General features: G+C 49.8%; 1 protein-coding gene across 3 annotated transcripts; it reads left to right on the forward strand.

The window, feature by feature from the left end:
* Positions 1–13,372: 13,372 nt before the first annotated feature.
* On the forward strand, positions 13,373–108,981 carry IGSF3 (immunoglobulin superfamily member 3). 3 transcript variants are annotated; one of them, XM_084755606.1, is made up of 12 exons: positions 13,373–13,508; positions 14,111–14,800; positions 66,377–66,754; positions 68,232–68,642; positions 73,669–74,058; positions 75,474–75,533; positions 77,756–78,157; positions 82,072–82,476; positions 96,193–96,603; positions 100,499–100,906; positions 103,555–104,037; positions 105,760–108,981. In XM_084755606.1, the coding sequence occupies exons 2-12, from the start codon at positions 14,758–14,760 to the stop codon at positions 106,008–106,010; spliced, it is 3,642 nt and encodes a 1,213-aa protein (XP_084611732.1). In that variant the 5' UTR covers positions 13,373–13,508; positions 14,111–14,757; the 3' UTR covers positions 106,011–108,981. The 3 variants fall into 3 exon arrangements, with proteins under 3 accessions (XP_084611732.1, XP_084611733.1, XP_084611734.1); XM_084755607.1 differs by having other exon boundaries at positions 75,477–75,533; XM_084755608.1 differs by lacking the exon at positions 75,474–75,533.
* The last annotated feature ends 33,393 nt before the right edge of the window (positions 108,982–142,374 follow it).

The raw sequence follows: 142,374 nt of genomic DNA on the forward strand, positions 1-142,374 counted from the left end.
GCTCAACTCACTTCTGTTCTCTTCAGTACAGTCCCCCAGCCCAGGGATGGGTGCCACTCACAGTCAGGGTGGGGCTTCCTACCCCACTCCTCAGGAGACCCCCTCAGAGTCCCTGATCTGGATGTCCCTTGGGAGACTCCAAGTCAATTTGATGGTGAAGACAAACTACGCCTCTAAGCCTCTGAGGAAAGCGCCTGACAAATCCGGTGCCCTGGCTTCCACCCTGTAGATGAGGCAACAGGCGAACTGACTAAGATCATTCTCCCGGGGGGCTGGAGAGATGGCTCTGTGGCTAAGAGTGTTTGCGGATCCTCCAGAGGACAATCCACACTGGACGACTCTCTACCTCTTCCAGCTTCTTCAGCCGTGCACACAGACATGTTCAAATACATAAATCTAAAATAAATCTTTTTTTTAAGTGGGGGAGGGCTGGGGAAATGGCTCATCAGTTAAGAACATTTATTGTTGTTTTGTTTGTTTTTGTTTTTACAGAATTTGGGTTAAAGCTCTAAATGGGCAGTGGTGATCCCACAGAACCAGCATTTAAGAACCCAGACGTTGAGCCTTGGACTAGCTAAAAGGGTTAGAATTTGCCTCAGGATCAAGATCTCTCTGGCTTGTCTGTCCCCAGTTTCACACTGTGCAGGGAGGGACTTTCTCAGGAATTCCTTTGTATGGCTAGGGAAAGCTTTTCCCAGGGAAAAAAAAAAGGTAATTAATTGTCTTCAGTCTGCTTCCAAGAATCTCGCTGAATAACTAGGAAAGCTTAAGCGGCTTTAGGAAGAGCAGGGAGTGTCCAGGCTCTGGAACTCTCAACTAGACCAGCGGCTGACAGTTCTTTCCCAAGACGGGAGGGGTCGCCCCAGAGGCTTTATCTGCATAATAAGATGACCTTTCTTGAATTCCCAGTGGTCAAGCTCAGAAGTTCCTTAAGCCTTTACCATCTGGCCCTCGGGAGACTCAGAGTTTATATGCACTGCGATTTCTTTCCACCTCCTCCTGTTCACTTTAATTTATATTCCTTCTCTTTCTGTCAATCTGCCTATTGTTGATTCATTTCAATGAACCTTTGAGGGGCAGGGGGCAGAAGAAACTTTTTTTTTTTAAACTCCTCCACCAGTGGAGAATGTCTCATTTGACTTTTTCTTCCAGGTTCTGTGATAAAATACCCTGACAAATGCAGCTTAGAGGAGAAAAGTCTCTTCTAGGTCCCAGTTCATGGTACTCCTGTGGGGGAAGTCAGGACCCCAGGAGCTTAGAGCAGCTGGTCACACTGAAGTGACAGTCAAGTGACAGATGACATGCTTGTCAGCCCCTTTTTCCATTTTCCACACTTACAATGAGCTTTGCACAATCAGGATAACCCCAGCCAGGGAAGGTTGAACGGGGTGAATTCTTTTATTCCAGCACTTAGGAGGGAGGCAAAGGCTGTGAGTTCGAGGCCAGCTTGGTCTACATTTCAACTTCCAGGCTGGCCAGGACTTTGTTAGTGAGCCCATGTCTAAAAAAGAAGGGGCTGGGGAGGCAGTGTGTGGAGCAGGAAGGTCCCCCAAAGGCACGGCTAGAGGCTTGCCTTTCAGTTTGAGAACCTGTCAAGCTGACAATTTACAGAGGAAGTGTGTAGTTTGAGTTAACCGTTGAGCATGATGTCACCTGTCTTCATCTGTCCCTTCACATGCCTGCAGAAGGACTGCCCAATCTGTGGTCCTCTGATATAAGTGCGTTTGTGTGGTGGGACATCTGACTACTTTATTCTGCTTCTGTTATTGTCAATCAGTAGCTATGAAAGAAAAGGAAGAAGAAAGGGGCAAAGGGGGAGGGGCGAAACATGCGTTGAAAGAGGATACATCAGAAGAGAAAAAGATGGAGGGGCTGGGAGAAGGGCTGATGTCTAGGGCCACACAGGTCCCAGTGTACAGTTGAGAATGAACACACACACACACACACACACACACACACACACAGAGCAAACACCCCAGGGAAGGAGCCCTGATACCTGCTCACCCACCCCAACACCGCACCCTCCACCCCTCCCCTCCCCGGGCCCCCACCCCAATTGATTCCTCTGCTTACAGGCCTCCACATATGTCCTGGTATTGTGTCCATCACATTTTCTCCTGGTGGCAAAGGCCAGACTCCCAGACGGCAAGCCTTCCTCAAGCAGCAGCTGCCGAACCTTTGGCACGAATTTCCCCGCACCCAGCTCTTCTCCAGGGCTGACTTTGCCCTCTCTCCACCCCCATAGCAGGCCTCAGGCAAGATCAGGCCTCATTCATATCTCGGGTGGAAGCCACAGATGTCTGTGCACCCCCTCACCATGAAGCTAAAATGACTCTGTCGCGGGTGAAGATGAAAGGAAGGCTGACTTGACTGCCTGACATCTGGTGGCCAGGAGTGCTCGGGGAGTTACTGCAGAGTCAGCCATTGTTGTAGTAAAGGGTACTTTGGCCTTGCTGTTGATAGCTGAAACACACACACACACACACACACACACACACACACACACACACACACACACAGAGAGAGAGAGAGAGAGAGAGAGAGAGAGAGAGAGAGAGAGAGAGAAAGACAGAGAGACAGAGAGACAGAGAGACAGAGAGACAGAGGGGGGGAGAGAGAGACTCACTCACATGTAAAGGGAAAAAAATGGTTTTGAACAGCTCAGGACCAAGACAGATGGCTGTGGTTGATAGAGTCTGGAGAAAAATAGCATTTCCTGCATTTGGGTTATCATATGAGAGATCGCTAAGAAAATGCCTTTGTTCTGTGCTGATTCTCTGGGCAATTAATTGTGGAAGATCTGCCGAGAGGTCCCCGCTGGGTTTGAAATACTTCAGACATATTTCACAGATATTCCTGTTTACTTCAAGCTTCTCTCCCTCCCTCCTTCCCTCCTTTGCTCCTTCCCTCCCTCCCTCCCTCCCCCCTCTCTTTCTCCCTCTTTCCTTTTCCTTCTCTTCTTCTGTATTTCCCGATTCAAATCTCCTTTGGTCTGCCCTTTCTTTCTCCAGCTCTTTTTTCTTTTCTTTTCTTTTTTCTTTCTTTCTTTCTCTCTCTCTTTTTTTTTTTTTGTGGCTCCCTAGCCCTCATCCATAAATAGCAAATTATAAGTAAAGAGAAGGGGAAGATGAGGGGTCATTGAGTGCTGTAAAAATTACAAGTGATGTTGGGGAAAGCTTGTTGGCATCCATATGGGGTAATTTGCACAGTGAGCCTGGTCCACGTGTGGGCTCCTAAGCACCAGTCAGCAAGCTCTGAAGCCTGGAGGAGGGTGCTGCCACCGCCAATTGTGTCCTAGGGCCCCTGGGACTAGCCTGGGATGGGATTTGGAGATCTCTGGCAGATGGTCCTTCCCAGCTCTTGAGGATGAACCAAAGAGACTGATCAGTAATTAAAGTTCTTTGTACAAGTCAAAGCAAAATATTTGATCGCTGGCGTCGATGTGAATCCCCTCCTATGTGAATCAGATGCTGTGGCCAAGTCACCGAACTTGAAAACTTACAAGATGTTCTCACCCCAGCTACCACAGTGTCATAGGGCCCCAGGGGCTAGAAGCCCACTCTATGCTGAAAGTAAGTTTAAGGGCGTTTGTTCATGAAACCAATGAATTCTCCAGAATCCCTTCTGTAATGCTTCCATTGTGTGCCTGCACACTTACACAGTTACAGTGGGCAGTCTCTGGCCTCAAGAAACTTACTAGGAAAAAACATGCATTAAACAAAGAGCCCAGCGGAAAGCATTGCCCTGGGCATCTCTAGCGAGCACATAGCTGGTGAAGTCATGAACTCATTCCGGAAGAAGGGAAGAAGAGATGGCTTTCACTCACACAAAAGATGGGAGTTTGCCAAGCCAGGGGCAGCAGCAAAAGAAGAAAGGGCTCATCTCACGGAGCACCTGGCACACACACAGGCTTGGCTGGGAAGCCATATCTTACTGGTAAGTCCAGTTCGTAACAGGCAGAACCAAAAGCATAGGGAAGATGGAAAGAAATCAAGGAGACTGCGCAGATGCTTAGAGCCCATTCAAGGAAGTGTCAGGCTAACACAAGCATGTGGTGGCCTCAGAAGGGTAGTATCTGCACTTTAGAAACATGTAGCCCAGGCTAGCCTAAACTGGAATTTAGGATGCTACTGCCTCAGCTGCCTGGAGTACTAGGATAATATGCATACTTTAGACTGGCAGATGAGAGAGAGAGAGTGAGGTGACTAAAACTTAAACTAAGCTGGGGGATGGTGGGGCATGCCTTTAATTCCAGCACTAGGGAGGCAGAAGCAGGTGGATCTCTATGAGTTCCAGGACAGCCACAGCTATACAGAGAAACCAAAAGCAACAAACAAACAAAAACAAAACAAAACAACATAAACTAAGCCTTGTCACTTTATGTCTGAGGTATCTGGTGGTACCCCCATTCCATCCCCACACAGAATAAAAGCCAGGTTCCCCCAAGGCCCACATGAGCTGCCTTTGCTTCCCACTCTTTTGTTTGTCTGTTTGTTTTTGTTTTTTCTAGACAGGATTTCTCTGTGTAGCCTTGGCTGTCCTGGACTCATTTAGTAGACCAGGCTGGCCTCGAACTCACAGAGATCCACCTGCCTCTACCTCCGGAGTGCTGGGACTACAGGCGTGCACCACCACACCCGGCACCTGCCTTCTCCTCTTATCTCCCTTTCTGTCTTGCTCATTCCCACCGCTCTAATAGGCTAAGCGTGCCCTTCCCAGCTGTCCTTGTAGCCTTGAAAGCGCTCCTTTCTATCCTAGTATAGTTTTGTGTTTCTTTGAATATTATTTGATCTTTCCTTTTTTTTTCTTGGTTTTTCAAGACAGAGTTTTCTCTGTGTAGCCTTAGCTGTCCTGAAACTCACTCTGTAGACCAAGTGGTCCTGAAACTCACAGTGATCCACCCACCTCTGCTTCCTTAGTGCCAGGCCTAAAGGCATGTCCCACCACGGCCTAGCTTTGGTCTTTTCTTTTTTAGAAGACACGGTCTCACTATGTAGCTCTGGATGGCCTGGAACTTGCTGTAGACCAGGCTGGCCTTGAACTCAGAGATGCACTTGCCCCTGCCTCCTGAGGGCCATCACATCCTGCTTTGGTAGCATTTCCCCTTGCTGACTTGTTCATCGTCTCTCTCTCTCTCTCTCCCCGGCTAGGTTTTACTTATTCATCCAACTAGTATTTACTGAGCATGCGCTGTATCTTAGCCTTGCTTTTAAGTGCTGAGCACACCCTGGAGAACCGGGCAGAGCAGAACCAGCTACTCTGAGTTTCCAACCTCCTGGGGAGACATACAATAAACAGAGAAGCACACAGAACAGAGTCCTCTTCCCGTAGGGACAGAAGAAAGCAGGACTGCCTTCTTCCGGTTTTCATGAAGATTTATTTCTATTTATCTGTGCGTGTGTCCCTGTGTGTCTGTATGCCGCATGTATGTGGGTTACTGGAGGAAGCCAAAAGAAGGCATTGGATCCTTTAGAGCTGGAATCACAGGCAGCTGTAAACTGCCCAAAGTAGGTGCTGAGAATCAAACCTGGGTCCTCTGCAAGAGCAGCAAGTGCTGTTAACTGCCGATCGGGTCTCTTCTATCTCTCCAGCCCTGAGGACTTCCTCCTTCAACAACACCCCAGGCCGTAGAACACCACTTTCAGTGAACTGAGTATTTATTCTTTCTCTTTTTTCAAAGGACAAGTCTTGCATCCATGTTACTTTTCAGTATCCCCGAATACCTGATGTTCCAACCCCATTGTCGGCTCACTGTGTTTCTCTTCTTTAACGGGTCACATTTAGGCTTGTGAAGGGTTAAGCACACGCGCACGTCATTCTGGAAATATAATCGGCATCTATCATATTACTGTTATGGGAAAATATGCTCTGAGTTCCAAATAATTAACTTGCAAGTGAACTTTGAAGCTGACAGCCAAGCTCATGTATATTTGGGGGAGGTTTTTGCCAATGTCTTTGCACTCTTTTACGGGGAGAGGCAGCGTGCCAGCCACACGGGCCCAGACAGCCCTGGCGATCGTGGGGTAACAGATGTCTCAGAAAAATCACCCCACCCAGAAGGTTCTGCTAGCCTTTGCACTCAGTGTCACGATTCTTAGAATCTCAGACCTGCGCTGACACACCTCCCCTCCCCACCCCGTGTACAACATTATAATCCAACCTTTTTTTTTCCTCACCAGAGGGACCAAGACAAATTTTTTTGAGTTCTTCACCTGGACCGCGCCATGGCTGAAAGTGGCAGCCAGCCTGGGCACTGGGCCCAGCAGCCCTGCAACGTGGAGCAGGAGAAAAATTGGGGGTCAGCCAATCTAACTCAGAGAAGTCACTCCAACATGACAAGCAGCATGGCATCCAGCCCACCCAGAGCCTCTGGGGCTTCTCAGAATTTTAGCAAAGGGAGGACGCTCACAGAGGAAAGAGCTGGGTCTGAGAAGACCGTGATCTCAGGCTGTTAGGTTACCAAGAAAACAAAACAGGATTTGCTGAGACTGTGAGTCAGGAAGGGGGAGCATTTGGCTCAGTGTTTCAGGCTGGGAGCAAGGGTGTTCTCTAGATGGTTCTTGGGATGAACACTGGCTTCTGGCTCTTTGACCCCAGGTGATGCTATGTAGCCAAGAGAGTCCTTAGTCAAGTCAGAGAGGATGCGATTGTTAATCTGGGCAGATCGTTTTTTAGTCTTTCCATTGCTATAACCTAACCCGTAAGACTGTATGATAAACCAGGCTAACTGGCAAACACCGTTGATCCCATCACTCAGGAGGCAGAGCCAGGGGGACCTGTGCGGGAGTTTGAGGCCAGCCTGGTCTATATAGCTAGGCATACCCCTCCCCCGGCGGCGGCGGGGTGGGGGGTGGGGCAAAGCTGAGTGATTCATAAATGAAAGAGGTTAGTTTAGGTTGCAGTTTTGGGGACCTAAGATTGTGGCATTGGCATGGACTTCTGGCGACGGCCCTGTGACATACTAGTACATGTTGGCGAAGTGGAGGGGACGCAGGTATATGCTGAAGAACCTGAGTAAGAGACTGAGCAAGAGAGCAAGTAGCGAGCTCTGTAGAGCCTGCTTACTTTCCTGTGGTGTGATCCCCTCATGGAGGTAGAGCACCATACTCTCCTCTCTTCTTCATGGTCCCACCGCCTCTGGACACTGTGACGTTGGCAGCCAAGTTCCAAGGAACCACGTTGAAACCATAGCCAACACATCCTAACATTTTGGCCATCTTCTGCAGCCAAGTTTCAAGCAGGTCTTGAGAAATAGACTCTTCTAGATGGGTCTGGGACTTATTTTCGTTTCAAGACAGGGTTTCTCTGGGTAGTCCTGACTGTTCGTGGACTCACTCTGTAGACCAGGCTGGCCTTGAACTTAGAGATCCTCCTGCTTCTGCCTCCTGATTGATCTCGGGGATTAAAGGGGTGTGCCCACCCACTCAGCAGTCGAACCTGTACCTTTTTTTTTTTTTTGAACCTGTACTTTTAAATGTGTCTGCACCAACTCACGCATAGCTGGCTTAGGACCTTCTAACTAGTTTAACGGACCTCATTTTGCAGAAGTTGAAGTCCAGAAGGGTTCTTAGAGCATCATTTAAGCATCAAAGTCTGGCTGGGAAGCTGGGATTTCTGACCTCAGGCCTGTCAGTCATTGGACATTGGGAAATACACATTAGTATAGAGACTAGCTCAGGAGAACTGAGAACCAGGCATTTGGCTGGGGTCTCCCATTCATCAGGCCACTAACACGTACAACCTCACTTGAGAGTGGGTGCTACTGTAACCCACATTTATAAGTAGAGACCTCGGGCAAGAAAGGATAATTGGCTGAGCATGGAGGCTCACACCTCCAATCCTTTCACTTGGGACATAAGAACTGCTGAAAGTTCGAGGCTAACGTGGACCACATAGTGAGTTCCAGGCCAGTCTGGGATACAGAGCGAGAACCTATCTCAAAAACCAAAACAAAGAAAGTGTGACGTAGAGTTAAGTGTCGGTAAACACAGCCTGGACACCAAACTCATGCATTAGCTTTTAGAGCCATTGTTCTTTATCAGGAATGAGGCGGGGGGGGGGGGGGCGAGAGGGAAGGAGGGAGGGAGAGTGAAGCCCAGTTTTATGGAGAATGGAGATAGTTCTCTAAATAGATTTAGACTTTCCCCTCTGGGACAATCCAGGCATCGCAGATCCACGAGGCAAGCCTACTCACTTCTCTAACGCTAGATGGCGCGTCTCGGGTTCTGAGCACCCACCTGTGGGAGAAGCCTTTGGGGACTACCCACTCTCCACCCTGGTCTCAAGATATACTAGTCTCTGTGTGTTTGAAGACAGATGGCAGCCCGTGTAAGCTATTCCTAGTCTCAGCTCCGGGGATCCTTGTCTGTGTAGGAGGGTAATCACCGAGGAAAGCTGGCTTTCAGGAGAACTGTGCTCGCGCGCTTCGAGCCGTGCTTAGGCTGAGCTGTGAACTGTGAGGTAGGAGGCCCTGCTCTTTTCACAGGACGAGTCCTGGAGCTTTGAAGAGCAGTCAGCACTAACTGTGTGTGTGTGTGTGTGTGTGTGTGTGTGTGTGTGTGTACGCGCGCGCGTGCGCGCGCACGTGCATGCGTGTGTGCGTGCTTCTGAAGGCTTCTTCTGTCCTGCTATCCTTCAACAACATGCTTTGCCCCCAGCTTTCCTTCAGGCGATAGAGGAGCACTTTGGTGCACATCCTTTCGTATGTTTTTCCTAAAAACTTGAACTTGCTGCTTAGGGTTTATAATTTATCCTTTTGATTATAACCATCTGTGGGTCTGAAATCTCAAACTCCTCAAATCTCTTGGCCATGCCTTATCTAAAAGTGACTTTTGTTCCCCCACGGCATTTAATTTAAACACTGGACTGGTGGTGCAGGTCAGCCTGTAACCCCAGCGACCCAGGAGACTTAGGCCATACTGGATCAGATTGGGCACCTTAGTAACCCTGCCTCACAATAAGAAGAGGGCTTTGGATGTACTGGTAGAGTACTCGGCTAGCAGGTAGGCAGCCCAAAATTCACTCCTCAGGATTGCCAAAGCAACAATAAAGAGCACACTGATTTCCAGTTGATAAAATTAGGAAAAAAAATTCTGGCCATAGCTGCGGTTTAGTGGGTAAATAAATGGTCTCATTTCCAACCCTGATGACCTGAGTTTGGTACCCAGAACCCTAGTGATGGGAAAGAGAAATGGCTCCTGCAAGGTGTCTTTTGATCTACACACACACACACACACACACACACATACACACACACACACACAAAACAATCAACGCCTTTAAACATTAGAAATTAGGCAGAATTCTAGGAAAAGTCTAGGTCTCCTGGTTCTCTGGAAGTTGGAAACTCAGGTTACCAGGATCCTTCATGCCCAAGGGTAGTGCTTGGCCAGGATTCTTAGGGGCTGTGTCTCCAGTGTACCCAGCCTCAGCTCTCCTCATTGCTGTTTCTCCATCTGGTTCCATCTGAGTTGAGCTCCCTGCTGGAGAAGAGTAAAGGGGGAAGGAAGGGGGGCGTCTTCTAAGACTCACAAAACAACTACCAGGCCAAATCCAGGGGAGGATTGGAAGTTGAATTGTGAAGTGTTGTGAAGCAAGCTGCTAATGGGTAAGCACCTGCAGAACACACACACACACACACACACACACACACACACACACACACACCTACCACCACCACAACAGATGAGGATGATGATGATGATGACAATGATGATGACGATGGCGACTGTGACAGCAGAGACGGTGATGATGGCTGCACAGGGCGGGATGTGCTGACAGTCTTCTCTGCCTCCCTCTTGGTTGACACCTTTGCTGCCCTAAGGACCCACCTCAGCTCAGTTCTGTGGCTGCCTCTGATCTCCTGAGGGGGGCCACCATCAAGGCTGCTTCCGGTTCATGTTTACTTCATCTCATCGGTTCTGAATCTGAGAGGCAGAAACATTCTTGTATCGTACCTCCAGCAGCTGGCACAATCCTCTGCACGCTGTAGATATTTCCTAAGTGTGGAATTTAGGAAGAACCCATGGCTGGGAACCTGCCATGGTGATGCAGGCCAAAGGTTGGAAGAGAAACTTGCCTGGCATCCGAGTGGTGGAGGAGGGGCAGGTTGAGAAGGAAAAAGCTGGGGGCAGAGGAAGGATTACTGGGTGTAGAGGCTTAAGGTTAGAGGACCCAGGAAACTGAGTTCTGAGAAGGAGTTGGGCAACTTGACGGGTCAGAGAGTTCTCAAACAGGCTGAGGTAGACCTTCAAGAAGGCTCCTTGGTTTCTCTTTCTCTGTATTCAGTTCTTTAGAGAGGGCCATGGAAAGGCTCCCAGACTCCAGGCTTTTGTCACAGCCTTCATGTTTATTCCCCTTAGCTGAGCTACGATCCCCTCACCTGCATGATGCCGGAGGCCCCTGCCTACCGTCTTCTCTCCACTTCTGTTCCCGCTGCTCTTCTTTCTCAGCAGTCCATGATCCAAAGTGCTTCCCAGACTACAAGGTCCTCTGGTCTTTGATTTCTGTGGCTTCTCGGATCATTTCTCCTTTATGCAATGCTAAAAAAAAAAAATCACTTTAAAGCTCGGCGAGGTGGCACATGCCTGTAGTCCCGGCGTTTGGGAGGCAGATCTTTGTGAGTTCGAGGTCAGCCTGGTCTACAAAGTGAGCCGAGGACAGCCAAGGCTACACAGAGAAACCCTGTCTCAAAAAACAAAAACAAAGTCACAAAAAGAAGAAGAAGAAGAAGAAGAAGAAGAAGAAGAAGAAGAAGAAGAAGAAGAAGAAGAAGAAGAAAGAAAGAAAAGAAAAAGAAAGAAATACCTTTAACTTCAGAGCATGTCAGCTGGCCTAGCACAAGCTGTCTCCTACAGCAGGGACACTTCCTTCAGGTGTCCTTTTCTCCTTCTCCCTGCCTCTAAATCAGGTTTCTGTGCTAACACTTCTTTAAGAGATTTTCCTGGACCATCCCACCTAGAGCAGAATTTCTCTCCCCGTCTCACCCACTAAACACACACACACACACACACACACACACACACACACACACACAAAATTTCGCCCCCTCACTTTCTTTAGAACACATGCCATTGCGTTATATATTGATTTATTTCCTTGTCGGTGTTTCTCATGAGAACGTACTAAGAGAACAGAGACATTTCCTCACACATGGGTGTTTAGGAAATAAACAAAGGAGTCTAGTAGGCAAGTGCTGAGAGAGACACCAAGGCCCCCTCTGTCTTGGGGGAAGGAGGGAATATGTAATATATGAGTGATATTCAATGCAATACTGTAAACATGTGATAGATATTCAATTTGATATGATAAAAAAGTATTTATAGTTCAATTACGTATGCAGATCAAATGCCAAGAGTGGTTGGGGGGAGAAATGATAAGTAGAGGGCAGACTGCCTTGAAGAAATGTACAGCCAAGGGGGTGGGGGGGCAGATAAGGACTTTCCAGTTATCCGGGCATCGCCTAGGACAAGAGCGTCATTGTCTTGTACAATAGAAGTATTGAATTTGGGGGGGGGGGAGGGTGAGTGGATTACCAGTAAATTCGTTTTGTTTGTAGATATGTATCCATATATACGTCCTTGTGTGTAGAACGCCGAGGACAACAGCTTCAGGCATGATGTCACAGATGTCATCTGCTTTTTGTTTGTTTGTTTGCTTGTTTGTTTGTCCAAAACAGGGTTTCTCCGTGTAGGCCTAGCTGTCCTGAACTCACTTTGTAGACCAGGCTGGTCTCGAACTCATGGCGATCTGCCTGCCTCTGCCTCCGGAGTGCTGAGATTAAAGGCATGCGCCGCCCTGGCTGGCTCACTTCTTCTTCTTCTTCTTCTTCTTCTTCTTCTTCTTCTTCTTCTTCTTCTTCTTCTTCTTCTTCTTCTTCTTCTTCTTCTTCTTTTAATGTGAGTTCTAGGGATCAAACTCAGGGCCTCACATTTACACGGTAAGTTGCTTTGTCAAATGAGTCATCTGCCCAGCCCATCAATGTATTCTTTCAGCATTTTACTGTCACACAGTCCTTTTGGGATGAAAACACTTTGTAAGCCCCTCTCTGGGTTCTGAAATTCACTGGTTGTCTCTTTGGACGTGGCTATCAACCAGATCATGAATTCTTAAACACAAACCTCCATCCTTCTCCTCTGAGTCCTCATCTCAGGTGCTGAGCCTCTCTCACACCCGCTTTCCAGTGGAGCCCACCTCCTGCTGCCTCATCGACCCTCTGGGCGCCCATAGCTGCCCGTGTGGTTACTCCCATTTCCTGGATTTTTCAGCCTTCCAGCACCAAGACATCTTCAAACTCCCAGAAAATGCTCCGACCCATCCTCCTCCACTCCTCCGGCAAGGAGTTCTTCTAAAACGCACACCTGACCGCCACAAATCTCGAATCAGGCCTTTTCTCCTGGACAAGCCTCAGGGCTCGGCCCTTCGCCCCCTGATTCTTTGTTACAGACTTTCTTGCCAGTCTTCCTTTGAGTCTAGTTAGGGCCCTACAGAGCTTTTGGTCGTAGGCACACAGTCTTTCCTCTCTGGGCCTATAAAGGCATGTTTCCAGGGTCTGTGATTGTCCTCCGTACCCCGTTTCCCCCTGTAGTCTGCTCCCTGGTTTTCTATTCAGTTTTCTCTAGGAGAAAATTTCCTGGGCCTTACCCTGCTCTGCATCCCATCCCAGAAACACAGGCTTGGGAGCCTTCCGCCTTGCCATTTATGCATGGCCACCATTAGTGTCCCTAAGTAGACCACAGGCTCCGAAAGGGCAGTAAGATCCAACCTGCTCCTCTAATGAGTCGTCTTAGCACTTTGTGAATAGACACGGAGGCACTTGCACGGATAGCACTGTTAGAAAACAATGACAGTTCATTTTTACTGAGTGCTTTCTACATATGAGGCATTCCACTAAGTGCTTTACAAGTATGACGTAAACATCTCACACAGCCTTATTAAGCAGAGGTTATTTGCTCTTTGTAACAGATGAGCAAACTAAGGCACAGAGAGGTTAAGCCAACAGGGGCTAAGGCCCACAGCTGCGAAGTGGAGGCATCCCGGGCCAGAACCCCAGATTCTAGGCTAGAGTGTAGCACAGTGTGGGGGTTCATTATAAAAACAAATTCAAGTTTCCAGCGAAGCGCTTTGTTATTGTTTGCCGGGCAATAGACACGCTCCCGGGGCCTGGGCGTTGGAAAGGGCCCAGGGTACACGAACCTAGGGTTAACTTTCCATCAGCTCATCCCAGGTGGTCTGCAGCTGCGCTCAGTGCCCGGGCAGCCCGAGAGCTCCGGGGCGGTGGGCGGGGCGCACCGGGGGCGTGTCCCCGTGAGGCCACCGCCCTCGCCCCTGCTCGCCACGCCGGGAGCAGCGGGCCCGGCCCGAGCTGGAGGGCGGGGCCTGGAGCGGGGCGGGAGCAGGGCGGCCAGAGCTGCTGCTGGAAGCGAGGAGGAAGCCGTGCGTCTTGGGAGGCGTGCGGGACACGGACGGGCGGACAATCGGCTGCTGGGAGCTGCGGGGCCCCGGGCGAGGTGAGCGCGGGTGGGCGCGCATCGGGGACGGGGGCGCGGGGACCGTAGCGTGGGGATCTGTGTCCCGCCCCGGGCCCAAGCCCCTTCCTCCGTTGGACCCGGAGCGCGCGGAGCGGGCTCAGCCGGCCGTAAACAGAGCTCCGGGCCCCCTTCTCGGTGCCTTTTCTTTGCCTGCGTCTCCAAACCAACCGCCGGGGAGGTAAAACAATAGCGGGCCACCTGGGACGCGGCGCGCCCCGGCTCCTACGGCCGGCGCCCCGAGTCGCGGCCCCGCGCCAGCCCCGTGGCGACCCGCGTAGCCGAGGGTGGGGCTGTCCGCCGCGCCCGTCTCCCTAGACAGCGACGGGAAAAGCCCGCGAGTGAGAGGCATTTATTTGGTGAAAGTGTTTTGAGAACAATCATAATTGCCCTGCTCTGGGCGGGGAAACTGAGGCGTAGGGCACGGAAGGTAGGACTTGTACAAGGTCAGGAGGCACACACCGGCTGCTCTAGCCTGGCGAGGGGACCCTGGTGGCTCGGTCGGCCAGCCGGGTGCTTTGGCCTCTCTCGGTTTTGCTGCGGTTATGTTAGCCTTGGATAAACGTCTGTTGTGTTTGTTTTAGGAATCTGCCGGCTTTTGTGGGACCGCTCCCGGGCTACCTAATGCCAGTTTACTTCGTGTGCCCTGGTAGGTTCTGGGGCAGGTGACGGAACTGTGACCTATCACCATGGATGGAGATGGACTTTTTGATGAAGAAAACCCGAAGTGTCGTTACCAGTCAGGGTGATTTGGTGGTCCAAGGTTTTGACAAAACCTGTCTGGTTCTCTCTGGAGTATCCGAATGAGAGAGCCCTCAGACACCTTCACTGCGAAGCCAAGGACGTTTCTGTATAATCAGTGGATGAAAGGATTTTTCTCAGACTCTCTTTTCTCCCATTTTTCCTTGAGGATTAATCCACCAGAATCCACAGTTCCGGTGGAGACTGCAAGGCATACAATGTGGCAGAAGCCTAGTGCGCCTTCGGAATTGCTCTGGACCCTGCCTTCAGCATAGCACATGCCTCTCCTCTCCCCTGCCCCCACCTCCCTCCATCCGATTGCTCGGCTTTGACTGGTTCTCCCCCCCCCCCCCCCCCCCCGTGAAGTTCGGTTTCCAAACTGTTCCCTGGAGCTATAAGTGGATTGGCAGTAGTGAGAGATTAGGCGGTGAGAGAAGCACAGTGCCCTGTGCTGTGCCCTTTTCCTGCTGCCACCGCCGCTGCCGCCGACATGAAGTGCTTTTTCCCTGTGTTGAGCTGTCTGGCTGTGCTGGGTAAGTGCTGGTTATCGGTTCTCTGGCTGTGAAACTTTAACCTGCTCTCATTGCTAATTCCTCGTGACTCTCTCCCACCAACACTGGGCCTTGGGGTGGGGGTGGGGGGTGGCAGTAGAGTGTAGCCAGAGTGTGACAGGGTGGATTAAAGTACCAAGAGGGTACCCAGAAAGAATGGTGGAATATTGGTTGTCGTTAAGCAGTAGCGTTTACTGTCCTGGGCTTTTGGGTGAAGGCCCTCACCTGGGCTTCCAGTGTTTTTTTGTTTGTTTGTTTGTTTTTTGTTTTTTGTTTTTTTAACTTTTGTGTTGGTCTGCATTAGTTCCTGGGAAGTTCCAAGGCAGTTCTCACTCTGTTGGGAAAGGCCGCTGGATGACTGTTGGTGCTTTTTCTTATTGTTGTTTTTGGAGGGGGAAGTGGGAGTGGGTGGGATGGGGCTGAAGGGCTGCTTTGTTTGGCCCAAGAAGTGTGTGGGCTAAGAGTGCGTGAAGACACTAGCCCAGTGTCTCCAGACTGAGGGAGCCCAGTTCACAGTCCTTGCAGGAGGAGAAGCCGGAGACATGGGAGCTGCCTGGCAAGCAGTTGTTTTAGGATTGGTTTTCATGCCCTCAGAGAAAAGAAGCCGGAAGGCTCAGAGTGGGAGGAAGAAACTGTGGTCTCAGCAGTGAGCCCTCCCTTCAGGCTTCCAAACCCACCTCCCCCCACACCTTCTCCCCCCACCCCCCACCCCCGTTAGATCCCCAACCCCTCGTACATTCTTGTTATGACATCGAGGGCGGTGTGTCCTCCAGTGTGCTTCAGTTTATAATAATAAACTTGATAGCGGGCACCTGGTGCAGTCTCCCCTCAGACCTCCTCACGGGTGGCCACACCCCCTACCTTCCCTGTGTGGCTCCGTGTGCCTTCAGAGCAGTCATCTGCCAGTCCCTTGCTTCTCCATCCTACGTGTCTTGCACTTTTGGAATTTATCCATGGAGATTGTCCCTGGCGTGTGGACTGACCGCGGACCTTAGAGTTAGAGCCCTGAGTTCCTATCTCGGCCTTGTCTTGACATCTGAGTCTCAACAAAACACCCAGAGTCTGCAATTAAGGGATGGATGTAAGATGTCCTGAAAAAAAAATTCTTGATTGCCTCACAACATGCTTGAAACTCAAATCAACGTGTTCATTCTGGGGTGCTCAAACTCGGGTACAGGTCGCTGTCTTTAAGGCATCTTTAAAAAAAAAAAGTCTTGATATTCCGGGCAACCACCTCAAACCCGTGAATCCAAATTCTCTGCACTGGGAGTGGAGAGTGGAGTGTGAGTTCATTAGTTCCAGCCCTGCCCTGCCCAGTGCATATGCACAGGTGCGCACACCTCTGTCTGGCAGTGAGTTTAGTCAAATTGTCCTGTTGTTAAAGGGTACAGAAAGCCCGCTCCTCCTGTGTGCTCAGGTAAAGGGAATCTGGAGGCAGCTTTCCCTCGGCCAGTCTGTTAAGACTACGTTTGTATGTGTTGTACAGCATTTGTCATTGCGTCTCAGCTTGAGTCAGCAGTTAGTGATTCATAGAGATTGAAAAGGACACAGCCTCGTGGAAAGCCCCACCTCCCCCCCCCCCCCACTTCTCAGGCTTGGGTGTGTGGCTGAGGGGGTAGATGGGGCTCAGGGCAGAAGCAGCCACTGAAAGCAGGGAACTATGACATTTGCGCCTTTTGTTTCTTTTCTTTCTTTCTTTTTTTTTGGCTGTTGAAGAAATGTGAGGCTGCCTGCTGCTCTCCCTGCTGTTCGCTCTCCAGGCCCCTCTGAGGAGGGGAGGGGAGGTGGGACCCTGGCACCCAGTGACTGCTGTCATCTTCCCTCCTGCCCCCCCACGCACCCCACCTCCTGTGCAAACTGGAGGAAGCTGAGAGTCTCCAGGTGGCTCCATGTGGTTCCTGGGATAGAAGGGCCAGATGTGTGTGAAAGTGGAGATGTTTGGAACTGTGGAGAGGCACAGGCTAATGCCTGTCCCATTCTGAGCCCCTCTCGGGGGCCCTCAAGCTCTTTGCCTACCGTCTGATAGCTGCCTCCAGCCTGTCTTAACCTGGGTGTCTGGAGAGGGAACACAAGCACACTCCAGTCTTACGTCCTGCTGGCCGCCTGGCCTGCTCTGACTCATGTGTCAGCATTCTTGCAGTGTAATGGGAATTAACGTGGGAATTTAAACAGTAAGGGATGCCAAGGGTTTGAACCCGCGTGGGCCACACACCTGGAATAAAGTAGTGTAAAGGTTGAGTCAGGTTAAGTGCTGCGAAAGTGAGACCCGATAGAGGACAAACAGCAGCAAATGTGAGCTTAAAAATCCTGTGACCATCTGTGATGGAGACCACAGCGTGACTCCGTGAGATGTGTGTGACGTGAGGCCTGCGCAGTGCTGCTCCCTTCCTTTGCCAGTGTCTGGAGTTCGGTTCAAGTTCCTCCTCGGTTATTGCCTATTTAGGGCACTGATAATTCAAGTCTTTGTCCCTGTTCTGCTGACTGCCGAGTCTCCTGTCCTTACGAAGTCCCAGGTGGCACCTCCAAGCACTCAGCCCCTGGCTTCTGCCACCCGCTCCTTTACAGCCCAAAGGCATTGTAGGCCTGGGCTGGTGAACAGCAAAATCTCCACTGCCAGGAATGGATGGAGCCAGAGGGGCAGAAGATGAGAGCGGGTGGGGTGGGGGGAGGGGTGGGGGAGGGGTGAGGTGGGGGGGTAGGGGTGAGGTGGGGTGGGGTGAGGTGGGGGGGGGTAGGGGTGAGGTGGGGGGGGGTAGGGGTGAGGTGGGGGGGGAGGGAGAGCACTAATCTGAGTGTTAAGAAGCGGGAATGGGGCAGGAGAGTGGAGGTGGCTGGAACCATGTCTGTGCCTGTGAGTACATGTGACATGGAAAGATGGCAACAGTGTGTGACAAGAAAGTAGCGTTTGTGTCTTCTTGAACAGGAAGAGACCACTCCGGAAAGATGCGTGTAGGCTGTAGACACAAAGCATGGTTTGATCGGGTACCATGAAGAGTTGTTACCCGGCTCCCCCCTCAGACCAGTGCAGACGTTGCAAACAAGATGAAATAGCTTTGAAAGTGTCAGCGGTGAGTGAGAAACACAGGAGGCGAGCCACCCCTGCATCAACACAGGAGACTGTCGGGATGGTTAATGGGCATTGGTGTTCGCCTCCAGTGAGCCCACACGCCGCCGTTCATGGGGTTTGGGAAGCCTTGTGTTTGATCAGGGTGGGATCAAGTTATCACTTCCCGTTACTAGGCAGAGGCCAGAGGGCGCTTCCAAGAGAGAGGGGAGGAAACTTTGATGTACTGATAGGCATGAACTCAGAGAGAGGCAAGATCAACGTGATCAAAGGCAGAAGAGAAGGAGGAAGCAGGTGACAGAGGAGGGGGGCATTTACGTCATGGGGGGAGGGGGGGCAGGCTCCAAAGCAGGGGTAGGCATGAAGATTGATGGATGATGTAGCTCTGCTGGTCCTAACTGCTGAAAAGGTGGTACGCTTTGCTTCCTAAGACCATCCGAGGAAGGTGCTGGAGAAAGGAGTTCTTGTCAGGACTGGACCGGCTAGGAGGCCTCTTGGGGTAGTCTGCTTTCATTCCATCACCCTAACAAAAATATCTGACACAAGTAACTTAGACAAGGCTCCTTTGGGCTCACAGTTTTTGGAGGCTGGCTCTGTTGCTTCTGGTCAGGGCATCATGATGCCAGAGCAGTTTGGTGGGGGGCGGGCAGGCAAAAACACTCACCTCATTGCCAAGGCGTGGCTAAGGAGGAGAAGGAGCTGGGCTGTACTGTACTTTTAAAGGGCCTGTTCTCAGTGACCCCAGTACTTTCCACTGGGCCCCGACTCTGAAGGGTGCCATCTTCTCCCAATGCCACCATCCCGCGGGCCAAACCTTTGGGTGTATAAAGGTCGCTTGAGAGCCAAGCCTTAGCATCTTTAGACTGTAAAAATGGTTGAGTCACCTCTCTGTATCCAGGGCTGGGTTCTGTCCCCTTTGCTATACTGCCCATTGCAGCAGGGCTACAGTTATGACCACAGCAGCGGTAATACCAGCTGCCAAGCCTACCATTCAGTCCTCAAAGCAACCCTAGGCAATAGGTACCTTACGCTGCCGTCCTTTTGTAGATGGAGATGCTGACGTCCAAGGAGGTTAAGTAACTTTCCTGAGATGGATTGCTGGCCAGGCTAATGTATTGCACAGTATTTGGGCCCCAGGCTCCTTCTGGCTTGTTTCCCGTGCATGGCATTTCCTCCCAGTATACCTCAGGGTCCAAATACGGCCATTCTGGCTCCAGCCATCAGGAGGGAAGAAAGGATTGATGAAGGATTCATAATGAATCTTGTATATTAAGGATCCTTACCGGAAGGCATGTACATTTCTTCTGCCTATATCCTCATTGGCCTGAACTTGAACGTAATGGCTATGCTTAACGGCAAGAGAGGCTGTGAAGTATGCTCGCTCTAAGTGCCGGGGCCATGCTTAAAGCCTGGAGTTACATTGCTTTAAGGAGAGTGCAGGTTTCCAAAAGCTTGTGAGTGGCAGAGTACAGTATTGAAGCCAGGACTGTCCGTTCCAGGTCCCCGTGTTCTTTTATCAAACGGGCAAGACTTTCCGTGAGTGAGGCCCAGGCTCTGGCCAATAAGGAGCCTTATTTGGGAAGATATGAGCTAGACGAACCAACAGTTGTCGTCGAGGAAGCAGCATAAGCCAGCATATAATTACAAAGAACATGTGTGGCACTCGCAGTGAATGCTGTGTTTATAGCGTGTTCGGCGCCAACACTCCCCATACTGTGGCCTTCTGTATAAAGCGCTTAAGGACGGTCTCCGTACACGAGCCACAGAACTGTCTTGTGTCAGCCACCAAGTAAGTAGGAGTTTAGCTCATTTTTGGTCAGTGGGTTCACAAGGTGAAGATACATGGATTGGCTTGGTTTGCTCTAGCAGTGCTGGGCTGAATACCGGGGCCTGGGACACTGTAGTTGCTTTGATTGCCATTGAGCTGCGTTCCCAGCGCTCACAAAGTAAACACCGTTTTCCCCGCGGGCTGCCATGTTCATGTTGAGGGAATTCCAAGTTGAGGGAGAAGAAGTAAGTCTGATCTCAGAAGAGCTGGGAGTTGGCAGGGTCTGGATTTGAACCCAAGTCCTTCGGATTGTGGCACGCAAGCCTTCATTCTGCCAAACAAGGCTTCTGGATCTTTCCTGGGCTGTGTGAATCCTTTGGGCAGTCTGGTGAACCTGAGCACAGCATTTAAAAAAATATATGTTACCCCCTAAGGGAAATCAATTATATTGAAATAGAGCTATCAAAATATTTAAAAAGAGCTATGTGATATAAGTAGCATGCCTCTTTAATAAAGCATTAAACCAGCAGCCCTAACAGCGAGTCTAATAAGCATTAGTGTTGGTATAGTGACAAGTGTTTGGTATTTGGGGATGTATCTGCTTCATTGCGTATGAAAATATGTGTTTTCTACTTGGAGACGTCACTGATTCTAGAAACATTCCTGGGGCAGTGAAGGGTATTAGTAAGGTCCACTTAGAGGCTAGTGAGAGTACAGATCTTTTTCCCACTTCAGGCCTACACAACCCCCTGAATTCTGCCCACAGACTGACAGGGCACCAGAGCAAGCCAGCTATGTAGAGATGGTTGGGAGAGAAACTCAAATATCCTGATTTCTAAATGTTGGCTTTTCAATGTCTGGAAATTTAGATCACCTGGGCATGAATGCTGCCTTGATTTTCAATGACTGTCTACTGCCGGGTCTTTCCAGTGTTTAGAGTAGGGAGGGTGGGGAGGGGTGCGCGGGAGTCAGCAGTTACAATGGGGGTGGGGGGAGCCGGTGGGGGAGGCTTTTTAGGGGCTGAAGAAATGACCCAGTGACCTGAGCTTGAAGTGGAAGCTTCTGCTTTAGGTTGGATGATGCTAGAAAGAGGATTCTTGTAGATTGTGATGAATTTGGGGTTTGGACTTAGAATCCAGAGCCCAGACTGCTCTCATTGGGGTGGGTGGTGGGTGGGTGGTAGGGGGTGGGTGGTGGGTGGTGTGAAACCCATGGAAGGGGGTCCAGGTGAGAACCCTGGTGCTCACTGCCTATGGGTACCCCAGGATGCTAAGCATCACTTCTAGCCTCACATTTCTAGCTTTCTTTGGGAGTTCCTCATTTGCCACAGCCAGACACCTGTTTCTCTGCGGCTTCATAGCGAAGCACTGCAATTCCTTATAAAACGTTGATTTTTCAATTTAAGGAAATTTAGGACACCTGTGTGTGAATGCCCCCCTGATTTTCAAAGAAATGAGCAGTTACATGAAAACCAAGCTTGCAGTTGTTGAAAATCACATGCTGCCAAATTCCCTCACCAAGAAGCCCGTATTAAGTGACTAATTGTGAGCCACAGAGGCAGGTACTCAACAAAGACCTCAGCAGCGGACACCTCCTTTAACCAGAAGTGGAGTTTGTTTTCCTTTTCAGCTCCGCCTGCAGAAGGGCAAAACTCACAAGCTAGAGGTATATTACAGAATTTCGTTTCCAAGCAGTTGTCCGCCAAGTCTCTACATTTTTTTTTTCCATCTATGATTATAGTAGCAGGAAAGAACGGCGAGCCTGGGACCCGGCAAGATCCTCACCCGAAGACGGGATTATATTAACTCGGCCCGGCTGGAAGGTGGTCAGATGTACTTTAAAAAGCTTTATAATAGGCTTTATAACAATGAGAGTTCAGGCGGAGTTTCTGCCCAGCCCTTTAATTAAGTTCACTGGATAGTGTCTTCTCCACCATCTGGGCGAGGCTTTGCTGAGCCTGCCCAGCCCTCTAGGACGTGATAATCTAAGGCAGTGGATCTCAACCTTCCTGATGCTTCGACCCTTTTAATACAGTTTCTCATGTTGTGGTGACCCCCAGCCATTAAGATTATTTTCAATGCTACTTCATAACTTCGATTTCGCTACTGTTATGCATCATAGTGTAAATATCTGATATGTGACCCAAAGGGGTCGAGACCCATAGGTTGAGAATCACTGATCCGAGGCCACCAGAGAAACAAGTGGTCACTTGATTGGCTAATAGACTGGCCGACACTGACATCACACACTCATAGAGGATGCTGGTCTTGCTATTGGGGGTGGAGGAAGCAAGGCTGGTGTGTGCTTGCTTTCAGCCTGGCAAGAGCAAGAGATTTTTATTTTTCTCTCAGTAGAGGAAGACACAGGCGGAGCTGGCCTTTGGCCCACCTAGAAACGCTTTCTGGAACAACTTACATTTTAGACATTTTCCTAAGTAGTCGGGGAGTGACATTTCTGGCAGGATTGTGGGAGCGTGTGGGAGGGTGCAGAAGATCGTCAGCGAGCCAGGTCCTCGTGGTGCTCGGTGGTAAGAACTGGAGCAGACAGTTGGTACGAAAACTGGGTTTCGGGGTCAGAGACAGGTGGAAGAGACCAGAAGGTTGTCAGTGGGAATCCTGGCAGGTCCCTGGGAGAAGTGGTCAGGGAGTCCCCGGGTGGTTGTGTGAGGCGGAGGGTGAGGGGCAGAAGGGAAGGCGCCTGCCTGCTCCGGAACCAGCCAGACGTTCTCAGTTTTCTGTTCATCAACTGATAAACGGAGCAAAGGCAGCCCACAGAACCGGGAATTCAAAGAAGGCAGTGTCTTGCCCTGCCCCCGCCCCCCTCATCTGCAGGTGCTGGTGTTAAGTGTACACTGTTGAAACAGGGAAAAAAGAAACTGATGCTGGCCGCTGCTCGTTCTGCGGTGATTCTCTGCTGCTGGTTGCCCAGGCTTGCCTCAAGTTGCTGTTGTTTTGGCGTGCAAATCAGTGTTTGCCTGTAGCACCAGTGTCTGCTGCCACCCCTTGTGTGGTGGTGACCTCTGCTGCCTGCACCGCCTGGGGTCTAGAAGCAGGCTTCCAACCCACAGTTCTCAAGGATCTGTCTGTCACTCCGCTAGAGCCTCTTCTCAGAGGCAAAGTCTACTAAGTAACAATTTGTGCACCTTTCCCAGATGTAGCTCATGTTTGTATGGTCCTGCTGCCCGGCCTTCACTGTGGGCTGCAGAGACGGCTGAAGTCCACACACACACACCTGCATACGGGAGTGTTGGCACCTTGACCCTGATCTGGGAGTGGTAGCACTCTTCAGTGTTTTGAAATCTCCAAGGTGGCCAGGTTCCTGACCACAAGTGCAGCTTGAGGCCTCGAGGACCTTGGGTAACTCAATGGTGCTCTTCTCGTATTTGCGCTCCTCACCTTGATTGCCTTAGGCAGGAGGTACTCTGAGCAGTGAGAGGGAGCCAGCGGATGGAGCTGAGTTACCACCTAGTACTGCAGGTCAAGCCGCTCCTGCCCTGTCCTGCCCTGCCCTGAGGACTCTCTCACTGTTTGCTAAGACTTCCAGAGAATGTACACATTGTGTAATCAAAGCACGGAGTCAGCCTCCATAAATATGTGTGACTATTCTATCAGTCCAAAGGGGAGGCAAAGAGAGAAAGGGAAAACAGACTTCCAGAGAGTGAAATGTCATAGTCTCTTAGGAGGTAGGACCTACCCACAGGAAATGTAAAGGTTTTTTGTTGTTGTTGTTATTGTTGTTGTTTTAAACAGAGCGTTTGGTTTGAATTAAGACATAATTTTAAACGCAGTTAATAAAATGCTGTAGGCTAGAGTGTTGTATAAAAGTAAGATGATGAGATACTGGTTTTAATTTAGATGATAGCGTACATCTACTTTATTATTTTTTAATTTTGAGGCTTTTGGTTTTTTTGCAAGAGGTAACAAGACCATAACTCTGTTGCTGTGAGATGTATAGGAAGTAGGGGCTAGGGCTGCCTCAGTGGTATCGCACTCGCTTTACATTCTGGGGTGGCTGAGTGTCGTTCCTAACACTGAAACAAAGAGAAAAAAGGAGAAATAGAAATTAAAATGTGCACATTCCCATCTTTGTCCCATACCCCTTGTTGGTTTTGATGTATCTTCCTTATGATTAGTACATAGTCTCTCAGACACTTCCGTGTGTATACTCAACTGTACCTTTTTCTGACATAAATGCAACCGTACAGAACATTCTGTTCCACAACATGATTTTAAAGGGGTGATTTACCTCACTTTTTTTTTCCGTTCAGGCTTAATTTTATAGTCATATCAGAACTGATTTGCTTATTTTATAGCTAGCTGAAGCTGTAATTTGCAAAGTCACCGGGGAATCGTGAACTCATTCAGTAGCTATACAGAAGAATAATTTCGTCTCCTCATCATCAGGCAACTAGGAGTCATAATAAAAACACTGGCCTTAGATGTTAGTGCAGTTAATGAGAATAATCGACTTGTTTATCCCGAGCATTTACTCTGAAAAAAAAAAAACCCACGTAAATTTGACAAATTAAGTACATTCATGTCTTACTGACCGGTTTGTCATAATGTTGAAATTATGTGAGATGAACGGGAGACCCACTGAGAATTTGTTAAGGAGACAGCCGTAAACACTGACTCAATCAAACGCTCTTGTTTGGTTGCGAACTGGAAGAGAACCGAGTTTTCCCATTTCCGCATGATTTCCTCTACTCACGTGAAGGACACTAGCCTCCAAGCTCAGATAGGGCAGAAGGCCCCTCACTTAAGACTTTCCCCCAAGAAAAAGACCCTCCCCAGGCTGCCTGCAGTGTGGCGGCGGCTGCTCCTCTGTCGCAGTGGTTATCTTCTGTCTCAGAGGGTGGCTTACTCTAGGCTCGCTGGTATGACTGCAGAGCCTAGCTCGCCTTTCCACTGCCTTTAAAAAAAAATAGCTGCTATTTTGGAGGGATGGTTGTTGGATTCATAGGGTGAGAGCGCAGAAGCACCCGAGTCTGACCTCCTGCCACCCTTCCCGAGACCACTGGAGGAGTGCTCCTCTGTTAGAATCTTCTTCAAGGCTCCCCGAAACCTTTTAGCCACTCACCCAGCAAATATTTGAGTGCCTGCTCCAAGTGCTCATTGTTCTGTTATCGCAAATGCCACAGGAGTAAAAGTTAACACCGTGATGAACATTTGAAGTAGTCACCTGATAATGTATTTTTGAGTCTTTATTAAATAGGAGGGTTAGTTAAAAACACCGATGCAAAGGGTCTCTCTCTCTCTCTCTCTCTCTCTCTCTCTCTCTCTCTCTCTCTCTCTCCCTCTGTCCTTCCCTCCTCCCTTCCCATCCCCCTTCTCTTCTCTATCCCTAAGGTAAGTCTGTTTTCTAGTTGTCACTTTGACATCTTTTCTTCCTGTTTTTTCCCCCTCAGCTTTTTTTTTCTTTTTAAATGCCCATGAATTACTAATAACCAGGGCAGCTCATGACAAAGGACCTTTAGGGAAAGGATTTAGAGTATTGCTGATCTGGGGAGATGGAAATAATAGATGGTATAGGGAAATTTCTGTTGAAATATGCAAGTATCTTGAGCCCTGGATGTGTGGACTCTTCCCATTGACTGCTGGGATGCTGTCTGGATGTGTAGACTCTCCCCATTGACTGCTCGGGTGCTGTCTGGATGTGTGGACTCTTCCCATTGACTGCTGGGGTGCTGTCTGGATGTGTGGACTCTTCCCATTGAGTGCTGGGATACTGTCTAGATGTGTAGACTCTTCCATTGACTGCTGGGATGCTGTCTGGATGTGTGGACTCTTCCCATTGACTGCTGGGATACTGTCTAGATGTGTGGATTCTTCCATTGACTGCTGGGATGCTGTCTGGATGTGTGGACTCTTCCCATTGACTGCTGGGATGCTGTCTGGATGTGTGGACTCTTCCCATTGACTGCTGGGATACTGTCTAGATGTGTGGATTCTTCCATTGACTGCTGGGATGCTGTCTGGATGTGTGGATTCTTCCATTGACTGCTGGGATGCTGTCTGGATACAGGGATTGACTGTTATTGACTATTGGGGATGCTGTCTGGATGTGGGAACTGTTCTCCCTGCCTGCTGGGGATGCTGCCTGGATATGGGGACTGACTTTTTATTGACTGTTGTGAATGTCATCTTTCTTGGGGAATTGGTGGTTTCACCCTTGCTTCTGAGTTTCTAAGAAATCATAATAAAAGAGAAATAGAAAAGGACATGCTTCCCATTGGGTAAGAGACGGTGTCCACACCAGGCTTTCTGCATGTATTGGGGTTTTGGTGGTAAGGTTGAGTCCTTTCTTCACCTTCTATCCGTCCCATCTCCCAGCCCTGTGACTTCTGGCAGGGAGGCACACCACTGCTAGGCCCCAGTCTTGCTAGGCATCCTTACAACTTGGTGGCAACTCTAAAAAGGCATGCCTATGCACTCTTTTCTGTGTTGCTGTTGGACTCCAGGATAGTCCAGGAATCTCTAAGTCTGAAGGTTCGAGCTGTTTAAACTGTCCCTGGTGGACATGGCTGTGGACCAACCCAGGCAGCTGCTGCAGGGAGAACCCCTCGGCTAGGTCAGCTTGCTCACTGTGAGTAGTGCTTGCCTGAGGCCGTTCTGGTTTTCCTCACTGGTTTTGTTTGGCAGTCGGTATTCTGCTGCACAGATAGATACACGCACACTTGTTATTTTGTTGCAGGGGGAGGGGACGGGAGGCCCACTATGCATCTGTCCCGGGCTTACCCCCACACTACACAGTCCTTTCTGACTGCTTAGAGATGATTTGCTAGACAGTTTTATATTGTCTTCTCGTGTTTAAGAATGAAAAATTGCACACCAAGCAGTCTTGTGGTATTGCATTATGAAGAAAAAGCAAGATCCCATTTTGAGAATTCTTCCTGGCTCTTTCTATGTTCCTCTCTGGGAATGGGTGGCAGTCTCTGGGACGGAGTAGATAAACCCAGAACTAATGTGTCCCTAGACTTGAATTTATTTGACAAGAATAAATTGTCTCCTGTGCACTTCTCTTAATTATAGGGGTCAACTATTCTAGAGGTGAAGAGAAGGCTGATGGTGGTCTTGGGAGGAGAGCTGGAACATTCCCCTAACATCATCCCTGCACATGGATTTGTCATGCTTAAAACATCACATGAGATAAACTGCCTTTCCATTCTTGCTCCCACCACAGAGGATCTGCAGTTTTCCATATTTGGTTTTTGGGGAGAATAGGGCCTCACTTGGGGATAAATCTAGATTCCATCTCTGCTGTCTCTGTTTTCGGGGGAAAGGAAGTGAACACAGGAGCCTGGCATCATCGGGGAACATATGATTCTTGCACATGCCTCCCCAACCCTGCTATTCAGCTCCTGTTCTGGAGCTGGTGCTGTGCCCGTCAGGAATCCGACCCTTGTTTTCTTCTGCATCTTTCCCCTTCTGCCAGCGTGTAGGCATTTGGCTTTAATCAAGGAGGCTTTTGCTCCGTGATCTGTGGCAGGGACGGCTGAAGTCATGGAGAGGATTTTAAGTAACTAATCTCTTAAGACATTCACAACGTAATCTCCCCTGCCCATGAGCATCCTGCCTGCATCTGGGAGATTTGTAAGGGCTCTGCAGAGGAGGATGGATGGGGCCTGCCTGGCATTCTTTGGAAAGGCCGGGTGTCTTTCTGGTTGGCGGCAGGTTTTTGTGTGTCGCTGGCACAGGGACAAGGCCTGATGTTCATTTGCTGTGTCAAGAGAGTTCGGGATGCCCCATGAATGTGACCAGTGTGCTACTAAGTCTCCTTGCCAGTACCCACAACAGTAAGAAGCCAAACTGGTGTGAAGGTGTCATCCCGGCTCACTCATGGTTCTGCAGTGTATGTCTGCAGCTGGCTTCTAGGGACGATGCAGCAAAGCACATCAGAGGCCCTGCTGCCCACACATGAGAGTGGGCTCATCAAAACTCAGAGGTGTGGGATCTGACATTTCGATGCGCTTTGCTTACCGTGTCGATGTCACGTCACATGGATGCTGCGCGGTGGACTAAATTGGATGACAGTGGCTCTTCAAGTTGTTGTGTTATTGATTTTGTGTTTTCACCCACTTTGAATGTGAGCGCACGTTTCCACTACCAAAGGCACTCTTTGAAAGGACTTGGCGGCCAAGACCCTGAGTGCAGCCTCAGCCATTTCTCTTGGTGGAATGATCAAATGCCTCACAACGTAGACAAATGAAGAAGATTAGTTCAAATTAGTGAAATGTCTGAATTACCAAATATTTTTTCCCAGAAATTCACTGTTATTACTTGTAAGTAAATATTGCAACTCCGATAGGCTAATGGAGTACCTAATAAAGATCCTTGGGGGAGCCGCTATAGGAGAGAAACAGGAATGATTTGCAATTAGCAGACCCATTGTTGATGCAAATAGAGTTTCTGAAATACTAGATTGTGCCCGAGAACCATTTGTTCTCCTAAGTATTTTAAATAGTCCCCGTGAAACTCCCAGATGCGAGTAGTTTATATGCTGTGTTAATGTCTGTATTGTGAGGACCTAACTCACCATCCTGGCAGTATCAGAGATTTCATCTTAGTAATGCCCTGGTCCTAAAGATTAGGCTAGTTTTTCCTTCCAAACCCATCTACGCACCTATATTTGTCTTTCACTATATAAACCAACACACTGAATGCCTGTGTGATGTGTTGTGTTCTTGGCAGTGTGTCTATGGAGGGGACTCAGCCCATTGCTAGCCTGTACAGCCCTAGCAGGTGGTTTGTTCACAGGGCCGCCATTTATAGACCCAAGCATAAGCGGGTTGGTGCACGTGTCCTTGAGGATGTCACTGATACTAAACTGTGGCTGCTTTATAATTAATGCCTTACTACTGGACTGCACACCCTCATTCTTAACAGAGGTTGATTCTGTTCCTTGTAGTGTCTCAAGAGTCTTGCCCTTGCCCGGCACGAGGTTGATATCAAGATAAACTGTATGATGTCAACCAGTTTCAAAGGTCAGAAAAAGAGCCAAGTATCCCCAGGGCCATAGGGTTCAACTTAGTAGTTACTCAGTTAATATGTATTGAAGGTTGAATGCATGACCCAGGCGTGTCCAACCTTTAGATACTGCAATGTGACCTTGTCCTTTACAAAGGCAATGCCAGCAAATGGTGCAGTTAGGCTAAAAAAAAAAAAAAAAAAACCCAACCATATAATGCTGTAAGTGAGTTTATGGTGTTACGCTGGGCCATATTCATGCAGGCTGTGGGCTGTGGGTTGGGCAGGCCTACTGGTTTACATCATAGTATTTCATAGGGTTCTCTTTAGCCAAGGAAATGCGAGCTATAGTATTTAGAAAGAATCTCTAAACCTCAAGTAGCTAGAATGTGTATTCTTCTAATACAGCTTGGGGACATGGGGGTGGGGGACATGGCTCTGGGGAACCTTGTTTCCTATGTGTTTCCCAGGAAGTTTGTTTGTTTTTGTTTTTGTTTTTGCCTTTTTTCCTTTGAGACAGAATCTCTCTGTATAGTCTTGGCTCTCCTGGACTCGCTTTGTAGACCACGGAGATCAACCTGCTTTTGCCTCCCGGAGTGCTGGGATTACAGGCTTGTGTCACCACATAGCTCATGAAGTTTTTAGGTCCTTTTACAGTCCCAGGTGGGGACATGTGTATTTGGGGTCTGGGGTGCTGTCATTAGCCAGAGGAGCTGAGAGAGTGTGTAGGACGTCTGAGCTGGAAGGCAGGGGTCAGGGTCGGCTGGCCTGGGTAGGAAAGAGAGATAAGAGAAGCCGTAGGACAGCTGAAGGAGCTCTCCAGGCCAGCCCTCCTGCACCTGGGTGCCTTCACTGACAGGTTCGTGTGGCCACAGAGCTGTAGTTTGCCTCTTGACTGTCCCTCAAAGGCCTATGTGGTAAAGATTGGGTCACCAGCCTATTATGCTATTGGGAAGCCATGGAACCCTGTAGGGAGGAAATTAGGTCTTTGGGACCATGCTGGTCAAAAGACCACTTCCTGTTTATCTTTATTTCCTAGCCCCCATGAGGTTAGCCCCTTGGTTCCACCTTCGCCCCTCACTGTGGTGTTCTGCCTCGCCACAAGCCCAGAAACAGAAGGACCAGGCAACCATGCGCTGAAACCTCTGAAGTCTGGAGCCAAATGCGTCTTCCTTTCTTCAAGCTGGTTGTCTTAGCTGTCTTGTCACAGTACGAGAAAACTGACAGGTCTACACAGTATGCTCAGGTACTTGATGGACACGGACATTCCTCCTCCTGAGCCTCCTCTGAGCCTGGAACTTAGGTGTGGTGAGTTGTGGGCTGGACTGGAGCCCACTGGTCCATCAGAGGCAAGAGTTGAACTGAGGAGAAGGCCCAGCTGGGCTGTTGGAAGCCCAGCTTCTGGCCAGGGTCCCACTCCCTATCTGTGGAACTGGGAGTTGGGCCCAGGCTAGAGTTGGATCAGAGCTACCCCAACCTTCTCTTATGAGAACATCTCTGCATCTGTTAGGATTTCATGGCTGTCCTTCTAGTTTCTGTGCACAAATGTCCCATTGTGCCACCAGGCTATCTATGATGCTCAGCACTTTCCCACACGCACAGGGTAATTTCCAGTTCTGCTCAAGCCCACAGTTCTTTGCTGAGCATCCTCCTGTGCCAGCACAGGATGGGGCTGGAGTGTGAGGGGAAACGCAGATGTCTGACCTCTGCTGGTGCAGGGACAGCTGATTGCTCATGTAACGGCTATCCTTTTGTCTTCCTGCTGGTGGGGCCCGATTTGGTCTGGGTGCCACGTCTCCCTGCATACCACTCCAGGAAAGATGGCGCCCCTTCCAGCTCTGGAGTAACTTCTGATCCATCTAAGGTAGTCACAGCAGTCCATCACTGAGATGCAGGCCAGTGAGACTTGAGATGTCTGCTGGGAGGAATTCTGGGAAAAACATTTTCTTATAGGAGTCATAGGAAAGAGGAAAGCTCCTCCCGTTAGATCCTTGGAGATGAGGCAGCTGTTTTGTCACCACGAGGAAGGCAAGTTTGTCACTATCAGCAGAGAAGAAGGTGGGAGGGATGAGGGTGCTTGGCTGAGGTCCCTGAGACGGAGCAGTTCGGCCTCCATACTTTCTGTTCTCCATGTTTTATCGGGCCAGTTGATGTTTTTGACTGCTCATAGTTGGAGGCAACCTATATCAGGCACTCCCTGAGTGAGCATGAAATGGGATTTCTTTTCATAAAACAGCGCCATTCAGATTGTCATCAAAAAGCATATTGTTTGGAACCAGTGCTCAGCCCCGCAGTAAGCCGGAAAGAAGAGCGGAAAATGCAGTGACAGGGAGCACATGAGTGAGGAGATTGCATCTGGAGTGCATTCTAAAGGATTAGGATTCGTGTGGAAGATCGGGGTGGGGTGGGGGCATCTGAGGAGTGGGCTAGCATGAGCAAGCCTGTGGAGACAGGCATGGTCATGGAGGTGACACGGAATGGAGACATTGTGTCCCAATTTCACTGGGATTCTACAGTCCCTCAGACTGTGGGTGTAGACTTTGACCCTTGAGTTATACATGAAAGTATTGTGAGCCCTTGGCCAAGGGGGAGGCTGATGAACATGGACCTTGGGGTGGGAGTAGGATTAAGGAGCTGTGAACCAGGCTGACTGGAAGGGGAGGGAGTCAAAGCTAAGTGGCCAGTGTAAGCTAAGGGGAAGCCTTCATTTGTAGGGGTGAGTTCTGAGGTGTAGGGAAGGAGGGTGGTGGTAGATAAAATGCCCCAGGAAGATTGTAAAGGAAAGGAACAACCAGTGAAAGGCGGCTTGGCTGCCGCGGGGGGCGGGGGGGGGCATTGAAACCTGCAAGATGACTCTGGGGGCGTGTGTGTAATGACTTGGAAAATGGCATGCAATGGAACTTTGGAAGAGGCGGATTTTAGGGAGCTGTTAATTTGGTTTTCACCACTGGGGCTTTGAGGTAGTGATGGGAAATCAAAGTGCGAAGACCTTGAGTTCAGCGAAGCAATGGGCTAGACCCTGTGAATGAGAGGCCAGGGGCCGCTGTGGTGTGAAGACACACGCTGAGCTGCGCTGGGGGCCACTGGTTGGTGCAGGGTCTGAGTGGCCTGTGGTCTTCAGGCTGTGGTGGCTTTTCTCTCTTGTCTTGATTTGCTCAGGGCACTTTGGCAAATGGGCCACTGCTTACAAGTCAGCTTCGTCTTATCTTTGGGATCCCTCATTGCTTTAGGCAGCAGGTTTCCATTCCTGGCTTCAGGGCCCTTCAGCTAGCCAGGGGAGCGAATCCTTGCTCACGAGTGACTAGAAAGTCAGGTGTCTTGGAGAGGGCACTGTTTGGTGACTGGTATCTACTGGTGACTGTGATGGGCATGCCAGTCAATGGAATGTGTTGCCTTAAGAAAAAGCTCTAGTCTCGACTAGGCTGGATTTTCAGTCACATCTTCTGTTTCCCTGCTCTGAAGTCATCCAGAAGGCACCTTTTGTTAATGGTTCTGGAGTCCAGAGCTGCCAGTCTGCACTGCACACTTAGTTAAGGTGTAATCTGTCTGCTGTCTGGCTCCCATTACTTTCCTAAAAGCCCAGGGCCCCACGAGTGCCGGGGGCCCTGGGCATCTGGTTTTCATCAGGCAGCAAGTGAGTACGTGTGGGGGAGTCTGGGCTCTTCGTTAAACAGAACTGAGGCAGAGGCGAGCCCCTCTCCTGCTCACTGCTCCCACTGTTGACTACAGAAGCACCCAGAAGAAAACCCGCAGGTTTGGGAGACAGATGGCATTGCACACTTGGGGCTTTTGTCTCTGAGTTGAAAAATTTAAAGATGGGCACAGCACCGTCTGTCTTCCTAACGGAGCGTTTGAATTCTTTTCCCTCGGCCTCCCCATAACCCAGGGCGGTGTGAGTGTTTGTCAAGGCCACTTTGCTCACTGGCAGCCACTCATATTTCACACCCCAAGCTTTCTTCTTTCTTCTGACAGCCCTATGTCTAGGTTTAATCCCTGGAAGAGGGTGATACTATCAGCTCAGACTTTCATTTGTTTGTCTGTCTGTCTGTCTAGCCGTGTATTCCTCTATCCATCCAACTAGTATTCAGCAAACATTTGTTTTGGAGACAGCAGCATGAATTATTGAACTCTTTCTTTTTATTTTTTTTAAATAATTTTTTAAAGATTTATTTATTTGTGTATATGAGCACTCTGTTTGCATGTATGGCCGCATGACAGAAGAGAGCATCAGATCGAAGAGGGCACCAGATCTTATTACAGGTGGTTGTGAGTCACCATGTGGTTGTGGGAATTGAACTCAGGACCTCTGGAAGAGCAGTCAGTGCTCTTTAACTGCTGAGCCGGCTCTCCAGCCCTGAGGTCTTTTTCTTTTTCCCAGTTCACAACGAGCGGGGGACATGAGCACGGTGGTGAGAGCCCTCAGGGAGAGCACGAGGCATGGGGCCAGGTCCACAGCTCCTGTCCTAGTCAGTGGTAGGCCCCATGAGTGCTGGCCAGGCCAGGTTTGCCACCCTCCCCAGCCGACCAGCCACAGGTTGCCTTGAGCATCGTATGGCTGTTTGGAGACTGCAGTTATGCCACGGTACATAGTTTCAAACCATAAAAATGTGACCTTTGATCGCATTGTCACCTCCCTTGGGATTTCTTTCTTGTTTCAGTCTTGATAAGGCCATTATGAATGTACTTCAGAAGACTGAGCCACATTTGGTGGCCACTGAGTGCTAGCCAGTCCTGACTGACGAGTGAGTGCCGGTGTCTTTAAGGTGCCCCTCAGCTTCGTTATTTGGGTGTCACTGCCTGGGTCTCCTTAGTTATTCTTCAGTGCCGCCTTTTTGACCACGTTACACTGTGACTTTTAGGTGTACCCTCACTCAGCATTTGAACATTTTTACTTCTACCTTTATTTGTCTTTCCAGGTTCCCATTAATCCTGTTCTTCTCTGGCATTGGGGGTGAGGATTTCTTTGGTTTGCTATGCTCCCCGTACACTGAGAACAGGGTTGACCCCCCTCAGGCTGTGTGTGAGGCTGGAACCAGCACTGGCCCTCTTGAGTGTCAGAGCACTTAATAGAAGTGACCTGGGAAAGTGCGTGATGGGTTGCTGGGAGGTGGGCAGAGAGGGTCAGGCTCTGTCACCGGAGTTAGAGGTGCTTGCAACACAGGCAGGTAACGGGCAGGAAACACTGTTCAGCCAGCAGGCTGCCCTGGCTGGCGGCAGTGGCCCCAGGCATGGTCTCTTGGTCTCTCAGCCAGTCTTTCACATCTCCGCTGAGCTCTATCTTGTCACAGATGACGACTCACTCATTTCTGCCCCTGGCCATCTGGGTCACCTGGAATGTGCGGCAGCACCACTTTTGCCTGGCTCTGGCTCTCTTTCAGTTAACTGAGGAATTTGTCTCACCGCCACTGGTGAGCCAAGCGCACCGTTGTCTTGATGGATAAGTCGTGTTGTGCTAAGAGGAGCGAGCTCTGCTTCTTCCTGTGTGTGAACTCGTGTGCCCTCACGCTTTCAAGGTTCTAGAAGTGTCTGGAGCTGTTCCGTTTTTGGCTCATCTCCTCAAGTCTCTGTCTCCTGGATAAAACACATTTCACTCGAGGCTAGACCAAGGAGTTTGTACCAACCCCTGTGGGAAATGCAGAGAACTGCTGGAGCCTGTGTCCACGTTACAGCCTCAGGGGTCAGGCAGAGACAGTGAGAACAAGCCACAAGTTATAAAAGGGAACTTTGTGCTGCCACTAGGGGAGGGCATGCGCAGGACCCCTCGTTAAGGTCGAAGAAATGAGATGCTGAGGCCAGTAGTTGACCCTGAGCAGGGTGGTCACGTTCTTGCCATCAAACCCCTGCTTTGTGCTGTTCCTGTACCCCACACTGCAGCAAGCTCACTTCCAGGTGTCTTATGATGTCCGTGTATCTTGCTTTCCCCGAATCCCAGGCTTCCAGGAGTCCAGGGATGGTTCACTTGCCCTGCTTGGTTTCCAGCTCTGACTTAGCTGCTTAGAGAGTACGTGGCTCTCTGGGGTGTCCTGCACTGAGGAAGGTGAGCAGGACCAGGGGCTCTGTGTGCTTGCTAAGGTTTGCCTTACAAAGGCTTGCCCAGCGGGTGGCCGTGCAGAGGCCCAATAAGGCCATGCCATTTCTCAGATCACAGTCAGCACGGCTGTGTCTCTGCTGAGGTTAAAGAGCTTGGTGTTTTAGTGCAGTTTGCGGTAGTGTGGCTTGCCCTGAACACCACCCACCGATTAAGTGTGTAGTTGTGTGAGCATTGTCGTGTGTGAACAGTTACACATGTCAGCATGAAGGGCATTGAGGTTGGGCAGCCATTGGGTCAGATTCCATATACGGAAGTTGCTGAGCTTCCTGGCAGTTGGCCTCCTCCCCCACCTCCGGAGCTTGGGAGCAGGGAACTGGACCCTGCCATTACGGACTGGCCTCTTCCGATGTGCCATATGCGTGGAATCATGCAGCGCTGCCCTTTGCATCTGTCTCCTCCTCCCGGCGTAACACTTCATGTTGCTGTGTGTCTGGTTTATTCCTTTTTATTTGCAGAGTAGTATTCCATTGCATGGATATGCCACACGTTTTCCATTCTGATGCAGCTGGGCATTTGTGTTGCTTCCAGTTTGTGGCCGTTAAGAATAAAGCTGTTGTGACTCAAAGGTGTTTGAGTGGACATAGGTTTTTGTTTCTATTGGGTAAATACCTAGTGGTGCGTTTGCTGCCATCGGTACGTTTAACCCTATAGGGGATATCCAGTCAGTTTTCCAGAGTGGCCGCACCATCCCACACTTTGACCAGTCCTGTAGGAAAAGAACCTGGAACTTGTGACTAATAGCCCAGAAGCTCTCCTGTTACATGACAGTGTCTCTGGCTGATAAGCAGCCCTGTGCCAGGATCCTGCCTATTAACATAGGGTGTCAGGGAGAGTGCAACCTCTGGGGAGCCAGTTGATGGTGGAAAGGTTTCCTTGGGGGAAACCCTTAGCCCAGTGCAGGGTTGTTTTCCCCAAAGGCTGCCCCTCCCCCTGTTGGCTCGCATCTCTCTTATGGCCTTGGCTGTCCTTAAGACTCACTCTGCTCTGATGGGGACCCACTGTGGACACTGGAACAATCCATGCTGTGTGGCTTGCTTCCCATATTTTTGTAGACACCTAAGTTGCTGGCTCCTGGCCAGAGTTTGAGTTAGAGACACCTGAGCACAGAAGCCGGGAAACGCTGGGGACGCTGCTGTAGTACCTTTGTAGCTCTCTCTCTCTCTCTCTCTCTCTCCTCTCTCTCTCTCTCTCTCTCTCTCTCTCTCTCTCTTTCTCTGTGTGTGTGTGTGTGTGTGTGCAGACTGTGAGGGGCTGTCCTTGCTTTATGGGCCATTTCAGGCCTGGCTGTCCCTGCTCAGGGCTGCTCTTGACTGGCAGCCAGACTGCGAGTGCAGTTTCCTGCATTGCTTTCCTGTTAGGTCCCCTGTGTTTTGAAAGAGCCAAAACCAGACAGAGGCGCTATCAGGTTACAGCCCTGCTCCGTGTGGAGTCTAAACTGGAGAGGGAACACAGGAACATGTGGTTGGATTTGCTTTTTTTTTTTTTTTAATTTGAGGCAGTATTTCCTGAGTTGGGGACCACTGATAGTTAGGCACCCTCTAATTCAGAGAGGCCTTGGTGAAGGAAAGCATAAGTCATGTTTTTTAATGGACTGTTGTTGCGCCTTCTGTGGAAGCTTGTCCTGCAGTGTGTGTGTCTAGGAGCCTCACCAAACTGGTGCGTGTTTGAGAAAGGCAGGGCCAGGCAGGTGAGTTCGAATGCCTGCCAGGATCAAGACCTGAGGTCGAGCCTTCTTCCTGGCCCCTCCCTGCTCCCGCCAGTATCAATGACTATGGATTGATCAGTCATCTGGCCTTTCTGGACTCTTCCTTAGCATGGAGCAGAAATCCCATTCAGTCTCACAAGGGGGAAAGAGGATGTGTCACATCAGAAGCCTTTTAACCTATATGACAGTGTGAAATCTAGAAGTGGCCATGTCTCTAAGCGTATGCTTGACTGTGGAGGCAAAGCCAGCACTCAGAAAGCCACCAACTGTCTCCTCCTTTATCCTGCTGCCTGTCCACCCAAGAGGACCCCATGCCCAGCATTGATTCTGGTAGGCGGGCTCCCTTCTTGCCTCTGAGCATAGGCAAGGGTGGAAATGTTGACGGGTCCTCTGACAGACGTTTATGTCCCAGGAGGACAGAGCAGCTGAGGGGTGACGAGAAACAGGGCACTGTTGGAATAGTCAGGGCTCCTGAAGGTCTGGCTCCTGCCTGGGCTTTTGTCAGTGACCTGGAGGTGTTAGTGAAAAATAGGTATGTTCCTCTACCCAGATCTAGCCAATGGTCAGAACATTCTCCACAGTTGAGTGGAGAGTGGAATATGATTTTCTCACGTACTCTGGTGCCTCACATTTGACCATGTCCCCTGGATGGGGAGACCTGGTGGCACTCAGAGGAAGGACAGCAGGTTACCAAGAAGAGACTTGATACCCTATGAGCATATGCAGGGGGAGGTAATCCCCCTCAGGAACAGTCATAGGGGAGGGGAATAAGGGGAAAATGGGAGGGAGGGAAGAATGGGAGGATACAAGGGATGGGATAACCATTGAGATGTAACAAGAATAAATTAATAATAAAAAACAACAAAAAAAGAAAAATAGATGTGTTGCAACATGGAGGAGGGGCTTTTGGGTGGGTCTTGGGAGCAGAAACAAGAGTGCGGATTCGGGAAACAGGAAACCTAGGTGCCCTGGGTCCTCTCAGGAATTAGTAGGGGCGGGCGAGGCGCCGGGCAGGGGTGGTGCAGAGGGACCTTGCAGAGGTTGGGCCCTCAGTTCCTTTTCTGTAAGCTGAGAGGATAAGATCTGATGATCTCATTGCACTAGGGAGTAAAGCTGCACAGAGGCGCTGCTTCCCCCAGCAGCCTCTTAGATGGGAAGTCCCGGTGGCCAGTAGATAATTGCTTCAGGGGCAGAGGTGTGGGTGGGAGGATGCCCACTTTGGGATAGGCAGGGTCCAGGTAGGGAGATGTTCTCAGGCCACATTTGGCAGAGGCACCCCAGAATGGTGTTGCTAAGCAGTTTTGCTCGTAGCTTGTTGGCAAGTGGCCTTGATGCCCCCCCTCCCCCCATGACGTCTGCTGCTGGAGCTCCCAGGGTCTAGCACAGAGAGGTGATGGGTGGTGCTGCAGCCCTGTGCTTGCTGCATGCCAGGGCTTCAGGACACCAGCTAATGGTCCCCGTGTTCCCTGTTCCAAACCGTGAGCTCAGATTCCTGTCAGGGCTGTTCCCTTGCATAGCTCTGAGCCCCGCTGAGGCAGTGTGCTCCTTACTGGTGTATGAGTGCTGGGATTACAGATGCTCCCCAGTGTATCTGTAGGCTCCCGGAGTTACTCTCCAGGACCAGGCTTGTGTGGCAAGCACTTTTACATGTGGAGACATTTCTCTGGCCTCTGTTTTAAATAATAATCCAGGCAGATTTAAAAAAAAAATACAGAATATAAAAATAAATGTTCCGTATTTCAAATAAAAATTTTAGTAAGAAAAGTAAGTTCTTTCTCTTTCCTCCTTCCTTCCCTCCCTCCCTCCTTTCCTTCCCCTCCCCACCTCTTTCTTTCTTTCTTTGACAGGGTTTCACTATGTAGAACTTAGGCTAGCCTAAACTTGGATCTGCCTGTGTCTGCTTTCCAAGGTGTTGGTCAGGCTTTAGTGATTTAAAAAAAAAATTATTTTATTTAGTTTCCAAAATTCATTTTATTTTTAAGTGTGTGTGTGTGTGTGTGTGTGTGTGTGTGTGTGTGTTCATGCATAAGAGTATAGGTGTGCCTAGAGGTCAGAAGTGTCAGAGTCTCTGGAGCTGGGGTTACATGCAGTTATGAGCTGCCTAATATGGGTGCTGGGAACTGAACTCAAGAACAGTATATGCTTTTAACCACTGACCCATCTCTCCAGCTTGATCTATTTATTTATTTATTTATTTATTTATTTATTTATTTATTACATCTTAAAACATTTTGCTGGGTGTCGCCAGGTGGTACAGGGTCACTAGAAATGTGACTTTGCTAGTGTTGGTGACTCCTTCTGGCCTCCCTTTCCTGGCCTTTAGCCTCACCAGCAGGCACCACCTGCCTCTTCTCTGGACAGTCTTGGCAGGCACATCACAGCTTTCCTTTTCTTAACTGTACTACTGTGGAAAATGTCAAATGGGAACCAGGGGTGGGGGTGGAGTCTGGGGAGATAAGACAATGAAATTCCGTGTTCCTCCTTCTGGCAGCTGCTGCCTGATGGCTTATCTTGTTTTTCGTGCGCCACCCTCCCCAATATGATTTCCAGGAAAACACAAGGTCTGATAATGTGTTCCCATGCACTGCTCAAAACCCTTGTCTATTAAGCTGAATTTATTAGGCATTTATTTTTCCATTTGAAAATTCATTTTCAGAGCGACAGGAAGGTAACCTTTCAGTCCCCCCAAGATCGGTGGAAATGTCAAACAGTACTAGAAGTTGAGGAGGACACAAGTTGAGAGCACCGGGATACTGTCTGGGGACTGTAAATCAGGGCAGCGTTGTTGCAGAGATTTGAACAATGCCCAGTGTGAGTGAAAGGCCCCTCTGGGACAGTTAGAAGACTCTAGATTGCAACGGAAAGTTACAGGCCAGATGAAAGTTCGTCAGCTGGAAAATGAGTTCATTGAGCAGCACCCACTGTCAGTAGAGTGGGTTCTGACACTGAGCAGCGGAAGCAAGCGCTTCAGCCTGGGCCGACAAGGATTGCTCTAGAAAATGCTTCATCGGGCCAAGAAAGAGGGATGCAGAATGGCAGCTGCAGAGCGATGCGGGTTTCGGCAGTTTTGAGACATGCAGAGCTCTATGTTTACAACCGCGCAGTAAAAGTGTAAGTGTGAACAGTGATTAAATATGGCTGCTTTGGGGCAGGTGGGAGCCGCATGATTGAGAAAATGGCAAGACAGGGACCTCCGCTGGATCTGTAATGCTGTCTTCCTTGGGAAGAAGCTTAGAGCAGTGGTTCTCAACCTGTGGGTCGTGACCCTTTCTCAGGGGCCGCCTAAGACCACCTGCACATCAGATACCTTTTTGTTTTGTTTTGTTTTTTGAGTCAGGGTTTCTGTGTGTAACCTTGGCTATCCTGGACTCCCTTTGTAGACCAGTCTGGCCTCGAACTCACAGAGATCCTTGTGAGTGCTGGGAGTACGGGCGTACGCTTGGCACATATCAGATCTTTACACTACAATTGATAACAGTAGCAAAGTTATAGTTATGACGTAGCAACAAAATGATTTTATGGTTAGGGATCACTACAACATTAGAAGCTGTACTAAGGGGCCACAGCATTGGGAAGGTTGAGAACCACTGGCCTAGAGCAAAGTGGTCAAAATGTTAGGGCTTGGTACACTGTGGATGTGCATAGGTGTCTGTTATTTACACTTTCTGGATGTTTAAAACCTTCCCTATGGAAAAAGTAAGCTAAGCATAGTGGTGTTTGTTTGTAGTCCCAGCTATTCAGAGGGAGGAGGAGGAGGAAGAGGAGGAGGAGGAAGAGGAAGAGGAGGTGGTTTCAGGCCAGCCTGAGCGATGTAGCAAAGCCCTGACTGAAATAAATACATTGGGGCTGGGGAGATGGCTCAGTGGATAAAGGTACATGATGCCAGAGCTGACAGCTGAGTCTGGTCCCCAGGATCCAATTAGTTGAATGACAGAACTGACCCCTGTAAGTTGTCCTCCGACTTCCATACCTGGGCTGTGACATGTGCAACCTACCCCCCCCCCACCCCCACAATGTAATAAAGAACTTAAAATAAATGGCTTGAGATAGCTTCTGGGTGGGTAGGGTGCATGTGGCTATAGTAGTCTCAGCTACTGAGGGAGGCTGAGGCAGGAGAATTGTGAATTTAAGACCAGCTTGATCAAAATAAGCAACATAGGGAAGCCCTGTCTCAAAAAGGGGTTGAGGTGGGGTACATGGGGCCAGCTGTGTCTTCTGTGGTGTGTGGGGCCTGCTGTGTCTTCTGTGGTGGATGGGGCCCACTGTGTCTTCTGTGGTGGATGGGGCCCACTGTGTCTTCTGTGGTGGATGGGGCCCACTGTGTCTTCTGTGGTGGATGGGGCCCACTGTGTCTTCTGTGGTGGATGGGGCCCACTGTGTCTTCTGTGGTGGATGGGGCCCACTGTGTCTTCTGTGGTGGATGGGGCCTGCTGTGTCTTCTGTGGTGCATGGGGTCTGCTGTGTCTTCTGTGGCGTTACTCTCTTGACTGAGCTCAGATAACTCAGCATTTTTTTTTTTTCTGATCATGAGGAAATGGGTTTCTCCATTAGCTAATGAGAGCTGGCTCCTGGCTTTGCCTACATTTAACGAGTTCCTAGAAGCCCATGACTCCAGGTACTTTCTAGAAGTCTGTGTTGAGAGGTAGAGAAAGCAGAGAGAGCCACACAGCTATGGTGATGTGGGGAAGCTGTGTTGCTGGGTCTTCGCTGTTCGCCTTGGAGAAAATAGGAACAGTGGCCAGAAGGCTGAGCCGGGAGTATTCCTGGCCTCTGCAGGTTGGATCTGGATGCAGACTTCCCTTCCAGTCACCTGCAGTTGGCTGACACCTGTCTCCACATCTGTGGTTTGTACACAAGTAGGGAGGGTGGGTGTGGAAGAAATGGGACCGGAGCTGAGTCTTGCCAAGGAACAGTGGCCTCTAGATGGGTAAGAAGGAAGGGCTGAATAGCTGTTACAGGATGAGGCATCTGTCACAAACCCTTGGCCTTTCCTTGCCCATCTACTGAGTCCCATGTTGTTCATTCCCTTCCAGTAGACCCCGTTTGTCCCTAGCTATGCGTGTCATGCGCATCATGTAGAATATGGAGTAACGCTCCATGGTACCCGCCCCTGGGCTGTGTGCTAGACTTGCCCGCCCACTCCAGACTCTGGCCACCGTGTCTCCTGGGTAAGCCGCACTCCACGGTATACAAGCACCAAATCTGCTTTTGTCCTTCATCTTATGCTTGTCACCTTTTCCTAGACTTCCCTGGGAGCCATGGAGGTGGGGGTGAAATGGCTCAGGCTGCAGATGCTGTGTGTAACCCTAGGCTGGTATGCTGGCCCATCTGGACTCCCCTGGGCCTCAGAGTGGTACCTACATCCCATGGCTGTGATGGAGCTGACTGCAGTCACACATGGAAAGCCCCTGGTGGAGGGCCTGGCCTGTCACAGCCAGTTGCTGTCTTCCCCATTGTTTCTTCCTCCGTCCTCTCTTCCTTTCTGTACTTCCCTTCCTTTCTTTTCCTTCTTGCTTTTTGTTTGCCCACAAATGATGGGCATCAGCTCACAGGTCACAGAGGAGTATTTGGAGGTGACAGTGGGAGTCAGGCAGCAGAGGTAGAGTGAGGCCAGAAAATCAGAGCCTTGAGCCAGGTGTATAGTGCACACTTGTGATCCATGCCAGCTACCCAGAGACCTTGAGCCAGGTGTATAGTGCACACTTGTGATCCATGCCAGCTACCCAGAGGCCTTGAGCCAGGTGTATTAGTGTACACTTGTGATCCATGCCAGTTACCCAGAGGCTCAGGTGGCAGGATCATCCAGAGCTATCTAGTGAGTTTCTGGCCAGCCTGGGATACATAAGATCCTGTGTATGTGGTTTTTTTGTTTGTTTGTTTGTTTTGTTTTGTTTTGTTTTGTTTTTAATGTCAAAGCCTTGAGTGTCTAGTGGGGAAGTTTACACTTGATGTGACTAGCCATGACAGTGGTTGGTGGACCTGCCTGGCAATGGTTGGTGGGTGACTGATGGAGCCAGTAAGGTCAACCCCAGAATACAGTAAGACCTTACACTGCAGAGAAAGAATGTGTTTTCAGAACAACCTGTCTTGGTATGTTGAGGAAGTCTGTCCCTTACTGGATGTTGCATGTTCCTGGTGAGTTTGATGAAAGTAGGTATTACACTCATTTGACAGGGAGGGAGGGAGGGAGGGAGGGAGAGAGAGAGAGAGAGAAAGAGAGAGAGAGAGAGAGAGAGAGAGAGAGAGAGAGAGAGAGAGAGAGAGTGTGTTAGTTTTAAATCCAGAGTCTCACCATGCTAGCTGAGTGCTCTGCCACCAGGCCACGTACCCAGTCTTTGTCTGTATGATTCTAAAGCGAGAAGAGCAGCAGGTGTGCAGAGGGAAAGGCCGACGGGTGGGTCTGTTGGACTCCGAGTCCGGACGCACACAGTGTGGGGTGGAGACTGAGGGAATCGATGGAGCGTTCTCCTTGGCAGGCATCAGTGTGCAGTGAAGTCCCCAGACAAAGCTGTCTTGTTTCCCTGGGTCTGCTTTGCTCCATCCTGCTCGGACCTGGAGAGGAACAGCATGCAGCTCTTACAACACAGAGGGCCGTCCACAGGCTGCAGCCTGTTTGTAGGAGGCTGGGAATGCAACTGGCCTGTGAGCAGCGGACTGTGCCCATGGATGTCCTAGAGCGTCAGTGCCAGTGCCAGCGCCAACTGTTGGTGTGCGCTCAGCTGCTGCCCTTTGAATAGATACACGAGGCTAAGCTTGTCCCATATCCGAGACCTCAGAGCCCTGTTGGTGCCAGCTCAAAAGAGGACTTTTCTTTCTTTCCTCTCTCCTCTCTCCTAGTTCCTCTTCTTTCTTTCTTCTTTCCCCCTCACTCCTTCCAGTGCCTTCCTCTCCTCTCTTCCCCCTTCCCACCCTTTCTCCTCTGCCCTCCCTCCCTCCTTCTCTCCCTGCTTTTGCGTGCTAACCAGGCTCCCCACCATGGAGCGATATCCCTAGCCCCAAAGCCAGAGCGTCCCACCCGGGCTGCTGTAGAGACAGTAGAGACGTTGTCTGTACGGCCAGGGCAGTTAGGCTTAAGTGACAGAAACCCATCCTTCTTGGTGCTTGGGCCTTTCGGTCAGGGAACATGAAGGGGAGCGAGGGAACTCTCTGGTCCTCGAGGGCAGCTGGCAGACTTACAAGTGTAACCCTACCCACAAACAATGCTTTTTTATAATACCATTTTTTTTTTTTTAGATAAAATGCCCTAATTTGAGACAGCATTAGATAGAATTTAAGCTAGTGGTGTGAATTGTAGTCCCATCTGCTCTGTTCCATGGCCCAGTAGATCTGCAGAGCCATTTGTCACAATTTGTTTTAAAGCCTGGAAGATAAATAGTCCTGGATGCTGTCCAGACTCTCCCATGGAACTCTGCATTTGGAACATGGAAGGGGTGGGCGGTGAGAAACCCAGGGCTGGGCAGAGGAGGATGCTGTGTTTCAGGAAGATGTACCTGGTGTCCCCTTTGTAAGATTGGTGGTGTTTGCCATGGTGCCTGGTGCAGAGGGGGCAGGGGCGACCTCAGAATGGCCATTCATTCATTCATTCATTCATTCATTCAACTGACTTTTTTTCTTATTTAAAAAAATTTTTTTTAGCTTTTATTATACAGGACACTATATCCTAGGGACTGAGGACCTAGTACCTGTGTTTCTTTCTAGCCTTAAGACCTAAGATGCCACATATACTACTGTTATTTTATTAATATTAGTTACTTTAGCACAGCATATCTTCAGACATGGGACTGGGGCCCAGAAGTCTCTAGCCTTTGCACCTGATGTGTTTGAAGCCTAAATGGAAAAGAAGAGTTCTTGACGTGTGGACGGCAGAGTACGTATGTGCATGTGACACAGGGAGAAGGGTAAAGCTCGCTGGTGGAAGGTGGAAGGCACCATCCCAGGGAACACGGCTGTGGGCTGGGCTCTGCAGACCGGGCCTGTTGTTTGATGGGAGTGCATATTATGTGCGTTGCTGGTGTGCTGGGCTGGGGGCTGCAGGAGAAAGGCTGGAGATTCATGGCAAAAGCATTTATATTGGGCACGGACCTCCTGTAGCATGGAGGGGCCAACAGCATGAGGTAAGATAAAGCTCTGGGTGGTGGCCCTCAGCCCAGTGAGGCAGGTGGGCCCGGAGGGAAGTGTCAGTGTGGTGTGGGCTCACCAACGCACTGGAGGTGGTCCTGTTGAAGGGGGTGAGGGCAGTTTCCTAGCAGAGTAGACAGAAGGGCTCTAAATGGTAACTAGCCGGGAGCTGGGTGCAGCACGCAGGACAGGCTTCCTCCCAGGTGAAGGGCAAAGCTTGTCCAGTGCTTTGAATTCGCTGTCCTGTGGTGGATGCAGGCCAGGGGTTCCACGGGCAGGCGGTCATTTAATTCTTGTAATGATGAGTCTGTATTTCAGTGCCCCCAAAAGATAGGCATTATTTGAAGAGGAGAATTCTTGGTGTGTGAGCTGTTGCCTTAAGTCTTTTCTGGAACATTGTGGGTGGGAAATAAAAAAAATAGTCTTTTTATCCCTGTGTGTGGGGAGTTGGAAAGGGTGCCGTTCTGGGAGGCAGCTGACGCAGCTCCAGGTGCAGGGGCCTGGGGAAGTGGCCAGGCTGGGGCAGGAGGAGGGAGAAGGCGGGCTAGGGCTAACAGGTGTTAGAAAGGAGCAGAATTAGGGACAAGTCCTGAGTGAGGGTCAAATTAGGAAAGGAGGGAAGAACTGAGTCCCAGAGGCAGAAAGCGAGCCAGGGGAAGACACAGTAACGGGAGTGTCTGGAGGAGCAGGCAGAGCAGACTGAATTGGTGAATTTATTTAAGGAAGTGTCTGGAATTGGTGGCTGAAGGCCTGGAATCCAGTAAGAAACAGTGAGTGGAGGGAGTGGGAAAAGGGGCTGGGTCTTTGGGTCCACAGCACTAAAGCTACAGGTACCTGGTGCCACCTTAAGCCTCAGTGGCTTTCATGAATTCTGAATAAGACTTGAGGAATGTGCTGTTCTGGCTCAGGTCACAGGTGGGGACCCTGGAAACTGGCTGGGCCATGGCTCCCGCTTCTTAAGAGTATGGTGTGCGTAGAGTAGCCAGAGAACTCCCTGATCCAGAAGAGCATCCCAGAGCAGCCTGTAGAACTCTACGGCCTTTATTATCTAGACTTGACACCCCACAGTGTGGCTTTTGCTAGAATGACACCTTATCAGATTGCACAGAGCCCACCCCTCCAGTGGGGCTCAGTGTCCCTAATCAGCTGGGTGAGGAAGGTGGAGGGTAATGTTGTGCGAGGCTTAAGAAGCTCACTGTGGCTCAGGTGGGGACGTGGAGAGAACAGGTGAGCTGCCTCAGGCTCCTCGGGTGGGGACATGGCAGGAACAGGTGAGCTGCCTCATTGCGTGGTCCGGGGTGGAGGAGAGCGCCAGGCGTAGTCGTCTGAGGTTTGGTTGGCAGCCAAGAGACAGGGAAGCAGCAGATGACCGAAGGCTGTGAGGGGGATGGAGGGAAACCAGGAGGTGTTTGGGCACAGGCCAGGATGGATGCGGGTGCTCACAGGCAGATGTGAGCAGGTGAGGATGGGGAGGAAGAGGTGGGCTTGTGCTGGACCACGTGCTGGACCACGTGCTGGACCACGTGCTGGACTACGTGCTGGACCACGTGCTGGACCACGTGCTGGACCACGTGCTTTTGTTTTCTAGTGTTTTCTCTGCTTGCTGCAGCCAGCTCCTCATCTCATTTTGTTAAGCAGTATCTTATTAGGAAAAAGTTTAAAATTATCTTTTGTCTGCTTTTTACCACCTCCTTATTTTACCTTAGCTTGAATTTTTATTCATTTATTTTTCGAGTAGGCAATGCATGCATATATGCCTACCTAAAAAGAGTATAGGATAGCGAGGTGGGGTGGCGAATGCCTTTAATTCCAGCATGTGGGAGGCAGAAGCAGGTGGACCTCTCTGAGTTTAAGGCCAGCTTGGTCTACAGAGTGAGTTTCAGGGGCTACATAGTAAGACCCTTTCCCCCCAAAAAAGAAAAGAAAAAGAAATAAAAAGAAAGGAAAGTAGGCAGTCAGTGCAGATTAAGTCTGCTTCTCACTCTCCCCGCCCCCACCCCTCCTCACCTTCTGTCTTCCTCTAGTTTTAACTCTTTGATGTGAACTGCCCACGGCTGCTGAGCCGAGCCATCTTGAGCCTTTGGGTTCAGCCCCCTTAGCATGGAGGCCTGGCCACCTTTGTGGGCATCCCCTCCAGACTGGGCTACCCGTCCTCAGAGGGCAGAGCCTACAGGCTCAGGGGTAACTAGCTCTGGGTTCCGGCCAGCCTTTCCTAGACCTGCGATTTAAAGTACCGCTTCTAATTCCAGTCAGGTCCTTCCACGCTGTTCTTCATTCTGTGGTTTCTCGGCGGTGTTCTGATCCCGAGATCATGATTCTGCAGTTTTTTTCCACTCCCCGTCACTGAAGGGAGTGTCTTTTCCTGGCACAGAGGCGTGTGCAAGCTAGAGAAACACAGGTGCTTTGGATTGCACAGTTCAGTTCCTGGAATTACCACAGCCTTGGAGCTGAGAAGAGGTTTTTAAGGATTATCTGTGTTTCTTTTTCATTTTTTCAATTGGCATATAGAGAATTCATCCCTAGAAAGGAGATTATAATATCAAATCCCACCTCTGCAACACAACACACAGTGGCCTCAAACCCAAAGGAACCCCGAGTGGCTGGACATCATGGGGTAAATGGTGACATTCGTGAAACCCCACCTCTCCCAAGCACAAGCCTGGAGCAGGAAGAGGGGAACACTTGATTCAGCTATGACAGGAATGCTCGAGCCCAGGGCAGCCTCAGGGGGGTTGGACTGTGGGACAGTGTGCCCTGCCTAGGCCCAGGGGTGACTTCTTAGCTGGCCTTCAAAGGGACAGATTGCCACTGATCTCTGGATAATACCCAAACGTGGCTCGAGGAAGCCAAGAGCTGTGTCTCTGCAGTGCGCATCATCGATCCGTAGCATTTGAAGCTATTTTTCTCTGCAAGCGTCCACAAAATTCATTACTTTACAATGAGCCTGGCAGAGATCACGGCAGCAGGAAACTCTACACGGGTCCCAGGCTTGTTTTCTTCTGGAATTTCGCCTTGGCAAGTAAATCAGATACCCAGTAAACACACTTGTGTCACCGTTCCTCGAAGGGGAGATTTAGAACTTCTCCAAAGCCCCTTTCTGTCTGTGGCCTTGTCTGTGGGTCCTCATGGTGGCCTGTCATCTTCCTGGGCCCAGCCTGCTTCCCCCATGCACTGGGGCCCTGTGACTGTACAGGTATGGCCAGCTGATCCTGTCAGACAAGGTCAGCAGCAATTAACAGGCATAATCTTTTTCTTTTTCTTTCTTTTTTTTTTTTTTTACCCACTAGAGCCAAACTTCCTTTGATGACTTTCCAAAATCTGGAACACGGAACGAGGGGAGAGTTGAGAGCTTACCCTGCAGACTCCTGTGCCCACTCACTGCTCTGAGTCTGTTCTCTCTTCCCCGCCTCCCAGGGCTGCTCCATCCAAACACTGAAGCCATAGGTAGCAGTTATCCTAAAGCTGGGCCGAGATGCTGTTTAAATCCTATCGCTCAAGTCACCTCCGATAGCAGTTGGCCTTGCTAGGGGTCGGGGGAGAGTACTGATCAGTTTTGATTCTTAAGAAGGCGTTTCAAATGTGCAGTCCCACCAGAGTGTCAACTTTTAAGGTGTCAGTCATTCATGGGATGGTTTCTTTCTCCGTGTGTGTGTGTGTGTGTGTGTGTGTGTGTGTGTGTGTGTGTGTGTGTGTGTGTTGCTGGAGATGGAACCCAGTCCCCTCCCCTAGGCTAAGCACAGGGTCTACCCCTGAGGCCCGCCCCTCTTCCCTCCTGGTATGAATGTCTCCTTTGTCCTTCCTGGCTCTTCTTGGTCAGTTTTTGGAGCCCTTCCTTGATTGAGTGTGTAAATTTGGAGTCCACTGCTTCCCAGAGATGTACTCTGCCTTGGTGACTTTTGCTCTGTCTTGACCTTTGTGGCGAGCAAAGAAAGCACTTTGGGAGCATCAGGGGCATGCAGCTGATAAGGGCTGTGAGGGGGTCTAATGGCAGGTATTTTAAAGCGGACCTGATTTAACCTTCTCCTGGCATCCTTCTGCAATCCACGGGCAGGTTCCTGTGGCCTGTGGAGGCACCTGCTGTCAGCATGTGTGCTGTTCTGTCAGCTCTGAGATTGTTGTCTCTGCCCCTTCCGTCTGGCTGAGCACTGGTGATGGTCTTAGTGCTGCAGGTCGGGTGGATCTGGGAGGAGTTCTGGATGGTTCTATGGACATCCCTAGGTGGTCCTGTCCCTCATCCACATTTCCATAGCATCTCTTCTGCTGGACTGCCAACCCCTGCTTCCCTCACTCCAGCCTTGACTGCTTTAGCTGAGGCCTCAGGAGCTCTAGACTTGATTATTTCTTCTAAAAACAAAGATTTATTTGTCTCAGAGGGACAGAGGTAGAGAATAAGAGACAAAAGACAGGAGACGGAGGATGATGGAGAAGAGGGGAAAAGGAACAAGGGAGCAGCATTTGTCCCAGGGCTGAGGGGTTAGGGGGAGAGGTGGGGATGGTGAGGACAGTGAAGGAGCAGAGAGGAGACAAACATGGCCACAGGCAAATGGTGGTTTATAAAGTAAAGGGGGAAACTGTGTTAGGATGGGGCATGCTAATTAGGGCGGCCAAAAGGGGCAATTGATGGCTGGGCTTTAATCCTTGAATAGCTGGACCTTGGTAGTCAGCCTCAGGAGGAGGAAGTGGCCAGCTAAGGGAATAGAGTTTGGTGGCTAATGGGTTTTTTTTTTTTTTTTTTTTTTTTTTTTTTTTTTTTTTTTTTTTTTTTTTTAGCAAGGCAGAGGGAGAAGGGCAAGACCTGCCAGAGCCGTTTGCCACGCTCGGGCTGGCCAGCGCCCCTTCAGTCTGTGAAGTGGGAACAGCGCACTTTCCCACAGGATGCTTATGCAGTTAAGCGAGGAGTAGGCACCTGTGGGAGTGCTAGTGCAGGGCAGGTTTGGATGGTGCCTGGAGTGACAGGCGTTCAGCGGGACACCATGGAGAAAAGCCGCGCGTGCGGGGGCATGCCTCTAGGAAGTGCGTGGAGTCCTGCGTGATGTATTTGGACATGAGCACAGCCATGTCAACAACTCCAACACCTTAGACTCTCTGCTAGGGCAAAGCCTTCCCCTGGTCCCTGTACAGCTATTGACAGCGGGTCCAGGAAACCCTGTGTACAGCCTCCAGGATGTTTACTCTCTTACAGAGACCCTGATAAAGTAACCTTTGTTGGGATTCTGCTTCAGTCGGCCTACCTGTGATGTCATTGCCTACTTGCCATGGGGGCGTGGCCCTGCCTTGGGCTATATAAAAGGACAGTCCCTCCTGGAGGTGCAAGCTCTGTCTGTCTGTCTGTCTCTCCCCCCACCCCTTACTCTTCCTCTCTTTCCCTTCCTCCACCCACCTCTCTCTCTCTCTCTCTCTCTCTCTCTCTCTCTCTCTCTCTCTCTCTTCTCTCTCTCTCTCTTGGATACCCCTTCCCCCTTTCCTTCTCTCCCATGCTCATTTAATAAACTTTATATAATCTAATGTCTGGCACTTGGTATCTTCTTATCATCTTCTTATATTAAACATAAAATTGGTGCCAAAACCCGAAGTAAGTGTCACCTCAGAGCTTACTGCCTCTAGCTGCTAACCTAGCCCTAGTCCTGGAAACTTCTAGCCTCCATACAATCTAATCTAGAGCTGATATTTACTTCTTACTCTTAATCTGAGACTTACTTCTGAATAAGATCACTCTTTCTAGTTCTTTCCGAGGTCTGGCTGGCTGATTCAACTCAGCTGTTCTGGCTCAAACCCTTCTCCAAGCTGACTGAGTTAAATTGACATCGCTTAGCTTCTGACTGAATTGTTCTGCTTGGCCTCACACTAACTCTAGCAATCTGTTCTAATCCTCTGGCTCCTTTTCACTCTCTGGCTTCAGATGCCTCTGCTGACCTGCCCTGAACTCACAGCAGAACTCCAACCTCTCTGCCTCCTTCTACAAACTAACTTTACCTTCATTGTTTGGGATTAAAGATGTATATAAGGGCCTGTCTCTCTTCCAGCCAGAGTAGCTGTGTTGCTGGATTAGAATTCCTCTACAAAACCACCTATGGAGACAAGCTAACCCTGCCTCCTCAGTCCTGTATGAAATAGAAGCATCTCCTCAATTCACAGTAAAACCTGTGAGTGGGCGAGCTGTTGCCGGTGTGTGTCCATCAGAGCTCAAGGCCCATCCCGTCCTACTTTTCTGTGTCTGTTTGTCCTTCAGGTTTCCAGAATCCAGGTGCGTCCAGTCACTCTTTTAAGCCCAACACTCAGGAGGCTGAGGCAGGCTGATTCCTGTGAGTTGGAGGCCAGCCTGAGATAGTTTATACCCTATCTCAAAAAACAACCCCCCCAACTCCCCCATTCCCCAACCCTCCACTCCTCACCCCCAACCCCTGCCTCTCTCCAGAAAAAAATAAACAAACACCAGGAACAAAATCACAGCAAGGATGGCTTGTTTCAGACAATGCCTCTCCTGTCTTTTGCTGTCTTCTAGACAGATGCCGAGCTGAATCTGCATCATGGTGGGCGGAGGATTTGAACCCTCACTGCTGGGTCAGCCCCTACAGTGTCCCCTGCTGCAGGGCCCTCACTCCACAGGGGTTTAGAACTAGCTCTGCAGTGTGGGTCACGTCCTTATCCTGTCAGAGTCAGCCAGAGGAGGCCTGCATGTTAATGCCTCAGCTTCTCTTTCTCTAGACTCCTCTTGCCACCTGCCAGTCCAGTGCCCTCTTTACCTCCTGGAGGGGAGAGCTGCACCCGGGCTCATGGTGTGTCTGTGCTGCTTGAAGGCATCCGACTGGGAGACGCCAGCAGCAGAGATGTGTTAGAAGGCTCAGGAGGGATCAACGTGGAATTGAAAGGTTAATAACTCAGGAAATAAGGAGTTTTCAGGAGAGTGACTAAGCTTAAGAAATGTAAGTAAATGAGGTCAAATCTGTTCCTCCAGTTGGGTCTTAGCATCAGAAGCAGAGGGTAGCAGACACCTACACGTCTGCCCAGCTTGCCTGGCCATGCTGGCTCCAGACAGCTTTTTCTTCGCGTCTCTGTTGCCACCCCCTGCCCTCCTGCCCTTCCGCCCCCACCCCCATGCCTTTGGTCACAATTCCTGCCACGTTTACACAACCTTAGGATGGTGTGCATCAAAATACTGCCCTCCGACTCCTTTTGTGGGTTCTACAAAGCAAGTGACTTGAGAGGTTGCCTGCAATCATTACTGGTGTCATGAAGGCAATCCACTTGGTGTAGACTTAGAAGAAACACATCCCCCGCTACTCAACCCCAGTGGTGGTTTCCTCCAGACGCTAGAAAGCCCAGTATCCTCCCTCCGCATCTGGAGGGTGAGGGAGTGGTTTTCTTTAGAAACTTACTTTCAACTCCTTTTATAACTTCATTTCCCATTTACTTGGTAACATGCTTAGGTGTTTATATTTTTAGGTGTTTATATTTTTCTCTATTTTTGGTGGGGGAGGCAGTGGGAGTGGTGGGAATTGAACCCAGGGCATGCTGGGGGAAGCATTGTATTACAGAACTAACATCCCCCACCCCCCGCCAGTTTCTTTTCTATTTTCCTCTAGACAAGGTTTCCCTGTGTAGCCCTGGCTGTCCTGGAGTAGGCTTGTAGACCAGGCTGGTCTTGAACTCACAGTGAAGAGATGCTTTGATTTACTTAATACAGTCTTTGGTTTGCTTTAATTTAATTTAATTTAATTTTTTGTTTGTTTCAAGGAGTTGAGGCAAGGTCTCGCTATGTAGCCCAGGCTAGACCCAGACTCTTGATCCTTCTGTCTCTGTCTCCCAAGTGCTGGCCTTCTAGGTGTGTACCACTATGCCTGTCTGATCTGTTGTTTCTTAGTGGACTTCTTCCTTCTCCTTCCCCCGCTCCTCCTCCTCCTCCTCCTCCTCCTCCTCTTCCTCCTCCTCTTCCTTCCTCTTCCTCCTCCTCCCCCTCCTCCCCGGCTCCTCCTCCTCCTTCCTCTTCCTCCTCCTGCTCCTTCCCCTGCTCCTCTTCCTTCTCTTCCTTCTCCTCCTCCTCCTCCCTCACTACAACTCCTCCTCCTCTTCCTCTTCCTCTTCCTCCTCCTCCTCCTTCTCCTCCTTTTTTTGTGAGCTCCTCCCATGGTACAGTCAGCCACATCCGCATGCCCTGGCCTCATGGTCTCCTGTCTGGATCGCTGTAGAGTAGAATTCATGTCTGCTCTGGGATTACTCTGTGTGCCTGTGATGCTGACTACTTTGTGTTCGTCAGAAGAACAAGCAGATGGGCCCCAAAGCTCACTGCCCATGTGTAGTCCCTCTCAATGTATCCTCCTTGAGTTGTGCAACCCCAGGGCTTCCCACAGATGAGGGTAGTGTGCAGCAGCCTGGACCACCAACGGCGAGCACCAGGGACGAGGGGAAGGGAAGAGTGATGAATGTCACCATAAAGCAACAGGTGCCTGGGAAGTCGCCAGGAGCCCTATCAGAGCTCGAGACTATTTATTTTTAGTTGAGTGCAGAGACGGTCCTCTGGAAAATGCTAGATTTGTCTCACAGGCCTGACCACCCACGCTTAAGTCACCACTCTAAGCAGTAAAGTCTGCTTGACAGACTCCAGGTGCCCTTCTGACCACACACAGCTCAACCTGGGTAGAATGAATGCATGTCTAATCCAAACCCATGATATCGAGGACTATTTTAAAAGGGAAAAAAAACATTGGGGGCGGGTAGTACCCAAAACTGAGCCATTGAGAGGGCTCAGTGGGTTAAGGTGCTTGCTGCACAGGCTTGGTGACCTGGAACCCAATGTGGAGGAGAGAGCAGACTGCACAAAGTTGCCCTGTGACTTCCACACATGGGCCACAACACACCTGCCTGCACACACTCATACACAGTGATAACAACAACAATAACTCATGATGATGACGTAAGCCGAGCCCTTGGAGCCCAGACACTGGCTGGGTGAAGGACACGCCATAGAGGGCAGAGTTCACGGCCAGCAGAGAAGTGGCCGGCAAGAACAAAACTCGGGTCAGCTTCCAGAGTCTGACCTCACGGTATATTTTTCTTACACATGTGAGCACAGTACAACTTTGGAAGGAGGTTTCCACGTGACAACGATCACAACTACTCTTTAGGCATAGCTACAAGGACACGCCCCAGCAAAGCATCAACGCATCTGTGACCTTTACAATAAGAGCGTGTTCTATTGGCTGATGAGCTGTTCTATTTGCTCAGGGCAAAGGCCTAAGAGGAGGATTGGTAACGAGCATGGGGATGGATTCTGTTGATGGAGGACGCAGAGTACATGGATGGGGTCCTGTCATAAGGACACATTCTACTCACTGAGAGCCAAAGCTCAGGGCCTAAGCAGTGCTCAGGATCCTGGGGGATTCAGGAAGGCTGGCTTCATAGAACGGAAAAGGATCACCAGGTTGTCAGACTGCATCCACGCCAGCCTTCTGGGTGACCAGGTGTCAGTCATTTTCTTCCTGTGAAGCAAACAGGCCTGAGCATTGAACAGGGCTGGTTCCTCCAGTGCTTTCTGTAAGCTGTGCCTCCTACAGCAGAGGGAACAAGAGACAGACGCTCGCACACACAGGGGTCCAAGCTACAAAGCTTTCTTCTGGTGATCCTTTGGGCTGCTCTGAAGTGCTGCCCCACATCTTTCTATATGCGCCGGCTGCCGTTGGTCCTCCATGCCTCTCCCCTCACCCCAAATGCTCGGGTGGTTATCAGTATAGGCTCATCCCAGCTCATTCCTCCTGACTACAGAGAGACCCACTTCAGCCCTGACAGGGGACCAGAGGGACCTCGTCAGTAAGGCCCTGACGAGCAGAGCCTGCCATCAGAAGTGAGAAGAGCCCTGGAGATTTGCACATGGGCGTTTTTTGAGAGCTAGAGGGGCTTTTCCTGGAGCAGGATGTGTTTTGCTCCTCCGACCATCCCCACTGAAAGCCTTTGTATTTCATATTCCCCACTGGAAGCCTATACACTGCTTGGGGGCTGTATACCTCGTTTCTAACTCCCCTGCCCGGCAGACAGAATGAAGACAGTGTATTGATGGATGTGGCAGGCTGAGTTTCCTGGGACAGCGGCTACTCCTTCACAGCCAGGCCTTGTCTCTGAAGCCATTAGAGAAGCCCTTCTGGACGTGCTGCCTCCCTCTGCTGCCTGGCGCTGCCTAGGGACGCACCTCCAGTCTGTTTTCAGCCTAGGGGCCACACTGGGTATCATGTATCGAGTGTGTGCAGATGACACCCAGCATCTTTTGGGAGGACAGACAGGAGGGACTAAGTGCCAGAAGCTGAGGTGGAGTTAGTTTTTCTGTGCTGGGGTGGGGGTGGGGGTGGTAGGGACAGTGAAGATGCAGAAACACAGCAGCCACTTTGCTGCAGATGGAGAATCTGGGGAGAGTGGAGTCCGGAGCCTGAAATAGTGGCCGCAGGAGTTATGGATGGACTGTGCTGGGGAGCCTGGCCTGTGCTGGTCCATTACAGGAACCCACACTGAGCCTGTGGTCCATGGCGCCCAAGAGTGGTGCCATGAGGCTGCCCTTTGCAGCAAGTAGCCCAAACGCAGCCCGTTTCCATCATTTCTGAGACCAGAGAAAGAGTAAGGCTGGGTCATTATAAGGCGAGCATTTACAGGCAAGGAATTTGATCCCATCCTTTAATTTACCCATCTAGAAAATAGAAAGTATTCAGATACAGTCCGACAGAAACGCTGTGATTGACAGCTGCTTTGACTCCCAGTAGGGTGGAGAGAAGTATCTAGCCTGTGGCTGTGGGCATTGGGTTGTAGGACGGGCTGCAGATTATTATCCACGGCTGCCCATCCTCTGGAAGCTTTGGTCATGCCATCTTTAGCACGGGTATGGGGAGAGGAGGAAGTGGGACTCTGGGCTATTTCCATACCTCTTCAGGAGGGGAGTGGAGGGTGATACAGGTGAGAGAGGGGGCAGAACTGAGAGTGTGGGAGGTGTGGCCTTTGGGCTGAGCCTGTCAGCAAGAGGAAAGAGCGAGGGCCCCTGGAAGCAAGCTTGATTTTTTTTTAAACTGGACCACACTAAAGTGGACACTGAGACAAAAGTGAGAGAATCATATCAATTCAAATGAAGAAAAGACAATGCATGTTTAAAGAAAAAAAAAGGTTTGTCAGTAATAAGAAAAAAAAATATGACCCAAATACCCATCAGTATGAGATGACCTATGATAGAATAGTATATAGCTGTATAAAGGAATATACATCAATATAAAGTATTTTTAACATTTTTAAGATTTTGTTATTTTTCTCTACATGCATGTATGTACATGCACCGCATGCATGCCTGGTGCCTTCGGAGACCAGAAGAGGGTGCTGGATCCCCTGGAACTGGAGTTACAGGCAGTCGTGAGCCACCAAGTGGGTGCTGGGAATTGAACTGGGGTCCTCTGTAAGAGCAGTAAGTGCTCTTAACTGCAGAGCCGTCTCTTCAGCCCCTAAAGTATGTAATAGTTACATAAAAATTCTGAGCAATACTGTATGTGTTCAGTGGTTATATACACACAGCCCTGTGTCAAAAGTCTGAGAGAGTTGTCCCTGAGGGACATGGGTCATTTGTGACAATCCGAGAAGATGAGGAGGAGCAGGATTAGTATCATGATCAGAAGTTTATGGTATTCTGATTTTAAAAACAAACAAACAAACAAACAAACAAAAACAACAACCTGAAGTCAGGCTGGTCTTCTGGCCTCAATAGAAAGCACAGTTTCTCCAGCGTTTCCAAGCCTGGCTTAACAGCTTCAGCCTCTGACCATGAAGGATGTAAAAGTAACGCCCGTTCTCCTGAGGTAATAATTGTCATCTTGGAAGCTGTAACTGCCTCTGTCTGCTAACCCAGCTCTAGTCCTGGAAGGTTCTAGCCTCCGTACAATCTAACCTAGGCCTAGAATGCTTTCAGCCTCTGAGATGACTGCTGAATAAGCTCACCCTTTCTAGCTCTTTCTGAGCTCTGGGCTGACTGTTCAACGCAGCTGTTCTGGGTCAAACTCATCTCCTAGCTGACTGATTCAATCTGGCTTCTCTCAGTCACTCACTGAATTGCTCTGCTTGACCTCAAACTAACTCTAGCAATCCATTCTAATCTTCTGGTTCTTTCTCGTTCTCTGGCTTCTTCTGTGTTTGCCTGTGTCTAGTTTGCTCTCTCTTCAGCCTGTCTCGGTAAAACTCTCCTGGTAAAAACTGCCCCTGAATTCCTGGAACTAAATTGCCGTGACCTCAGCTCTACTGCACTGCCTCTCACCTCACTCAGCAGAACTGCCTGAACAGCACTGACTAGAGTGAGCTCTGCATGCCTGTGTCTCCTGAGAGCTGGGATTAAAGACATGAACCACCACGCCTGGACCTAAGCTTTTCTTTATCTGAAACTTGCTCCATACCAGGCTGGTCTTAGACTCAGAGATCTGCTTGCCTCTGTCTCCTGAGATTAAAGATGTGTCTGTATTCCAGACGGATCACACAGACCTAGGTCTTTGGATGTGGTCTGTTGCCAGAGCAGCCATGTTCTGAATTAAAATTCCTCTACAAAGGACTGCTTGGAAGCAGAGACCTAGCCCCGAGGGACTAGCCGAGAGTCTGTGTGTGGAGACTAGCCATGTGCTGGGTCACTCAGCAGTGCAGGTGTCAAGGACATAAAGTCATCTGGGGCAAAGTGAATCATTGATAGTTACACCTTCTTAGAAGTGGCATTAATAATTTAACATTTATTAATCATCTTTAGGCCATTTCTATTTTAGGCACCCACTGGAGGAGATTCACATTTTTTTTTAAGACTGAAAAGATGAATGGATGATGCTCTTGCCCTTGAGTCTCTCCGCAGGCCTGGTCTCCTGCTGGTTCCCCTGACTGTTAATTTGGTACCCCTGCTGCTAAAGCCTTGCCCTTTGCTCGTAGTCCAACTGCCTCTAGAGTGATGATTCAGAAATGAGTCTGGTCCGTCTCCCTGTGCACCTCAGTGCCGTCCTCAGTTCTGCAGTCCTGGGGGAAGACTGCCGTCCTAACTGAAATGGAAGTTCCCTCAGGTTATGGGACAGACCCAGGCCAACTTCCCGCTCAGCTTGGAACTGCAGCGATGCCTTGTGTGTGGCACATCTGTGGAGGCCTAGCTCAGATGCCACCTGCTTCTCTGAAGCCTTTTGGACCAGGCGGAGGGGGTTTCACCTGGCACCTCGCTTCCAGTCATGCCCTGTTGGAAGAGAGCAGTCACTGTCGCTTCTGCTGGGAACGTCAGCCTAGGTTAAGTACCACTTAGATTTTGGTTATCCTTACCTCACATTCCTGCCTTGGTACCCATCATGTGGTAGGTTCTGAAAACATCGTGAGGGAAGGAGCCCATGCACTGGCTATCTTTGTCACAAAAGGGACTGCTCCTAAACTTGGCAGCTTAAAGCAGCCACCGAGTTCTGCTGACAGACTTTGTATGTTGGGAAATTTGGGGCTGGGCACAGTGGGCTTGGCTGAGAGGCCTTAGCTGGGAACTGTATTGTATACTTTGATCATATTTGTCACACACACCCCAATCCCATTGCTCCATTTTATCTCACCTCCCCTGTCCCTTCTGAAGGGGACGTTTTTGTGAAAGTGAGGGCTCAGATACAGGTCCATGTATGTGCCTGTAACGTTACACGGTAATCCTTAGCCATCTCCTCACCAGACATTAGACCGTAGTTAGCCCGGCACGGCACTGACTTAGTCATGACCTTCACTTTTTACATATTTTACTCAGTGCAGGTGCATTTAGCCCCACTGTGCCTCTGGCTCTGCCTCTGCACTGTAACACCACAGAGTGTGTGTAACCCATAACTTGCTGTGGGGGTTAAATCAAAGAACAGGGCCACATACTGGTCAGGGCTCAGTGAGGCCAGCTGACAGGCTTGTGTCTGCCGGTGTCCTCACCTGGAAGGGACTCTGACAAAGGACCAGTTTAGTTTATCCCACTTCCCGCTCCTCCCTTGGCCGAAGGCTCATAGTGGAGGCTCCCCCGATATGGTCACGGAGGTGCTGGCCGAAGGGCCCTTTGGGCTGTGTGTCTCGTCGCGCTCAGCTGGCCTGCTTTAGGTTCCCTGTGACATCAGGGTACGGCTGGGTTCCCCACCGTTTCCTTCAGAGCCAGCTAGGCTAGAAGGCCGGTAGGCGCTTTATCACTCATCTCGGATGCTCACCGAGCCAGGGCGCCAGGGAAAGCCATTAGTCATGTTCTGTGTCACGGAGAAAGTTACTTAACCTTGAAGACCGTTTCCTCCTCTGGTAAGTGTGGCTATAGTGAAATCGACCTCATTCAGTCGAGGACGAGTCCAGGTGAGGTGGTGTGTGCAAAGCTGCGAGGGCAGGGCCCTTCACCAGCCTCATTCATCTTCATCTTCAAGTGCCATATACTTGCTAATTTAAAAACTGGAGAAAAATGAGAAAATGGAGGACAGGAAGATGTTGCTGTTCTCGTAACAGGCAAGAGGCAAGAGGCACCCCTGCCCTCACCCCTGCCCTCACCCCTCCAAGGCTCAATCCAATAGCGCCAGTGCTTTGATATTTCCCAGGGACAGGGTTTCTAACATGTTCCCCCCCCGGCCCCCCCTGTACATGTGCTGTTTTGCATCTTTAACCCAAAGTTAAACATTAATGTTCCTTTTAATACTCCCATGCTCAGAGCTTCCGTGAGACCCATTTTTAGATCGATATCTCATATTGGTAGAAGAAGTGAGATAAAATTTTAAAATACTCATTTGTTGGCTTTCAAGTATTATTTGCTACCGAGTTCCCCAGGAGACTGATCCGTGGTACATTCCCGTATTTTATTTCTGTGCATGTGTGTATGTATGTATGTATGTATGTGTATATATACATACATACATACATGTATATATATACGTGAGTGTATATATGTATGTCTGCGGGTGTGTATCTGAGTGTGCACACTCACACTTAGAAGTCAGAAGCCAGCCTCAGACATTGTTCCACAAGCACCTAACCTTTTAATTTTTTTACTTTTGGTTTTATTTTAAGTGTATGGGTGTTGTATTTGCATGTAAGTCTGTAATATCACATGTGTGCCTGGCATCTGCCGAGGTCAGAAGAGGGTGTTGGATCCCCTGGAACTAGAGTTAACAGATGGTTATAAGCTATTATGTGGGTGCTGGGAATTGAACTCAAGTCCCCTGGAGAACGGCCAGTGCTCTTAAGTACTGAGCCAGCTCTCCAGCCTCATCAGCCTTGCTTTTTGAGATGGAGTCTCTCAGTGGCTCACCGAGTAGGCTAGACTGGCTGGCCAGCAAGACCCACCAATCTGCCCATCTCTACTTCCCCAGAACTGGGACTAAAAGTGGACATTGCCACACCCAGTCTTTGTTTGCTTGTTTGCTTTTGTTTTTTGAGACAGGGTTTCCCTGGCTGTCCTGGAACTCACTCTGTAGATCAGGCTGGCCTTGAACTAACACTCTCTCTCTCTCTCTCTCTCTCTCTCTCTCTCTCTCTCTCTCTCTCTCTCTCTCCTTCCCTCCCTCCGCCCCCCACCGCACCCCCATCTGTGTTCTGAGCTGTAACCCAAGCCCTAGTCCCATATTATAGGTGTTTGGTAGGTCAGTGTGCCCACATCACATGCAGAGTGAGCATTAGGGGTGGGACTTGAGCTTAGGCCCTCACGTTGGGCCATAAGCACTTTCCTCACAGAGCTGTCACAGGAGAGCCCTCTTCCCATAGCCTAGAGCACATGCCCAGTCACACATCTTGGACGTAAGAGGTTGGATCCCTGAATCCCAAGGCATGTTTCAAAAAAATGAATGTGAAGTGTGTTGGCCATCGCTCCCTGGTCACGAGCTGCTGAATTGTGTTACCTGGAGCCAGGTTCCCTGGGACTGGGACATAGTGTCTATGGATGCATCCTTGGGCAAGCAACATCTTGACGTTTGGTTGTGGCCCTAGCCTTTAACAGCTGAACCATGTCTCTAGCCCTGGGCATGGAGTCTTGAAAGCTAATTAGTTGACTGACATGGCTGGAGACAGACAAGTCCATCTGCCCACAGAACATGGCTCCTTCGGCCATTGAATAATTCTTTTGAGGGTTTTTTGAACTACATGGGCTTTCCTCCCTAGGATATATAAATATGCATGTGAGGCAGTTATATATTTAATCTTAGGCTCAGAAGGAGTCGTTGTTACACACACACACACACACACACACACACACACACACACAAACACTCAGGATGAATTATGCCTACCTAATAACAACAGCAAATGTTAACATTTTCGGGTGGGGTATCTCTGTGCCTCAGGAGTTCAGTAGTATTTCAGGCTTGGAGTTTCTTCTCTGGGCCAGCTGGCGTGTGAAGGATTTACTAGGGCTGGAAGAGCCACTCTTGGTAGTTCTTTCAGCCGCTAACAGGTTAGTGTTGGCTGGTGGCACTAAGCCTCAGGTGGGCCCCGTCTGTCTGTTCTGATGTCCTCACACAGAGTATGCCATCTAGGAGAGTAGGCAGGGCCCCCCTCAGAAGCCAAGTGCATTGTTTCTGTGCTTCCTGTGTTCCCACAGGTCTGCCGTAACTCAGCCCATAGGGCAAAATATGGAGCCCTTAGTGCAGGGCCTTTGTGCCTGGCTTGGGCACCACCATCCTGGCACAGTGTGTTCATGAACCTGGAAGGCATTCCTAACTCGTAGCTTTGACTGGCCTGGAACTAGCTGCATAGGCCAGGCTGGCCTCAAACTCACGGACATTTGCCTGTTTCTGCCTCTGCCTCCCATGAACTCTAGGTTTAACCGTGTGAGCTACAGTCCCCGGCCATCACTGAAGGTTTCTGTACAGGGGTTCCTCACACGGACTTGGTTCATTAAATCAGTGGCCATCGGTGATAGAACCCAGTCTCCAGTCCCTCTCCTGTTCCTCTAGGTTTGGGATGGGGCTGAAATTTCCAACCTGCTACTCAAGGCCAACTTTGGAAAACCCTAAGGGCCCACCTTGAGCCATCTCATTAGCACAGATTCTGATGTGGTTGGAGAAGGCTCACCTGACACAGAAGCCTCCAGTCATTAATACTGCAAAGAAGTTAGTTAGGTGCTCAGGACCAGACCAAGTGTGTGTGTGTGTGTGTATAATGTATATATATATTGCATCCAAATGTTTATTATACTATACAGTAGCTATAGAAGAAATTTTATACAGCAGTCAGGCATCATTTTTATATTGGGATAAAGCTTGCAGAGGAGTGTGGTGTAAAAAAGTGAAATAGAATCATTTGTCATCCTATGACCCAGTGTTTATTTATTTTTTTAGTCCTTTTTACAGGTGACACTTGATCCTTTTCTTTTCATAGCGCAAGTGGCGTTTGCCTATTATAAAGCAATCCAAAGAGTCCAGAGTGTCTGAAATTATAATTATTATTTTTTAAAGAAATAGTTCTCATGGGGACAGAACTGCTGTTGTAGACTAAGAAGGGAGGTGGTCAGGGGGTGCCTTAGGCAAAGCTGGGGACCTGGCCTCTTTGAAGGCAGCAGAGAATAGCATCACAGAGACTTTCCAGGACACTGAGGGGTTCGGGTGTGGGAGGGGGTTAGTCTATTGAGAGAAAAGTTGCCTTTTATTTCTGTGTTAAAGTGAACTCCCCACTGGGTATGGTGGTGCACCCCTGTAATCCCAGCATTTGGGAGGTTGAGGCAGGAGGATTGCCAAGGGTTCAAAATCAGCCCTGCTACAGAGCAAGACCCTGTCCTGAAAAGCAAAACAAAGAAATAAAACCCTTACTTTCTAAGAACAGCCCTGTTTTCAGGGATGAAGAGCTGTTTGCAGCGCGGGAGGGAAGTGACAGGGAGAGTTAATACTCTAGTGTGTGGCTGCTGTGGCTAAAGTGCAGGACGGTGTTTGTTTATTTGTCAGGACTGATTGTAATCTGCTTCCGGTGTGGGCCAGTTGCTTTGACCCTGCCTCCTGGCCCATTCAGGCCACTTAACACTGTTTACTCTTGGGGGGGGGCAGGGTATGAGGTCTGTGAACTGAATGCAGCCCGGGGGAAGCTTAGCGCCAGGTTGTGCGACAGAGGGCCCACAGCTGTTTTCTTTGGGACAAGGAGAATGGCACTTTGTGGAGTCTTCAAAACCAGGAGCTTGAAACTCTTGAGAGCTTTGAGTTAGAGTGTGTCTGTTCATTTGGACACCTGACTGGTCCAATACAGAAAGAGACATCTTAGGGTTGATGGGTGTGTGTGTGTGTGTGTGTGTGTGTGTGTGTGTGTGTGTGTGTGTGTATGTGTGTATGTGTACTGAGCCTGGAGCTCGACAGTTCTGCCCCTCCCCTTCCCAGCACGGGCATCACAGGCCTGCACCACTGTGTCATCCCTGTGTGTGGTCACGGGGATCTAAACTCAGGTCCTTACGCTTGTTTGGCCAACCATCCGCCCCCCCCCCCAACCCCAGTGCAGACAGTTCTTGAGTCTGATATACATATTTAGGATTACCTGGGAGCATTTAGAAATCTTGATGCCTATGCTGCACTCCACGGGGCTGAGGAGACAAACACTTGCCACCAAGCCTTGTGACCATATCCTTGGAAACCGCATGGTAGAAGGAGACCGGATCCCCCCAGGCTGCAGCCCAGAGTGATGACATCATAGGAGGCACAGTTGTTTTCTGAAGCTTCCCCCGCCTCAGTTGCCTCTGTGGGTCCAAAGATGAGAAGCAGTTCATAAGGGAAGGCGCTAGAGTTCTCTGACGGGGGTGGGAGGGTGGTAGTTTGGAGACTGGGTGTGGGGGGGGGCGGGGATGGGGGCAGCCTTCTCTGCAGTGGGTGTGGCATATTTGTGGCTGTTCCGTGGCAGGTCACTGGAGTAGAAAGCAGACGAATGTCGAGGAGGCCTTGTTAAGTTGTTTTTATAGTGTTGTGCCTGCCTAGAGTTATTCTAGTGTTTGATCCGACTCTCACAATTACGTGTATGTGTGTGTATGTATGTATGTGTGTGTATGTATGTATGTATGTATGTATATATGTATGTATTTAAATTGTCGTGTAAGTACCCAAAACTCATGTAAGGCCCCAAAGTTTAACATATTAAAAATTACTGATAGTTAGTGACCTTCTCGATCACTTTAAATATAGGAATGGCCGCCGCCAAGCAGAATCTAACAGGTTCACATGTCACTTTGTCCTGTGTAGGTATCCCCTCCCCTACCCATGTATGTGTGTGTGTGTGCGGGGGGAGTTGGAGGGCTAGGTGGGGTTTGGGTTTGGGGGAGTGGTGTGTGCACAAAACACAGATGTACAATGATGGCTGTCTTCCTTAGTCACATTTTGACCTTATTTTTTGAGACATCCTGGAGTACCCCTTGCTCTGCCCCCTGCCCAGAAGTTGCTAAACCTGCTGGCCAGTAAGCCCCAGGGCAGTCTCCTGCTTCTGCATTTCCAGGGCTGGGATTACTGGTGTGGGTCACCTTGCCTAGCCAGTAAGTGTGGGGGTGGGGGGTTGGGGGGGGTTGGTGGGGGTGGGTGGGGTGGGGAGGGTTTATGTCTCAAGCACATTACCCAACTGAACTCTCTCCTCAACGCCTCCCTGCCTTTTATAAAAGCAAAAACAAAAAAATATTGATTTTTATTGTTCTAATTTTTCTGCCTCTGCTGAAACCAGAACGGGGTTCTCTGTAAGACTTCGAAACAGTTCTGTGCAGATGGAAGTGCCCCAGGACCTGGCTCTGCACAGCTGGCCTTTGGAAGACTGTTGTCTTACAGTTTAGGTCTGTTTGCTGTGAGGCCCACGGTTGGCACCATCCTGCCTCCTTAGCTGGAGAGAAGTTTCCTACTGGGTAAAGGAAAGGTTTCAAGGGAGCAGGGTGTGAGCAGCCAGGATGTGGCCGTTCTCAGGAGGCTACTGAAAGGCCCTTGAGCAGTTATTGACCAAGCTCTGCCTCCACATCCAGATGCGCCGGCTGCTGCTTCAGCCAGGGAGACTTAGCATGTCTCTGTTGAGTACTAGTGTGTTAGGCCCCCAGTCAGGGGCTTTTTAGACATCATATATTCATTGTTTTCCATCGTGCACATAGGGGATCTGAGGCTCACAGTGCCTAAGTAACTTATCCAAGGTCTCAGCTGGTAAAGGACAAAGCCAGCATTGCAAAGTTGTCCTCTCTAAAGTCCTTTTTGTAAGATGGGGCCAAGGTCTGGAGACAAAAGTGTGCGCCCAAGATGGCACGGCTGGGTCTGGGCTGAGCTGTGCTAGCTTCGGAGGCCAGGCCTCAGATGCTCTTTCTGCCATGCATAGCTGTCCCTGCACCTGCCACACCCAGCTGCTGCCCAGGGAGCATGCAGAGAGGGGTGTCTCTCCCGTGTTTGGGTGGGCTAGGGGTTGTCGGTGTTGTGTTGATGTGCCAGTCTATTTTCTAGAGCTGGAACAGCGGCTGTAAGTGGAGTGCTTTAGTTTAATCTTTGTGTTTGTTTTTGTTTTTCGAGACACGGTTTCACTGTGTAGCCTTGGTTCCTGGACTCGCTTTGTAGACCAGGCTGGATTTGAACTCACAGAGATCCACCTGCCTCTGCCTCCCGAGTGCTGGGATTGCCACCACTGAGCGGCTAAGTGTTTTATTTTAAAGAGTTTGTTTTTTGTTTGTTTGTTTGGTTTTTTTAAGCCCATGGTTTTAGAGACTAAAGGCGGAAGACAAATGCTTGGCCCTATGGGTTCTGCTTCTGGTGAGGGCCCCCTTGACTGGGTCACAGCATGGTGTGGTGGGTGGTACCCTGGCAGGAAAAGGTGAAAGAGGGAGCTGTCTTATGATGAGGCAGGAAGCCAGAGATGGAGGAGTTGGTGTGTGTAACATATATATATGTAAATAATAGCACACCCTTGTGGAAGCTAACTCATCCCAGCTACTAGCATTGGTCCCTTCTAGTGTTACCAATGACCTTTTGACCTTGCCCTAGGCTCCACCTCTTAAAGGTTCCGCCCTCTCACCTCACCTCACCAAGGGCTCAGCTTCCAGCATATGAGCCCTTGTGGGCCACACTCAGTGTTCAGAGAAGCATTGCAGATGGCATGGCATGGGAAACTTGACTCTCCATATTTAGTTTTTGCCCCTGCAGGAGGATGCAATGTGAGGGACGTGGAGAAGGTAGGCAGAGGCAGAAGTGACCTTGGAGAGCGGTGTCTGTACCAGAAGGCAGGGCCTTGGTGGGCCAGTCAGAGCCAAGAGCCCAAGGGCAGCCGACCTTGTTTTGGATCTTCCTGTACACTGTCCCTCTCTCCTTTGTCAGCTGGTCGGAGTCTGCTCGGCTTCACATTCCTGTCCACACCTTGTAAATGGGCAGCCATTGCAGGATCCGCTTGCCTCCCTTTGTATAGGGAGAGCGAGGTGCTCCTTGTGATAAGACCATATGACCGTAGTAAAGAGTGCAGCAATGACTTTCTTGGGCCCACCCTGCTAATCATGGGAGAAACATTTCATTTCAGCCAGATTACATGGCCAGTTGCTTTTATTTGTTTTTGCCTGGATTTGTGCCAAGGACTCAACTTTTCCTGTTTATTTCATTAAAAACTTTACAAACAGCATTAATAAATAGATATAAAACTGCCGTATAAATGACAGAGCGACCAAATGAAATTCACAAGGGTCAGCGTTGAATAAGTAACAGAGCCACGTCCTCGTGCGATCAAATTCCCATATATGCAAATTACATACCGAGCTTTACTACACTGTTTTAATTAATATTTATAAATCACAGGGCACCTCAGAAAGGGCCAGGAACCTATTTATATTGCCGCCATGTCATACAAATAACAAACCCTCTGGGGACTGCTGGCTGTTTTGCATTTGGTCAGAGATGTAAGTGCGTCGTTGTGTCTGTCTCCCCTTAGGTGTGGTGTCAGCGCAGAGGCAGGTCACCGTCCAGGAAGGACCCCTGTACCGCACAGAGGGCTCCCACATTAACATCTGGTGCAACGTGAGCGGCTACCAGGGCCCCTCCGAGCAGAACTTCCAGTGGTCCATTTACCTGCCCTCCGCCCCCGAGCGGGAGGTTCAGATTGTGAGCACGGTGGACTCCTCCTTCCCTTACGCCATCTACACTCAACGGGTTCGGGGTGGGAAGATCTACGTGGAGAGGATCCAGGGGAACTCGGCCTTACTCCACATCACAGACCTACAAGCCCGGGATGCTGGGGAGTACGAATGCCACACCCCCAACACCGATGAACGCTACTTTGGGAGTTACAGCGCCAAGATGGACCTAGTGGGTAAGGAGACCCTGCTTCTGCATGGCCGGCGTCAGGCCTGAGTCCCTTCGGCTGCCGTGTGCTTTTGTTGCACATCATGTGACTGAAAAAAAGGTGTTCCGGATACCTTAGGAGGCTGCATTAGGGATCATAAGCGAACACGATCTCTATGTACACTTGTGAACACTAGACGGTTAAGGCTGACACAGTGTTCTTGGGCAAACATTAAGAACCTCAGCCATTAATCACACCTTTTGCTGGTGAAGGGCAATATGAATATATAAAGGCAAGGTCCAGGTATGGTGGCTTATGCCTATAGTCCCAGCATCCAGGAGGATGAGGCAGGGGGCTGACTGCCTTGTGACAAGGACACTTGTGGGTGACAACTTGGAGGTGTGGCTTGGTAAAGTGGGTGAGGTCGGCAGGAAGGAAGGCAAAGCCCCCCCAAAAGAGGAAGGGCAAAACTCCTACCCCTCCAGAGGCCAGAGTGAGGCGACCGTAGATGCACGCTGGCAGGAAGGTGCTTACGGGAGTGCAGTAATGCGTGAGGGAGGTCTCAGGAGACTTTCTGCTCAGCCAACCCGGTGAGTTCCAGATGCTCCCAGGGGAGAGAGAGCGAGGAGGGGCATGAGACCGTTTTCTGAGGTGCCCTAAGTGATCTTAGTGAACGACCTGGGTGGATTGTCAGTCGATAGTAATGGTTCTTTGGGGGAACTGAGTGGATCTCAGAGACAGCCAGAGACAGCCAGTGACGGGAGCTGCCTGTGTGCGGTTGTGTTCTCTGATCCCCACCTCTGTAGATAGGAGTTTCATCAGTAAAAGTCCAGAGGAGAGATAGGAGGGAAGAGCTTCTTCTGCAGGCCTGCTCTGTAGGCAGACAGGCACGGGAGCGCCGCGGCCTGAACGTACCTACATGGGGAAAATAAGGACTGCTGATGGGGTTCTCTCTCCTTGCTCTCCAGTGCTTTTTCAAATAGCCTTCTAAGGACAGCGCACTGATGGAGGGACACTGGGAGGTGGGACGGAGGAGAGGAGCAGGGAAAAGGGAAGGAAGGCCTGTATAGGAAGCTACAGGCAGAAGGTCCAGGAAGGCGTTCTCAGTCAGAAGTGAGGTTAAGGTATCTCAAAGCAATAACCAAAACCAAAACCAAAACCCAAACCAGATCTTAGTGGGCCTCTACATTTATTCCTTAAACAGTACTCGCAGGGAGTTCTAATGTTCTGTACATTTTCAAAATAAGATCTATCTTTGCTCCGAGTGTCATGAAAATACCAAGCAGGTGTCGCGGCCAGAGTGTTATCTTAGCTATTAAAACAGAAGCGTGTGTTTGGGTTTATATCCATTTGGGGGGGGGGGGTTGTCTGTGGCCTTGCATCGGTTGTCAGAGGCTGCCCCTGTTGAGGCAGTAGCAGTGGTTTCTGTGTGGAGTAGGGCCCTCGGCCCCCAGAAGGCGAGGCTCATATTCTGTAGCATTGTAACCGGTCCTCTGTGTTCCAGTGATCCCAGATTCCCTGCAGGCCACGGCTGTGCCCCAGACTCTGCACAAAGTGGAACAGGACCCACTGGAGCTCAGTTGCGAAGTGGCCACTGAGACGGTCCAGCATAGCCACCTCTCCGTGTCCTGGCTGCGGCAGAAGGGCGGCGAGAAGCCCGTGGAAGTCATCTCCCTGAGCCGAGACTTCATCCTGCACTCCAGCAGCGAATACGCCCAGAGGCAGAGCCTGGGGGAGGTGCAGCTGGACAAGCTGGGGAGGACCACCTTCCGCCTCACCATCTTCCACCTGCAGCCTTCCGACCAGGGCGAGTTCTACTGTGAGGCTGCCGAGTGGATCCAGGATCCAGATGGCTCTTGGTACGCCATGACCAGGAAGCGCTCCGAGGGTGCTGTGGTCAACGTCCAGCCCACCGGTCAGTCTCTCTCAGCTTCTTGTCCTTTACCTGGTGGGGAGTCAGATAAATAGGCTGTGTGGGGACGCCTTGTTTGGTGAGCATAGCAATACAGTAGGGTTTTGGGTGAGGGTAGAGATGCCTGTAACCTGGGCTGGAGAAAACAGGGGCACACAGACCCAGCTTCCCGGGAGTCACAGACAGCCACCCTTACTGACACCCACTTGTTGTCATGTATGGCGTAATATATGGTGTCACATACTGCTTTTTAAAAATGAGAAATTTTGCAGAAAAATTGGGCTGGAGAGATGGCTCTGTGGTTAAGTCTTTTGTTGCTCTTACAGAGGGCCCAGGTTTAAGTCCCAGCCTCTCCACAGTGGGTCACGGCTGTTCCTAACCTCAGTTCCAGGGGCTCTTTTGCCCTCTTTTGATCTCCAAGCACACATATGATACATACGTATACACGCAGGCAGAAACACTCACACCTAAAATAAAATGACTAAATCTTCTTTTAAAATGTAAAAGATAAAGAGATTTCACAGAAAGTCTTTGCGTCTATGATTCTGGGTTCACGTTCCTGTTAGCCGTGGATGCCTCCCGTATTGATGTTTCAATTACAGAGGACACTTGAGATGGCGAGCCTCCTGTTGGATGTGTGAAGCAATGGGCTAAGGAGATGTTAGAGCACCATAATTTTTATATTAATAGTTCCACCACATGTAACAAAACTTCTAAAATGCTTTAACACGTGTAGTGACATCCGTGAGGCCGGTGAGGATGGCTTCCTCACATTGTAGGTGAGCATACTGAATGCAGAGAGCTCTTGTCGTGACCCCGGGAATAATCAGAGTGTGTGCCGTGAGCCTGGTATGGAGTATTAGGTCCTTCTGTGGCCGCCTCGTCACGGGAAGACCTGGGCAGGCTTCCTGAGGGGAAAGAACAGCATGGTTAGGGCTGCAGTAATGCTGGTGGCCTGGCAAGCTGCCGTCCTCACGGCCTCTCTTGCTCTCTCCTGCGACTCCAGGTTCCACTCTGGGTTCTTGTGCCTGCAGGGCTCCAGTTTCAAACTGACAGCAGTTGTTGGCTGTAATGGCAGATCTGGGGCAGGCTCCCCTGTGGGCCTGGCTTTGGTTGGAGTGTTGTCACTGAGGTGGCGGGAGGGCCTTCTCTCTTCTCTCTGATGAGGAGGGTGAGGTTTTACCTTACAGGTGGCAGTCCTCTTGTCAGACCCTGTCTCTTGTCCTCCTTGCCGTGGTGGTCAGTTACCGTGATCCCTGCATGGGGCTCTGACATTTGAGACAGTGCTTCGGATTCATCAAGTAAGGACCCGGGTTCAATTCCCAGCACCCATATGGCAGCTCACAACTGCCTGTAACTCCAAGATCTGACACTCTCACACCAACACACAAAAATTAAATAAAAATATTAAAAAAAAAAAAAGTAGTAAACTCTATGACCAGCCCTGGAGTCCCTGCTCGGAGACCCTGGGGGCGGGGCTGGGCAGCTCTGTTTCTCACGTTCTTCCCAGGCCTTTCTTCATCCACATTTCGCCTAGTGCAGTGCTAGAGGGGGCAGGGCTAAGTGGACGCTCTGGACACCTGGTGGGTGTGTGTGGGGGAACAGAAGGTTGGGTTCTTGGTGAGAGGGCACACTCAATCAACACAGAGGACTTAGGGCTGTTCGTGGCTTCTGGGCCTTCTATCGTTGAGTTTACCCAAGAGGCTTTATTTCTTGTTCACCGTTTTCCTTACTGGTTGGTTTTTAAGATCAGTGTCAAAAAAAGTCTGAGCCTAATTTCGAGTCTTAATGCTTTAAAATTAGGTTGCATCAGCTAATCTTCTTTAATCTTACCAGTTTTGGATTAGGACATTTTGAGTTTGCCCTGCAAATGCAGCCAGACTGAGGCAGCAAATGAAAACTTGAATGGGGAAAAAAAAATGTTGATAACTTCACCGTGTGTTCTGGTTCAGACTGCGGAGTGTCAGCTCCACCTCCGAGTCTTGTTTCTTCATGTTTATTTTTAATAACTTTAGTCTTCTCAGCACTGAAGATGTTGGGCATTAGGGGATGTCAAGGTGAACGGCGTGGCCCTGTGCGCTTAGGGCGCCAAGTGCTCCGTGAATCCTGGAGGCAGCTTTTGCTCTGTGTTTCCTCGGGAGAAGATGGCTGTTCACGGCGAATCTAGGGATTCCAGCTCCTCTGGTGACGTGAGCTGTGTCAGGGTTGAACAGACGGCAGCAGGAGATGTAGGCAGGCCCAGGGCATTCGGTAGCTGGCAGGCAGAGGAAAATCAAGTGACCGGATGCTGAGTTCTAGATGGAGCCATAGAGAGGGACGGACACCTGCAGCTGCGGGTGCCATGCCACTCTGTGGACCAGGAGCTGTCAAGCCATTCTTCTTGGAACTTTAGGAGGGGCTTGGGTCAGTGGGTGAGTGGGTGGGGTGCCTGAGAGGTACAGTTGGGTGATTGCACTTGCCTACATGCATGTGTGGGCACAGGACTGGGACCTGTGTGCTCTCTCTTGGTTCACTCAGAGGTTTGCCCTTTTGAGCAGGAGAAGATTTTGCATGAAGTAAAGGAGGGCCCCTCCTCTTACACCTCCTGATGTGGGCTTTGAAAACTCCCACTGAAGGAATTTTGTTTTGTTTTTTTAAATCAGGGATTAAATACCTGGTCGATTGATTTAGAAGGAGGAACTCAGGGACGTGGAGGAAGGGGCATTTGGAAGCTTATTAGACATTTGATGTGGCGTCAAGAGACAGGGCTGTAAAGAACTCATTCAGCCAGGCTGCAGCGGTGGCCTGGGAGGCGAGACCTGGAGGTCCAGTCAGCCGGACAGAGATGTGACGGAAGGAGGAAGCCAGCTGGTTGGAAGTCATCTGTGGTTCTCTGAACTGTGGGAGGGAAAGGGAGATGAAGGGAAGTGAGGATGTGCAGAGCCCTGAGGGAAGTCTGCTTCTCTGCAAGAGGCGGCATCCGCCCACCCGTTGCATCACTGGATACAGGTGTCTAGAGCTGTTAAAGACTGAACCTGCAAGTGAGGAGTGCTCAGCATAGTCCATGGAGTTCGTGAGATCCATGGCTGTAGGAGGTGGTGAGAGAACAGGGCCCCATCATGAGGAGCAGAGTGGCCCGGCAAGGCAGGGGAAAGGCAGATGGGAGGGTGCCCTGGAACCGAGGGAAGAAAGCCGTGATCCCAGAGGCTCGAGCTCACTCAGGAGGACGAGGGTCAGGCCAACCATTGATTTTGTTCACTAGGTCAGTGGCTTGGGGACAAGGGTCCAGGAAGCCAGATTGCAGTGGGCTAGGAAGACAGAATATAGAGTAGCCATAGTCAGTCGGCTGGACGTAAGCAGGAGCAGGTTGCTCTGCAGAACAGGGGGTTTGTGTCTTCAGCCAGGGAGTGTGAAGGCTACACGCACGGAGCACGGGGGGTTCTCATGAGCATCTAGGACTGACAAAAGCGGAAGCCACAGTGGTAGCCCACTTAGCCTGGGACAAACGGAAATGTCTGAGGCCCTGGGCTCCCCTGATATACCGTGCTGGCAGTCCCCTGGAAGGAGTGCCTTTTACCATTGATGATGGATTATGAATTACTGTACCTTATTGATCAGAGGGCTAATGGCAACGGATGGCGTAGGCCCAGTCTCATCTGGGGTGTGTTCGCCTAGGAGACAGTGGCAGAGTAAAACCTGCTGCTCTCTTCGCTGTCTCCCAAGACTGTTTCATTTGAGAGTTGAGGTGGCCTCAGCTGACACACTGGAGGTATTGTCGAGAGGGCTTTGCTCTGACAGTAAGTTTGGGCAGTAGAGCTAGTCACTGGTAAGAGATGGTGTCTAGCCCAAGAGACTGGCCTTGTAAGAAGGAAGCAATGAAGAAAAGCTAAGCTGGATTGGGATGATTACTTGATCCAAATAAACACTTGGCTTAATGATCCATTTCCACAGGAAAACAGCACTCTCACGTGCTTGAAGAGTGTGAGGGATGGGTTGGGGATGGCCAAGGCATGGATCTCAAAGGTGATAGTATTGGCCTGGAAATGGCACAGAGAGAGGGCCATTGTGGTTGAAGTTGATGAGTCCCTAGAAAGTTCACACACCACGGTGATTTTCCCCCTCCCTATTCTCTGCAAGGAATACAGCAGGAACTGGAAGGAGTTAGGAACACAGCAAGGGGACCGGATGCCACTTCCTCCCGATCTTCACTCCTCTTCCTGTCCCCTCCTTCCCACCCAAGTGCCTCCTGATATAAAATGTCCTCCCTTGAGAGACATCAACCATGTACTGATTCTTGGAGAGCCCTGGTGCTCTTTGCAGCCATGAGCCCTGCTTGGGTTGCCACCAGTGCCTAGATGGATACCAGTTTCTGCCTTGATCCTTAGCCACTTTCCAGAAGTACCTGGCTGTTAATGGAAGCAGGTCCTTTTCTATTCTCTCTGCTTAAAGTAATGACTTGACAGGTTGTAGACTGGTACAAAGACATTCCGTATAATGCAGCTAGTTTATCTTGCTCATATCTAATTTTCAGTGTATAGTGATAGAGAGAAAAATCTCAACAGATTCACCTGAGTGTTGGTTAGAATTGGGGTCAGCACCTAGACTACTCTGGTTTTGTCTCACAGGGTTCTGTGAGACAGGCCCTAAAGTAAATGCTGAAGAGACATACTTGTAACCATATTGCTTTGCTTTAGTGGAGCCCAGGCCTAGACCTTTGCCACTTGCTATCTAGGTGATGTTGTCTAGGACTAGGCTTGTCTGCTGGTGGTTTAGTCTAGAGCAGCATATTCCTTGACAGAGCCCTATTAGTCTAGATGGGAACGGTAAGCTCCTTAGACTGCCTGGGTTTGGTTGAGGTCCTGGTATTTAAAGGTTTGCTTGGCCTTGGATATTCTTGGCTAGAGTTGGATTTTCATTCTAGATGAATACCGAATCATCTCTGTAGTTTGTGTAATGAAGGAGGTCAGGGGGGTAGGAGTGCCTTGAAGCAGTTTGGTGGTCCGCTGCCCTGATTTTGCCCAGAATGCATCCTGTTTGTTTGTGTTCCCAGACAAAGAGTTCACCGTGCGGCTGGAAACAGATAAGAGGCTGCACACGGTGGGCGAGCCGGTGGAGTTCAGATGCATCCTAGAGGCTCAGAACATTCCCGACCGGTACTTTGCCGTCTCCTGGGCCTTCAACAGCTCACTCATCGCCACCATGGGGCCTAATGCTGTGCCGGTCCTCAACAGTGAATTTGCCCACCGTGAAGCCAAGGGGCAGCTTAAGGTGGCCAAAGAAAGCGATGGAGTCTTTGCGCTGAAGATATACCACCTCCGCCAGGAAGACAGTGGCAAGTACAACTGCCGGGTGACGGAGCGAGAGAAGACTGTCACTGGCGAGTTCATCGACAAGGAGAGCAAGCGTCCCAAGAACATTCCCATCATTGTCCTTCCCCTCAGTAAGTATATGCGCGCCGCTGACTAGTTCTTGGTGCTGTGGCCAGTGACATCATGGAGCAGTAGGAGGACAGAGTCCAGCTACAGGGAGAAGGGGCAGAGGTTGGGGTAAAGCTGACTAAAGAGAGGACCTCTCTGCCTCCACCAGCCTTGGGTCTGGAGAGCAGCAGGGTGTGCCTTGGGCTGTTGAGCTCAAGCAGCTGGTGTAAAAGCACCAGCACCAGCCTCGCCAGCCCAGCTAGGAGGGAAGACCAGGAAGTCATTTGCTCCTGTCGGGGAACCAAATCCCAGAAGTGGGCAGAGGCCTGCTTTGAAATCTCACTTAAGGAGAGCTCATCTCTTAGGGGAGGATTTGGACCTCAGCAACTGCATTATTAAGAAGGATTTGTTGTCTGGGTTTTTCCAGGTATCAGTGCGGACATTTCCCTAATTGTCTCTTCTGTACTGAAGTTGCATTGTTAAAAGTCCGTGCGTGGGTGGCAGAACACTTGCTAACATGCAGGAAGCGTTAGGTCCATCCTAACGTGCATATAAAGCAGTCAGGGGTGGGGTCTCTGTCTTCTTGGAGTGTGCTGCGAGAGCTTGGGCCTCTCAAGGCTGTTCCAGGGACTCTGCCTCCGTGTGCACTGACAGTGTCTGGGCTGGACAGGGGAGACGGGGTGGGGGTGGGGGGTGTTGCTGTTTTTCGGGAACTCCAGAGATGAACAGTGTATACGCATGCCATGTATAAATATCCATAGTATCAAGACGTTCTTATCAATCTTCTTTCCTCTCACAGTTCTGTTTTTAGCAAAAAAAAAAAATGTTAATCAAAACTTACAATGCTCTGATTTTAAACAAGATGGTCCAGTTTAAGAACTAACCTTTAACCTTTTCTTAGCTCCCAGGACTGTTTCTCCTCTTAGCCTTATAATGATTTCCTTTTCATTTTTATTTACACGTTCATGTATTTGAAATGTTTCTCTGATAAGTGTGAACTCTAAAATAGATAGAGGAGGCTTGTCACCCTTCTTTTTCTTTTTTCTTTTAATCAGTGCGACTGTTTTCTATCATGCTTATTATATTTTGAATACAACACACACACACACACACACACACACACACACACACACAAGTAACCTTGAACTCTTTCTTGTGCTTTTCTTGCAGTGCATGGTGCTTTGCATAGAGTAGGTGCTTGCTAAGTATATATACAGTTGAAGCTATGGGCTGGAATGCCCACACTCTTTATACTGTTTTCCTGTGCCTGCCCTAACCACAGCCTCTACACTCTTAAACTAATTCCTCATTGTTTCGTAAGGATGGCATGAAGGGCAGCCACACTGTCTGCTTCCTGTGTCTTTTGTACTAAAAGATTTCCCCCAGCCCTTCCAAGAACTTGTTTGATGATCTGTGGCCTGCTATATTGCTTTTCCAGCAGATAACTGGGTAGTTAAAGTTCCCCAGCAGCACCAGATCCTGCCCCAAGGCCACTTGGGTAAGTCTACTGAAGACCAACAGTCAATCGGTAATGATGATAATGCCCTGGATTTTAATGGCACCTTTCCTCCTAAGAGCCAAAAGTGCTTCTGCATAAATGATCTCTCTCTCTTTGCTTCTGACCCTCCAGTCCTTGAAGTAGCCAGTGCTGTGTCCATTTTGTGAATGGAGACATCAGGGCGCACGCAGGGAAGTGTCCGGTCCCGTTGTTCAGTTAGTGGTTGGGCTTGCAGTTGCGTTAGGAACGGTTGCTCTAGCTCCGAACCCGCTGCTCCGCGCTTAGCCTGTGCTCCGCCAGCGGCCTCCTGACTGGAAGCTTCATTTGTGAACACACACTCAGGTTTTCATTAGCTCTGCCCCAGTCTTCATCCCGTCTGGAGAATGTTAACTTGTTGGCTTCCTCTTTACAAGCCTGGGAACCTGCAACCGTAGTTCCAACGGGCAGCACAGCACCACTTCTGCCAGAACGCGTCTCTTTCCATCTGGGTTTCCCAGGCTCCCTCCAAATAGCCGTCATGAATGCCCCTAAGAGTCCACTGGGGTGACAATAGGGCATGTGACCAATGTCCCACAGGTCACTCTTTTGTATAAGACAGGCAGAAAGGTTTTCATTCTTGATGCTGAAATTGTTCTTTGCATCTCCCCACTTGAGTTGCATACAGTGAGGAGGAATGTTGTCTCTGATGAGGAACAGAGCCTTGGGCTGTAACCCAGTGCTAGAATGCCCCTAGAGCGTGCTTGAAGCCTTGGCCTCAGCCGTTAGTGCTGCCCCAGCTCCCCATCTCATCCTCTAGGTGGGCACTAGAGCATCTCAACTTCAGACGTGATAAATTGAGGCCTTGGTCCTAAGAAGCCTTGTCCTGAGCAGGCTGTCCCGAAGACTGCTGTTTCCACGCTGTCCACACACACCCCTCCCTCCCTGTGAAACAAGCACAGCACACTTATTACTATGACAAGGTGCTGGGGCCCAGCACTCATCCTTTCTGTTTCTGCCTGTCGGGGAAATAAAGGGGAGAAGAATGATGTGGAGCCAAATGCTGCAGTAATCGGGGGTGCTTCTTGATTTGGGCTTTGCCTTCATCGATTATGACTGGTGCCTAGAAAATTGGATCCAAATTGATTATGACACTGTATTTTGTGTTGTTTAATTCTTATGAGCGCGTTGAACTCAATATAGGTAATTATACAGAATAATGTATGCATAATTAAGGAAGTGTTAGCCATGCTGTTTATGAAAGCCGAAATATCCCCGAGGATGGTAAAATCAATCATGAGTGTGGGTCCCACGTTTTGAAAACATACTGTGTGCTGCACAATCTGTGTGCATTGTCTCATTTGCTTTTTAATCTTTCCCAAGTTAAAAATAGTATCTTACAGAAGAAAAGGCTGAGGCTTGTAGCATTAAATCACTCCCTTGTCTGAGATCAGCTATCCAAAGGAGTGGCAAAGACTAGACTGAGCTAGGGAGGGAGTGGAGCTCCTAGCCCTGCCTTTGTTTGGCAGACTGTCAGGGTAGAGAGCAGAGGTGCCTGAGGCTGAGTGGGTGTATAGGGAGAGCCGTGGATGGTGCCACTAGCTGTGCCTCCTGCTTCTGTGTTAGCAAAAATGGGAACCTTTGCTCTCCATGCACTCTGCTAGACTAGACCATCTGTGCCCCGTTTCCCACAAATAAGCACATGGCATCTTCCACGTACTTCCTGATGTTTCTTTTTCTACTTCCTAATATTTCCCTGAAGGATTCCAATGGCACCCTAAGAACGTTTATAGCTTTTGTTTGGCTGTTGTAGCTTCAAGTGGTAGAAGGTTGAGATGCAGTGGGATTTGGGAGTTATCCCTCGTGCTGAAACTCCAATCCAAAAGCCCTGACCTGCAGTTGAGTAGGTCACCCATAAATAGTTCTGTGTTGTAAACGTCATGCCATTATATTATATTCCTCAGGTTCTGATTCACTATTAGGTCTTAGGACCTCGTCATCCCAATCCACTACACAAAACAAAGAGCATCCTAGGGTACCAGTTCTAGGGAGCAGTGCCTAGTTCGAACCAGCCAGCTCTGACAACAGTAAGTTGTGTTTCAAAACAAACCAGAGTGTTTCGAATCCTTTGAGCTTCCCTGTCAGAATCACGGGCTTCGGTTTACGCCCTTCTTCCTGCGTCGTCCATGGGGAGGGCGCATGCGGAGACTGTAAACCCCCAGCGTGGCACTCTCTCCTCTCCTCAGAAAGCAGCATCTCCGTGGAGGTGGCCAGCAACGCCAGCGTCGTCCTCGAGGGCGAGGACCTGCACTTCTCCTGTAGCGTCCGCACGGTGGGCAGGTTGCAGGGCCGCTTCTCTGTCATCTGGCAGCTCGTGGACAGGCAGAACCGCCGCAGCAACGTCATGTGGCTGGATCGGGACGGCACGGTGCAGCCGGGCTCATCCTACTGGGAGCGCAGCAGCTTCGGGGGCATCCAGATGGAGCAGGTGCAGCCCAACTCCTTCAGCCTGGGCATCTTCAACAGCAGGAAGGAAGACGAGGGCCAGTACGAATGCCACGTGACGGAGTGGGTCCGGGCTGTGGATGGAGAGTGGCAGATCGTGGGAGAGCGCCGTGCCAGTACCCTTGTCTCCATCACGGCTCTTGGTGAGTGAGCAGTGGGGCCATGGCAGATGCTTTTGTGTCAGGCTTCCTCCCTTTTTATCAGTGTGCTGGTTGGAGGGTCCGGGGCGACGTTAGTGGCTAAAGTGGACACTGTGCAACCGTGAGGGTCTGGGATTTGGGTTCATAGGACCCAAGTCAAATATTGAGTGGGCTTGGTGTCATGCGTATAATTCCAGCCCAAGAAGCAGTCACTGGATCCTTAAAGCAAGCTAGCTATCAGGACCAGCCGTACCAGTGAGCTCTGGGTTTGATTGAGAGAGCCTGCATCAATGAATAAGGTGGAAGAATGATTGATGATGGCTCCTAATATCAGTCTTGGGCCTATGCATGCATACGTGCATGCACATGCAACCACACACATACAAACATGCGTATACACATATATGCATCCCACACACACACCCAGAGACAAAAAGGAAAACAAGTTCTGACTGGAGATATTGGTGTCTTCCATGGGGTTCATTAGAGGGCCTGTGGGGTGCTCTGCTCAGAGTTGAGGGAACTAACAATAGATGACAAGGCATCTGGGGCTAGTGACTCCAATGGGCTGTTACTCCCCGTGGGGCTGGGTGGTGTCGGGATTCTAACCAGACTGGTGCCACCAACCAGCGGGGACATGGCCGTGGCAAAATTGGCCTGGAAGAGGAGTGAGTGGGTACAGTGACAAGTCTCTCCTGCCCACAAGGTGTCATGTCCAGCCTCTCACAGCCCAGCCCCCCCCCCAAAAGGGACCTAACAGGATGGAGATCCCATTGCCAACTATACAACGTTTACCCCATGTCTGGCTGAGTCTTAGCATGCAGCTCCGTTTTCCCATTTAGGCCTGTGTTTTTATCTCCTCCCCTGTAAAGCCCCCAGTTAAGGAAATCATTTCCTCATTTACAGGGAGTGAAGATGCCTTGAGGTTTGCTAAAACCAAGTAAGGTTAGATTTGCTCCTCACGGGCTATCTAAAGAGGCTCTGCTCATGTTATCTTCCTGATACAATCAGTCTATTACATCTTAACAGCCCAGCCTGCTACTTGCCTGGGAAGATAACTTGTTATGTCAGGCCTTCTATTTGTCAGGAAGCTTTGTCAGTCCCCATTTGCCAGGACTGTGTCACCACCTTCCCTCAGGTAAGGGTGGTGGTGCTGTTGAGCACCTAACAGAGATGGCAGATGTGCCCAAGATGGAATCCTGGTTCTCCCTTCTGGGATTAGGATTGCATTTGCTTAATTCTCAAATGTCTGTTTTTCATTGCATGCTGATAAAACCTTATCCACGTGATGTTTAGCACCCCGCCCCCACCACAGCCACCCCCCCCACCCCACCAGGGGTCCCTTCCGGCTGCCTCACAGAGGAGGAAGCTACATGCCACAGTTGTAGGAATCCTTGAGCTTTTCAGGGTGACAAGGTGTCCCCCCAAGCAAAGCATGCAGCAAAAAGAAAGAAACATAAACATTCGAGCAGTTAGAAAACAGCAAGAAGCTCCAGACCTCTGGCATTCCGTCATGGCGCCCATTTGGCTAGACTGGCTTGCTGTCTAGGACTTGGGGTAGAGACAGTGTCATGTAAAGCCACTGTCCTCCCCCACTTCATTGCAATTACATCTGCTTCCTGAAAGCTACATGCCGAAGATGGGCTTGCCTTCCACAGTCATCATGCAGCTCTCATGGATCCTTGTTTCTAGAAACTTCTTCCAGGTTCAATGGCGGTCCCTGTGCCCATGTTTGGCACCACTGTAGATCCCGACAGGGGACCTTGGGAGATGGTTCTAGGATCTGCTACATATAGTTTTCCCCCCATCCTGGGAGATTAGGGCTATCCAGAGAAGGGTGGTTCAGGGTTGTTTCCCTGGAAGTAATTTTACGGTTGCGGGTTGTCTGTCCTTGGAGTATTCTTAAACTCACGGCATGTCTGGCAGCTCCCACAGCCAGGGCATGCTGAGGAGCACTCCTCTGAGCTCCTGAAGCCAGCTCTGCTCATTTGACCTTCCCTCCATTGCCTCTGGAACTAGGACCAAGGTTGTCTCCCCAGCCATAGTCTTTTATCTAAAGTAAACAGTGACCCGTAGCAGTTTCTGTATTATTGCTATTAGCTGTGGATCTCCCTCAGCGGTCACAGATGTGTGGATGACCTAATGGGCTGCCCACAGACCACTGTGACTGCAGAGGGGCACCTTGGCCATGCACACTCTGGTCTTTGTCCGTAGGGTAGGCCTGGGTTGGGCCTGGGCACCATGGCCTCATGTGTGAAGAGCCTGTTTCTGCCGTCCCTCATCTGTGCCAGAGCACTCTTGTGACACGTGTAATACACACCACTGCCTAAGTGACCACCACACAGGGCTGATCTCTGTGTCTTCATTTTTTTTTCTTTTTTTTTTTGTAACTGAAGGTCCAGAGAGTTCAGCAAAATTTGCCAACCTATTCTCCAACAGCTCCCCGGGGAAATCCAGCAGATCCTTTCTGGGCCTTGTGTTTTCCCTGCAGTTGAAAGTATTTCGTCCCCTCTGTTTCTTTAGCTGCATAGTTTCTAGACTGTGGATGATGTGCTACGTACTCATCTGACCTTCACAAAGACCCTTTACAGAAAGGAAACCACAGGCAGAGGGGACTTAAGATTTGCTTGATGCAGTGGTTCTCAGCCTGTGGGGCGTGACCCCATTTGGAGTCACATATCAGCTGTCCTGCATGTCAGTATTTGCGTTACAACTCATAACCGTAGCAGAATTACAGTTATGAAGTAGCAGTGAAATAATTGTATGGTTGTTGGGGCGGGGTGGGTGGGGGGAGGACCGGGAGGGTGTCACCGAAACATGAGGAACTGTATTAAAGGGTCACAGCATTAGGAAGGCCGAGAACCACCTGCTTAATATCACACAGCTAGGAAGCATCTCAAGAAGGTGACTGCTGCAGAGTTGATGCCTTTAGCCAGTCTGATGGTTCCCCTGGCAAAGCTGCAGCCCCTGGGATAAGGTGCACATAGGTAGCTCTGCAGCCTGGCTCTACCATGGATTACACTCACTGTCAGGAAGTTTTATTTGACTGCTCTGCTCCCTGCAAGAGGGATAGCAAGGCTGCCTGACCTACAAGTGTTGAGTTAGTGAGAGGGGATGAAAGCAGACCCTCCGGCACCAGGCTTGGCACGTGGCATTCGGTGCATGCGGGCCGTCATGACTTTTATGATCATGGCCATGTGCTCATCCACACAAAAGGAACCATGAGTCAGTCACATGCACGGAAAGATGAGGATTAGAGGTTAGGGGTGCTTCCCAGTCAGTGTTGAGAGGCTCACAGCTCACTGAGACTGAGGGGCTGAATTTAGGGGTGATGCCTTGCCCCACCTCAGGTGTCCATCTACTGGAGACCAAGCCCTCCTGTCACATTTCCCTTAATACCTGTCTGAACCTAGGTTTCGTTGGGGGAATTAGAGGAGGGACTGGTAGCATTCTCCACCCGCCAATTTCAGGATGTTGTGCACTAGAGGACCAGGGATGGGTATCTGGGTGTTGAGTACATGCAGTGAAGGGATTTGGCTTTGGACCTGTTTTTCCTCTTATCTTTGCACAGAATTCTGAGGTGGCTAGTAATGTGGTATGAGCCCCCGAGAGGGCCCCGGTGTCTTACCCTGCAGGAAGATGTACTGTAAATCCACACGAGGAGCTCATATCTCACTGGGAGAGGCAGGCTTACTCAGAGGAATAGAATAGCCTGGACCACTTCATGTGAAGTCTTAGGAACTGTTGAGTTGGGCCCCAACATATACTTAAAGTAATAGCTTGCTGGTGACAAGAAGGCTTAAGAATTTGCCAGCCTCTGCTCTGACTGCCAGCTTTATGCGTAAGCCCATATTTGATGTCACACTGTCCCAGAAAAGCCAGATGCTATCTCTGGTTCACCTCTCTTCTCCTTACAGAAACGGGCTTTGCAGTTACAGCCATCTCCCGGACACCAGGGGTGACCTACAGCGACTCCTTTGATTTGCAGTGCATCATCAAACCCCACTACCCAGCCCGAGTGCCCGTGTCGGTCACGTGGAGGTTCCAGCCAGTGGGCACAGTTGAGTTCCACGATCTGGTGACCTTCACACGGGACGGAGGGGTTCAGTGGGGGGAAAGGTCATCCACCTTCCGAACTCGGACTGCCATTGAGAAGGCCGAGTCCAGCAACAACGTCCGCCTGAGCATCAGCCGGGCCAGTGACACCGAGGCGGGCAAGTACCAGTGTGTGGCGGAGCTGTGGCGGAGAAACTACAACAACACCTGGACAAGGCTGGCGGAGAGGACCTCCAACCTGCTGGAGATTCGGGTGCTGCAGCCAGGTGGGTGCTCAGGCTCCGGGGCCTCCCTGCTGTAGGGCCCACGCGTGTCTTCACGGCGTGCTGAGACCCATGGGTGTGTGCTCATGTGATGCGGTGGACCTGTGAGGATGTAATGGAAGACACGAGGATGCCAGTTTATGTGATATAGTGAGACACGGGGCGTGATGCGGTGGGCCTGTGAGGATGCATGCGTATGTGATGGGAGACACGAGGATGCCGGCTTATGTGATATAGTGAGACACGGGGCGTGTGCTTATATGACACCATGAGGCACACAGGGACACATGCTTATATGATGTGATATGAGACATAAAGATCTGTGTTCACATGACATGAGATACAAGTGCTTGTTCTGACCAGACACAATATAACACACGAGGGCGTGTTCTTCCATGATGCAGGAGCCATGAGGATGTCTGCCTTTGTGGCATGGTAAGACATGAAGGATATACACTTGCCTGACTGGGAGATGTGAGGAAAGCCCTGGTCAGCTTCTGCTCCCAACCCTGAGAAGTTCAAATCACCTCCGTTCCGTTTGCTTGTGGATGGTTCATGTCTGCCTGTGTGCGTTTTCTCCCTGCTGTGTGTTTTCCTTTCCTTGGTCTGCATTCCAGACTAGGTGGAGGACACTCATAAATGCTCCAGCATGTGACCCTAAGAACAGGGACATTGTCCTACCCAACCACAACACCATTGTCACACTCAGGAATCTAGCGTTGGTTAGATTCCCCACAATTCCCCATGTGTTACAGCAATGTTCTTCACTGTAACCCCCAACTCCAAGGAGACTTTGATTTGGGATCACACAGCATATTTTTTGTTTGTTTGTTTGTTTGTTTGTTTGAGACCCTCCCCCAGCACTCTGAATTGTACTGTCTCTACATTTTCTTAATCTTGAACAGTCCTTAGCACCCTCTATCCACCCACTGGTGTGTGTGTGTGTGTGTGTGAGAGAGAGAGAGAGAGAGAGAGAGAGAGAGAGAGAGAGAGAGAGAGAGAGAGAGAGAGACATTGACATTAGTGCACAGGCTGGGCTGGAGAGATGGCTCAGAGGTTAAGAGCACTGGCTGTTCTTCCAAAGTTCCTGAGTTCAATTCCCAGCACCCACGTGGTGGTTCACAACCATCTATAATGAGCCCTGGTGCCCTCATCTGGTGTGCAGATGTTACATGGAGGCAGAACATTGTACAAATAAATAAATCTTTAAAATAAAAACAAAAAATTAAATAAATAAAAGTGAGCAAGCCACTCCAATCTTTAAACCCATCTCTTACAATCCCGGCAGTAACTTTGGAGGGGGTGGATTCTTGTTCCTTGTTTAAATTGAAGGAACTAGAGTAGAAAGGAAAGACTGGCATTTGTTGAGTTTCTTTGCGCCCTGCCCCCACCTCAGGGAAGATCAGCCATTTGACTAGAATTTCACACTCCTTAGAACAGTTTAGGGGCCAGCTTGAGGTGGTGGGGCTGGTCATCAGAGGAACCCTGTGGTCAGTCTTTTCTTTTCTTTCTTTTTTTTATTTTTGGTTTTTTGAGACAGGGTTTCTCTGTGTATCCCTGGCTGTCCTGGACTCACTTTGTAGACCAGGCTGGCCTCGAACTCACAGTGATCCGCCTGCCTCTGCCTCCCGAGTGCTAGGATTAAAGGCGTGCACCACCACGCCCGGCTGGTCAGTCTTTTCTTGACTCAGATCCTGTCATATGGGCTGGGTTTGAATTCCTTTCTCCTGTGGGAGCTGAGTGGCCCAGAAGGTGCTAATCTGGGGAACATTCTGAAGCAGAAGAACCTTCAGACACACACACACCCCTTTTTTTGGGGGGGGGGTGAGATTTCCGTTGCCTTGAGGAGTAACTTGGATTTTTTTGTCTGTCCCAGTGGCTGCCTAGGTTGGAAGCTGCTGGAGCAGAGAACCCGTCCTAGGGCCCTGCACCCTCCCGTGGCTCAGCCCGTGCCTGTCGCAGCCAGTGGCGCTGAGCAGACCTCACAGATAGCTTCTTTTTCTTCTCCTGTCTTTGTGACCCAGTTACTTTACAAAGATGGTTTGGACCCCCTTTCTCCCCCTCAACAGCTATGACTAGTAGCCAGGCTGGTCATTTCAGAGGGCCACAAACTGGGATGTTTTTAGCAATGTGGAGTTAAGAAGCGGTAATGGCTGAGTTCACCCATCCCCTTGCCTGACCCTGTCGCATAGGCCTCTTCTGTACCATATTTGGAACAAATGGGATTTATAAATGTTGAGACTATATCTGGCCAATTAGAGCTGAACTGGGCCAACAAGATGCTGGGGAAGAGGTTGCTCTTAAGTGGGTGCTGGGGTTAATGGCGGGTTAAGCGGAGACCCCCATTTGATGTCGGCACTTGTGGCTGCCTTATGGAGTAGGACCTCGGGGTGCTAATTATGTACTTTTGTTTGTGTCATCTGTCAGTCAAGGTCAGTGTTCTGAGCAGCAGTACCTGTCACATGGCTTTGCAGCTCAGGAAGGTAGCAGAGACAGTGACCCCCAGACCTTGCTTGTCATTGCGCTGCTGAGTAAGCTCCTACCGTTTGCTTGTTACTGTTCCTACTTGAAATCTAAGACCACGGCCCTGAAGCACACGTGTGCACTTAGGTCATTAAAGTTCTTATTGTTTGGGTCCTGATTCAAATTTATGGTGACACATTTGACCACTATGAGCCTTGACAAAGGCAAGTTAGGTGGCAGAGGACAGCCTGGGGTCAGAGCCCAGACCCCTTTGATTCCACACATCTGCCCTTCTCATTGTACCATCTCTCTGGCTCTCATCACTGCGGAGTTAGGACTGGCTTCATGTCTCATGCTCATGGGATGGAGGGGTCCAGGGTGGGGCAGGCTCTACTTTCCGAACTTGGACTACCTTTGAGAAGGCTGGGTCCAGCAGCAGCGTCGGCCCGCGCATCAGCCAGCCACTGAGACTGTGACTCCACTGGGAAGCGAGTACCAGTAGTGGTTAGCACTGGGGCCTTTTGAGCATTCCAAACTGCCACCGTCTTCAGGAGGCTACTGGGCCTTCCTGCAAAAGACCATCACACCTGGGCTGGTTGGCTGTTGGCTTTCTCTCATTGAAGGAAGGGTCAAGAAGGGTCATGGAACCCTCACCTGAGTACCCTAACCCCGCTCCCAACTAGTGGTATTGAAGTTCTGCATGAGCTGTAAGTGGTCCATGGACAGGTTAGAGAATATGGGTGGGCAAACGACTTAGGAGCGCAGACTCCATTTCCATGGCTGCGGTAAAGCCACCATCCCCACGGGGTGCAGCTCTTCCAGACTGTTCTAAGGTCGTCCGTGCTCCTGCTATTGACCCCCCACCCTTCATTCTGTTGAGTAAGCTGAGTAAAATCTTTGGTTCCTCCAGGTGAACTTCGGTAGAATTGAATTCTGGTTTGTTATCGGGACCTTGGGATGCTGCGTTGTCCCCCTTAGTGCAAAAGTCGTGGCAATAGCTGTCACAAGGCCTGCTCTTACAGGTAACACATGTCCTGGCGTAAGCATCTCCTGCAGTCCATGACTCCCAGCATGGCTGATGCACCAGCAAGAGTGCATCTCCTAAGTGTTACTATCTCTCTTGTGTAATTATTTATGCACTTACAACTGAATACTTTCCAAAGAGCTTTTCTCCTAAATGCAGCAGCTAGCACAGGTGCTTTCATCTGGGGCAAAGGAGACTCTGTGCAGGAGACAGTGTTGGGCACTTGGTGTGTGTAATCTCCCTAAATCTTTGCAGTAACCTCAGGAGGAAGAAGGTATTTAGTTTCCATCTGATAAGTGAACAGTCAAACAGCACCCCCCCCCCCCGAACTCCACCACTGTCAGCAGCGAGTGCGAGATCAGAATTTGAACCTGAGTATGCTTTGACGAAAAGTGCTGGGAGTGGAGAGACTTTGCCATTTTTTGAAACCATGTAATCTCATCTTATGGCTTCTGCATTCGACCCGTGACATCCGTTACGGAGCATATTTTTCCTTGCAGGTCGCTGGTGTGTAGGAGCCTCAGCCGCGGTAGGATTAATAATAACAGTAGCAATGTGTGGCTGTCTCCACTGTGAGTGCCTGGCTTCTGATGACTTACTTCATTCTTCCTTAATCCATGCAGGGTCAGTGGGTGTGTGGGTGCCTGACTCAGCCTGCAAATAGGACTCTGCCACCCAGGGTGAAGAAGTTGCCCAATGATTCATGATGAGTGGCAGAGCCGGGATTCAAGCCTCAACGGGCAATCTGGCACCAGAGTTTAATTTTTAATTTTATTTTATTATGTATTTTGTAGACAACGAGCCAAATTTTTACTGACTTATGTTTTCTTCTCCCCCTGTCATCCTTTGGTACAAAGTGCGTGCATGCATGCGTGCGTGTGTGTATGTGCATCTGTCTGTCTGTGTCTGTGTGTGTGTGTGTCTGTGTGTGTGTTTCTGTGTGTCTGTGTGTTTTTTGTTTGTGTGTGTCTGTGTGTGTGTGTTTTTCTGTGTGTGCGTCTGTGTGTGTTTTTGTGTTTGTGTGTCTCTGTGTGTTTCTGCGTGTCTGTGTGTCTGTGTGTGTGTGCACCTGCACACTCATGCACCAGGGATAGAATGCAAGGCTTTGTGTGTCCTAAGCAAGCATTCTAACCCTGGGGCTTCTCCCAAACATGCACCAGGTACCTTCCTTGAGCATCCTTTCTAGTTTGCCATCTGGATTCCCTGGACCTTGGTTTTGTAGCATTAAGGCCACAATGCATTTGGGGCTTCATTGAGACACACGTTGTTAAAAACACAATCAAATATATACCTCTCTCGGCTTCCTTTATTTCTTCTAACTTCTGCCACCAGGTGGCTCTAGAGCCAGGGGAAACCAGGGCTAGCCTTCATCCCAACCTCTCTGTGGAGCCTGCCTTTCTAAGCCTGGGTTAGCAGATCCCAAAGAGGCGCCTTCTGCCCCTAAAGAATGTTTCAGGGAGTGTTATATTTGAGGAGAACCAACAAGGAACCCAGGCACCGGTGACTAACTGAGTCTATTTATCATCGGTGGCTTTTCACTGCTGCAAAGTCCTCTGTGGTGTGCACTCAGACTGCTTCCTGCCAGAGCCACTGATGGTGATCACACCACTGCTATTCGCTTTGTCAGGTTCTCTGGCTAGCTGGCACGGATGACTTGCTGTTGGGAGTGACTTGCCGTGGATTTATCACTGGCAATCCACAGGCATGCTTCGGATCCTGTGATCCCCAAGGCAATCGTTAACCTCCCTTTTCTGTCTTTGATTTCTAGTCTTAATCCGATTGATCACGTACTGTTGACCCCATGGGGCATTTAGGCAAGACTGGGCCAGCCCAATATGCTCCATTCTCGTTCGGTTCTTTTTCCCTTTTAATTGTGAAGCATCATCTTGCTTCCTTCTGATTTTCTTCGGTTCCAAAAACACCCTCCGATTTCACATGGCTAAATACAGAAGCAATAAGGGAAATGTCAGCACTCACTTTGCAAATGTTTATGACCATCCCTTGGTCTGGCTATTAAATATTGTGCATTAAAATTGACAAAGCAATAAACAAGCCTCCAGGCGGACAGCATCCGGTGGTAGAAGGCTGCTTGTCAGTGGGTATACTCTGCTGGGATCGGACTGATGGGCAGTCGGGATGAATATTTAATGCCCTCCGCATGTTGCCAAATCCGTTTTCTTCGAATTCTCATTGCTGACCTGGCAGATTGGGCTTGCTGAGAGCTCTTTCTGTGATGTGTGAGTCCCGGGTTTCAGTGAAGTAGCCCTGCGTTTTCCCTGGGCAGCCTGGGTCCCCCTTCCAACCCACACAGCCTCTGCCTGCCTGCTGTCTGTGCAGGACAGAGCAAGCATGGGTGTAAGAGCCTGAGAGTGTTCTCAGACCTCCATCCGTGCCTTGTTGCCATGGTGGCAGCAGGTATCTGCCTGATGTTGTTTTTTAGGGTCACTGCTATGTCTGCAGACAGCTCGGGCAGGATGGGGTATGCCTGGGTTTCTCCGATCTGCTGTTTTGCCTCACAACCACTACTGCTTTCCCTTTGCCCCACCCGTCCACACCCGCGAGGGCGCGAGCATGTTTGAGCCCCTGCTGGGACTACAGAAATGGGCGTGCCACACAGGACTTCAGTGTGGACTGCCTGGGTGAAGACAGGGTGCACTTAGACGCTCCAGAATGGAGTTTGAGTCAGCACGGCAAATGGACATGTGGGTGTCAGGAGGGCCCCAGTTCAATCTTCTTAACAGTGAGGGTGAGCCACATGTCCTGGGTGGGATTCCAGGTCTGCCAGGTCACTGCCTCTGTGACTGAGAAATAATCTCTGTAGAATTGGGAGTAGTAACTATTTGGTAGGACTACTGAAGAGTGCATAGTTAATATTTGTAATGAGCTTAAGGTGAAGGGTAGCAAGAAATGAAAGTTTGCTAGGAGCACTCCAACCTAGGGAGTCAGGGCGTCGGTCATGTGTAGATAATATGCTCCTTTTACTAAAGATTCTCTTTTTCTTCTTAACTATATATGGATATGTCTGTGTGTGTGTGCACATAGGAGTACAGGTACTTGGAGAGTCCAGGAGGTGGCGCCAGAGCCCCCGGAGTTGGCGTTGGAGGTGGTTGTGAGCTGCCTGACCTGTGCTGGGAACTGAACCAAGGTCCTCTGCAAGAGCAGTGTGCACTCTTACTTGCTGAGCTGCGTATCCAGTGGGCAGGGACTTCCTTTGAAATGGCAGTTTGAGGCTGGGTGGTGGTGGCGCACTCCTTTAGTTCAAGCATTCAGGAGGCAGAGGCAGGTGGGTCGCTGTGAGTTCAAGGCCAGCCTGGTCTACACAGCGAGTCCAGGACAGCCAAGGCTACACAAAGAAATGCTCTCTCTCTCTCTCTCTCTCTCTCTCTCTCTCTCTCTCTCTCTCTCTCAAAAAAAAAAAAGGCACTTTGTGTTTACTAACCTGAAATGAAACTAAATAAGATTCAATGTAACATTTCAAGTCACATAATCTTTAAGTGTTGTCAGGTTCCTCTAATGGTGATTTTTGTTAATTTTGTTTGATTTGGTTGGGCTCAAACTCATGACCCTCAGCCTCCTAAGTGCTAGAATTACAGGTAGATACCACCATACCTGGCTCTGTGAGTGTGTACATACGTACGTACATACGTAGTACGTATGTACATACATACATACATACCTACGTACGTACATACATACATGTTTTGTAGTAAAATGCATCTCGCCATATATAAGTACTGGAAGACAGTGACAAGGAGCACAGTCATGGCTGGATGAGGTGTGAATGCTGCCTTAACTACAGAGTGACAGTCACTATAAAAAGGGGTGACTATAGGAGATAAAAAAATTTTTTTTACCTTAAAAACACGAAGGGGGAAAAAAAGACTGCAGGGTTTACTGTAAGAGCAAAGTGGGCTCCAGGCTCACAGGCAGAATTCACTCATATGGATGCCACTTAAAGTCATACAGGAGCCAAGACAGAGCTTTATTGGAGAAGATTTGAGACATTAAGTCTCTCCCACTCCTTAAACCAGGGTAAAAATCAAAAGACCTGCTGCCTCCAGATTCCTGTGATGATGTGGGATTGTATGTGGTGGGCATGTGTGCGGGGATGGGGTGGGGTGAGGGGTGGGAGTTGGAGGGGTGTTGCCCTGTGGAGAACTGGGACAGGCTCTCAGCTTGGGAGAGAGCACACCCCTGCTTTCCCTTTAGAAAGATCTCCCTGCCTAAGGCGGAGGCTGGGAGACATCTTCGGGCTGCCATAGCGGTCTGAGGGAGAGCTTGTCAGGGGCTGGATGGGTAGGCCGTGGCTGCCATAGTGGTCTGAGGGAGAGCTTGTCAGGGGCTGGATGGGTAGGCCGTGGCTGCCATAGCGGTCTGAGGGAGAGCTTGTCGGGCTGGATGGGTAGGCCGTGGCCGACATAGCGGTCTGAGGGAGAGCTTGTCAGGGGCTGGATGGGTAGGCCGTGGCTGCCATAGCGGTCTGAGGGAGAGCTTGTCAGGGGCTGGATGGGTAGGCCGTGGCTGCCATAGCGGTCTGAGGGAGAGCTTGTCGGGCTGGATGGGTAGGCCGTGGCCGACATAGCGGTCTGAGGGAGAGCTTGTCAGGGGCTGGATGGGTAGGCCGTGGCTGCCATAGCGGTCTGAGGGAGAGCTTGTCGGGCTGGATGGGTAGGCCGTGGCCGACATAGCGGTCTGAGGGAGAGCTTGTCAGGGACTGGATAGGTAGGCCGTGGCTGCCATAGCGGTCTGAGGGAGAGCTTGTCAGGGGCTGGATGGGTAGGCTGTGGCCGACATAGCGGTCTGAGGGAGAGCTTGTCAGGGGCTGGATGGGTAGGCCGTGGCCGACATAGCGGTCTGAGGGAGAGCTTGTCAGGGACTGGATAGGTAGGCCGTGGCTGCCATAGCGGTCTGAGGGAGAGCTTGTCAGGGACTGGATGGGTAGGCCGTGGCTGCCATAGCGGTCTGAGGGAGAGCTTATCAGGGGCTGGATGGGTAGGCTGTGGCCGACATAGCGGTCTGAGGGAGAGCTTGTCAGGGGCTGGATGGGTAGGCTGTGGCCGACATAGCGGTCTGAGGGAGAGCTTGTCAGGGGCTGGATGGGTAGGCCGTGGCCGACATAGCGGTCTGAGGGAGAGCTTGTCAGGGGCTGGATGGGTAGGCCGTGGCCGACATAGCGGTCTGAGGGAGAGCTTGTCAGGGGCTGGATGGGTAGGCCGTGGCCGTGGCCATGCAGAGGGAGAAGAACAGGAACGTGACAGGAAGAGCGTGGCAGGCAGGGACATGGGCACTTCAAGTGCAGTAACATCACAGGAGGGACAGGTGCTTTCCCACTTACTTCCCGGGGTGCGCATGCGTACATGTGTGCATTTTGAGGGAAGGATGTCCCTAACAGTCCCCATTTAGTCTCCTGGTTGGCCTGCTTCCTTGTACTTGAAGGATCTCTTCCACCCCACCACTGGCCTCCTCTGGCGCTGACATTCCTGTCAGATGATTTAGAAAGAGCAGAGTCTCCTTCTTCATCTTCATTCTTTTTTTTTTTTTTTTAAGATTTATTTATTATTTATACAGTGTTCTGCCTGCATGTACACCTGCAGGCCAGAGGAAGGCATCAGACCTCAGTGTAGATGGTTGTGAGCCACCATGTGGGTGCTGGGAATTGAACTCAGGACCTTTGGAAGAGCAGTCATTACCCTTAACCTCTGAGCCATCTCTCCAGCCTCCTCATCCTCATTCTTGATCCATCTCTTCTCGCCTCTCCTCTGCTCTCTCCTTGCTCTCCCGCACAGAATCTGCCATGCAGAAGAACCTGCAGGCTCCTTAACCCCCAGGGCCCTGGGAGTCCCTCCTCCCCCCTATTTCTGACTCAGTATGGTTCTTACAAGCCCCTAGGTAGCTGTGCTACCTACCATTTCCTCCCTGAGAGTCGTAGGTTGGCAGGGTCACGAACTAGTCCTGGGAGCCTACAGCCTCGGCCTGTCACCTGCCTAACTTATGCCTCACCACCGGCTCCTGCCCGGCCGGTACACAGAGGAGTAGGCCTGGCTGCCTGCCCGGGAGCTCGTTCCCTGTGATTCCTCACCTATTGGTCATCTGTTCATTTGTTTCTCAGAGCCCGGCTCAGGGATCACAGCTTCTTTGCAAGGTTCTCTCTCTTTCATCACAGTCAGAATGAATGGCCCCTCTTTAAAAAGATGAACCGGGTTTTTATTCAATCACCCATTAGTTAATGTGATTAGCAGTGATTGGGTCATAGTTCTTTTTTTTTTCCCAGACGTTTGCAAAAAGAGCCCTTTTAAAAAAATGGCCCTCGATATGTGGCAGTGATGGTTGAGTTTAAGGAGAATGGTTTACCGAGAGGATCAGCGCGTTTTTGCATGAGCGGTACACACATAAAACCGATCCAAAGGACGGGTAGGTTGGCTGGAGAAAAACCTGCTATTCTCTGCTGCTGAGCCCCTCGGTCCCCTCTCCGTCCTCCGAGTAGCCCTCTTCTGACTGGTAGCACAGCAGCCTCTCCTGGATTGGCAGATTCTCTCAGCTTTAACCAAAGTCTGGGAAGAAGCTGTCCAGCTGCAGCAAGAAAGGACATCCCCGTGAATGACCGGGGCCACTGGGAAGGCAGACGCCGCTGTGCACCCTGTACTGCAGGGGCCAGCACTGCCACCCGGCCTGCCTGGCCCTCCTCTTAACTGGGTTTTCTCTTCTCCTGCCGCTGAGGGGATTGGCCGAACCTCACCGCTGCATTCATTGTCTCTCCAAATCCACACACCGAGCAGCCAAGCCCAGGGTGTCTCTGGTGGAAGGCAAGCCTGGATCTCCACAGACCTTGTTCTAATGGAGGTTGTGATGTAGTGGGCCTGAGAGTCTGTTTCTGAGAAACTCCCACCCAGTGGATCTCATGCCTGCTATACATAGCACTTAGGATTTTGGGGGGCTTTGTTTATTATTATTTTATGTATGTGGATGCGTTGCCTGCATGTATGTGCATGTACTATGTGTGTGCCTGGTGCCAGAAGAGGGTGTTGGATCCCCTGGACCTGGAGTTACAGGTAGTTGTGTGTGTTCTGGGACTTGAACTCAGGTCCCCAGGAAGAGCAGCCAGTGTTCTCAGCCACTGAGTTATCTCTCCTGACCCAGGATTTATTTTATTTTATATCACTTAATTATTTTGTCTATGTATAGTGCAGAGGAAGTAGGTATATGACATATAACACATATGGAGGTCAGAGGACAGCTGTCAGGAGTCAGTGCTCTCCTTCTTTGGGTGCTTGGGTTTGAACTTGGATCGCCAGGCTTGGCAGCAGGTACCCCCTGTCTCCAGCACTTCTAAAAAGTTCAGCTGCCGCTTATGTTCTCCCGTGTCCCATCTAACTGTGAGCCTTGAACCTGGGACCACAAATAGAAAGGAGAAGGAAATAAGGAGAGCTAAAACTCACCTCTGTTCAGGGAGCAGCCAGCCTCACCCTACACTCCGTAGCTATTGCATTTGGTCTGCAGGGCACTCGGCTGAATTAGACGCACACTTCTGGTGCTCTCGTTTGCAGATGAAAACACTGGTCCTTAGGTCCAGGCCCTCCTAAGGGGGGTGGGGGGGGGGAGGAGATGAGGCTTTCAGACATACCTTGCCCAGGGCAATGCTGAGGCAGGCTTGGGAGCCCATCCTAATTAGCTGTGAAGCCTCCTGACTCCTCCCTACCCCTGAGATGTGGGAGGAAGCAGAGCGCTGACCCCTGCCCATCTGTCAGGCGAGCACACCACGTTTCAAAAGTGCCGCTCTTTTAATCTCACCAACACTTCATAATATTTTGACATGGGATGGCTAAAAAGAAAAAAAAAAAGAAGAAGGCGACATTGGAAATGCTTTGAAATATTTCTCTTCCCTGGCTTCTGGTTCTCTGACCATGTGACTGATTTGAAGTTGAGTCATAGGATCCCAGTTTAACATATGCAGTTACTATAGCAATTGAGGTTTCCTTAGTAACAGTTGCAAAAATAATCTGGCCCCAATTAATAATACATTTTAAAGCTCTTTCTACTCTACACAGAACAACCCAGTTCATTTGGCCAAGCACCAGATAATTCAGGTGGTGCCGTCTGCACTGATTGAGATGCCATTTGCATGTGGTGAATTGGGTTGGAAAGGGATGAAAAGGAAACAGGTTGTTTCAGGCCTCTCAGGAGTCCGTCGGAAAAGCGGACCGGCAGGCTAACGCCAATCTAGTCTCTAGGATTCCCAGTGTGCTGTGGAGGACTTGCTGTTCGAAGAAAAAAGGAGAAAGTAGAAAACTGGCCCAACTAGATGAAACTAGAGCATGGAGCCATTGGCCTGCCTTGATGTGTTCGCCACGATGTTTTTGGGTCTAGATAGATGTTTTTAGTTGATAATGACGAGATACGATACATTACTGATTTACATTGAGAATTTTAGATGCACCAAGATAGGAAAGATGTTTCTTCCAAGTTGCCAAATACAAATAGCCAAAACACTATGAATGTAACATTTATATATAATTCCTGATTGTTTCATGGCTTCTCTTGCTGTAGGTAGTTTATTGTATATATGTGTAATAATATAAATGTATATGTAAAAAAAGGAAAAAAATTTTAAAATATATAAAAAATAAAGGTCCTTCATGAGAAGACAGTCTGCCTCAGCAACACGAAATAGGTCCTCAGAGACAGGTGTTTCTGTAGTATGGCACTGGGTGTGGGACCCCGCTAATGCCTTCTCACCAAAGCTTTAAATCCACCCTGAACGTTTGAACGTCTGCCGGTGTGTCACTGGGTACACAGGGGTGCAGTGTATCGCTGTCCAAAGCTCTCCTTCCTTACGCATAGGACTCAGCCCTGTAAGGAGGCAGGCCAACTGGCTGGTCACAATCCCAGGGTCACCACCAGGAGCCCAGTTCCACACCTGGCTTCCCCTCAGGGCCTGGGGATGCGCCCAGCCAGTTGGCAGAAGCCCTGGCTGTTCCTTCTCCGTGGTTCCTGTACCATAACCTGGGTGCTCCTCAGCTGGCAAAGTGGCCCAGAATTAATGTGTGGAGAGAGGAGTGGGAGGGGCCGCTGCTTTCAGTGTTCAGTAAGAGAGCTGCCTTCACACTTCTTTATTTTATTTTATGTTTTTGATAGGTAGAAGCAGGTTGGTAGGGCAAAGCAGAGGCGATGTAATAGCAGTAGAGAAGATTCCCCAGTTATCATCCTAAGATGATACATTTACTAGAGTGTGGCTTTTTGGCACCTTTAAGGGGACCATTGGCTCCATTATCAAACAGAGCAGCATCTGGAGTTGGCCATCCCTGTTGTTACTGTGTGCAGTTGGCCATCCATATAGCTTCTGGGCCACGGTAGTAAGGGAAGCGAGGCTGGTCCTGGCTCTGCTGTGTCCGTTGATGTCCTCATTGCTTCAGGATCTGCGATGGCCTCCCATAGCTGCCTGCTGCCACATCTTCAGTGTCCCAGCAAGCACCAAGGGAGGCCTCTTTGCTTTCCAAGGCTTAGGCACTGTGCAAGGCTCTGGGGGTACAGAAGTAGTGAGCACTGCAAGGTTAGGGCTGGCCCGCTCTCAGGGTGTCCTCAGCCTGCAACAGCCTAGCTGAACAGGAGGTGACAGGAAATAGCTGACTGAATGGAAAAGCTTCATCTGTGTTCCTGAGAGCTCGAGATCTAGGGGAAAGATTGGGGGGGGGGGCAGCCTGGGTATTAGAGGCACCAAGGGAAGACTGGGGGACAGGAAGGATCAAGAGACAGAGTGCAAAGAAGGGCCTGGCAAGGAGGTGGCAGAGAAGACGGAACAGCAGAGCAGAGGCCAGGGCTTAGGGTAAAGGGGGTGGGGAGGGGCTGGCTGGGGGTGAATCCTAGGAGATGAGTCAAGATGGTTGGGCAAGGGCCAGGTTCTGAGGGGGATTTGTGCTGGCCAAATGAATGGTTTCCTTTAGCTTCTACGGGCAGTTGGGAGTCATTAAACTTTGCTAAGCAAGATCAAGCTAGGGGGAGATTGGAGTCTTGGCTGGGCATGAGTAGTGGCACAGGGAGAATGGACAGTGGACAGGTCCCTGGCTGTGACAGGCGGCCAGTGGATGGGCAGCTAACGTTGGGTGAGGTTTTGAAGGATGCTCACTCTTAGTACGTTCCCTACTGGCCAGAACCAGTCTCCCAGCCTAGAAGTGCGCTCGGGACGGGCCCAGGCTGTGTGTTGTGCCTTCTTCTAAGTTGCCCTCTTCCCTTCACAGTGACAAAGCTGCAGGTGAGCAAGTCAAAGAGAACCCTCACGCTGGTGGAAAACCGGCCAATTCAGCTGAACTGCTCCGTCAAGTCCCAGACCAGCCCAAACTCGCACTTTGCGGTGCTGTGGTACGTGCACAAGCCCTCGGATGCGGACGGCAAGCTCATTCTGAAAACCACGCACAGCTCAGCCTTCGAGTACGGCACCTATGCCGAGGAGGAGGGCCTGCGGGGCCGGCTGCAGTTCGAGAGGCATGTGTCAGGGGGCCTGTTCAGCCTCACCGTGCAGCGGGCTGAGGTCAGCGACAGTGGCAGCTACTACTGCCACGTGGAGGAGTGGCTGCTGAGTCCCAACTACGCCTGGTACAAGCTGGCCGAGGAGGTTTCTGGGCGCACAGAGGTCACTGTGAAACAGCCAGGTAAGGAATGGAAGGTGTGGCCATCGTGGACCTATGGGTTTCCTGCTCTGTGCCCTTCCCACTGCCACACACACACTGAGCCTGCCGCAGAGACACCCTGGGTGTGGTTCAGGTACACAGACTGTCAATTCGGGTGCCCTGCAGGCCTTTTACTGGACTCGCTGTGGTCCTAATGCTGTTGGGTCTCAGGAGCGTCCTCTCCTGGTGGCTTCTTCAATGAGATACTGAGGCCAGCTGAGCTCTCCAACACGCAGATAGGCAGGTAGCATCTAGGACTATAAGCCTATTCGTTTATTCGTCCTGCAAGCCTCACATCTACTCTCGGCAGCCCTGGCTAGCTCTCGCCCTGTCACTCCAGCCCCCAGAACAACACACGGCAAAGCTGGTTATTTCATTCCTAGTGTGGAAAGGCTACCCACCCCACCCCCTCGGGCCTGCTGCTCTTGGTTAAGCTGACATGGTTTCTGACTTCCTCCTGCAGCGTGGCCTTCAGTGCCCTCTCTGCCCATCTTCCGTCATCTGTCCTGTGTGTATTGTAGCCATCTGTGCTTCCTCCAGGGCCAGGAGCACAGGCCAGGAGCACAGCTTATGTGGCCCCCTGTACCTGGAATGAGCCCCCTCCTACCACTTCTCCTGTCTCCGTCCCATCACCAAGACTTCACTCAGCACCACTTCCCGGAAGTCTACCCTCATTTATTCCATATCCTTATGGGGAGAATTTCTTGTAAGCACGGTGTGGGGATTGTCTGCATGTCTTCTGCAGTGCGTTATAAGCACTGTATGGTCATAGTTGTGTCTTTATGTCGTCAGCCACTGGCGTGGCATCCTTAGTACTGGCTGCTGAAGGAATTCGCGCTGGCTTTCTTTGGACAACACAGCGCCTGTGTGCTGCCTATTTCAGCATCAGACATGCCAGCCAAAGATTCTCATTTATCTCCATCTTCCTCTGAGAGACATTCCTACGTCATTTAGACTTAAAATGCGCCTGTCACTAGCTCCTCTTCCCATTGCCTTCGGAATACAGAGTGCGCCCTGGCATTATGTCCATTTGCTTATTCATATGTAAATAATTATGAGGCACTTTTTCATGTTTAAACTTACAGTCCACTTATCAGCTACCATAAGCTATTTGTATATTCAAATACACACACACACACACACACACACACACACACACACACACACACACACACACGGATATAGGCATATTTGCTGCCTGTCTCTCCCACTAGATGAAGCTGCCTGAATGAATACAGGGATTTCGTTTCTTCACCAGCAAAGCAATGGGACCTGGGATAGAAGTCCAGACGTGGCCTGGCACATGCTAGAGGCAAGGACACCATCCCCTCCCTTTCTCCGAAGATGTCCTGTGTTCTAGGACATTTTCCGCTAACGGTTCCACTGGCGCACAAAGCAAGAAGTCCATCTCAGGTGCTTCCTGTGGCCGTCACCATGACCTGGGTCCTGCCAGCCTGCTGGGCCACATTATGAACCTTTAAATTACCCAGGCTGCTCGCAAACTGGCCACACAATCCAGGCAGGCCTTGACCTTGAGATCTCCTTGCCTCAGCCTCTCAAGTAGTTGAGGTTACAGCCTGTGTTTCTGGGAGCTGAGGGCTGCTGTCTGGCCCACGGTGCTCTCTTGCTTGTTCCGCCTCTGAACCCCTCTCCCCACCTTCTCCCCCATCCCCACCCCCAGCCCCCAGTTTGTCTCCCTCAGGATACTGCTGTTCTCGCTTTTCTCATCTCGTCTCCCAAGGTCTCCAGTCTTTTGCCTTTCCTTCTTCGGTTTGATGCCAGGAAGCTCTTCCTGGGTCCTAAATATGTTGGAGGGGTTTCCCCATCTGAGGCTGCAGGGGAGCTAAGTGAGACAATGCAAAAGGGCCGTAAGGACCCCTGTCCACAAGCACAGTGACGTCCGCCCTGCAGTGAACCTTAGCACAGAGAACTCACAGCACGCTGGTTAGGACGGCCTTTGCTTTTTCAGTTGATTTTATGGTTTGCATCTTTATCTCTGTTTTCTAGTCCTTGTCCCCTTCCCTTTTTCCTGATGAAATCACACATTACTGAGCCTTTGCAGGCAGGGGGTGGGGATCCAGAATGAAAGCACGGTAGCCAGAGATAGAGAGACCGGGCCAGAGTTAACTGAGGCACATGTTGGCCAAACTGTTGAAAAGTCATTTTCCCCGTCAGTGTGGTGTTTAGCCTTTCATTTGTAACACTGATCTTCTATGCACTATGAAACACGCAGGCAGCACTCAAGTGTAGAGACAGTGAGTGTGTTGGCCTTCCCTCTCCTCACAAGTCACTCGGGGTGCTGTTCCCAAGGCTCCTTTGTGTGTTTGCAGTTATGGCTGCTGGCATCTACTGGTCTTGAGAGGTTCCCCGGGGCCCCCTATGAAGTTGCAGGCATGCAGTCAGCAAGAGCCATGGCTCGTGACATTTCTTCTGCGGAGGGAACCCTCTTTTGTGGGTGTTTGGCTCTCCCAGCCTCGTCAGGACCATCTCCTCTTGGCTGATGTTACACTGCTCTCTCTCCACCCTGACAGGATGCCATTGGGAGGCCCAGTGTCTATGCGTATCATACTGGGTTTTCCTTGCTGGTGCTCCTGGCTCCGCATAGTCCAGCTATCATGTGGTCAGCTTGAAAGTTTACTCCTAGCCCAAGCCTAGTGGTGTGGGCCTGTAGCCCTAGGTCCTCAGACAGCTGAGGCAGGATGATCACAAGTTCATGGCCTGCCAGGCTACAGAAGCTCAAGGCTAGCCTGGGCAACGGAGTGAAAACCGTGGCTCACACCACAGTTTTAAAAGGGTTGGTGAGTGTCGTACTTACTGTTCTATTCCTGTGAACAGATGGCCATGACCAAGGCAGCTTATGAAGGAAAGCATTTGACCTTGCTTACCGGTTCAGAGGGTGAATCCTGGCAGGGAGCATGCTGTAGGCAGGCAGGCAGGGTCTGGAGCAGTAGCCAGAGAGTTTACATCTAATCCACAAACCCCAGGCAGAGAAGGGGCCCGTAAAGGGAGGGAGGCAGGGAGAGAAGAGAGAGATGGGGTGGTGGGAGACTGGGAACGGTGTAGGCTTTTGAAACCTCAGAACCCAGCCCCAGTGCCACGCCCCCTCCAGCAAGGACGCACCACCCAACCCTTCCTTCTCAAACAGTGTTACCAGCTGGGAAGCCAGTATTCAAATACGTGAGCCTGTGAGGGACGTTCTCATTCAAAGCACCACGGTGCCACTTCAGGATCATAGGACGTGCCTAGCATGTTCAACCTCAGGTGTGCCCCTGTTGGAAGACGGGCTGTCACTCTGCTCTTGCCTGCCCCTTGCATCAACCACACACTTTGCTCTCTAGTCTTCATTGGTTGAATAAAGAATTACTCTTTCTATATTAATTAATATGGTAAATTATTAAGGCAGCAGTTTTCTTCAACTAGCTGGATCCCCAACAACTGACACAGAGAGACTAATTTATTTTTAAGCTGTAAGCACTATGCTGGGCAGAATCTGAGCTACTCTAATCCTAGGACCCTTAAACCCCACATAAACCCCAGTCACCTGCCAATCTGATGACTCCCGGGCGGCTTCTCCTCCTCCGTCAGTTGTTCCTCCGTCATCTGTCTTCCCAGCGCTCACGGACACAACTCTCTTCTTGTACATCTCCTGGCAAGAAGACTTCATTAGTTTTTTATTGCTCATGTGTGTCCTCCCTCAAACATCTGGATCCTTGAGGGCTCTGAACCAGAGACAGCTGTTGCTGAACGCTGGGCTCGCACACGGCCACTCAGGGGGACGCTCTCCTGTGCCCCAAGGGCCCCTGCTCAGCCACCCTCTCAGTGGCGCTGTGTGCTGCTGCTCGCTGTCATGTCACAGTGTTCTTTCCTCCCTGTTCAGACAGCCGCCTGAAGCTCAGCCAAGCCCAGGGCAACCTGTCCATCCTGGAGACCCGGCAGATCCAGCTGGAGTGCGTGGTCCTGAACCGGACCAGCATGGCTTCCCAGCTCATGGTGGAGTGGTTCGTGTGGAAGCCCAACCACCCAGAGCGGGAGGTAGTGGCCCACCTGAGCAGAGATGCCACCTTCCACTATGGCGAACAGGCTGCCAAAAACAACCTGAAGGGGCGGCTGCACATGGAGAGCCCGTCTTCTGGTGTGTACAGGCTCTTCATCCAGAACGTGGCCGTGCAGGACAGCGGGACCTACAGCTGCCGCGTGGAGGAGTGGCTGCCCAGCCCCAGCGGCGTGTGGTATAAACGGGCTGAGGACACAGCTGGGCAGACCGCCGTCACAGTCATGCGACCTGGTAAGACCCCCTAGCCTTTGGTGTGTTAAAAATTACTTTGGATGCTTGTATTTAGGCACTAATCTCGTCATGGTGACCAAATACCTGACAAGAAGCAACAGAAGGCTGGAAGGGTTTATTTGACAGAGACAGCCCATCGTGAGGAAGGCATGGAGGCAGGAGTGTGAGGCAGCTGGTCACGTTGCATCCCGTTAGGAAGCAGAGAGATGCGAACGCTGGTACTTAGTGGCTTTTCTCCTTTTCTGCCTTTTGTCAGTCCCGGGCACCAGCCCAGAGTGTGGTGCTGCCCACATTTCCCGTAGGTGGGTCTTCCCTTCCCTTTTCTTCTCTGGAAATTCCCTCACAGACACGCTCAAAAGTGATTCGAAATACAGTCAAGAGTAAAGATTAACTGTCATGGTCCTGAATATAATTAGTCTATTTAAGAAATTATTTGCAGGCTGGAGAGATGGCTCCAGAGCTTTAGAGCACTAACTGCTCTTCCAGAGGTCCTGAGTTCAATTCACGGCAACTACATGGTGGCTCACAACCTTCTATAATGTGACCTGTTGCCCTCTTCTGGTGTGCAGGTATACATGCAAATAGAGCATCCGTGTACATAAAATAAATAAATAAATCTTTTAAAAATATACTCTCTTAAAAAAGAAATTATTTGCAGTTATGTATATGAACATTGATATTGTATATTTGTATTCTAAACTCTCTCAACTTGTTTTCCCTATGAGTGGAAAATTATGCATCTGTCTTTGTGCTCAGGTGATTAGATTTTTTTTTTATTAGAATTAAAACTGGCAAGTAAGCAGGGCATGGTGGTGCACGCCTTTAATCCCAGCACTCAGGGAGGCAGAGGCAGACAGATTGCTGTGAGTTCAAAGCCAGCCTGGTCTACACAGCGAGTCCAGGACAGCCAAGGCTACACAGGGGGGAATAAAAGGAGCCAGCAATAATTATTCTAGGTCATAAGAACATTTTCTTTTTGAAGCATGCATTTAGATCCGAACAGGTGGTTAATAGCAAAGAAACCTTGAGACAGTAGCCGTGTGTTCAGAAACCATGCAGGTGGATTTTCAGTGGGCAGGTTTAAGCAGAAAGCAGCAAGTGCCTCTAGCCTCTAGCCTCCACTCTCACGTCCAATAATTTCATTGGCACTAATGTCTTTCTCATATGGCCTTTTGTTCCTCTTGTCTCTGTTGCTGTTTCTAAAGTGTGTAAATGCATATAATTACTGGGTGTAATTATTGTTACATTTAACATATAATTAAGGCTGAGATGAGCAGAATCCCGTGTCTCTTGCAACATCACAGCACCATTGATCCTTATCAGAGCAAAAAGTCAACCATCCCTTAAGGACATGGATGGAACTGAGCTTGCAACCTGCCAGCACAAACGCCTTGCCTTGTGTCTTCTGGGTGTCTCGACGCTTACTCTCGGGTCCTTGTAATGTTGCAAGTCCTTCTCCTTGTCACCACACCTGGTCCAAGTTGCTCTTGTCCTTGATGGCACATTGGAGAGCCACAGCTGTGCTGTGCCCTGTTTGCCCACCTGCCTTAGGAGAGAGGCGTCAGTTCCCTTCTCCTGTGCTTGCTGGTGGAGAAGTCCCCTCCTTGAGTTGTCGGTTTCCATGTGTGTAGTTGGCTGTCTTGCTGCTGCTGCTGCTGTTTTAGACCTGGCCTGGAGCCTGCCTGTCCCTGGAAGTGAAGTGTGGAGCATGGAGGCTGAACACACTTCCCCCAGCTCCCACCCACTTGGCAGATTAGAGGACCTCCCCACCCGCCGTGGAGTGGGAGGAGACAGACATTTGTGGAAAGCCAGCCTAGGTCCCTGCCAGTTAGATAGATGTTTAGTCTTCCTAAAACCCCCAGTGGCAGATTTCTTTAACGAGGGAATTTGAAGCCTGAAGGGGATTTCTACACAGCTGACGAAAGGAAGCCGAGCGGGCACAAGGTTCCATCTTGCCACATGTGTGATCCCAATGTGGGCCCTAAGCCTGAGACCCTGTGCACAGTCCAGACCCACCCTCCGTCTTTCCTTCCTGCCACCCTCCCTCTCTTGTTTGTTTATGCATTTTATTTATTTATTTATTTATTTATTTATTTATGGGGGTGGTAAAAACAAAGTCTCACTAAGTAGCCCTGGCTGTCCTGGAATTCTTAGACCAGGCTGGCCTTGAATTTACAGAGATCTGCCTGCCTTTGGCTCCCAAGTGTTGGGATTAAAGGTGTGTTTAAATTTTATTTTATGTATATGAGCAGTGTGTGTGTGTGTGTGTGTGTGTATGTGTGTGTGTGTGTGTGTGTGTGTGTGTATGTGTACCACATGCATGCCTGGTAACCATAGAGATGAGCAAAAGGTATTGGATCTCCCAGAACTGGAGTTAAGGATGGTTGTAGGCCACTAATTAGGTGCTGGAAATTGGGCCCCATCCTCTGCAACAGCAACAAGTGTTCTTAACCGTGGAGCCCTCTCTCCAGGACCTCCCTGTCTCCTATGAGCCCGGGGCATCTGCCTTACTGGGGGCAGCTTGAACTCAGGCTGTCAGTCCCATGTGGCAAGCTCTGAACTGCTAAGCCACTTTTCCGGCCTGTTTTGTTTGTTCTAAGGAAATCAACCAGCTCCTTCTCCCTTCTCTGTTCCTTGTCGCTCCCCAGATGCTGCCCTCCAGGTGGACACAGTGGTCCCCAATGCTACCGTGTCTGAGAAGGCAGCTTTCCAACTGGACTGCAGCATCCTTTCTCGATCAAGCCAGGACTCCCGCTTTGCTGTGGCCTGGTATTCCCTGAGGACTAAAGGTGGAGGGAAAAGAGGCAGCCTTGGCAGTGAAGAACAGGAGGAGGAGGAGATGTCCGAAGAGGAGGATGGTGAGGATGGTGAGGATCCTACAGAGAGGACAGTCCTGCTGAGCGTGGGACCTGACGCCGTCTTTGGTCCTGAAGGCAGCCCTTGGGAGGGCAGGCTGCGCTTCCAGAGACTCTCGCCCCTGCTGTACCGGCTCACAGTGCTTGAGGCGAGCCCCCACGACACAGGCAACTACTCCTGCCATGTGGAAGAGTGGCTGCCAAGCCCCCAGAAGGAATGGTACCGGCTAACAGAAGAGGAATCTGCCCCCATCGGCATCCGGGTTCTGGACACAAGTGAGTTTCCCCACTTACAGAAGAGGGGTGTCACTGTTGTTTCTGAGGTGTCTATAAAGTCAATTCAGAGCTTGGTTGTGGGTAATAAGCCTTCTTCCTAACTGTGATGGGCATTTGTTAGTAGGGGTTGAGATGTGGTAGAATTTGATACACCGGCCCACATAGCTGACCCCCCAGTTACCCATGCAAAGAACAAGGTTAGGAATTAAAGAGATGACAAAACATATGGCTTTTATGATCAACTGGACCTATACTCAAGTCTGTTTCAGTAAGATTTCATTGTGCGAGTGTCTTGCTGGATGTTTCTTTCTTAAGCATTAGAATGCTAAGTCTGTCTCTAGTGAGTTAGCAAATGTTTCCAGACTCACGGGAAGGAGAAGGAAAGTAAAGCCCGTCAACCATGCTTTCCCTCATGTTTCTGGTTACTTATTTCAGAGGCCGAGATAGAAGTAGCTGCAGGAGATTTTGCCCAGTTAGTGGGTCCAGCCTAGAAGGATCGATCTGGGGAGTTTGTAGGCAACGAAAGCTGCTTGTGGCCTCAGAATGGCCCCGAACATGGTTTCCACCCTGTGAGGGACTTTCAGTCTGAACAAAGACTGGAGGAAATGCTTTTCTGATTGACCGTTTGTCAAAAGGTAGAGTAGATCAGGCTCCAAAATGGTGTTTGTACTAGTAGAGTTGGCTTAGAATGCGGAAACTGAAGAAATCTCAAGCGTTCAGCCTCTTTTCAATCAAAATGTTCTACCTCACCATCTTGATTTGAGGTGGGGGCTGCTCAGCTCTCTCTTTGCCCCTATCACCTCCTCTCAACATCATGTTAAGTGAAACGGAAATTTTTGCGGGTTGAAAGTGGTTGACCAGCAGCAGTTTGATATGTATACATTTGCAGACCGTAAGTATAAAATGTGTGCTGGCTTTTCTTAATAATTCTGATGGTGTACACAACTGTACCATGGGAGGGAAAATAGAGAAAGCCTGAGTTGAATGTGCACCCAGCATCAGGAATGAAAGAAACAGAGTTGAGGCCACACTGGACCGGCCCTCTGTGGACACCTGTAATTATTAAGCTTCGTGAGCATCGGGATCACTGAGCGGTCAGGTTTTTGCCAAAGGCTAATACATCACTGAGCAGCCCTGGCCTGGTGTCAGGGCTCCTGGTTTCATTCCCTTTCGTACCCAGCTGTAGGGCCACCCTGTGGAGCCACAGACACTGGACCTTGTCAGTGGTTCACAGTGGCGTGAGAATTGATAATGGTAAGCAAGCTCCCTCTCTAGTACAGCTGCTCCCTGAAGCAGGCGGCCAGGGACTGTGCTAGACTCCCCGAGATGGAAGTCTACAGTAGAATAGACACAGAAGGACATGTGAGGTACCCTCCTACCACACAGGAGGGTAAGAGTGAACGGGAGTCAGCGTCGTTACCACCCTAGACAAGTTCATGGTCAACACACTCAACTTTAGTGTATGGCTGTCCCAGCAGTCATAACAGATCTCAGTGGAAATGGAAGCACGCATGCTTCCTTTGAGCCTCGTGAATACGTGGGGTGTTGTGAGAAAAGACCCAGGGAAAAGTCTCCCAGTCCCTGGCCTTCCCCCACTCCCCACGCCCCACTCCCACGCAGGGGGAGGGGCCAGGAGGGTGCATGGGGTAGCATCGTCAGCGCAGGTGAGCTCCCTGGAGCAGGGTCCAGGCTCTGCCCTCACGGTTCCTTCCTGCTTTCCAGGTTCCACCCTGCAGTCGCTCATCTGCTCCAACGATGCCCTGTTCTACTTCGTCTTCTTCTACCCTTTCCCCATCTTTGGCATCCTCATCATCACCATTCTGCTAGTGCGCTTCAAAAGCCGGAACTCCAGCAAGAACTCGGAGGGGAAGAACGGGGTGCCTCTGTTGTGGATCAAGGAACCGCACCTCAACTACTCTCCGACTTGCCTGGAGCCCCCTGTGCTCAGCATCCACCCGGGAGCCATAGACTAAGGAGGCTGGCCCCCCAGCAGACGTTGCCCGTGGCAGGGTCGGGTCAGGGGGGCCCCGTGGGCTTTTCCTTGTTGCTTCGTGCTGTGTGATTGGACAGGCGATAGCACCCGAACTCTGCAGTTTCTCTGCAGGAACCAGTCGGACCTGGAACGTGTTGGAAGCTCCCAGTCATGGAGGCGACTGCCTCAGGCGGCAGGCCTGGTTAAACCATTCGCATCCAGGTGTCGTGATCCCAACGTCCTAGGTTTCTAGTTTTTGGTTTGGTAACGTAGTAGTGCGTAGCTCCAGGTGCCGCATCTACTCGCCAATCTATCTCGTGTCCTCAGATCGGTGCTACGGGGTTTCCTGTTCCGTGTAACGTACTCTTTTAAGCCCCTTTGGTCCTTTCCGTTTGGATCCCATAATGTTGTAGAGTTGTTTCTCTCACAACTGATAAGCAAGAGCAAGACAGCTTCGTAGTAGCAAGGAATCTCTTCCAAGACATTTTTTGTTTTTTGCACATTTGAAAATGCCACCCGTGGATCAAAAATACACCCAAACATTTTTTTTTTAAACTTTCTTAGCAAGACTTGAAAAATATGTGTAGCGTGGGCCCAATTTGTATCTTATCGTTTCCCTCAGCCGGAGTTGTTGGAACCACTTTATAGTCAAGATGAAAGCATTGAATTTCACTTCAAAGGAACTGCACATGTGCAAAGGAAAACCCAGCAGAACCCCATTAGTAGATGGTGTCCAGCCAGCCCATCCGCCAGGGAGACGGAAGAGGCTTCAATCCCATCCTTGCCAAAAACAAAACAAAACAAAACAAAAAAACAAGCCAAGTTGGAGGATGGGTCAGGGGCCCCGGTTGGCACCCAGTTTCTAGGGTTGCCCTAAGCATACCCTACCCACCTTTGTATTGATCAGAGGCAGTGACCAGGGAGGGAGGAAAGATGCTGCTTGTTGGCTTGACTTCGGCAAGCTCGGTGTCTTGACTGATAACCCCGCGCAGGCAGCTTTCCTCTGTAGGTGCTTTGCTTTGCCAAATTATCAAGGGAACATGTCCAGTGAACTTGGAAGTGGTTGCCCTGAGTGGAGCACTGTGGCCAAAGTGGAGGGTGCTGGGCTTGGGGAGTGGAGGGGCTGAGAGCCTGATGTGGGAGAGGCTGGAGGAATACTTACCTCTCTCGTCCTCCGGTGAGCCTTTCTTCAGAGATGACGAGGGCTTCTTCCTTACTCACCACAGGCTCTCCCAGAATCTCGCTGCTGTGGGGATATTGTCCTGAGAGGACCAGGCGCAGCCCTTGGCAATCCTTCTTATGCCCCCTAGTCTCAACAGACAACTGAGAACCGGTGTTTGTCGGAGTGCGTGCGTTTGTGCTTGTGTTCCTGTGTGACTGTGTGTATGCGTGTGTGTGTGTGTGTGTGTGTGTGTGTGTGTGTGTGTGTTAAGGTTGTACTGGTGGCTTTTAGTTTTCAGCCCACAAATCCAAAATCCACTGCCTCCACCCTGCTAGGCCAGATGCTTGGCTGCCCTGGAGCCTCATCAATTGCTAATACTTCTTTTGCCCTTCGCTCACTCCGGAGATCTTGTGAAGGCTTTTCCTCCCCACCTCTCAACGGCCATACCCTCTTCTTGGGAATTTGCATCCCGAATCCCAAGATTCCCCCCTTGGAGAAAGCCACCACCCAAGATTGTGGAAGTAAATCTAATGAGCGGTTTCTTCAAAGCTTGGTCCTGGGAATAAACAGAAAAACAGAGGCCTCAGGACAGATCCTCTCAAGGGGTCTTCCGGGTGTGGGCCGTGTGCTGGGTGGCAGAGCAGGGGACTCAAGACGCAGCCTTTCTCTTTCCTTCTGGTCCTCCAGACAGCGCCACCTTAATCCCTCTGGTGCCCACCCTGCTGGTTCTCATTCCTGCTGCATCCACACATCAGAGGGACCAAATCGGCTCAGTCACGAAGGAAGAATGTCTTTTGTTCTGTTCCTTCATTTCATGGGTGTGGGCTCTTGGTGGGTAATTGCTGACTCCTGATTTTTAGGCTGAGTCAACTCAGGAAGATTGACTCTGCCTCTCAATGGAAAGATGCCAGAGGGCTGGCCTGGATTAGGATTTCAGATCTGTTCTGTGGCAGCGGAAACCGAATGCTGCAGTTAAAGATGTGATGCAACCGCAAACAGGACGTTTGCGAGGAGCAAAGAAGCCGAAGTCAGTATTTTAACAACTGCTTTTTGCATGTATTTTCTGCGGGGATGGGGGGGTGCAATCAAAGGTTGAATTTAGCTTTCGATGAAAAAACAAAAAAAAACAAAAAACCCTCAGGACCTCTGTGGCTGGTTCTATGGACATGTGTTGTTAGATAAATGGTGATGCTGCCCTCCAGCGGCCGGAAGGCCTCACTGCACATGGTCTGCTGGGGCTTTGGTTTTCAGAGTTCAGAGAAAAGGACTGAACAGAGACTGCTGACATCTGTCCTCTCCAGTGTCACACTTACAAGAATATCCACTGTGCTAGGCACGTCCCAGAACACTATCTGACTACACCCTCCCTCATCCGGGTGTTCCGTAGCAAGTTTTTATATTCGTTTCGAACAATGGTTTCTCTGCGTTCATTGATGGAGAGAGAGCTGGGATGAGAAGACTGCATGAAGTAGAGAGCCGTTGGTTTGTTTCTTTTCTTTTTTTTTTTTAAACGGAGAAAACTATTTGTAAGCCGCGGCACAAAGACGTTTTATATACACTGCAGAGACCTGTAGTAAATTATGCTGACAATACACTGTTTACATTTTCTGGAGTCTGACGTCCTCCTGCCCCTCACTGAGCCAGCCGCCGCCAGCTGTGGGACTGTGCTCGGTGGGTGGCCTGGAGGTCTGCCCTTGGCACTAATGTACCAGATTCGAGTTTTACAAGCTGTAGCTTTTCTATGCATGCCCTCACCCAGCCTAAATTATGTTGTTTTGTACAAATGATAAAAAAAAAATCTTTCTCAAGACATTTTTCTCACATGCTGAAATATATCACAACTCTGTACCTACCCTGTTAAGACTGCTGTCCTGGAGCTGTGACACAGAGCACTCCTGGGGCCCGTTAGGCAGACTGAGAAACTGACACGGTTATGGGTTATATGGTTGTTTTTTCTGTGGTGGGAAATTTAGGGGTAAAAAGACACTGATGAGAACAGCCTGCCAGCTCACTAGGGCCTCAGTGGCAAGACCCATTGGCTTCTCAAACCCCATAGTGTTGGCCAGTGGAAGTGGTCACAGGCGTTTTCCTGGGGAGACATAAGGGCAGGCTGGACAGTCCCAGGCGGTCACGGCTGTTAGCAGTGACAGCGATGCCAGCTGAGCCACCTCAGACTGACGCAGCCCAGCGGTGGTTGCACTTAGTTGGGTCTTGGCAATTCATAGACGGTGCAGGAGGAGGAGGGGGCAGAAGGCTGGAAGCAGAGGAGGAGCCCCCCTCCTTCCCCCTCCCCTCCCCTCCCCTCCCTTCTGTCTTCCTTTTTCAGTTCTCCTTCCCAAGCCTTGGCCATATGCTCTCCTCTGCTCCCAGCCCCATTCGCTGTGTTCTTATCGCCTTCCTGCAGCTGCTAGCCTGGCCACGAGCTAAAACTGCAACTGCTTATCCCTCAGGTGCCCACAGCGATCCCATGTTAAGTCTTGTACATTATTTTTGCTTATGAGGGGAAAATGTGACTGTTTATTTCTTAGGTAGCCACAGAATGGCTCCCTGTTAAGTCTTATGCATTATTTTTTCATGATCCCCTACCCCCACCCCTACACCCACCCCCACCCCCAATGCCCTCTTTCTACCAGGAACTGAATGTTAAAGGGGAAGTCGAGGATTATATAGTGAGATTACCCCTGTTAAGCCCTTGGTTAAGTGAGCATGTGCCGTCCCATGAGGCACATGATAAAAATGGCCATCTGTATGTTTGGGCTTAAGGACTGTGTCTTGTCACTATGTCCCAGATCCCTAGACTTTGTAGTTCCAAGTGTTTTGTAAAACTAAAGCCCAGAGCAACAGAGAGTGGCACGCCACCAAGTGTCAGCCAAGCTTCTTGGGCCATCTTTCCTCAACCTTCTCATCCACAATTACCCACAGTGACAAGAAGGGAAAACTGGATGCCACAACACCAGGCACAGGCTGAACACACATCAAGCAATCCTTTTAACAGGGGGAAGTAGAGCCCAGGCATGGTGGCGCATACCCAGCACTCCGGAGGCAGAGACTGAGACAGGTGCTCTGAGTTCGAGGCCAGCCTGGTCTACAAAGTGAGGATAGTCAAGGCTATACAAAGAAACTTTGTCTCAAAAAAGAAAAAAAAATGTGGAGAAGTAGAGACAGTTCTTAGTATGTGAAGGGAGCTTGTTGGCTCCATGCTGAGTGTGTCATGCTCAGCCCCGCCCCCACCCACCCCCCCACGCCACTTTGGATTCATGAAGTCCGCTAGGCAGGGCCCATCCATATAGGGATGCTTGATGGAAACACAGCCTTTCTCTTAATGAAAGGGCTGGGGCTGGTCACTGGTCAGAGTACAGTCACAGGAGGTCTAACAAGTCCGTCCTCACCGAGTGCGTGGAGACCATGACCTGAGTCACTTCCCCCCGCCACAGGTGGTGGGACAGTCCTCTCTGTAGCTTGTCTCTGCCTGTACTGACAACTCTTGCAGCTCAGGCCGAAAGCCTTCTTCATTTCAGGCCATTCCTATGTGGGCAGGGCAAAGGGGAGCTGTTAGACTTGGCCCCTCACTGGGCCTTAGGTAAGCCATTTATCTTCTCTAGGCCTGTTTCCTCACTGTAAAGAAAGAGGCGGCAGTCCTGTGAAGTCCAGCCAGGTTAACATGCTTACCTCAGCCTCTGCTCACACACAACGTGTTCATTGCTCCTTTTCCATCTCTAAGGCAGAGTTCCGACAGCGGCCTGCTACGCGAAGTCTGACCTCTCCTGCCTTTCCCAAGTGAGACCTTTTCTGACTGTCAAGGGTGGGGGAGAGATTTTTCCCCCCTCACTTTCTGGGCCACACCTTGCACCTGCCTGGTTCCCAGGATCTACAGGTGACACAGCACAGTCCACTTCCTGGGGGTGGGGCTTTGGTGAATTTCCAGGAATTCACTGCCAGAAAGACTTGAAGATTTTATGCCCGAATCAAGACATGGCACATGAGACCTGGTACAGTTCGCATGCCTGTGTGACTGGGCCCCCACCTGAGCGGAAAGAAGATGGTGGCAAAAATCACACTTCTTGTTCGCAGGTTGACAACATGCTTCGGCGTCTGTTCGGGCAGCAGAGAGTCCTGCTCACAGAGTCATTTCCCTTGTCCCCTCAGCTGCACAGGGTCCAGCTGGATGCATCAAGGGGACAGCCAGGAAGGAGGAGCAGAGGGTGCAAGTTTGAGAAGAGTAGTCGGCCTGGGGTCTAGTGTGTCAGAAGAGGCCAGGCCTGCGAGAGGGAAATCAACAGGCTGCTTCAGACTGGCTTGCACGGGGTAGGGAGATGGGTCAGGAAAAGTCCCAAGGGAGAGTATGAGCACAGACGGAGGTAGAGGGGTTGGGGATGTAGTTCAGCTAGCATCCTGAGTTCCTGCCCTGCCCTGAGTTCCATGAGGGGCACCGAGAAAACAGTCCATAACCCCAACACGTGGGAGGTGGAGATGGGGTGGGGGGAATCAGGAATTCGAGGATACCCTTCATGACCTGTCAAGTTCTAGGCTACCATGGGCTGCAAATATCCTGTTTGTAAACAGAAAACAAGGAGCTAGAGAGAGGTCTGTGATTAAGAGTGCTTGCTGTTCTTTTTTTTTTTTAATATTTATTTATTTATTACAACATATACAGTGCTTGCTGTTCTTAACAGAGAACCAAGATCAGTTCCTCACTTGGGGGCTCACTAGGACTTGTGATTCCAATTCCAAGGTGTCTGGCGCCCTCTTCTGGCCTCCGAGGACTACTGCACACACATGATGTACATGCACTTATACAAATGCACGTGCACACACACATAATGAAAATAAATAACAAAACCCACTCCCAACAATGGGGCAGTGGAAGAGAGGAGCCAAGGATACTTGTAGTCCTTGGGGGATTAAGGAAAAGAAGTGCTGCTGTGAAGAAATCCAAGGAACCTCCACATTCTAACAGTTGTCTCCAAAGGCCCCTATTAGCTGGGCGGTGGTGGCGCACGCCTTTAATCCCAGCACTCAGAAGGCAGAGGCAGGTGGATCACTGTGAGTTCGAGGCCAGCCTGGTCTACAAAGTGAGTCCAGGACAGGCAAAGCTAACACAGAAACCCTGTCTTGAAAAACCAAAAAAAAAAAAAAAAAAAAAAAGCCCCTACTAATATTTGTGGGGAAAGCAGGAGGGAGATTGTGCAGGCTGATTAATGGGGAAAGAGAATAGGCACCTCTTGGTAAAATAAAGCCTTTTGTCCTGTCGTAGTGTCACCTCAAGGCCAGCCCCATAGGGCACAGCTCTCTGGGGGTAGCTGTCCCAGCCTGACCCTCCAGTTCTAATTGCCTTCATCGGGTCCTTACGGCTGAGGATAAGTGCTGGAGCTGTGGGAACAAGGGAAAGTGTCGCCTGGGTTTAAAACATGCTGTGGGGCTTGAGCAGAGAGTGGTGGCTGGGGATGAAAGGCACGGAGGCAGGGGACTGGACAGTTGTTCACTGGGAGTGGGGAGAAGGTGAGCAGAGCAGGGACTTGAAGGTCACAGCTGACCTAGGGCTTGGCTGTACCTTCTGGGACCCTGTGGCCATTTTGCCCCATTGTCCTGGGCAGTGCAATCCACCCTTGTGGAGGAGGTCCCAGGGCCTCCTGGGTGGGTTCAGGGATGGGTGGCCGTCCCTTGCTGGAGGGGCCAGTGAGCTCAGTGAACAGGAGCCTGTAACCACCTTCATTCTGTTAGGGGGGAAGAGGACCTGGGCTCCTGGGCTCTTTGGGGACTTGTGCTATGCGGAAGTCCTCCCTCAAGGTGCCTCATCTTTCAAATGCCTCACCACACCTGCAGGACACAAACTGAGCCTGAACTCACAGCCACCACCTGCCCTAGAAGTGTCTTTTGTTCTGTTCAGTCAGCTTCTCAGAGCAGGATTCTACCTGGAACGCATAGGGAAGAACCCAGGAACACCTGAGCTGGAGCTGCAAGACCTCCTGGGGAGATGTGTACAAATGGCGGTGCACTCAAGTCAGCACCCTGCTGTAGGCCATAGAAAGAATTCCACCCCAAGTCCAGCTAGGTGAACAAAGGAGTTTATTAGGGTTACACATGGCATAGATGAGGGCTCACTGGATCCTGGGGGCTCTAGTACCTGCATCAGCGTGAAGTGCACCCCAACATGAAGGATGATGGGTGAAAACTGCATCCAGGCACCAAGAAAAAAATGTTTCAAATCACGAGGAATGGCTATAGGACAGTAAGTAGGAGAAGGCTTCCCAGGATGGTTGGAGAGGGTCTCAGGACAGTAGGAGAAGTGACGGGCTGAAGATGCTTAACTGTGCAGACCCTTGGCCTATTGTTTAAAACTATACCTCATGCCAGTACCCCCAAAGATGGTCTTGGAGCATCATTGGACCCCTTTATTTGTTCCTCTTCCCAGTGTGACTGCAATGAGTCACTCTCCCTTTGCTTTTCATAATTTTCATAAATTTAAGCTTCCTTCTTCCCTCCCTCCCTCCCTCCCTCCCTCCCTCCCTCCCTCCATCTCTGCCCTCTTCATTGGCATATTGGGATGGGTGCCTGAACTCAGTTTTTTGTAACTTCCGGAACCCAAGCTTATACCCTAAAAGCTTCTGTAATGCTGTCTCCTTGAAGTCACGAATCTATTCAGAGGTCATTTCAGCCAGCAAACCTGTGCATAGGATCTGTTCTGCACAGCGGTAAATGGAGAGTATTTTCAACCTAGCACTGTGGCCTGCCTCCCCAGAAACCCAAAAAACAAAGTAGTGAGCAGCCCTAACTCTGTAATTAGACCCAGTTGTGGACTTTGGCTCCCTCTCTATCTTAGTCATGAACTTGAATAAGTGTACATATGATGGAGAGAGAGAGAGAGAGAGAGAGAGAGAGAGAGAGAGAGAGAGAGATTGCAGACATAAGTGGCACTGACTTAAGGTGGTAATTTTCTTTGGTGTTGAAACTTCATTCTCAACTCAATGGGCTTAGAATCACCCGGGAGACACACCTCTGGATAAGTCTATCAGCGCATTTCTTGAGAGACTTAGCAGAGGGAAGATTCACCCTGAATCTGGGTATGGGGCATAGTCTCATGACTAAAGAAGAAAAGAAGTCAGCTCAGCTCAGTATTTATCTCGCTCTATCTCCTGGTCATGAACTCAACGACATCAACGTGTTTCTGTCACCACAGCTACCGCACCTCTTACTGGGCACCATCTCACAAAGTAGAACATACTCGTTGTCCAGCAAGCCCCAAGCCTGGCTCTTTTCTCATGAGTTCTGGGAACTCCTAAAGGTGGACAGTCAGTGAAACGGGAGGTTTCAGAGGACTTTGAATGAAGTTAACTTACAGTATGGAAAATGGCCCAGAGTTAATATCAAGTGCATAGCGAGCCAGAGTAAAAAAACAGATCTCCGCAGCAGGCAGAAGCAGCAGGGAGGTAGCACAGCACCCGGAGTAGCCAGAGGGAGAGCGCTAACAAAGGTAACATCACTGTCAGGGGAAACTGAGGCAGGCATTTGGAGTTCTGGCTGGAGCTTTCTTCCATGGATGAGCTTCCAGCTTCCTATTCCCACAGCAGACATTTTTATATCATGGAATAAGCGCTAGTAACCTCTGTTGGAAAAGGTTTCCTTTGTAACTATTCTCAAGGACATAATGTTTTGTTTTGTTTTGTTTTTAAGATTTATTTATTATTATGTATACAACACTTTGCCTGCAGGCACACCTACAGGCCAGAAGATCCCATTATAGATGGTTGCGAGCCACCATGTGGTTGCTGGGAATTGAACTCAGGACCTTCGGAAGAACAGTCAGTGCTCTTAACCTCTGAGCCATCTCTCCAGCCCAGGACACAATGTTTTTAATACTCTTAGCTGCTGCCTGTTTTTCCCTCTCCCCATTACACAGCCAAGGGGGGCAGCCTGACCTGGAACAGGGTGTTTGTTTTGGGGGGGTGAGGGGAGAAACAAAAGATTCCACCCCCACCCCTACTCCACATGCTCCCAGTCTTTTTATCAACAGGCTTACAGGACACATGTTGAGTTATTAGTATAATATGTATTGTGGAATGTGTGTGTGTGTATGTGTATGTGTACGTGCGTGCGTGCGTGCGTGCGTGTGTTTAATGATTCTATTGCTGGGTGAAGAATAGTGTTTCAAGAAGAGCAGGGACCCAGAAGCAACACAGGTACAAAGCGAGCAGAAGCTTAAGTGAGAAATGCCTGGCTTTGTGGTGAAGGCTGAACCGGCACAGGTCGGCCCTGGCCGACTTCACTGGCCTGGGGACAGGACCCAGCTTGTGCTGGGCAAGAAACAAGAGCTTACATGTTGGGGGTGTGGCTTGTGGCCCCCCTTATCCTGATAAATGTTTCTCTCCCCCCTCATCAAAAAGGTTTTCTTTGTAACAGAGACCATCACAGAAAACTACGACTGGTCGGTATACAGAGGACACCCGATCGTGGGGTGCCCAACTGCAACACCTACACATAAGTCCCACACCTAAGGCTCAGGGAAGAGGAGTGGACAGAGTGTAAGATCCAGAGGGATGGGATGTCCTCCTAGCAATGGCATCCCCTAGGAATGACAGGGATGCTATACTCAGGGAGCTGCAACACTACGGCTGCCTAAACAAAGCCCAGACAATGACAGTACCATAAACATGATAACCTGATGTGAAAAGGGAGAAAGTCTCATGGGACCCCGCCCTAGACAAAGAACTACAGGCGACTAACAACCGCTAAGAGGGGGAATTAGTCTCTCCCACAGATGGGCCCTCTAATTGGTTATCCAATGCCGAGTGGTCAGTCCTGGAACCAGTGCATAAAGAAACAAAACAAAAGCTGCTGGTGGTGGTGGTGGCACATGCCTTTAATCCCAGCACTTAGGAGGCAGAGGCAGGCAGAGTGCTGTGAGTTCGAGGCTAGCCTGGTCTACAAAGCTACAAAGGCTACACAGAGAAACCCTGTCTCGAAAACCAAAACAAAACCACTAAACAGATTCAGCAGATGCAATTCATACATTCATTTGTGCACATATAAATGTACATGTATATATGTACATATAATATACATGAAGAATTAAGAAAAGGGGACCACAGATTTGAAAGGGCCTGAAAAAAAGAACATGGGAGGGGCCAGCAGGAGGAAAGGGAAGGAGAAATGATGTGGTTGCATTTTAATTAGTCCAAATGCTGTGTTACATGACATACAGGTCTGTTGCACAAGTATTTTACCTTTTTGCTTTTTACAGGGTTTCTCTGTGTAGCCCGAGCTGTCCTGGAACTCGCTCTGTAGACCAGGCTGGCCTCAGACTCAGAGATCTGCCTACCTCTGCCTCCCAAGTGCTGGGATTAAAGGTGTGCGCCACTACTGCTCAGCCGTTTTTACTCTTAAAATGTGCTAAATCTTACTCTTTGAAATGTCTTATAAAGTGTGTATTATCTTTGACCAGGTGGATATCGGGGTGGGGGTGGGCAGTGGGGGGGGGGTGGGACCAGTAAATGTGACCTTGACAGATTTATGAATATCTCCCACTTTTTTCAGAGCATGCTTATTTGCTGCAGTTGAGCCTGGAGCTTGCCAATTGCCTTCCTGACTAGGAACCGATTCCTTGTCCTGAGGAAACTCTTGCAAAGGTTTCTCCCATGGCCTTGCTTGAGGTTTTCCTTTCACACTGTACAGTGTTCAATGGCAGCATGAGAGGACAAAGTTTGTCAGTGTTTCTCCATCTCTGTTAGTTCACACTCTCAGAAACATGTCCACATGATTTGCTGCGGTCACATTCACAGTCCTGTGTTTTTCTTTAGAGACAGTAACTTAAGTCAAAGCCGTTATAGTGGGGTGAGAAAGTAAGTAATGCTTTGTAGTGGTGAAACATCATTACATGCTTTGTATAGACACCATTTTCTTTTCTTTCTTTTGTTTTTTTGTTGTTGTTGTTGTTGTTTGTTTGTTTGTTTGTTTTTGTTTTTGTTTTTTGAGACAGGGTTTCTCTCTGTAGCCTTGGCTGTCCTGGACTCCCTTTGTAGACCAGGCTGGCCTCGAACTTACAGCGATCTGCCTGCCTCCCGAGTGCTGGGGTTAAAGGCATGGGCCAACACGCCTGGTGCTCATTTTCTTTTCTTAAATTTGTTTTATTTTGTGTGTATCAGTGTATACATGTGTGCCACATGCTGGTGCTCATGGAAGTCAGAAGAGGGCATCAGAGCCCTTATAATTGGAATTACAGATGGTTCTGAGTGCCACATGGGTGCTGGGAACCGAACCTGGGTCCTCTGGAAGAACAAGGATGCCCCGAAGTCCTGATCCATCTCTCCAGCCCCACTTTCACTTATTTCCTTTCCTTCCCTCCCCCACCCCTTTCCCCCAAAGTTTGACTATGTTGTCCAGGCTGGCTTTGAACTTCTGACCTTTAGCAATCTGTCTCAGCCTTTGAAGTAGCTGATGCTGTAAGAGCTTGCCGTTGCACTTGGGAGTAACACCAGTTTTGTTGGGCAAAGAGAACAAAGCTCAGACGGGTTAAGTACCTCATCCAAGTTTACACCATACATAAATGGCGAGACTAATGGGGCTGAAGTGAGACATAATAGCCCTACAAGAGCAATGGTACCATGCAAAGGAAGCAGGATGCATCATGGGTAAAGACTAAAGATAGATGAGGATAGTGCTTTCATCCATTGTTCTTGTGATGAAACAATTAGCAGAAGTGATGGGACCTGCACGTGCTGCCCTGGACCTTGCTAAAACTTTTTTTTTTTTTAAGTATCTCTTTAGCTGCGCGAGACCAACAGTAGCGGGCATGGAACAGACCAGTGGCCTTCTGTGATCCTGTCCACACTCCATGAAAGTGTTCTGTTACACAACACTAACACTGGAGGGCGCTACAGCTTTGGAAAGCATCTGAACAACAAAACCAGAAGCTAAAGAATTTAAACAAGCCGGGTGGTGGTGGCGCACGCCTTTAATCCCAGTACTCAGGAGGCAGAGGCAGGTGGATTGCTGTGAGTTCGAGGCCAGTCTGGCAACACAAAGAAATCCTGTCTCGAAAAACAAACAAACAAACAAAAGAGTTTAAACAAAAGCATCGTGCATGGGTGGGAAGAGGCAGTCTCACAACCCATATGTTTAGGCAGAAATCCCAATGTCAAGGGTGAGTTACTCTCCCTACACGTTTTAGCCATGGAGGTCCCCCGAAGTCCCATAAACCATGAAAGTTATTGCTACAGTTATTGCTTTTATGGTAGAATGACTGTTGAAGACACCGCATGCTTTGGTTGCAGGGACTCAAGCTGGGAATGAGCTAATGGCTCCCTCGCTGATGGATGGCATCTGCAGTAAGAGGAGGTGCTGGGCGTGCTGCTGGGGGAGGGCTGTTACCAGCAGTCCTACGCGGTTGTGGACTCTGGTTCCTATACCCCCAACAGGCCAGGAAAGACACGCCTGCACTGTGTCATAGAACACAATTGTCAGGAATGCAGTCAGTGGCTTTCTGGTCAGATTTAAGGCCTGTTTCCCAGGAGGCAGCTCATGTCTGGGCTAGTAAAATGAGGCAAAAGCCTGTGCCCAGGAGGTCATGGGCCCCAACAGGGAGGCCGTCACTGTTGTTTGGTTAAATGGATGGGATATGCCTGTCAATTTGCTTCTGATAATTTGTGTTTATACCGAGCGATGGCTGGTGCTGGCAGCTTCCTTTGCTCAGGCAGGGAAACCGCTTCTGTGCAGTAGTAGGTGGTGGCTGCTGCAGAGACTCATAAACTAAAAGGAGAGAAATAATCAGACATCTATATTCCCCATGCCACCCCTTAGGGAGCACTGTGGGAGAGGGGCGGGGAGAATGTGAGAGCCGGAGAGGGGCTGGAGTGTCCACAGCTATTTCCTCTGAGCTGTAACAGTCCTTCCTGACAAGAGGGAGGAAAGAAAGGAAGTTTGGATGGTCATAGGATTCATCCCCCTCCCCAGGGTTAGAAAATCATAAGCACTTGCTGGAGGATAGGCAGGGGCAGGGGTGGGGAGGGTTTCAAACTGAGCAACCCCTTAGGTATGCAGCTTGCTTGAGTTGTCAACCATGGTGATGATGTAAGCAACCCAAGTCAACTCATTGGCTCACTTGGTCACACATCATACTCCAAGACAGAAAATGTGCAAAGGGGCTGGTTTACATAGACAGACTTATTGTTTTAAAGCAGAGAAACCAATAACTACCTAGATTGACTAGAGACACACTGGGGGGGTGTGTGATGAGGAGAGCAATAAAACAAATCCTAACCTAATAATAGTATATTTAATATTTATTTAAATATAATAATAAAATCATATCATTATATTATTATTATACTTTATTTGAAAAGAAGCCTTGAAAATAAATAAAAACACCACACACCAAAATTAAGCAGACTCAGAGACTGCATAACTTAATAAACTTATGTACAGTTAGAACTGGCATTCAAAATGAAAGAAATCGTACACTTTCAGTATCAAATATATCTTATGAACATATCTACCACCAAAGCAAAAAATCCATGACATAGTTAGAACTAGCAAAACAATCATGCACACTTTCTCTCTTTTCCTTATTCTCAGGCAGTTCCTGCTGCGGTGCAGAAGGCAGTCTGCAGCTGCTTCTGTGGGATGACCACACACATCTGTGGGATGAGCCCCTCACATTCCACAGTCAGTCACAAATGAGTGAAAGCCAGGCACAGCCATTTAGACTATGACACGTGACCATGGAGCCGTCAGGAAAGAGCTGTAGAACTCTTGTGTGAGGTCACCCACCCTCTGCTGCTCGCCTGGGCGAAATGTGCCATCTTATAGACTTATGTGATCATCTTTTTTCATCCTCCCCAACCCCATCCCTGCCATCTTCGCTTCTTGCCTTTCCCAGCTCTTGCTTGTGTCTGTGCTCATGATTTCTTAGTCTATGGCTCTTTGGATCAAACTGAAACCAGGGCAAGTAAGAGAATCTCTTGCCTAAAACCACTGCATCAGAGTGGGACCACTGTTCTCCCTCCGTGCCCATCAGGGGGATCCAGACAGGTTTGTTCTCAGGAAATGGACTCATCTTGATCCTACTGGTTTTTTGCTTTATTTTCAAAAAGGCTAGGATGTAGCCCAATGGAAGAGCACTTGCCTGCCATGCCCGAGGCCCTGGGTTCAATCCCCAGTGCTACAAAACCAAAAACCAAACCACAGTGTTCTCCAATATGGCTGTGGGTTCTCCGATACATGCCTGGGTTTCTACTGAGCTGGCTGGTCTGTAGCTTTGGGTAAATTTCCCATATGCAACAATTAAAATGAGAAGAAAGAAAGAAGCTACACACACACAAAAAGTCACCAAATAATAAACGAGTTAGATTAATAAGAAGAAGTAATGATGTTGTGTCATAGAGGGGTCGCAGTCAAGTTTTCCAGGTAGGGACGGGGTGTCTGGGAAATAGCAGGTATTCTATAGGATTTTAATAAAATGATCAATAATGTATTGAAATACTGCTAATCAGACTTTGGAGAATAGAGGTTAAAAGCCTTGTGGAGTTTTAAATAGCTCTCTAAGAGTCAGATCCCCCAAGTGTGCTCCAGCTCCCTCTCACCCAACAAGGAAGCAGTCAGAAGTGACCTTCAAGCACGATACGGTTCAGTGTTTTCAAAGGACAGGCTGAAATACAGCCATTAAATATAGATGTAACATGGACCAGGTAAAATTGATTTTAATGATGCATTTTATTAAACCTCAATCCACACCATTTTCTTTCAATATGTCATTCTTATAAGAAAACATTAGTGAGAGATTTTTCTACTCTGCTCTTTCATGTTAAGCTTTCAGAGTCTGGCGTGAACTCTTCACTCACAGCACGTTCCAGTTTGCCCTAGTGGTGAAAGGCCAGTGGCTGCTCTGCTTTGGGCCATGCAGATTTAAGGGGAAACACCTTAAAGAATGAGAAAGATGTAAGTGCCAAAGATAAGAAATAAAAGGAGTCAGGTGGTGGTGATGCACACATTTCATATCCGCTCTCAGGAGGCAGAGGGAGAGGCAGAAGCAGCTACATCTCTGAGTTTGAGGCCAGCCTGGTCTACAGAGTGAGTTCCAGAACAGCCAGGTCTACACATAGAAACCCTGTTTTGAAAGTAAACAAAAAAGAAAACAAATAAAAGGAAAGAATTTCAATTTGATGGGAGACAGGGAAACAGGGAAGTGGGCGGGAAGGATGGCTCAGAGGTTGGGCACATGCACTGTCCTTGCAAAGGACAGGAGGGGTTTGGTTTGCAGCACCCACGTCAGGTGGCACACAGTCACCTGTAACTCCCATAACTCCAGATCTATGGGGTACAATATTTCCTGCCTCTCCAGGTACTTGCACTTATGTACTTATGTGCCTGTGAGCGCACACACACACACACACACACACACACACACACACACACACACACACACAGACCTATAAAAGTGAGTCTTTAAATATATATATATATATTTTAGAAAAAGACAACACAAAAGGGCACTGATGTTGCAGCTCAATTATGCAGGGGTCGTTCAAGTAACAGATTGGCTGCTAAGGGTATCTATGAGGCAACTTTCCAGGAAGTCAGAATCTTGGGATCCAGAGGCTTGTTGGCTACTAGGAGGACAGATGGCTGCAGTTGTAGCCTGAAACCAGTGACGTCAGGGCAGCCATGATGATATATGGCTGAAACAGGCAGATCTCTGCCTCTGGCTATCAGAGAGAAAGGAAGTCACCAACTCACACTGAGGGTAAAATGACAAAGCAAGGCAGGGGGTGACTCCAACCGAGGCGTCGCTTAGCTTCAAAGCTACTGTCAGAGCTTGGACATCAGCTGTGTCCCTGACTGGCCGAGTGCTTCCTGTCAGCTTTGCAGCCCCTCTGAGCTCAGTCCTTGTGGTAGTTTGGATAGGAATGTCCCCCATAGACTCATAGATTTGAATGCTTGGTCATTAGGGAGTAGTGCTACTTAACAAGGATTAGGAGGCGTGGCCTTGTTAAGGTAGGTGTGGCCTTGTGTGAGGAAGTGTGTCACTTGGGGTAGAATTTGAAGTTTCCAAGTAGCTCAAGCCAGGCCCAGAGGCACTCTCTCTTGCTGCTGCTTTGCTGATCTGGATGTAGAACTCTCAGCTCCTTCTCCAGCACCGTGGCCAGGCTTCCCACCATAATGATAATGCACTAAACTTCTGAAACTGTAAGCCAGCCCCAATTAAATGTTTTCCTTTATAAGAGCTGCCATAGTCTCGTGGTGTCTCTTCACAGCAATAGGAACCCTAAGATAGACTTCATCTGTCAGCCTGATAATTCTTACCTTCTGGGTTGTTCTACCCACACCCCCATACTCCCAGATTCACTCTTACTTTATCCAGGCTCTGCTCAGGTGCCTGCTGAAGACCACCCATGCTCAGTCCCAGCACCCTTTTGTTTGATTTCACCAGCAAACCCTCCCCCCCTTTTCTGCTTGGTTTTTCTCACCAACACTTAATGCCACCTACCACAGGAGATTCCGCTGTGTGTGCTCTGCAGCGCCTGTGGCGTAGACTCCGAGAGGGCATGGGCTTTGTCTTCTTTGCTCACTCGTGTGCCTCGATCACTTATTACAGTGCCTGGTACATAGGAGGGACTCCTCAAACATTTGATTAATGAATAAAGGAATAAGACCGACTCTCAGAGTTTTGAGGATTAAATTAATTGATCAGCAAATCTCTCAGAAGAAGTGATTGGCAGGAAGTGGGACCTCTGCAAATGTTTGTGCAGCTTCCGTGCTTAAACACCATTCTGAAGGGACTTAGCATCATTGGTACTGCAGTGGATTTCTACCAAGCTTGGTGGAAGAAACAGGCTGTGCAAACATGCCTTCCCATAAAGACAATGGCTTCTTCTTTACTGCTTACACACCCAGGGAGCATGCTCATCTCCAAACTGGGGGCGACTCACCTGAGAATTTCTGGACTTCATAGCACCGACTCTCTGATAGCCAAGCTGCCCTAGAATTCTAAAGAGCAGATGTTGCTGTTCCTCGGATGTGCAGTTTCGTGGAGAGAGATTTCGCTTCCCAGGTGGCCATTGTTCTGAGCGTCCAGGAGAGCTCACGGAAGTGTGCTGCGATGCAGACATGGAGAGCAGAGAAAAGCCACTGTGTGATCCCAACGCCACACCTAGGAGAAGCTCACTCGGGAACAAAACCGCCCTCTCAGGGCCGGGACAAGCTTTTAACCTGTGATTTCACTATTCAGAAGGAAATATCAAGATCTGCAGAGTTGAGTGCTGAAACTCTGGGGGATCTTCTTGTTGTCAAATTATTTAAAAAATATATATATATTAGCTGCTCTCTTGGCTTTATTTCTTGCGCTGTGATAAAATATGCCAACAAAAAGCAACTTTATATTTTAGCTCACAGTTCCAGGTTACAGACCGTCATAAAAAAGGCAGCGGGAACTGAAAACAACCACCCACGTCAGCTCCATAATCAAGAGCCAATGTATGTGCGCATGGGCCCCAGTGCTTACCACCCACAACACCTCCACAACCAAGAGCAGAATAGCGCATGCGCGCCAATGCTTACCATGCCCATCACCTCCATACGCAAGAGCAGAAATAACACATGCGCATATGGGCGCCAGTGTTTGGCTCACCTTTTCATTCATACTAGGGTCCAGCCCATGAGTGGTGCAGTCCACATTTTGGGTGGGTCTTTTCACTTCAAAAACAAGATAAAGAAAAGCCCTCCTGGGCGCTCCCACAGGTCAACACAATCCAGACAGTTCCTCACTGAGACTTCCTTCCTGGCTGATTCTTGATTGGGTCACACTGACGTTTTAACACTTAACATAATTTATTTCTAAGAACAAACTCAAAGAAATCCTGCCCACCAAATTCTGTAAGACCTGCTAGCCTGCCCTTAAAAGCAAGTACCATACAGTCTTCGATTAACTAAATGGAAACAGTGCTCAGCTACAACCTCAGGACCCAGGGGAAAACCGCCAGAGGAGTGTGTGGCTGGGCTTGAGGGCTTCTCATTCATCAACTCTGTAGATAAAAATATAGTGATCATATTCCCTAAATAAAGAAGTAAAAAATTGCACTTAATGATCCCATATAAGACGAACTATCAAGATGGGGGTGTTGTAAAGACAGAGTTTCACTATGTATCCCAACTGATGTGGGGGCTGGCCTTGCATTCTTTCACCCCCCTCCTCCCACGATCCCCCACACCAAGCCAGAACAGATGGACATGTTGGTTATGTGAAGATTTAGAAACTTTATACGGAAGACATCCATTTATTAAAGTCATTGGGCAAAGCTGAATCTAACAACATTGTAAGACTGATAACAAAGAAATGTAATCTTCCAAGAGCTCTTATACTTTGATGAGAAAAAAGACAAGCAATCTGACAGAAAGAAAATGGCAAAGGATGTGAAAAGATTGATCTCAGAAAAGGCAATGAAAGCCATCAACAGGATGATGCTTCCAGCGCGAAGGTCAGAAAAGCATGTCTTCAAACAGCGACGAAAGGTTGCCGGTGGCCAATAGCGAAGTGTGAGACTCACACTAAAGGGCACAGAGAAAACATGCCTCGGACATCACTAATAGAAATGAGAGCTGCAATATCTGTTTTTTTGTAAGCAGTACAGCAGCTTTTATTAAAACACAAAATTGATTTGCTCTTTGATTCAGCAACCCTAGCCCCACTCCTGGATCATCATCCTATAAATACAAAAACCATGCACACACGAGGAAGGTTATGTCAGGGTTACTGGAGTGAACAAATCCAGGGTAGTAAGGGCCATTTCCCAGGCTGGAGAGGTAGCTCTGTGCTTCAGAGCATGCAAGCTGCTCTTGCAGAGGATCCAGGTTCAATTCCCAGTACCCACATGGTGGTTCACAACTGTCTGTAACTCTGGGTCCAGAAGAGCCAATGATGCTTCTGTCCTCTTCAGACACCAAGTATACAGTGGTGCACAGACACACACACAGGCAGACACCTGTACACATTAAAGGGGTGGTGATAGCATTTCACCAAGGCAGGCCAATCAGTTATGATCCATGAACATTAGATAATTGTATAGCTAGATCGGTTGGCTGACTTGGTGGGGCTTAGGAGATTATTGATGAGAATAAGGCATGGTGGTTCACACCTTTAACCATGCGAGCACTCAGATCTATTTGAGTTCAAGGCTAGCCTGGTCTACATAGTGAGTTCCAGGACAATCATGGCTGTATAATGAGACCCTTTATTTGAACACACACACACACACACACACACACACACACACACACACACACACACGAGAGAGAGAGAGAGAGAGAGAGAGAGAGAGAGAGAGAGAGAGAGAGAGAACAGGAGAAAAGTAGGGTAAAGGAACCACTTTATTGAAGCAATGTATATGTACTCACATATGTGGAAACACATCTGTCTCTATATGAACAAAATAATGAAAGATATATCCTAGGGTTTAAAATAAATTCTTTTATTTAGCGTGTGTGTGTGTGTGTGTGTGTGTGTGTGTGTGTGTGTGTATGAGCCACAGCACATGTGAGGTCAAAGGACATCTTGAAGGAGTTGGTTCTCTCCTTCCATGATGTGGGTCCTGGAGTTCTAACTCAAGTCATTAGGCTTGGCAGAAGGCACCTCTACCCACTGAACCACTTCCTGTGACCCTTAGTTTTAAAATACAGTTTATTGAACTAGAGGCTGTTATAGGGGTGAATGGTGGAAGGTAAGACATCTAAACAAACAAATAAATAACCAAACTCTGATAAGACTGGGCAAACAAACATTGTTCTGCGTTCTGGTACCATTATCTGCTTGTCTCTATGTGTGATTCGTGTTTTAAATACATTTGCTGTCCTCTGAGCACTCTCCTTTAAAAATACTTTTGTTATCGATCCATTTATTTATTCTGTGTGTGCCTGGGTAGATATACATGTGGCACAATGATAAAAATTAAAGATATTTTTGTGGGCTGGAGAGAAGGCTTAGCAGTTAAGAGAACTTGCTGCTTTTCCAAAGGACCTGGGTTTGGTTCCCAGCATCCACATGGTGGCTCTGGAGGATCTAAAGCCCTCTTCCGGCCTCCACAGGCACTGCATGCACTCGCCGACATACATGCAGGCAAAATACCCTATATATAATTTTTAAAAAATGTTTTAACCCAGGCATGGTGGGATGTACTTTTAATTCCCGCACTTGGGAGGCAGAGGCAGAGGCAGGTGACTCTCTGTGAGTTCGAGGCCAATCTGGTCTACAAAGCAAATCCAGGGCAGTCAGGGCTACACAGAGAAACCTTGTCTCAAAAAAAAAATTAAAAAGAAGGAACATGGCACATACACACAATGTCCTACCTTCAGATTGCAGACTCTGGGAGTGGAGAGCAGAGTGGATAGATACATTTAAGCCCATTGGAGAGGGGTACAGCTATCTGCAGAGCAACGGAGCTTCCTAAGTCCTTAAAGGAAAGTTGGGGTCCATGTGGGAAAGTCTTGTGTCACTTGGCACACAAGCTAGAGTATTCTGAAAGGAGGGAACCTCAATTGAGAAAAGGCCTCTATAAGATCCAGTGGTAGGACTGGTCATGGTGGCACCACCATGCCTTCAATGCCAGCACTCGGGAGGCAGAGGCAAGCAGATCACGGTGAGTTTGAGGCTAGCCTGGTCTACAAAGAGTCCAGGGCAGCCAAGGCTATGCAGAGAAACCCTGTCTAGAAAAGCGAAACAAAATCCAGCTGTAAGACATTTTTCAAATTAGTGACTGACAGGGAAGGGCCCAGCCCACTGTGGGTAGTGGCATCCCTGGTTTGGTGGTCCTGGGCTCTATAAGAGAGCAGGCTGGTCAAGCCACAGGGAGCAAGCCAGTCAGCAGCACCCTTCCATGGCTTCTGCATCAGCTCCTGCCTTCAGGTTCCTGCCCTGTTTGGGTTCCTGTCCTGACTTCCCTCAGTGATGCACCACAACATGGAAGCATAAGCCTCATAAACCCTTTGATTCGCAGGTTGCTTTGGCCATGGTGTTTCATCACAGCAATAGTAACCCTAACTAAGACAGGTTCATTCTTCTGTCTCAACTATGTCCCATAAAGTCACAACGGATACTGGATCAGTGAGCCCAGAGCTGTTGCTCCTAAGGAATACAGGGTTAGATCCCAGGAGCCTCTGACCAAAGTGTATTTATCAGCCAGCTCTCCCAGAATTCTGATTCATATGTGCTCCTGTTTAAAGATAGATAATCTTGATTATCAACTTGATGGGATTCTGAATCACCATGTAAACAAGCTCTGGATATGTCTATGGCAGCACATCCGTAAAGACTTAACGGAAGAGAGACCGTCTACTCTGAAGATGTGTGGCACCATCCCAAGGGCTGGGGTCCCGGAATGAATTAAAATGGAAAAGTAAATTAAGCGGTATTCATCTCTCTCTCTCTCTGCTTTCTGGCTGTGGTTGCTAAGAACCAGCTGCTTCCTGCTCCCGCTCCCAGGCCTTCTTCTGCCATGATGGACTGTGTACCCTCAGACTGTGAGTTAGAGCAGATGCCTCTTCCTTCTAGAAGTTACTCCTCAAGTATTTTGTCACAGTAGTGATAAAAGCAATCCAAACAGACACACTGTTGAATCACTGGTAATGAACTCACGGCCAACTACACTACAGTTAAACCCCGGATGAAACTTGGCTAACACTCTTCCTTAGTAGCATATCGTAGCCTTCTTGCATAGGAACTAGCCACCAAATACCACACACAGGAAGCTTTTAAAGCCACCAAATCAAATCACAAACATATAAAAACCCTGGCGCTAAATAAATTTACCATAACTTCAATACCTGTTAAGGCGACAGCTAAAACAGAACATGGTACGTCTCTGGGCTCCACCTCAGTTGAGACTAGTGTGATGAGGGGACTTGGGGCTCTGCTTGTGTCTGAAAATGCCTGCTGGGAATATTGATTCGAGGAACACACACAAATCTTATGAAGGGGACAAAGTTCAAGTAGGAACTTGCTGGTGTGGTGGTGGTGGTGGTGGTGGTGGTGGTGGTGGTGGTAGGTGTATGTGTGTGTGTGTGTGTGTGTGTGTGTGTGTGTGTGTGTGTGTGTGTGTGTGTGGAATGCAGGTACCTGAATAGGTCAGAAGAAGGGCACCAGATCCCCTGGAGCTGGAGTTGCAGGCAGTTGTGAGCTTCCTGACATGGGTGCTGGGACTCAAACTCAGGTCCTCTGGAAGAGTAATGTGTGTTTTCTTAACTGCTGAGATATTTCTCCGGGCCCCAGTATATGTGGCTTGTGTGTTTGAGTCTGGCTAATTCTCTTTCTTTCCTTGTGCAGCTTGTTCAGGGTGGCACACAGGCTGCTGTTCATAACAGTACCACCACTTGTCATTGTGACCAATGGTTTTTTTTTTTCCCGTTTTTAAAAGGTGCAAACACTTCTTAAGAAAATTAACTTCAAGCTTAACTTGACTTTTCAAAAGCTAGAAAAATGAATATCTCAGAGAAGCATTCAGAGTTTGACGTTTTAGACAGCTGGAAAGAAACAAAAGCAGTTTTTGACTTCTTTGTTGTCTGCAGTTGCCAGGTCTCTCCAGAGAACGCCAGTGCTTTGTGTCACAGAGTCCTTCGCAGGCCTGGGAACGCAGCCTAGTGCTCCTGGGACTGGCTCCAAAGCCTCCCTGTGCCTGTGGTCTGTTTCAACACACATTCTACTGCTGGCCTGGAGCCAGGCTCTGCGGAAGTCGCCTTTCTCCTGCCTGCCACTCCTTCTACCACCATGTGATGGCACAGGGGGCTGACCAGGAACCACAGGGGCTGCACTGAGTTGGATGCTGACTTGAGGCACGCAGGAATCATGGCGGCATTGCATCTTCAGTCTTTCTCCCTGCCCTTAGAGTGCCAGAGGCAGCCACACACCTTGAAGAGCCAGTGACCTGGCCTCAGCCTGTCCTTTCCTGATGACCAGGATCCCCCTAAGGCGTAAAGGACATGGGGCAGGATGAAAATGGGAGGGGCAGGTGGTTCCCACCAGCCATCAGCAAAATGAAATCGCCAGGCTGACTCTCCTTCCCAGGAAACACTGCAGAGCAGAGTGTCTACGAGGTAGTGAGTGGCATGTGAGACCAGAGCCACGTCACTGCGGCATCCTGCAACCAAATTGCAAGCCATGTCTCAGCTTCCCCGAGCATGTCATCCCTATATAGTGGTGACTTACTACAATCCTGTTCTGGTATTTTAAGTATACATTTTAATTAGGCTGCCATGGTGATACACACCTTTAACCTCAGTACTTGGGAGGCAGAGGCAGGTAGATCTCTATGAGTTTGAGGCCAGCCTGGTTTTTATGGTGAATTCTAAGCCAGCTAAGACTACATAATGAGCTATCATCTTAAGAACAAAACAACAACAACAACAACAATAACAAAAACACACGCACGTATCTAAAGTTAAATTTCAGTCTTTGGCCTCATGATAGACACATTTCAAGTGCTTGGTGCACGGCAGTTGGTGTACAGGTTAGTGGCCAAGTCTGTCAGTGCAGAAAGCTGTTGGCCAGTTCGAACAGAGGCTATCTGGGAGCACTAGTACTTGAATGTAATTTCCCATGGTGCAGTTCTCATCTTACAAGCTACAAATAGCACAAAGCCCCCTTGGTAATCCATTATCAACCTGTTGGCTCTCCACTAAGCAACGTTAGAGAAGGCAGTTGAAAAAAAATTGTTTTTACCCAAGGAGCAAAATGTTTTGGGAGAACAAATTTCTAAACTTCTTTTTATTTATTTTTTTTAAGATGTAATTTTTACATGTAAGAGTTTAGCTTGCATGCATGAAAGAGCACTATACGCATGCAGTCCCTGAGGAGGCCAAAGGAGGGCACTGGGTTCCTTGGAACTGGAGTCAGAGGCAATTTTGAGGCCCCACGTGAATGCTGGGAACTGAACCTTGGTCTTCTGCCAGAGCAGCCAAGAGCCCTTGACCGCTGAGCCACAGAAATCTAGATGGAGCTCTTCAGAGCTGGCCTACATGGCTTGCTGTAGAGTTTGCTGAAAAGCACCCCAGTACCCCAGTCTCCTTTACCAGCCTCTAGAGTCTCTTCAACTCTCCTCAGGTTGTGTGTTTGGTCTGTGATGTCACGTTGAGCGTCACAGGCATCTTTCTGGGAGGGGCAGTTCATTAAGCCACTTCACCAGCCAGTGTCTCCTGAGACCTGGTGCCCTGCCAGCCCAGACGGTGCCTGGTGCTCGGAGCAAAAGAAAAACGTGTGTGCCCTCATAAGCATATCTTTATGCTTCTTATTAATAGTTAATTGTTCTGGAATATTAAGGCGGCTTTAAAATATTGAACTGTAGATATATTAAAACTCTTTATTATTTTAAGTCTAAATATTATTTATTTAAAAAGTCAAAACCAGAATACACTAAAATACTACTTTTCCTGGCATTAATGGAAGAAAAGTCATTAATAAAAACTTCAATATCTACTTCTTTGCTTGTCTTGTTTTAATTAATTTAATCAATTAAGAACATTGCCATCTTTGGGGATTTCTCCTGACCAAGTGGCGATGTTTAATGATCTTTAATTAACTTTGGCTCTACTGCAAGTTTTCTGGATGGTATTTTATTTTATTTTGGTCTTCATCTTTCATTGCACTCACTGTGATCTTTTACAAAGTGGTGCATTACGGCCAGGTACCGCACAGACCTACTTTCTGAACTGAACGGCAGCCATCTTTGTGAGTTCAGTCATGTCTGCTCGCAAAAGCTCACTAGAGCTGGGCTTGTTGACTGATGGTGTTCACGGGTAGAAAGTGTGGCTAAGAAGTGACTTTGGACCCCTACTTGGGTAGCCAGTCACCTCTCCCAGATGTTTAAATTCACTTTTGACCCAATTTCATGAGCTCTTGGGGTCTTGGAGAGAGGCTAGAGTATATAGGTTGGGAGTGGCAGGATGAAGGAAGGGGGCTTTACCTGCATGGCTACAGGGACTTGTCATCCATGTTGGGGACAGACCTTTTGGTTTGGCTGCTTTATGGCCATGCATGTTCTTGCAGGTAACCCCAAACCCCCTGCTCTGTAAGTAAGTCCCATAAACCCATAGTTTCCTGAGGGTCAACTCTGGAATCTAGCTTTGCTTTAACACTGAAATCATAGAAAGAAGAAGAAGAAGAAGAAGAAGAAGAAGAAGAAGAAGAAGAAGAAGAAGAAGAAGAAGAAGAAGAAGAAGTTGTCTAGCTCTTGCCTAGGGAGAAAATTCTCCAGGTGGCCATGTCTGTAATGGCAGCAGTTCAGGAGGATGAGTCAAGAGGATCAAAAATTCAAGAATTGCCAGGAATACAGAGTGAGGTCAAGGCCAACCGGAACAACTTAGTGACACCCTGTCTCAAGCCACAAACTGGGTAGAGGGCTGGGGATCTGACTCAGTGGTAAGGTGTCTGCCTAGCATATGTGAAGCCATACGTTCAATCCCACTACTAGGAAAACGGTTGCATGACAGTATTATTCACTTGGGGCTGGAGACGTAGCTCAGATAGCAATTACCCACAATGCATGAAGCCCTGGGTTTCATCCCTAGCACCTTAGAAACTGTGTACAGCGACAAACATCTATACTGGTACTCCAGAGTAAGAGGCAGGAGGATCAAACATTCAAGGTCATCCTCGGCTACAAAATGAGTTTGAGGCAAGCCTAGGCTACATGATACCCTATCTACAAGTAAAGTTCACTGGGACTTTTTGATGCTTCCTTAAACCATGTGTCCAAGGCAAATGTGTCGCTCTTCATCCCAGCCCCAGCCCTGCTGAGCAGCTTAAGTTGGTACCAGTATCACGGGGAGCAAATGAAGAAATCCAATTCATTTGTCCAACAATGAACTCACTTATCCCTTCGCCCAGTGCCCACCAAGGACCTACCATGTGTTGGGTACTCTTACGGATACTTGGGATATAACAACTCAAAGTCCAAGAAAGAAATCCACCTCAGGGGCTGCCTTCTGTTGATGTCAGCTAGACAGGAAAGGAAATAACAAAGCAAAGCTCCACAGAGAGGAATAGAATAGGGAAACCAGCCAGGAGTGCTGGAGAAGCAGAGAAGGACTCTCTGGTGACCTGCAGAAAACTCTAGAATGTGAGAGATGGGGCCCCGTGAAGACCCCTAGCAGAGTCCTGCAGTGGGAGCAGACATAGCATGCTCACAGAGCACAGAGAAGGCTCTCTGCCCACCATGTTGGGGTGGCCCCCTTTGTTTTTTGAGGCAGAGTTTCTCTGTGTAACCTTGTTTGTCCTGGGCCTCGAACTCATAGCGATCCATCTACCTCTGCCTCCCAAGTGCTGGGATTAAAGGCGTGCGCCACCACGCCTGGCTCTCCCCGGTGTTAAACATTTACTACTTGTCTTTAGATGGGTGTGGTGGTTTAATAGCAATTGTTATCAACCGGACAGGGTCTAAATTAGTTGAGGTGGGAGGCACTATCTCATGAGCTGGAGTCCTGGCTGAGCAAAAAGTAGAAAATGAACTGAGCACAAGAATTCCTCACTCTCTGCTTGATTGTGGATGTAGTGGAACCAGCTGGCCTCTTGTTCCTGCTGCCATGACATTCACCATGGACTGTATCCCTTTGAACTGTAAGCAAAGTGAGAGAAGTAACTAATATTGCGAGCATCTCCCTGCAGTTCCCAACAAAACCTGCTCCTCTCTGTGGCCATGAGCGCATTTCCCTCTTGGTCCCCAATCTCTGAAGATATGTATTCTTCAAATATCTCCTGGGAAGCCCCTGAGAAAGAAATACTCAGAACCTTGTCCCTACCCAGGAGAATGGCATCTTGAGGTAGGGGCAGAGTCTCTGGTTCCCTCTCATTGCTATAGATGTACCCAGGCATAAAACAACCCAGATGCTACTATTGCTGTGGCATATCCCTTTAAGAGCATTTGTCTCATGAGTCTCAGATCAACTTGGTGCATCAGATAAGGTCATTCTATCTTGTAGATAAGGGGACAAATGTGATGACACATGATAAGGTGTCCAAAGTCACCCAGCATTAACCTGGGATCTTAGTCCTGTCCCTAAATTGCATCTTGTCTGCTCTATCCGAGCCAGGCCACCTACCCCAAATGTGCCTCATCAGCAAAGTGCCATGCAGTGGATTGCAGAAAGACGACTGTAATTGCCATGCCTCTCTGCCCACACTCACTGTGTTCGTCAGCACAAAGTACCTATGAGAAAGCATCTTAAAGAAGGACGGGAGGACTGGGGACAGAGCTTAGTTGCATGCTTGCCTGGCGTGTTAAAGCCTTGCGTTTGATCTGAAGGGCCGCCTCAGCTGGACACGGGAGGCACATAGCTGTAATTCCACCACTTAAGAGGCAGAGGGAAGAAATTCAAGATCATTCTTCGCTATATAGGGCTGTGATCCCAGTATCGGCTTTAAGGGCGCACCTCTGGGCCCCCACTTCCTTCCCCTAGGCGCTAAGGGTCCCAGTCTTTCCAGTGGCATCCTAGGCTGTGTGCCCCTATGCTTTCCACACTTGGACCTTTGGCGAGGATGGGCGGGAACCAGCTCTAGGCTCTACTCAACTCCTAGCACACAGGGCTTCCGTTGAAGTTCAGCTTCCGATGTTGACTCAGCAGGTCACATGACCTTGCACACCCTCTCTATATGGCACACTCACTGCTGCCCCCTGTGGGTGTACTGGATGTTCAGGCCAGAAGGCAGCCCACATCAACCACCACAGGCAGCTGAGACATCGTTCTGTTGCTGTGTATACTTAGGCGAGCTACCCCCCTCCCCAGCCTCTTCTGTGCCAGCTCTATTGTCATCCATGGCAGGTAACTGATGAGATACGACTGCAAAAGAAAAGGAGGCATTATTCCTGCAAGAAGAGGAGCTGACAGGTTCACAAAGAACTAGAAGGAGAGATGCCAAAAGATTACTGTTGAATGGAGTGTAGGCAAGACAACGGAAGAGATGAAGGGAACACTTTAAAACGCATTTGTGCTGTCCTTGCGGTCCTTCCCACTTCCCCTTCAGCCCCTGCCTAGACCCAGCTTGGAACCCAGCATCAGTCAGTGCTTAGTGCCCATTGGGGACAGCCCTTCTGGGTGGCTCTCAGGCTAAGGGCTTGGAGTCAGGCACACTGGAGCTAACTGCTGAGCCTGACCTTTGCCTTCCTGCCTTATGGCTATGACCCTGCTTTCCCATCAGTACCAAGGACCCATACTGCCAAGGCGTCAGGAGGGGTGAGAGGGAACCAGTGCACTTAGCATAGAGCCTAGCACACAGCAAATGTGCAGCAAATGGCAGTGTGTGTGTGTGTGTGTGTGTGTGTGTGTGTGTGTGTGTGTGTGTTTGAAGGGGAAATGGGAAGGACCAGTTGTGCTAACTTTGGATGTGGGCACTTTTCCAAGGCTGCTCAGGGGACCAGAGGGCTGGTTCCAGCCATCTAAGGCTTTTCAGGGCCTGAAGTGGGGTGGGAGGGGTAACAGACATACGGTTAGCAAGGGTCACTGTATCAAATGAGATCCGGTCAGATGAAGTGAGTAACCCGCCCGGATGTTGCACCACACCCTCCGCTGGTCATCATGGGGGAAGTAACGTCATAGCAAGTTTAAGGATGAGTGTATTTAAGGGACTGTCACTATTATTGGCTCGGGCCCCAGAGAGAGGGAAGAACCTTGTAACTGCTGCTTCTGCTTTTGCTGATGACTCTTTCCCTGCCCCCATCAGCTCTCTAGTGACAAGAACCTCTTCGGACAGAATGCAGGGAGTTCTGGAAGTTTCGGCCTGTGGCCCACAGGTGTCGGGGGAAGGGGTCTCTTCAGAAGCAGGTGTCATGAGTGAAGAGGCTGGAGCAGCCCCACAGACCACACATGCATGCTGCCGTCAAGTCGGGAGGCCCCTTCAGGCGACTGCATCAACTTCACCTGCCTCATGGGGACCAGCGAAGCCCCCCAGAAAGCCCCAAGGAGTTAGTACGAAGGCTTTTCAATGAGGGCTCAATGTGGTAGAAAGCTAAAAGCACGCTCAGACCAGTGGATTGCCTTCTCTCTGAGCCTGGGATGTCTGATAGAAAAAGAGTTCACGTTTTTTTATAGGAAGTAGATTGCTAAAAACAGAATTAAGAAAGAGGGAAGCTCTCCTATTATCTTCAGCTGCCAACTTGGCACACCCCAGAGTTTTCCCTGTGGAGTCCACTTCAGGCATCACCTCCCTCAAATCAGCCCATGGCTGCAGGGCATTTTCTTACCCATTAAAGGATGCAGGAGGGCCCAGCTTACTGTGTGTAGTGCTGGCTCTAGCTGGGAGGTTCTGGGTTGTGTGGGACTCACTTTGAGTCCTTGCCCCGACTTTCCTCAGGGATGGCCTGTGAACTGCAAGTGTACACCAATTAAATCCCTCCCTCCCAAGATGCTTTTTGGTTGTGGTGTTTAGGAGCGCAAACAGAAAGAAAACGAGGTCAGAAGGATTTGGGCTAGACGATTCTCGAGAGTATGAACTTAGAATGCACACCCAATTTGTGCAGTTTAGGTGAGGTCCCTTGTCCTCACCCCTCACCATGCTTTTTGGGTTGGCCTTCAATTCATTGAAGCCCCTGACTCAGCCTCCCCAATGCTGAGAGTGCAAGTGGACAATAACCATGCCTGGCTAGTGAGGGCTTTTTCTAGCCTGGATTTTGGTCTGTGCCCTCTTCTCTCTGCCCTCCATCTGCTATCACTCAGATGAGGGCGTGGGCCCCTGGGTCAGTAGCTTCCTGTGAACTTCCAGCCATAGCTTAGAAGCAGACACAGTTCCTCTATAACGATATCTTGGACCTCGTGGCCTGGTAGGGTGGCGTGTGGCCATCAAATAAGCGAGTGTGGGATTGCAGGCCTGCGGTGAGGAGAGGGTCTGAAGCACCAGTGTGTCCCCTGGGGCTCTGAGGTGAGCTACAAGGATCCACAGGCCAGAAGAGCAGCCATAGGCTAAGAGGACTGGAGGTGTGGAAGGGGAGTTTTCCCAACTGAGGGGAGGGCTGGTAAAGCCTCAGTAGATGGGCATAAGAGTGCCATGAGAACAAAAGGACAGATGAGAAAATACTAGAAGAGTGTGGGGTGGGAGGGGGCGGAGGTCCTGGAGACAGGCCCTGGAGGCCTTTTGACTTTGCTTAAAGAGGTGGGTCCCCACAGGGGGATGACGGTAAATGATGGTTGAGATCACATCGTGATGATGATGAGGTCATTATTTTACCTCTCAAGTCATTCATCAGGGTAAGCTGTTGAGTGCATAGGGCGCAGCAGTGGGCATACGGGCGGAAGACAAACGGGTGAGTGGGAGGGGGGGCGAGATGTGGAAAGCAAAGAGCTCAGAGTTCAAAGGTCAAACCTAGACCCTATGTCAAACCTGTGTCTCTTGGGGGACCCTTGGGGGACCTCAGAGCACTTGACAGCCAGCATGAGAAGGATCTCAACGCAGACCAATGTTCAGCAGAAAGCGAAGGGACAAAGCCTTCCTTCATGGGAAAGGTGAAGGTGAGCCGGTCTCCAACTCATCCGGTACAGAGCAAAGGGAGACCTGAGGACTGGGAACATCTTCCTGCGTTGGTCACACGTGACCTGGAACAATGAGAGGAATCCATTCTTCTACCAGGAAGACTCGCAGGCCCATAGCTGAAATTCAAGCCTGGGCACTGAGAGAGATGTGGCCTGACCGCTGCTGCTGCTGCTGCTGCTGTTTCCCAAGTGGAATGCAGGCCTGTCTGGCCATAGCACTTTGGCACATAGATGGGATGCTTGCTGTGGGGCCATGGGTAAGCTGCTTAGAGCTTCAGGCTCCGGGTTCTATTTGCAAACTGGGACGCATAGTGCCAGGCTCTGCTTGGGGGTGGGGTGGGGCGAGGAGTGAGAACACACGGGGCGTGGGGGTGGGGCGTGGGGGTGGGGCGTGGGGGTGGGGCGTGGGGGTGGGGCGTGGGGGTGGGGGTGGGGGTGGGGCGTGGGGGTGGGGGTGGGGCGTGGGGTGGGGCGTGGGGGTGGGGTGGGGGTGGGGCGTGGGGTGGGGTGGGGGTGGGGCGTGGGGGTGGGGTGGGGTGGGGCGTGGGGTGGGGTGGGGGTGGGGCGTGGGGGTGGGCGTGGGGGTGGGGGTGGGGGTGGGGCCAGGCTCATCATGGCATCTGCTCCCTGTGGCAGCACCTATTATAATGACGGTTCTCTATCCTAAGTGGGAAGCAATCAAAAAACAGAAAAACAGGACATTTACCTCTCGGCAATCCTTACCTGTCAACCCAGGCAGCAGCTCCTTGGCCTTGACTGCTGCCTTCTGTACGTTTGAGCACCAGGACTCAAATGTCACCTGGCCCTACCAGACATGCGGATGATCCTAAGGTTGATAAGCAATTAAAATGTAGTAAAATAACAGCCTTGGTGGTGGTTCATATCACTTCTCTCAGTACAAAGGAGTTGGATTCAGGAGGGCGGTGAGTTCAAGACCAGCCTAAGCTACATAGAAAGATCCTGTCTCAAATAAACACCCCACCACTACCAACTGAGGACAGTGCGGTGTGTCAGCGGGTTAAAGGCACTTGCCACCAAGTCCGTGTCCTTGGGACATGTATGGACAACTAATCACTTCAGGTTGTCCCATGACCTCCACACGCATGATAGCACACATGCGCACCTCAACACAAAATTAATAAAAAGATTTTAAAATCTCCATGAGGGTTAACCATTCCAAACTGACAACACAACATGCGTTCTGGAAGAAATCTGAGCTGGAGGCAGCTGAGACAGCTTCCCAAATGTCAAATTGTTCTGGAAGGTCAAATTTGTCTGCAGACTGAACTCCAAAGCTCATCATTAAAGGCCATGGTGTCTGGCCTGACGGGAAACACTGCAAATGGGCTCTGTGCAATGGCCGAGCTGTTAGGCCATGCATACAACAGCCTCTTTGTGGGTAGGAGGGAGAAATACTGTTTTTTGTACTAGGGCAGTTCCTTCAAGGCAACAGTAGCCCTATAAATATTAAGCCCCATACCTCCCAGTTTAGGAAATCAGCGTCCTGGCTGTTAGCCGAGCCCATGGTAAGGGATGCAATACCATAAATGTACACTAGAGGGCACTCTCACACAAGTGATGCGGCAGCAGGTCGGGCCCTAGAGCAAATGGCAGCTCTTTGGCAAGTTGAGAAAGGCCAGTCAGCTCCCGGGTGGAAAGACTGCTGTAGCTTGGTCAAGAGCCATGTGCATGTCTGTTATAAATTTACAGAATCAAACGTGGCTTTTAGTGGACAGCCTCCTGTCGGCTGGCCGTCTTTCGTACACACAGAAATCTCCTGGTGACAATCTTTGCCAGCGGAGATTACTCACAATATGCAATATGGCTGTGCCTACAGGGACCAAGCAAAGCCCTCTTCAGAGCGCCGACATCTGGGGTTTGGTTTCTGTTTTTACCACCTGCTGGCTGTGGAACCTTGGACAAGCTGTCACCTCTCCCGGCCTCAGTTTCCTCATCTGTAGAACAGTTAATTCTTCTTTCAAAATGATTTCCAGTATAAATGGAGAAAAATGGTAGCTTAGTCAGGGTTACTATGGCCGTGACGGGGAAACACCAGGACCAAAAGCAAGTCGGGGAGGAAAGGGTTTCACTTGGCTCACACTTCCACACCCATTGTCCATCACTGAAGGAAGTCAGGGCAGGAACTCAAACATGGCAGGAACCTAGAGGCAGGAGCTGATGCAGAGGCCATGGAGGGGTGCTGCTTACTGGCTTGCTCAGCCTGTTTTCTTAAAGAGCCCAGGACCACCAGCCCAGGGATGACACCACCCAGAAGGCCCTCAACCATCACTAATTAAGAATTGACTACAGCCTCATCTTGCAGAAGTATTTTCTCAGTTGCGGCTCCGTCCACTCCAATAACTCTAGCTTGTGTCAAGTTGACATAAAACTAGCCAGCATAAACGGGAAACACCTTTAAACTAGAACACATTCAGTTACTCACATTATTACTTGGAGCAGGGCTTGGCAAACATTTTCTATAAAGGGCCAGACAGCGAATAATAATCTGACAATATGTAAACAGATCAGTACGGCTACGTTTCAATAAAACTTTATTTTAGTATAATGGGCAGTGAGTTGTGAGTTGTCTTTGGCCTAGGGGCTTTGTCTCACCAACTCTCACTGCCTGCTTTGGAAAGGCTTGTGAGTCTGGAGCGGGTTTGCTGTCTAGAAGGCGATAAGAGAAACAACAGAGCTGTGCCCAGTGGGTTTATAATCTCGGCTGCTGGAGATGCTGCGTCAAGAAGATCGCAAGTTCAAAGCTTGCCTGTCTTGAGCTACAGACTGAGTTCAAGACCAGCCTGGGCAACTTAGCCCAGCAATAGAATACTTGCCTAGCGTAGGTGAGGCTAGTACTTCGGACCGAAGGAACAGGAAGTACCTGGGAGGGAGGTAGGAACCTGCGTGGATCCAGGGTTGAGCCAGCAATGGCCGCATCTGGGAAGTGCAAGATTGAGAGGTGATCCAAAGTGGTGGAGAGGCAAAGGAGCTTGGCCGCCCTCCCTGGAGCCTCTGCCCTCCCCGGAGCCTCTGCCCTCCCTTCTCCATGTTCTTTGAGAGTTCGTGTGGGGCCTTAGAATGCCTAGGAATACAGTTCACAACTGAATGGGCTGGAGGGTCTCTAAAGACTCAGTCCACCGCAGGTTCCTATGTTTGTGTAATCCTGCTTGCTCGATTGCTTTGGGTTGGCTCCTTCGGCGGAGCAGGTCTGGCCTCCATTAGCCAGATCTCGGGCAGGTTTCAGGGTCTGGGGACCGGAGGGATTTTGAAAATTAACTCTGCTCCCACAAACTGCATGTGGAACCTTGTGTGGAGATGACAAAGTGGAGTGAGATCGGGGGACGCTCACTTGCTGGGATGGGAACTAGGAAGTCACGTAAATGGCCGAGTCCCACATCTGAGGCATCGCTTGCTCCTCTTAGCCCTGCATTTCTTCTCTGTGGCTCTGAGCCAGTGCTCCCCAAACCAGGCTGGCCATGATGTCATCTAAAGCACTTCCGGGTATGCAAACTCCCTTGATGCTCCTTGCTAGATTCTGACTCAGCCAGCCAGGGTGTGGCCTAGGAATCTGCATGTGAAAAATCTCGCGGAGGGAGGGAAGTGATGAAAAAGCCACTGAGTTTGAGATCTTTGCGGCTTCATTATCCATCCCTGTCTCCTCGGCCACCAAACCTGCTTCCCGATGATTGGGTTAACTCCCAAATCTCTCCTGCGCTGAGCTATTGATGTGAGAAATCATTTGCTTTCTGATCTTTGCCAAGGACACATGTATCAATGAGATGCAGGGTATCGCAGCTCATACTGAGAGAGAACCCTCCTAGGGGGACCCAATATGGGGTAGGAGTCCTTGTCCAAACTCTAAGGAAACCAGCAGTCGAGAAAGGGCAGGGAGGAAACATGAATCGAAACATGAATAAGTGGTTTTTTGTTTTTTTTTTCTTTGTTACCAGGAAGAGAGGCAATCAACCAGAGCAGACACAGCCATCAACTAAAACGATTTCTGAGTCAGACTTCTTTCCCGGAAGCTGTGAGTTTTATCCTCAGCGTCCACTAATCTAATATTAAGCCCCTTAACCCTCCTAATTGTTCTCTTTGGGTATCAGCTGGCTTCACATTGACCTTTCCATCTTCCCTATAATGCAGTTATCTCCAATTCCAGCTGGGCCTGCTTCAGAAGCTTCTGGCAGATCTAGAACTTTCCTTTTGCTGTCCCCCTCCCCCCTTCCTTCTCCCCACAGCCCATTCTGTTTTCCTCAGCATGCTGTGAAGAGACCACTCAGCTGTGAAGGAGCCTCAGGAACATACCGCAGACTCTGGAGTCTCCAGCCACCTCTCTTATTTGGCATGGAGGCTTCCAGGAGAGGCAGCTGCGGCCTGTCAGAGCTGATGGGCCTCAGATTGGAGCTGGGGTTCTGGGACTGGGGCCTAGTTCTCTCTCTCCCAGGAGAAACCCACTGAAGGTCTGGGTTTGGAAAGTATGCCTCCTCTGGCTCAGATGTTGAGGAAGGAAACATTTGACCCCTGCCTGTCTTGGGTTCCTGTGGGCCCTTCTATAATCTCAAAATACCAGCCTGTGCCTCTGTCTCCAATCTGGTGAAGCCACGGATGCCATCCTGTCGTGAGCCACACAGTATGAGCTCAAGGCTAGACTTCACAGTTTCGAAGAAGGAGCCTATGGCTTCTTAAGCAATTGCTAATCGGAAAGAAAAAATTTAAAAAAAAAAAAAAGAAATTGCTAATCGAACATAAGCTGCAAAGGCCTGGGTTATACACTCAGGATAGAAAGTTAATAAGAACTTAAAAGTCAGGCTGGAGAGATAGCTTAGTGGTTAAGAGCACCGACTGCTCTTCCAGCGGTCCTGAGTTCAATTCCCAGCAACCACATGGTGGCTCACAACCATCTATAACGTGATCTATGTGCACTGTGTACATAGTAAACAAATCTTAAAAAAAAAAAAGAAAAGGAGCTTAAAGGTCACTGCTCTAGCCCCCTCTTCATGAACCAGAGCTGTAGAGTTCAGTTAGGAGAGATGTGTGGGAGAGCGTCACCAGCGTCACCTGCTCTTCTTGAGCAGCCTGGGACCCTGAGCATCAGGGCAGAGGAAAAGGGTGAGGGAAACTTTGTTTGAGCTGTCCTGAAGAGAGGCCCTTCACCCCCCTCCCCCACCATGGGCCAAGGTAGCCCCCGTGTGCTCCACAGTTGCTAGGCCAGACTTGAGCTTTGGGGCCTTTGCATGGTAAGGATGCCTTGCCTAACTCCCAACCTCCTCCCTCATGGAAAGACCACTCTGGGTGGGGAAAGGCTACTTGTCATGTGTGGCTCTCCTAACCCTAAGCCCACACCTTGTCTCCATGTCCGGTCCTTGTGCTCTGTCCCCACATTTCTCTTTCTTGCTGGACTGAGTGTTCCTCAGTGACATCCTGAGAGGACGGACAGGTGTGGGATGAGGTTCCCTGCCCGTGTGGGTTCTTCTATACTTCCTTCTCAGAAGCAGCTAGGCCCCTAGCGTCATGTCTGCGCTGGTTAGCTGTGCACGTGAGAGCCCAAGCTGGCATGACCATGGTGTCAAATAGATGCTTCTCCCTGACATAGACAGTGAGGTCTTGTGTACACGCATGCACATCGAACTCAGGGCACACACCGAGCCTTAGGTAGGAAGTGGTTATGCCAAGATGGGCCAGTCACTTGTGGAGCAAGCCACACTCAGTGGACCCA

Source organism: Acomys minous (assembly GCF_964271855.1).
Source record: "Acomys minous genome assembly, chromosome: 14".
Lineage (NCBI taxonomy): Eukaryota > Metazoa > Chordata > Mammalia > Rodentia > Muridae > Acomys > Acomys minous.

Coding starts and splice junctions, on each gene's coding strand:
- IGSF3 (XM_084755606.1), top strand. CDS start 14,758: ATGAAGTGCTTTTTCCCTGTGTTGAGCTGTCTGGCTGTGCTGG. Junction 100,907..103,554: donor CGTCACAGTCATGCGACCTG/GTAAGACCCCCT, acceptor GTCGCTCCCCAG/ATGCTGCCCTCCAGGTGGAC. Junction 104,038..105,759: donor CATCCGGGTTCTGGACACAA/GTGAGTTTCCCC, acceptor CCTGCTTTCCAG/GTTCCACCCTGCAGTCGCTC.